At 38.0% G+C, this 134550-nt stretch overlaps 3 protein-coding genes across 5 annotated transcripts; 1 reads left to right on the top strand and 2 right to left on the bottom strand.

Annotated features, from left to right (window-relative positions):
- The first annotated feature begins 23291 nt into the window (after window positions 1-23291).
- Window positions 23292-51154, top strand: LOC140146404 (CCR4-NOT transcription complex subunit 10-B-like). Of its 2 annotated transcripts, none has more exons than XM_072168239.1 (15): window positions 23292-23417; window positions 27681-28013; window positions 30925-31075; window positions 32281-32432; window positions 32956-33045; window positions 34005-34088; window positions 36496-36754; window positions 37757-37965; window positions 39622-39746; window positions 40947-41138; window positions 44397-44588; window positions 45811-45938; window positions 46932-47134; window positions 48702-48777; window positions 49983-51154. In XM_072168239.1, the coding sequence occupies exons 2-15, from the start codon at window positions 27717-27719 to the stop codon at window positions 50228-50230; spliced, it is 2406 nt and encodes an 801-aa protein (XP_072024340.1). In that variant the 5' UTR covers window positions 23292-23417; window positions 27681-27716; the 3' UTR covers window positions 50231-51154. The 2 variants fall into 2 exon arrangements, with proteins under 2 accessions (XP_072024340.1, XP_072024343.1); XM_072168242.1 differs by having other exon boundaries at window positions 23292-23421.
- A 3433-nt stretch (window positions 51155-54587) lies between these two features.
- LOC140146408 (ribosome biogenesis protein bop1-B-like) lies at window positions 54588-83054 on the bottom strand. The gene is made up of 15 exons (XM_072168248.1): window positions 82942-83054; window positions 80277-80417; window positions 78289-78522; window positions 76117-76461; window positions 75309-75460; window positions 69095-69311; window positions 67664-67888; window positions 64033-64194; window positions 63136-63286; window positions 62452-62586; window positions 61606-61799; window positions 60554-60739; window positions 58986-59088; window positions 57793-57985; window positions 54588-57018 (listed from the first exon to the last, which is right to left on the bottom strand). Exons 2-15 carry the CDS (start codon window positions 80373-80375, stop codon window positions 56865-56867), a joined length of 2550 nt encoding a protein of 849 aa, XP_072024349.1. The 5' UTR covers window positions 80376-80417; window positions 82942-83054; the 3' UTR covers window positions 54588-56864.
- Window positions 83055-97301: 14247 nt separating this feature from the next.
- Window positions 97302-113538, bottom strand: LOC140146403 (carbohydrate sulfotransferase 11-like). 2 transcript variants are annotated; one of them, XM_072168237.1, is made up of 6 exons: window positions 113347-113538; window positions 109961-110015; window positions 108894-109048; window positions 106378-106474; window positions 105025-105365; window positions 97302-98282 (listed from the first exon to the last, which is right to left on the bottom strand). In XM_072168237.1, the coding sequence occupies exons 4-6, from the start codon at window positions 106472-106474 to the stop codon at window positions 97401-97403; spliced, it is 1320 nt and encodes a 439-aa protein (XP_072024338.1). In that variant the 5' UTR covers window positions 108894-109048; window positions 109961-110015; window positions 113347-113538; the 3' UTR covers window positions 97302-97400. The 2 variants fall into 2 exon arrangements, with proteins under 2 accessions (XP_072024338.1, XP_072024339.1); XM_072168238.1 differs by having other exon boundaries at window positions 108940-109048.
- Between the last annotated feature and the right edge of the window lie 21012 nt (window positions 113539-134550).

Genomic DNA, 134550 nt, shown 5'->3' with positions numbered 1-134550 from the left:
TCTTCCCAGTTTTTTAGTGTCCGGGGGGGCAGCTTGCCCCCCCCGGCCACCCCACTGGTTACGCCACTGCAGGCTGCTCAATCAATATATTATAATACTTGCAAATAGATCATAGTTTACTAATCTAATCCTGTAATATAGACCTGTTATATCACCTTTACATGGTTTGTTATGGTAGGGATTAGTGTCCGATCTCTGTAATGCCCGGGGGGGTCACTCACATTGTGGCCTGTACACCATCCGCGATAATCAACTTTTGAAAAGCACCCTAAACAAGGATTTAACCCTTGGCCAAAACGACACCCTAAACAGGGATTTCATTCCTAACATCAAATTTCATACCCTAAATTTCATTTCCGCGTATTTAGAAATTGCAATTTTGCTACCCTTTTTTTCTTTTTTTCTTGTTTTTGACACCCTAAACGCGATACTCGCGGATCGTGCCTACCCACGAAAAACGACCCTTTTTACGCGTTTTCATTATCGCGGATGGTGTACATGCCACAATGGGAGTGACCCCCCCGGGCTGTAATGTAATGTAAATGAAGCATATTGATATGCAGGAAGAATCGATCAGGGCGCTATCTATTAGGGAAAGATAAACACTATTCAAAATGTCAATAGACAAGAAGAAAGGGATGTAGAGATTTGTAATTGAGTCATGCATGATTTAACAGAAGGTTCTTTCCAAAACCCAAACGCAATGTGTGATACCAGATTGAAGGACATTCCTCGTATTCAGAATGCAATTCGATGTCTGATGTACTCCCAGCTCCCACAAAAAATAACGAAAAGAAACCCTGTTCTACGGGCGGACGGACCTTTCAAGTAGAGTCGGTCGGTAGGCCTTTTTTTTCTTTTTTTTAAATGACCCAAAAAAATCACCAAAATCTGTAAATAATTTGCAAATTGAGAAAATACAAAAAGAAAATTTGTTCCTGAAATTTCAGAAATTTGGGTCGGCATTCATTTGTACAAAAAAAAATTCCCCAATAATTCAAAATCTGGGTCGGTCGGGCCCGTAGAACAGGGTTTTCTTTTTTCGTCGCCTAAACGTTAATATCCCATTCCTTAAGGTTAAACAAAGTGTTGAAGGGCTTTACCTCCAGAAAAAATATATTATTACCTTATACGTAAGAAAATATGTCTACTTATCATGTGAAATAAAAAAATCCGGAAAAATTGTGTGAAAATGTGTTTTTAGCCTATTTTTTAGCTGTTATCAAGCACTATTATTCGATTTGTTTACAAGCGCCAAGCAACTGTCGTCTGGGAGAGTGATTGACATCTTTATTATTAGAGAAGAATGGAATCTGTATAGGTCATGAATATTCATGTATATTTACACAACCTGTATCCCAGCCATTTTTGCCTAGTTATCGTAATCGTTCATATAAGACGCCCATATGATCCATGGTGTTAAACTGATATTCAACAACTTTATATCTCTCGATCTTTGCGATCCGAAATATTGAATTTCAACTTTAGGCACATCTCTAGCAAGATAATAAATACCTGTCACAAATAGAGGTCTTGAAATGTTACTTGCAACGTTAAAAATGTGAATAGAGAACAAATCGGGTTCAAACATGCTTCAAAAATATGAAGGTAATTGTCAACGCCTACTACCAGAATAGCCGGAAGAGGGCAGACTTCATAAGGGAGTGTTCATATATTTTAGTGGGGGACAAAGAATTTGGAACTTATTTCGGGAAATTTCCTGGGTTTTGGTTTTGTTTTTTTATTTTATCTTCCTGTTCGGGTGTTTCGGTTGGCACATTTTCGGGGCATTTTCATGCACTTCACAGGAGTTTTTCGTGGTTTCTCTGTAGCTGCCGTGTGTACTTTTCCCCACGTACAGGGTATAAATCCCGGGGTATAAATAAATAAATGAATAATAACATATAAAAAAAGAATCTGGAACTTCAACGTCAAAAACAAGACAAATTGTACCCTGCTAAAAATATCAACCCATATCTTCTCTGAGAATAAAATAATAAAACTCCAACCTCACCTGCAAAAAAATATTTTTTCGGGGGATAATTTGGGATAAGTTCGGGCCTATTTTATTGCGACAATTTTCAAAATCTATAAGGTGAAATGTGTCGTGGGGATGTGCGGCAGATTTGGGGTGCATTTTCAGCCATTTAGTTTAGACTCTGTTGTATTTTTAGCCATGATTTTATTGACCCTCAGTGTCATGAAAATTAGGTTCAAGAAGGGTATTTTCAATAATTTTCTCGAAAAAGTAAAAATTTGCGAAAACTTTCAGTCCAAAAGTTGATACAATTTTGGGTCTGTTTTCTTCAAATTTGGTTTAAAATCGTACCGTAGTTTTTCGGAGTCACAGCCTCACATCCTTACCCAAACCAGCTTGAGAAGGTTCCCCGGGTGTGTGCAAATTTGTAATTTATAGGCCTACACTCGTTATTTAAGCCTAAAATCAAAGTGTTAATACCATTAACACTGCCATGGCCCGTTGTCGTGATGACTGGCTTCCAAAATGTAGGCCTATTTTAAATTATAAATCTGGTCCCGCTATAGAGGTGTGTTTTTACCCGCGGAGGTCTCTCCCTCGGGTTCGTGGATGTGCCACAGTTTTGGGGTAGGCCTACCTTTTCAACGACTATGATGGGTGGGTTTACAGCGAAGACAAACTTTTGGGCGCATTTTGGCAAAAGTGCCCTTAAAAAGCGTCAAATTAGGCCAAATTTGGATGACTTTGATCCCCGCGGTACAAATGTTTTGAAGAGACCGCCTGAGGTGTTTTTATTTAAAAAATGGTCGGGCCTGCTAAAAACCTCCCGGAATCAAGCATGGGTAGGCCTACCAAAATGCCTTGAGACCCCCCCCAACCCAGCGCCGGGACCTACATGACATGATATTCTCCGCGAGTCCACCAGAAAATATAAAAATACAACATTTTGATAGGCCTACTATATTTGTCTGTATAAAGAGCTAGGCGTACCGGGATTTGCCGACTCCAATGTTCATTTTGAACCATTAATATTTGAGCCACGGCGCTCGTGAATGTGAAAGAGCAACAAATTATTCAGGACGATGCGTGAGATTTTACTCATTTTCCAGCTTTTTGCGTGAGATTTATTACCTAGGCGTGAGATTATACTACCTTGGCGTGAGACCGTGAGAAAGTGACCCAATGCGTGAGACTCACGGCCAATGCGTGAGAGTTGACAGCCCTGCTTGTAGGCCTACCGCGTATGTCTACCGTGATGACAGTAGCGTAGCTGTTGGGGGGGGCAATTGCAAAATTGCCTATTTGGGCCCCCCGCCCCTAGTGCAAGGAAAAAAAAAGAGGGAGGGGGCGGGGAGAAAGAGGAAAAAAGAGAGGAGAGGGTGAGAGGAGGGGCAGAGAGATGGGGAATTCAAACGATATGCAATACAGCTCAATAGGCCTACCATATACGATTATGATATAGCCTGGCAAAATTGTCTATTTGGGCCCCCGCCCCAGTGGGAAATTTGGTGGATTTGGGCCCCCGCCCCATAGGGCCTACAGTCTTGCCCTCCTGGAAAAAAATCCCAGCTACGCCGCTGCGTGATGATGTTGCAAAGTTGCGGAAGTTCATTCATAAATTTCCCATTTCCACTCGACAACAACAGACCAGCACGCAGCGCGCAGTAGCTAATCCCCGAGCTAATCAGAGACATGTGCGTTTCTCTTTCAACCAGGCGGCGGATGACATGATCAAGCCGGCAACTCGTGAAACCGCCCGGCCGTATGGCATTTTCCATATACTCGGTTAGTTTTGTGGGGTTCATTATCGAACCCCAACGGTTTTAGCTTGTATTTATATTATTTATCAACATAGGCCTATTTGTTTGTGATATTTCAAGCGTTTTAAAATTTCAAAATAATCCCATTCAAATACACGGTTGACGATGAAAATTTACTGAATTTAGGGAATGCACGTCATACACCACCTGCTTTCAACAGAAAATAATGTGACCATGTGACTGACACGATGTACGCTTCAAATAATTATGCTCTCGGCGTCAAAAGTATGATAATGGAAAATATTTATAATGAACACTCCCTTATTTAGCCACACCTTTCTCGTGTTGCCTGGTATATCAGCAAAATCCTACACTATCGCCTTCCCTTGGTAAAATCCCTGATAAAAACTCGTGATATTGAAATTGAATTTCAGCGCCAGAACTTCCGTCATTCTAGCATCATGGATGGATATGCACTTGGCGCCGCTAGGGGGCAGTATTTCCCCAATATTTTTTCTTTCTCAACCAGTTTTTAGGCAAAATCCCCACAATTATGTAATTTTCCACTTTTTGCGGCAATTTCAAGTGCAATAAGTGCCCCCGTCTCAAATTCACTTCCCCCCCGGGCCCCATGCCCGGAAAAAAATTCTGGTTCCGCCACTACGGGTATGGCCATAGCTAGGGCGTCCCCCCCCCCTCCGTTGCCCTTGGTTATGCTGGACGTATGAAAAATTTAGAGCTTGTTCAATTCCGCCAATTTTAGAAATTTTAAAGGTAGGCCTATATACAGTGTAGGCATGTATATAGCCTATAGAAAACGGATCACAGTCAAATAAAATATAAAAATCGTAGGCCCAATAATTTTACTAATGGCATTTATTGAGCTGCTCACTTCTTGAAAATCCTATGGTTTAATATTGATATTATATAATTGAGCTCCTTGTCAAGCTCCTCAGTAGGCCTACACAGTGACTAACTGAGCTCCCGCTATTTTCAGAAATGAAGGCCTGGCCTGTTAAATGAATAATTAGGATTGAGGCAGCCTTTTGTTTCATTTTACAGAACTTTTTTAATCCCCCAAAATTAGTGGGTTTTTTTAATGGGGAGTATACTTTTAAAACGAAATTCAAATTTGGCAATATTTTCCATTGCTTAATGAATTGATCTGCGTGAAAATGCCTAAACATGTGGCCAGAGCGGGATGACTGGTATAAAAATCTTAACTTGTGAGAAAGGACGTAGGCCTATGGGGTTGTATGAGGCTGTGGATCACGAAATGCCCCTTTAATGTGTGCTAGGTAAAGTCATTCTTCCTTTCGACCTGCCAAAATTTTATTTTATTCCCTCCCCCGGCCCCGGCTTGCCAAAAAATTGCTTTCTCGAAAGGCTGTGCAATCAGTAGCCTACCGGTATTAGCCTACTAATTATAAGCCAAAATTTCCAAGCGACTCGCTAAAATCGCTTGCCTCCCGTCTCGGCCAGCCGAAAATCGCTTGTCCGCACCCCCTGGACTGCCAAATTTTGTGGCCCCCTCCCCTTGGCCTGCCAAAATGCCCCATCCCCTTTGCATATAGCTATATATAGGCATATGCCAATTTTTGGGATCCCCAATTTCCATACCCATACCCATACCCAGTGTTGGAGGACTCAGGACTCGGACTCGGACTCGAGTCGGACTCGAGTCCTTTTTCAAGGACTCGGACTCGGACTTGGACTCGGAAGCTAAGGACTTGGACTCGGACTCGGACCCCAAGGACTCGGGGACTCGGCTCCGAGTCCTCCAAAATAGGGTCTTTTTAGGTCTTATTTTCGTTCATTATAAACTTCTTCTTCTTGATCAATGATCATATCACGTGATTAATTTAAAATAAAACGCTCTAAAAAGGCTTTAAAAAACAGTACAGAAACTCATACATAATGCAAATTTCCCTGCTCACTGCGCTCGTAACATAATTATCAAAACCATTTAAAGTTTGTAAATTGGGATCCCCAAAAAATGGCATGTGCAAAGATTTTTGGCAGCCCGGGAGGGGGGGGGGAAGCGATTTTTGGCAGGCCGAGCAATTTCACCCCACCCTGGGCTCCGCATAATTATTGTACAGCCCCAAAACAATACTAGGCATGCAAGGTGGGACTAGCAAATTATGTATTTACAAGAAAATAATAATAGAACTAAAATTCTGGTTAAGTATAGGCTATACGTTGATAAAGTATTGGTGAAAACCCCGGGCTTGAATTTGATACATAAGGACTCGGACTCGAACATTGAGGACTCGGACATCAGAAATTGGCAGGGACTCGGACTCGGACTTGGACTCGGACACCAAGGACTCGGACTCGGACTCGGATGACGAGGACTCGACTACAACACTGCCCATACCTTAAATGGATTTCTAAATATCTACCTGTTGCAAGCGCAGCATTGGCGCTGGATTTTAAGCTAGAAAATACCTAAATATTTTAAAATCCAAACTCGGCAACACCACTTGCCCTCGGCAACACCACTTGGTAAATACAGCTCGTAACAATGTCGTACGTAAACAACGTGTTTTAAAAAGAAATGAGAGTGTCACTTCTGTCCAAAAAATTTCGAATTTTGGCCTTGAGCAGCGACAATCAGAGGTAAGAAAAACACAGTATGACGCAGCTTGAAATATAGAATCACTATATCAATTTTGAAGTTTGTACTTCAAAGCACAAGCCGAAACGAGGTGAAATGGTTCGAAAAAAAATTGATTTCGCTGTATCTTTTATCGCGAAACTAGACAATTTGGTAGCAGCGAGTCGGAAAAATAGCAAATATCTCAATTTTCTGCTATCGAAATGAAAATTTAAATAGCACCTGCATGCAGAAGAGGGTTTATAGAAATAATGTAGGTCAGAATTTTGTCTATGAAATCTTGCACGGAATTATTATTACTGGTTACAAAACGACATACAAGTGGAGGCCATTTTACTTCAAATTCGGCCAACATTTTAAGCTTACATAAAAAATCGAGACAACCAATATCAAGAATGAATATGCACATTCTTTTATTGACTTGTTTGTAATGTGCGTCGAAGTTCCCAACAAAATCGCCACTTCCAATGAGAAATTATGGCCGTGTTGCCAAAAATCTTGATGCTCCGGATATTGAAAAAAATTGAAATGTTTGAAAAGTACATTTCATTTTGAGCCAAGTGGAAAATTCAAGCATAATAATGACCCTTACACTTTCAGCTTTTAGACGTAGTTTGCGTTTTCTCTCTCCGATATTTATTTCCAGAAATAGATAAGTTTAATGGGGGCTACGTGCATCCCATTTTGCTTCTGAAAATGGCAAAATTGTGTATAACCTTAAGGGATCCAAAATGAGCGTTTATTGCGTTTCGACAGTATTTTTGTGGGACATGAGAGCACCTCAGACCTATCGAATTGCATTCTGAATACTGAAGCATGTCTTTCTGATATCAAATAATTTTCATTTTTTTAAATCACAATATAATACAAATTTCATGACAAATTATAAAAATTTGATATTTTTCAAATTTTTGATATGTAACAGTCCTCGAAGTAAATTATATAAATCTAATGATATTCTTAAAGTGTATGTAGCAGGAGGAAAAGCGACGGTCAATTGAAAATTTTGACCTTTCATATTGAAGATATGGATTTTTTTCCCAAAAAGACCTAATTTTTTTTGGTGTTTTGGGAAAAAATCCATATCTTCAATACTGAAAGGTCAAAATTTTCAATTGATCGTCGGCTTTTCATCCCACCTACATACACTTTAAGTATAAATCATCAGATTTATAAAGTTTGCTTCAAGTACTGTTAAATATCAAAAATATCAATTTTTAATGATTTGCCATAAAATGTGTATCAAATTGCGAATTTCAAAAAATCAAAATTATTTGATATCAGAATGGCATTCTTCGTATTCAGAATGCAATTCGATATGTCTGATGTGCTCTAATGTCCCAAAATAAATACTGTCCAACGTTTCATACCCCACCCATTAAATGTGTGGAAGAACTGTAAGGTTATATGTAGGCCTATATAAAACGTGCTTTAGCTTGAAAAGAATACTACTAGAATATTAAGAACAAGATTTGCCACATGAAGAGTGGAATTTTGTGCTGAAAACTCATGAAATAATATTATGGTCAATCTAAAGAAAAATCATATAATTACTTTTATTAACATTAAGAGATATATACTTCATTAGCCTTGAACCAAGAGGTAATGTTTTTCATTTAATAAAGATCAGATTTAACATGTATGAGTGATGCTCCAAATCATTAGGCGAGAACAAAATATTAGTGTCATCGGCATATAAAATTCAATCAGAGTTTTCCTAGTATAAACAGCAAAGGCCCAATGGGGAACTTAAGAGAGATGATTTGTGATAATTATACGAAACAAATGTGGCCAGCTTCAACAAAACCCGGAACAAGTCGCCAAGCATGCTTTAAAGATGACATTCCCATTCTTAATTTCATGGTATTTGTCTGTGGGACTAAGTGGACTTTCAAATCCTTGAAGGTACTTATTAAAACGAGGTTTATTTAATCAATAATTATAATTATTATGAACAATTTAACTATGATAATCCCTATTCAAGGCAGGAAACTATAATTAACCCATTACTCAGAATAGCAATTTGGCAAAAATATCAAGGTATCATTTACAAAATTATCCATATCTTGAAAAGTATTGATGTTATGTCATGTTAAAGCTAAAATTGTCTAGTGCTTACATTTTTATTCAAATCATGAAATGTCAAAAATGCAACACAATTCAAATTATTGACGTCATCTCATAAATATTCAAATAAATGGCGTCATCTAATGGGCAGTCAAGTTAGCTCAATCGATAAGGCGTTCGACTGTGGTACGAGAGGTTACGGGTTCGAACCCTGGCGGTGCCTAGTACGCTCACGTGAAAAAAATTGAGTTAGCTTGAAATTCCCTGGACAAGGAACTCACTGCTAATTTGTCTCGTTGTAACCCGTACGAAACTCGGGGAGCTGATCCTGGTTGCGATGGTTATTTGTGGAATGTCTAGGGTGTGCGCTCTTGAAGCAGCAAAGTCCCTGGTCAGCGACAACCTGTAAAGTGTGCTGAGGCTTGTGGATCAACGTCTAGGCGTTGTGCCTGTGCGTAGCGCACTATAAATCACTGCGCTTCTTCTGCGCTTCTAATGAATATTCAAATAAATTTCGTGAATATTCAAATGTAATCTCATGAATATTCAAAAAATGACGTCATCTCATGAAATTCAAACTGACGTCATCTCATGAATATTCAAATCAATGACGTCATCTCATGAATATTCAAACTAATGTCATCTCATGAATATTCAAACTAATGACGTCATCTCATGAATATTCATATCAATGACGTCATCTCATGAATATTCATATCAATGACGTCATCTCATGAATATTCAAGTTAATGACGTCATCTCATGAATATTCAAGTTAATGACGTCATCTCATGAATATTCAAATTAATGACGTCATCTCATGAATATTCAAATTAATGACGTCATCTCATGAATATTCAAATCAATGACGTCATCTCATGAATATTCAAATCAATGACGTCATCTCATGAATATTCAAGTTATTGACGTCATCTCATGAATATTCAAGTTAATGACGTCATCTCATGAATATTCAAATTAACGTCATCTCATGAATATTCAAATTAATGACGTCATCTCATGAATATTCAAATCAATGACGTCATCTCATGAATATTCAAGTTATTGACGTCATCTCATGAATATTCAAATTATTGACGTCATCTCATGAATATTCAAATTATTGACGTCATCTCATGAATATTCAAATCAATGACGTCATCTCATGAATATTCAAGTTATTGACGTCATCTCATGAATATTCAAGTTATTGACGTCATCTCATGAATATTCAAATTATTGACGTCATCTCATGAATATTCAAATCAATGACGTCATCTCATGAATATTCAAATCAATGACGTCATCTCATGAATATTCAAATTAATGACGTCATCTCATGAATATTCAAATTAATTAATGACGTCATCTCATGAATATTCGTAACAATGGCGTCATCTCATTAATATTCATATCAATGACGTCATATCATTTCGTATAATAGCTCTTGAATATTGTCTACAAGCTTCATTTTAATCTCGATTTTAATTGAAAGTTACACACAGTAGGCATATTCTATTCATGAGCTGCATTTATACGAAATGATTTGAAGGAAGACACGGACTCAATAAACACACACACACACAGCGTTGACATGTTTGGTTGAAAATATAGCGTAGTAGCTTGTTTGTTACTTTTTTTTATATAGGCCTACAAACAAGTGACGAATATTCAATATTCAAAACATCTTAACTAATAATTAAAATAATGTAAAACTGATTTTCTTACTGATTTTGGATTGCAATATTTTCAACCACATGACAAAGTTTTCATTTTTTTTCTTCTTTCACTTGTGAGTATCAATATTAGGTCTATTACTGAAAATGCCAGGGAAAATGTCTTCAAAAAAGGTTTTGTTATAGTGTAATTTTGTTATGTTGCCATTTTCCAGTATCTCAGAAGAGGAGATAAATTAGTCCAATGTGTTGAACATATTATTTTTAAACAGATTGAGTTCACGTCCAGGACTTAATAATACCATCAGTATAATATAAAATAGGCCTATTATATTATATTAAAAGTTCCATTGGTGCTTTCAAATCAATACAGGTGATTTAGACCATGAGATTCTCGGATCTCCAGCAGGACACCTGAAATATCTTCCAGTGGTCGGTTCTTAACAACTTTCTTTGAACCTTTCAAAGTTTTCTACCATACATAAGACCATAGATCAAAGTCTCCTAAAAGCTGCTTGGAAGCTCTTGGAGTGACTTTCAGCAAGAATCTTTCCTTTGTTTCTCGTATGCCTTACGTTTCTAGTAGGTTTCAAAACTATCAGGGCCCGCCATTCGTAGAAACACCGATTTCCGCTGCATATCCCTCAGGCCTCCACTCCTCCAATCCGTCAGTCCGATGCTTCCTCCATCTGCATGGCAGAAACTTTCTAGCCGTATCTAGGCCTACATGTCATGAGAGGCCTACACTGTAAAAGATTACCGTTTCTGCACGAGCTTGCACTGACACTTGTCCGTAAATTTTAGGGCTTTGCATTTGATCTAAAACATGGATATATATTTTTTTGTTATTTCACGGTTACTGTTTCATAATACCAAACTTCTATAGGCATTATAATATACGCCTAATTATACTTTTTACGGCAAAGTTTTGGCAACTCAGCTGTACTGCCAAGAAAAGGTATTTTTTCACAATGATACACTGTTTTTTAGGGTTTCAAGATTCACGTAAATGATACGGAAAATTGCATTTTAGTATATTTTACCGTAAATCCTTTACAGTGTAGACCAAACAGTTCTGATATAATAGTGCAGTTTGGTTTGAACAGCTCAGTGCCGTTGAAGTTTCGAAGCTTAAGTCTTCGCCCTTAATTTTTACCTGCAAAAAGGAATAAAGCTAGGACATTAACGGTAAAGCATGGACTATAGACTTACTATGCGCGGCGCGGGGCGGAAAAATGTCCAAAATGCGTACCAAATATTGCTGACCTCTTCTCGATGTATTAAATAATTATACCAAAAGTTCTCCCACCCCACCCGGCCAGCAGTAACGTAGCCTGCACTTTTTCAGAGGGTGGACAGGGGCGGAACTTTGACGAAAATGGTAATAAATGGACTAAAAAGTACAAAAAGGCTTATTCTTAAATATCAGGCCGGCCAGCATCCAACACGGGGGGAAGAGGGGCAAGATTTCCCACAGGGGGGCAACGCCATTGCACCCGCCCCTAACAGTGTCGTAGCCAAGGGGTGGGGGGGGGGGGGGGTCAAGGGATCCCCCTGTGGGATGCTGCTCACCGAAAACACCTTTTAGCCCCCTTCTTAATGTAGTAAATGTAGGACCTATACCAAAGATCTTCACATTATTTGCCCCAACCCAAACAGTCGCGTAGCCAAGGGGAGAGCTGTCCTAGAGTCTGTGAAATATCCTCCCCCCCCTGCCCCGTCCCTGTGGGATGCTGAAAGCAAATAATATTTTCTGGCCTTTTTTGACAAATTTGGCCAAATTTGCCCCGCCCCCAGGAAAAAAAATCCGCATTTCCTTTTTTGATCACCTCTAAAAAACAATCCTGGCTACGCTACAAAAGCCCCCCCCCCCCCTTCTCTCCCATAAAAAAGAAACCCACTCAGCAAGCGGAACAGAGTTTGGAATGAGGGGCTGTCAAAAATATATTTGACGGTTGATCCTTAGTGATCTTTACTATCAATTCTTCGGCAAGATAATAAATTATTTGTCACCAAAGGTACATGTAGGCCTAACCGAACTACTTTTAAGTAGTTCGGTATTAAAATACATTATCGTACTCAAAATATGATGCTTCTATCATGAAAATTGGTACTTACAAAATGCTAAATTAATGTAAACCTATTAAATAAGGTTGGAGATGTCATTAAGACGTTTCAAAATCACTTGCACCAATTCCCAAGTTTGTTTATCTTTGCATAATTATTGAATTAAACATTGTCAACCTAAACTACATGTTGTTTTCCAAATCACAGATTCTAGAAATGTGCCAAAACTTTTGTAATTGTAATTTTTGATGAAATCATACTTTATTACAAAACAACCTAAATAAAATTCGACTCATGTCATCGAAATTGAGTAAACATAATCACATAAAGCAAAATGAATTTCGTGGCACGGTATGTTAAAAGGTAGGCCTACTTCTGGTATAGGGTTCGGTTTTTGCGGCAACAAAGTGGCAAAACCCTGTTTTTGCCAACAAAGTGGCAAAAACTGGCAAAACCCTTTTTGCCAGAATTTGATATGACACATTTCAGTTAAGTGCAGACTCAGTAGTTCGCAATAAAAACACAAGCCTAAGTTATACTTATATTAACAAAATCTGGCCTTGGTACACTCAGGAAATTATTTTTGTTACTTAATAGTTAGTTTTGAAAAAAGTGAAATATATTTCACTTTTTTAGTTTTTGCCGGCAAAACTAGCAAAAACTGTTTTCGTTAAATTAAAAGAAAAACAAGAAATGTGTGCTATCTACTGATAGTAATGATTGAAGCACTTTACTATCTATTGCTGTTTGTAATAAGTTAGGAATCTTTGCTAATAATCAAGCATAGGGGGTGGGGCCTACTGCTGATAGTAATATTTTAATATTTAAAAATCCCTTTTGTTATCTACTGACTGTATTAAGGGTATTCGAGGTATTGTTGGTCGAAGCAGTCAAAATATCGATTTTCATTATTCTGAATAAATATATTATTGAAAAATAACACTGTGGTGTTTTGCAAAGTTCATTCTACAAATCATATAATTTAGACGAATCAAAATCCATGCATTCCTACACCTGACTAGCAGCCTTTAGTTGGGTAGCTGTCGGCTACAATGCACCCAAAATGTGAAATGATTCGGCCTTGGCGGAAATTTTAAACTGCATTCCAGCACCCGTTTTACACTTTCCGCGAAAACACAGGTAGGCAAAAGAATGATTAAAGTTTACAACACAATATGCCCTATACCCGGAGGGGGTTCTCCCTGGTTGAAGGTATACGGGGATGTGCCACGGTTTTGGGGTACCTTTTCAGCAATTTTGGTATATCAATGGGTGGGTTTTCAGTGGAAACCAATGCGCCCAATTGGGTGCATTTGGGCAAAATTACCCCTAAAAGCGCCCAATTAAGGCAAATTTGGGTGCTTTTTGTGGAAAATTGGTATACTGATGGGTGGCAAAATCAGCAAAAAGTAGGTATAGAGAAAGTCAGCATCCGAAAGTCTGCGTGGCACATCCCCGTAAAATTTTTTGAAGAACCCCCGGGGCCCTATAGTTCCTTGCAAAACACACAGCTTCTACATGGTCTATTCGCTGTTGAAGTGACATAATAATCGGATTAACTACACCATATCAAACGCTACAAATGGATGTACTTGCGAACAAAAGGACTATGTATGAATAGATGCGACGGGATTACCTGCGGAATTATCTCTATCAATATTATTCTAGTAACCCTCCTCGTCCTTGCATATTCTCTAGGTGTTAGGCGGCTTTTATTTGCACAATGGGGCGCTCAAAACACCAGGTTGGTGCTAGCGGCTACCCAAAGATGGCCGACCAAATCCTGACCATGACTTGGCTCGTTGGATTCGTCTATACTTGCTCAATTTATCGTTGTTAATGAGTTGTGTACGATTTTACAAAAGTGTTGTTGTTTCAGCCCTCTTTACAATATAACTCAAGAACCACAGGACCTACAAAAGTATAGGGCCTACGTGTGATATTTGAATTCTTCTACACGCTCTCTATGAATTGAGCAATGTAAGTTTTGCTAAAGCTCACTACCATTCGCAGATGATGTGAAATACAAGTATACTTCATACTTTACTATCTAATGCTCATAGTAATAGCTCAAGCATTTCTGATATCTACTCCTGATAATAATATAATTCAAACATGTTGCTATTACTGCTAAAAGCAATCAAGTAGTCTACTTTCTAATGCTGATATTTTGCTAGGCCTATCTATACTGCTAATAATTCAAGCACTTTAATAATTCAAACATTTTGATAGTAATATTGAAGCATTTTTGCTTTCTGGTAATTCTATAATAATGCTGATAGTAAATTCAAACAGTTTTGCTCTGCTGATATAGCAATAATTCAATTGATGTTTTGTTATCTACTGCTGATAGTAATTTTCGCAATTTACTGCTAATATTATACAATTATTAACTTTCTATGAGTTCATGTGATGGTCTAAAATCACGAGGTGAAAATTGAATTGTTCCATTTCGTCAATTTTGTGCACATGACTGATTTAAACACACTTAAAAATGCGGGGTCAAACAACCACTTTTGGAGTTCTTTTTGGCCCCACACGTGGTCAAATTTGACTACAAAAGTGGTTGTTTGCCCGGGGGGCACTCAACTTTAGAAGTGACGGGTACATGTATGTGCCTACCGGAGTCGCGGAGTAGTTGCCTATCGGGTACAAAACGGTATTTAAAAAATGGGGGTCATTGGGTACAAACAAAATAAAAAAGGGGGTCATTGGGTATAATACTTTGAAAAAAGGGGGTCATTGGGTATAAGATTTCAAAAAAGGGGTCATTGGGTAGAAAATTTTGAAAAAAATGGAGCAAAATTCTATTTTCTTGTTTCAAATTTTTCCAAATTTCCAATACAAATTTGTTGAAATAAGAGAATTTGAAAGTTTTGGTATTATTTTGTGGCATTTTAATGATGCTATTTTAGAAAAAAGGGGGTCATTGGGTAAGCCGCAAGCAAAAAAGGGGGTTATTGGGGGTAGCCGCAACTAAAAAAAAAGGGGGTCATCGGGTATAGTCGACTTCAAAAGAGGGGCCTATGGACAGGCACATATCGTCACTTCCAAAGTTGAGTGCCCCCCCGGGGTTGTTTGCAATGAAACGGGGTCAATTTATTTTTAGTCGGTGTATATGTCCCCGTATTTTTAAGAATTTTATATAGTTTTGCCATATAAAATGTGTATTATATCACGAATTAAAAAATATATATATTTGATATCAGAAGGACATTTCTCGTATGCAAAATGCATTTTGATATGCCTGATGTGCTCTTAGGTCCCACAAAAATAAGTGAAAATGTCCCTATCCCAGTCCTAAAACAAGTATAGTATTGTATATTATCAGTCTATTCGAGGTTCTGGTTAAAACTATGGTGCTATAGGTGCTATTTACGGATGGAAATACTACACTATTTTTAATCATCAGATCCACTTAACTTTTAATTTAACCAATCAATGAACACGAATATTTCAAGCACTTAATATCTACTGCTGATAGTAATATTGAAACATTTTTGCCATGATATACTAGTGATAGTAATAAATCAAAATTCCGCTTTCTACTTCTCTGCTGATAATAGTAATAGGCCTATTCAACAGTTCAAGCACTTTTGTTACTGCTGGTAGTAATATTCAAACATTTTTGCTATCTACTGCTGATAGTACTAAATTTAAACATTTTGTTATCTACTGCTGGTTGTAATATAATATTATTCAAACATTTTTGCTATCTAAGTGTTAACAGTTACAATTCAAGTATAATTTGCTATCTATAATGCTGATAGTAATTATTCAAACATTTTGCTAAATGCTGATGATAAAGTAATAATTCGAGCACTTTTGAATAGATTTTTTTATTTGTTTTCCACAAAATGTTAGTTCACTGATCATATTATGTCCCTTTTTAACCTCGAGCCAACAAATGAGGTAAAATAAAGTGCTATTTCATTCCAACGCCAATAATTATCACCAATGCTCGCCGATCGTTATTGAGCTTCACGCAGCCAGATGTATAAATAAGCCGTTAAGAAAAGCGATATACACACAGTTAATGATACACATGCACGAGACGTGTCACCCATCACTCAATCGGTGAACTCGGAATAAAACCGGAGATCATAAAAATATAATTTTTACTGTACTGAAAGCACTTCAGGCTTAGTCTTTCACGTGGTGTTTTAGAAGAAATTAGTTGCTCCCATTTCTAACAATAAATATAAATAAAGGTTTAGCTTTGTATTAATGTATTGTACATTATGTCGTAAACATTGTTCTTTCAAAAACTGGTTCAAGAACTAGGTAAACTGATTAGAAAAACGCAAGAATATTTTAACCAGCTCGAACATGTCGGAATTAAAAAAAGTTAAGGATAAACTCATTGAACTGTAATGTTACAATATAAACAAGTCATAACAAAATTACAGTTGTGAGCCTAAATATACATATAATTTGAACCCTGGTTGTCCACCATAGTCAGAACAAAATAAAATAACAGAGATCCCACTATATGAGAGTAAATTTTGCGATTTTCCCCTATTTACCCCCACACCCTTGACCACCGCCAGAAAACAATTTTTGGTACCATCAATTGCCCTAAACAAGCTTAAAGAGTTGAAAAACCTGTTCAATTTTTAGAGAAATATTCAATTTATCATTTCCGAGAAATGTGCATCAGGACCACGAACATTAAAATGATTTTTCATACATTCATCCATTTTGTGCATTTACCCATTATCAGCTATTTTGCTTGGAATGATGACGAAATAGCCAATTCAAAGTTTAAAACCTTTGCACAGCACTGGCTTAGTCAGTGGCGGGGGGGGGTTAAATAAAAGAATTTTACTGAAACTCAAAATATCTATAAATGGTCACTAATAGACGCCTCATGCGCTGATAATTCGTAGTGATTGATTAGCACTCCGCCGAATACAGATGACCAGGACAGATGATCGATTGATATTTGTGACGTGTCATGTCAAAAACAGACACTTTTGGGCAGGTTAATATCAATTTTGAGGTTTTTACATATCTTAAATATACACCCATCGAATGTGTGTCATCAGCCCTCAGATCGGCCCTCAGACACACATACAGGCATAGAGTTCTGCAGTAGCATGTTTTGTTGACATTTTGTGTAATGTTTACATCCATGACAGTTCTAATACAATCAATAGACAACTCAAATACAAAGGATGTCAGTTGGCAATCTTAATGTTATGCAATCAAGTTTACAACACTCTCACTCTTACAATGAGCAAAAAGTCACTGAGTCATGTAATTCAAGTGCCAATATTGATTACCTGAAGTGGCCCACTGCAAATGACCAGATATAACCTTTCTGATTTTCTTGTTATTTTTATAGAATTAATTGTCATGTCAATTTGGAGTTATTAGGGGCAACTAAAACTGATATGAGGTAAGTTTTAATATGTTTGGAATCTGTATTGCCTATTCTGAAGGAATTATTGCCATCTAAACAAACCATCCCTTGGCCAATATGGACATGCATGGTGTACAGCTATTCAGTACCCTGTTTTCCCATGGGTGACTGTAGGAACCCATGGATTCGATCCATGTATCTTAAATATAGAGATATTTTGCTCCACAACGCCGTTTTCCCCAATGAAATCGGACATTCCTAAGGGAAGATATTGAATTCGTAAGTTATGGTATTATAAAATTGGAAATTGAGATATCGGCCTTTAAATATATTATTATCTTGAAAAATGTCTAAAAAAATACCAGATGTCAGTTATATTCCAGTCTGAAACTATCAGACAATATTTTAAACATTAATAACATCACAAATTCGCAACAAACCCAAATTGTGAAAAATTCACCCGGACAGATTTTTGGCTATTTCTCCATTTACGATTCTGCCCAAAAGTGCTTTTGACATGACACGTCACATTTGAATCCGAAGGTTTGAAACCCAAAATGAGGGAGTTTCCTGCTAAAGTTCTTATATTTCACGAACGGTGTGGTCAATTGTAAAAATTCAAACAATATGTGATAGCTGATTTATTCCTTTCAACCCATACCAGTTATTAAGTTATGTTTTGTGCCGTTAAAATATGCAAACAATTTCCGACGATACAGTTCTTTCAGGGACACCCTGTATATAAGACCCATAAAATTGGGAAAACTTGGGTGTATAATGCGCTATAAACACTAAAAAAACTGAGCTTCAAACCTAGGTAGGCAAAAGAGTGGGGAGGGGGTGAGATGATTTTGTCTGATTTTTTGACCCATGGTATGCACTGATGACACTTCGTTGTCATTTTAATGACATCTTAAAAGTACACTAAGCCAAAAAAGAAACTTAGGCCTATACTTTTTCACAAGGTCATATCTTAAAATCCTGTCCATCAAAATTAACTAAAATTACACACAGGATTGCCTCAATAGGCCTACTCTACTCTAAACACATGTCAGTAACCAATCAGTTGGCCAACTGACACAACCGCAAAATGCACTGATATGGAACAACATCTTGAACCACATTCACAGCCCTATTGGCACCCAGCAAAAGAAATCTGTGAGAATGGCATCTTGAATCACAGGTCACAGCCAACAATTTTAACAACATTAAGTTAAAAACATTAAAGAGAGTCAAAACAAACTTACCAGGATTATCATGTCACATGTCCAAACAAATAATGAAGTCCTTTAGTAACGGGAAGCATGGGGCAATCTTTCCCAGGATATCATCAGGAACTTGGTTGGAAGCATGAGAAGCAGGTGCACAGCATGCGTGCAAGCGCACGGTGGACATACCCGTTACTAAAGGACTTCACTATTTGTTTGGACATGTGACATGATGATCCTGATAAGTTTGTGATCTGTTGGTAAGTTTGTGACCTGTGATTCAAGATGCCATTCTCACAGATTTCGTTTACTGGGTGCCAATAGGGCTGTGAATGTGGTCCAGGAAGCTGTTCCATATCAGTGCATTTTGCTATTGTGTCAGTTGGACAACTGCTTGGTTACTAACATGTGTTTAGAGTAGAGTATTGAGGCAATCCTGTGTGTAATTTTAGTTAATTTTCATGGACAGGATTTTAAGATACGACCTTGTGAAAAATTATAAGTTTCTTTTTTGGCTTAGTGTAGTTATAAATATCCCCAGGTAAATATCATGACATAATGACTGAAATTGACCCACAAGTTAAATAATGGAAAATGTAGTTGCATGATTGCGATGGTGATGATGATGATGATGATGATTGTTGGTGATGGTATAATAATGGTGATTAATGATGATGATGATGGCGACGATATTATGTGAATTTAGATAGACCTACCTATTATTCAGTCTTCGCAATCTTGATCTTAAAATAGATTATTCTTAACGTTCTTTCAGGAGGAATACGAAAGTTGTGAGGGGTTGGATGCTCGAGTCTTCATAGATGCTAAATGCTGGTGATGTAGTGGTTCTTGAAGCTTGGGCAGTTCATCCCCAGTGCTGACTCTGAAATGAAACAATTTGAAAGCAAAATGTTTTAGCTATAATGTTTTATTGGTTTAAATTTGTTAGTTTGAACCCGGCGTTTGAACAAAATACCAGTGGCGTTTTTTTTCACATGGGGGGGTGGAGTTGGAAAAAATCCTTGAAGTATAGTGAATCCAGTCATGAGACTGCGGAACTCAGTCCTCAATGATAGTCAGTCATTTATCTTTTGGTCGTTATATGACTATCATTTGAGGGACTGAGTTGTTATAATATATCTTCCGAGGTGCAATTTCAGACAATAGCTGGGGATTAGTGGGGCAGAGGTTATCTATTGAATCCTTTCATGACCACTGAAGCATAGTCAAGTCTGCCAAGGACACTCGGCACAAAATGAAAGACCATGTCAACTCTCGACAAAAGAATGCATGCATGTCAGGTCATCGACACCAATTTGGTGTTTGTTATGACACCAATTTGGTGTTTGTTATGCTCCTCGAAATTAGTACCTTACAGTCTATGTCTGGAATCCAGCACCTTTTGGCGACAGAGTAGGTTTATAGTACAAATGCGCGAGAAGCGCGCGAAAAATTTGCTATTTTGAAGCTTAACTGGTGAAATATGGTGCAAAAGTGGAATAAATGCGCGCGAAGCGCGCGAAAATTTGCACTTTGGGGACTAAAATCGGCAAATATGAGGTTAATTTGGTCAGAAACCCATATTCAGGCATCAACATGGGGGGGGGTGATTGTATGGATCATCCCCCCTGGCAAAATATTGGGGGGATAAATCCCCGGATCTACGCCTATGCAAAATACATCACTCGTGTTATTATGATTTGCGGATTCATTGCTAGTATGATAGGCCTAAATATAATTTTTGATCAAAAAGTAAGACGTGGGGCTAAATAAATACCTAAAACATATTTATAGTTCTAAATTCTTTCCATGTAGGGCCTAAAAGAAATCAAGAATCAAAAGACAAACTCTTACCTGTATAATATAACGACGTTCATTGATTTTACCATCAATGCCAATGGGCTTTCTCATCCTCTCTGATGATCTTTGTCAAGATTTATCACAAATCCGGTATCTCACAAACCCACCATCCCTGTCCCGGGCCACCTTCCACGTCATCGTCAAAACACAGAATGAAATGAAACCGAGTCTGTCCCGCGAAAAACAAATCACAAACAAAGACACGATATCACATGCTTTTTTTAACGACGAAAATAAGTCTCAGAACTGATAATCATTTACGCAGCTGATGATAATGCTAGTTTTACTAGCAGGTGTAGGCTATAAGAACGTTACGCAATAAGGCAACGGAAAAAAAAGACCATGTTATATGGGCCCGACCGACGTCCCAAATAGTTTCAGTCCGTTTTGGTTTTTCCGATTTTTTTCTTGAAGGCAAAAAGTGGATTGAGTTTGACGAAAATTGCTGTAGGCCTATACATGAAAATCAGAGTGAGAATAATATTTTATTGTAGGCCTATACATTATTTTATTTACACTAGCATGCACCGAGGAATGATTGTCCCGCTGAATCGCTACTGAAAATGAAATGACTTATAAACTGCATGGGACAAAAGTGCGCAAAGTGCTCGAAAATTTCCAGTTTTAATGATAAAATGAGCCAAAGAAGTCCCTCTTTTGGAAGCCCTTTTCATACTGATTAGGCCATAATTGGTCATAAATAAATCTAAAAAATAGGTCCAGATCCACTGCACTGAATTCCCCGGGACTGAATTTTTTCTTGACCAAAGGGAAATTAATAATTGATGAACCATTTGTGAACCCCCGGGGGCCACTTGTATTTCAAGGTGGACACCATGCTCATGTATGAAAACAAGTAAAAAGGGTTGTTTTTCAGCACTGGGCAAGTACAGCGCTGTACCTGTTTAGGTGTCAAAAACACCAAAAATCAGGAAAAAGGGTATACTTTTCAAGCAAAATACTTGCTTAGGGTACCAAAGTTTAATGGCAAAAAAAAAAAGGGTGAAATAGGCTATGTTTGGCTTCTATCAGAACATATCTTAGGGTAAAACATTAAGAAATATCAAACTACTAAGAACCTGAACATGAATTTTTACTTTCTTAGTTTTAAAAAAATGGCAAAATACTTGTTTAGGGTATGTTTTGCACGCGCTGAGTAATACTCGTTTAGGGTGCGTTTCAAGAGTCCATACATGAGCATGGTGTCCATCACGTAATGTAAGTGGCCCCCTAAGTTATTCAACATTGAAGTGTACGGGTGTACGTACGTAAGCGAAAATGACATGCTGTTTATGCAAGAGGGGTGGGGGTGGGGTGTCTGTGAGGGGGAATGCATGTTCTCCGTGAAATTTTACAAAGTGAAAGTACTACATGCGTATTTGAGGATGGGGGGGGGGGTGTTTTGGGGGGCGGTGAAAATGTGCGGCAGAAGAAGAAGGGCGCAAAAAACCCCAGTTATTAAAGATAAAAAGGGCGTAAAAACAGTTATTAAAGATAAAAGGGCGTAAAATTGTCAAGAATGTTTGAAAATTTATTTGTTTAGGCCTATAGGTTGCAAACGCTTTTAGGCCTCCCCCCTTTTTTTTTTTTTTTTTTTTTTTTTGCTCAGCACTTTTTCAAACCATCGGAAAAAATTGGGTCAACCTTTTCGAGATGTTGATGAGGCGGCAAAATTGCACCTTTTCACAAGCCCCCCGGGGCCGGTAGGAGCGGCCACGGAACGCCACTGTCTAGGTCCACTGAATAATTGAAGCCATTTGGTGCATCATTTTTAGCTATTTTTACACTATTTAAGCTTATTTATATCCTTGCTTAAAATAATAATAATAAAAAAGGCCCGAACTCAGCAAAATTTTATGTTTAGTCCTATGTAGGCATACTGGTATACCGTATATGGTCCACTGACACTTCATAAATCTTTAAAAAGACTCGCCATTACTGCAGCATGCATGTGACAAAATGTGCATATCGGCGGGCCCCCCGGGGCGGGCCCACAATAATTTTCACATGCTTGGCCGAGGACCCGCCTTCAAGCAATGCCTAAAATAATGGCACAGGCCTATAGGCCTATAGGCGTACTATCAATATTATTACGATCGACCCGCCTGTGCGGTTTTTAGACATGGGCCTACTCAATTACGTACGTGCAATTTCACTTTTTCTCTTCTCCTTTTCTCCCTTTATTTTCCCCCTTTTCTCCCTAGGCACTCCGGCCTTTTCATATGGAGAAAGGCCCCACTAATCCGCACCTCCCATAATTTAGGCTTAAAATTATGCTTAATTACACATTTAAACCGGGCACCTTACCTGTGAGACTATAGCATATCTCCCTTATTTCCCTCATCTTTTAATTTAAAACATAGGCCTATGTAAGGAGGGGGGGGTTGAGTCAGCCGTATTATTATTTTATGAACCCCTATTTTTCTTTCCAAAAAAATATGAACCCCAGTATATTTGGGACCCCCCTTCCGAAGAAAATGCCAGCCCCCTAAAACTCCATGTGGATCTATATGACTTTATACAGGGGCCGAATTGGCTTGAGGCCGAATTGGTTTGTGGCCGAATTGGCTTGTGGCCGAATTGGTTTGGGGCCAAGGAAATCGATTCGCATTCGCTACACGCAGCTCGCCACACGGGATGTCAAAGTTCATTTTTGTCCAATCAACACACGGTATTTAGAGACGGACTGTCTGAAAGTAAGACGCCATTAGCTACATAACATGGAATCCTTGACAAAAATGTGCTCATAAAAGTGTATTGTTTTACCCCCTTTGCTATTATTTTGTTAAAATAAAGTAAACCGTTATCAACCGGAGGTAGGTAAGACTATATCTGATGGATTAGATTAGTGGTGTATTGTTTATTTAAAGTTATTTAGACTTGTTTGCATTTTCAGATTATCACTCTTGTTAATTTTTAAGCTTACTCATTCTACAGGATTTTATGGGTAGACAACCTATACTCACTCCAGCCTGGGTCAGAATTTCGTTTCACAGTACGCATGTACGAGAATCAATCTTGTTTGCGGGAATCATTTGATTCTTGCAAATCAACTTCTGTGTAAACTACAAAAATTTGCGAGAATCAACTTTAATTCACGCAAATTTGTTTTCACAAGAGTCAAGAATCCTTGCGAGAATAGATTAATCTTGGATTCTCGCCGAAATTGAAAATGAAATTCTGACCCTGCACATGCTCACGGTCACCTCACACCACTTACTTTACTCAAAAACTCTAGCTTCGAAGTTGCACATGAATGTCTATAGGCAAAATATTTAATTCTCGATCATGAAAGCCCACTTTTTGGGTACGCACAGATATTTGCGTAAACAAGCGCACTACTATGGCTATGCAAAGACCGGCGCTTATTGGGTACATATTTTTTTCTTTCTGTACACCGCACAATCAAACTTGCACCATTGGCACTGTACAAATAATTAAGAGAACACACCAGGTACCACCACCATGATGATCAATTGCACAGTTGGGAAACCACCAACCAACAGTACACACAGAGCTGCTCACATTACAACCCCATGCACTGAACTGACCAATCAGGTGCATGGATTTTCAAGAAAATGTGTTCTGGACTATGAAAAATGCTCATGCATATTACGTTTGTCCATCAACATTTGGCTGTCTCCACTTGTACTTCCTACACAAGTAGCTTGAATAAACCTTAAACTTCCGTAGAAAAACTTTGAAAATCTCTGAAAAACTTGTAATTTTTTACAAAAAGGCCTTGAAATTTGAGTAATGTTGGTTCCACTTACATCAGTTACATGTATTTCAATGGGATGTAATTTGAGCTGGTGATGTCATTGGGTTATAATGAGCTGTGGTTGATTCATTTGCATAAGTTGAATTTGTACAGAAGTTTGCTTGTGCACCGCCAATGCACTACGCGAATCCATATAGATGATGTTTTGCGAGAATCTTTGCGCGAATCGATTCACGGATTCGCGTCGGATTTCTGAGCCTGCACATAGTAGGTATGCTAGGTGAAGTCAAATTTGCCATCAAACTGCATCATTTTATATGGTCGTGCGTCATGAATTGGGGTATAGGAAAAGGTGGAGGCGTTACATTTTTTCATTTTATTTGGGACATTTTGTCCCAAATCTCAAGAATGGAGAGGGGTACTGAACTAGTTTTGGTCTCATTTTGTTGCTTGGTTATCTAGCTCAATTTGTGGAAAGAAAGAACTTCACACTTTATTTACTTCTTGAGATATTGCAATTCAAACGATGTGAAGTCAGGGGTGGAGGATCCTACGGTTGAGGATCCTACGGTTGAGGCATGTGTTAAAGTATAGGGAATGTTGATTTTTAACGCCTCACAAATATATTTTTTACTGTAACTTCATAACCCAGCAAGGTATTGAGATGGATCATGTACCATTGTTTTGGTATTTATGTCTAGTTTGAAATGTGACCAGTTTTACTCCAAGCTAAGTTAATTTGTTGCAAGTGTGCTGCATTCTGTGTCATGGGGTGTAGGCTTTTCCTATACGTTACTGTGTTAAGTATTCATTTATGCTCCGAAACGTTCTGAAGGTCATATTTCATGAAGGAATTACCCCACTGCTGTAAAAGTTAACATTTTTGGATGGAAATTTGATGAGGAATTCAAATATGCCACTGGTTTTTGTGTGGGGCATGGAAAAAAAAGTTTTGATTGAAAATGTAATAAAAATCATAAAAATTATGTACGACTTTTGAACACCCTGTATCTCAGGTAGGCAACATAACTCATCATTACAAGTTTGCTTTTTTGATAGCCTACAATGTTATTAGCCCATTTAAAAGGTTTTAGCAGAACAGGTGTTTATGTTAGTAAATAAGAGAGAAACAAAATAGTATACTTTTTTAACCAAAATTCAACTTTGCCACCCTATATGACATTTGTGGCACCCTGTATATTGACCAATTGTTTGTATGTGTGTATTCCTGGTACTCTAAGCTTTACAGTGATATATAATTTTATAGGGTTTTGATGAACAGTTTATGAATTAGATCAGTTTAAGTACAAAAACATGTAAATTGCTCAATTTTTTTTTAGTGTGTAACGCATTTGGCCCCCAATTCATGGCGCACGACCATATATCAAATTAAAGCCCTTGAGTAAACAAAGCCAAAACTGAAAACCTTTTTTTCATAGCACTTTCCGTAGCAAAGTTACATCTTGTCAAAGATTGACTTTCATCAAAGAGATTCAGCTAGCAAAATTCCCCCAAAACGGCATTTTGGGGTGTTTCTAGATCTTAGTCTCATTATGATCAGGGATAGCACTAGGTTTTAAAACCAGGGGTTCTCAGAACCCCTGAACCCCGTGAAAGTGTTAAAAATATGCGCTCAAATCCTAAAATGAGGGGTTCTCTAGTCAACAAGTATTGAATGCCCGTTTCAATATATCAGTATCAGATTTTGTGATTTTGGTTATGATGTGTAAATAGTTAAGGCCTGGCAAAAACGCGATCTCCCTTTCACGCCGTGATTCTCGCTATTATAAACCAACTATCTGGCTTTTAAAGAAAGTTCCCACGCAGTGTACTTGTTATAAAAGTGTTGCTTTATGCCATAAAAGTTCGCAGAATTCCATAAAATGCAGTTCAACTTCGGCAAAGTGCAGAATTCAACAGCATTGCAAGTCACATGTGACGAGTGAAAAAGCCATGATTTACTCAATAAAAAATGACATTTCATTGCAAATGAGTTCAAGTTTAGGCCAAATATCATGATATTTATTGAATTACTGGAGTATTTTGACTATAAAACATAATTCAAGGGCAACTTTTGTCACTTTTTCCTTCTACGGCTTCGATTTCACTGCTGGCATATCTCTACACACCACCCTTGAAGCATTCCTTACCGATCCCTAGAATTAGAAATTACCTACTCACGTACGTGTCGTCATTCAGTACTGCTATAAAACTCATCTGTGATTCTAGACAATATCACAATCTTTGTTAAATTACGCTGGAGGTGTGTATTTTATTTTTATTTTTAAATTATGTTACAATGCTACGGCGACTTCACTTTAACATTTATGTTATTGCATTTTATGTTACATAATTTCTGGACAGGTCGTAAATATTGGAGATCGAAGCTTTTATTTTTCTTTCACATGTTTTCATTTTTCTGCGCGCATGAAAACCCCTGAACTGGTATGCAAAAATGAATAGATGCGCTCAAACTTAAAAATATGCGCTGTACGCGCAGAAACGCAGGTTAGCGCGACCCCTGATTATGATAGCTTTTTTTAATGGAACTGCTATCAAAATCCCTCTAAAATTCCATGTGCGATTGTCTTATCACCATAAAAAATCATATATATTTGGGTCAAGTGAAGTATAGAAAACATAAATGTAGGTTTCCTTCTTCGGCCAATTGTTTTAAATTTCTATGTAAATATGCATTGACATTGTCGGCGAATTTGGCTGACTAGCAAATGTGTTAACTAAGGTTTGCCTGGCATACCTACACATAGCTCCTTGGAACTCACTTTCTTAATGAATGTCATGATAGTTACGCATTCGATGAGTACGTTGCTATAATTTTTTGGTCGGTCAGTAGTGACATTTTTTTAGCAACAGATGTTATTTATTCTGCCCAATGTTGAGATTTGCCTTTGGATGAAAGTTATTTTGATACGTCGGAGTCAACTGTATATTGAATGAAGATTGCCTATTTTGAACAATTGATCCAAACTTTTGTTAATGTGCAATTTTAGCAACATTTTTTATGCAATCGTCCATCTTGATCTTGATCAGCTGTGTTTACAGACTTCTGAACTTCCATTGGCATTGCTTTACACATGACACGGTGTCATGGCAGCTTCAGTGAATCCGACTGGATTTCAAATGCAACGGTCTCTAGCCCCGAATGTGAAGCTCATTGGTGAGTAAATTCCTGGCTAGAGGGGCTGAGTGTGTTATTATTTTTGAGAAAAATGCAAAATTAGTCACAAATTTATCAAGGGGTGTAGCACCACCTTAAGACGAAGGGCATTAATGTCCCACAGAAATGCTTGCTTATTTCCTAGCACTAATTGGGTTGTACACTTTATCCATTTTATAGGGTCACCAGTGCTTCAAGGAATCATCAAATTTCAAAATGGCTGACAAAGAAAATAGCAACAAAGACGGTGGCAGCGGCTCAACATCAATGGAATCACCCATCCCATCACCAATCCCTACATACAGCGAGGAGGAGAAGGAACTCGCCCAGGCCGTCAAGGTCGACTTTGATGCGGGTAACTTTGGAGGATGTGTGGAGAAACTGAAGCAGTTGGCCAAGATGAGGCAGACGGACATCAAAGTGATGCATAATTTGTCAGTGTCGTTGTTCTATCAGAGTGACTGTAAACAGGTGGACGATGTCAAGAGAGGCTTGAATCAAGTCTGTGGAAAGGTAAATCAGTAATCCATTTGGGTGTATTCTTAATGCATGTGGGTGTATTTCTAATGCATTTGGGTGTATTCCTAATAGATTTAGGTGTATTCCTAATACATTTGGGTGTATTCCTAATACATTTGGGTGTATTCCTAATACATGTGGGTGTATTCCTAATGCATTAGGGTGTATTTCTGATGCATTTAGGTGTATTCCTGGGTGCATTCCTAATACATTTGGGTGTATTCCTAATACATTCGGGTGTATTCCTAATACATTTGGGTGTTCTATCAGAGTGACTGTAATCAGGTGGATGATGTCAAGAGAGGATTGAATCAAGTCTGTGGAAAGGTAACAGACATAGGGAAGCCAGCCAAAGTGGTTCACTTAGCCCAGCCAACAGAGATGCAAGTTTTCAGGCTTTTGCCTGAATTCAGGCTTTTTTGTAGTAATTTCTTTTATTTTCAGCCCGCTTTAGGGCCGTTCTGGAAATTTTCAGGCTTATTCAGGCTTTTTGTCTAAAATGGACTTTCATCCCTACAGCCAAGCTTCGCTGCCTTTAATAGCAGAGGGGTATCCGGCTTTTATCAAAGCCAGACCCATAAAAGCCTGTAGGAAACTGACATGCTTCACTGAATTTACACACACCGCTCCAAAACCATTGCTTGGTAAAATGGACACTCAAGCAATCAATATAATCGTCTTGAAATTCCTTTGTTTTCTATTAAAAATGTTGTTGAGTTTATTGAGCCATGTCTCTGGATCAAGGTCTTAGGCAGGATTTGAAGGTTTGGGTGTGCAAATTCAAAAACCTGAGTGTGTAAATTTAATGATTTGTGTACAAAGTATTACATGTATAGGCCATGTTGGTAAAAAGTGGGTGTGTAACTTACACTGTTGGGTGTGTAAGCCACTCCCTACACTGCTGGCTGCCTAAGCCCTTGCTCTAGATAGGCCCTGGCGACTTTGCAGATCTGCTTCATGGTGGATGGTTACATATTCAATCAATTATTGAAAAAAAAGGCAAACAACCCTTATTTTGCATGTCGTCACTGGATGGGAAAAACCTCATGTACTTTTTGCCGTTGAACATGGATGAAGCCAAAGGCTGAAAAAATGTTTTTTTCCCTGCAAGCATTAATCCAGAATTTCCCTCCATTTTTACCAAATTTCCCTCCACTATGACATACTTCCCTTCTCCTATTTCTTTATTTTTTGGGTCAAAAACCAAAAATTTCCCGGCAATGAGCTTCCCGTATTGCCCACTTTTTCCTGCCATGGATGAAGCAAACCATCCATAAAGTTTACACCTACATGTACAAAGCTTTATCCATTTTCAAGGGCCAATAGTAAATATGAGATGTTTCCTGCATGTACTTTTGGCCCTTGAACATGGATAAAGCAATCTATAAAGTCTACACCTACAAGGCTTTATCCATGTTCAAGGACCAAAAGTACATATGTGACGCGATCTGGTCCATGGGGGCCAAAGGAGGCATTTTTGAAAATTGAGTTAATGTAATTATTACATTACACATACAATAGGCTATCATTTATTGAAAACACCAAAGGTCTAGCATACTTGGTTCTAAATTTATGAATTTTCTTGATATCTATTTTCTTATGTATTTTATTGTTTTTTACTCCATATTTTTATCTTTATCTCAGTTTCAAATTTGCCGCCTTTGGCCCCCATGGACCAGATCATGTCACATATGAGGTTTTTCCTGCCCAGTGACAATGTATTCTTGCAGTATCTTTCAATATAATTCACAGGCTTGGCACAGGTGTTGTATTCCTTTACCTCAGGCCAAGAAAAAAAGAAGATTTTTTAAAGGTCATAGCCAAACATAGCCAAACTTAACTTAATTAAATAAAGATTAAATTGTGATCTTTCATTACTGTTTTAAGACAAAAAAAAAAGAAAAGCTCAGTGATTTATAGTGCGCTACATATAGGCACAACGCCTAGACGTTGATCCACAAGCCTGGGGCACACTTTACAGGTTGTCGCTGACTACTACGGCCCACATCATTCCATAAACTAATTAGCAACAATTCAGGGACTTTGCTGCTTTAAGAGTGCACAACCTAGACATTCCACAAATAACCATCGCAACCAGGATCAGCTCCCCGAGTTTCGTACGAGTTACAACGAGACAATTAGCAGTAAGTTCCTTGTTCAGGAGAATTTCAAGCTAACTCAATTTCAAGCTAACTCAAAAAGACAGTTTAGAAGTGTTAAGAAACTTGTGAGTTTAACATCTTCATTTTTCTTGGATTTGCATAAAACGAACTATGTTAACAGTTTTTTAATACCTTTTCGGGATGGCAACATTTCTGAAAAAAAAAACCTCCCTTCATAATTTAATTAGGGTCGGTTAATTTTATACAGTACAATAAACACTTTTTTATTCCAGATTTGCAAGATTGGTGGCGGTCAGTTGAGGACAACCAAACACCTTTTTTTGCCTCATCAGAATGTAAATTGAGTTAGCTTGAAATCCCCCTGGACAAGGAACTGACTGGTAATTTGTTTCGTTGTAACCCGTTCGAAACTCGGGGAGCTGATCCTGGTTGCGAAGGTTATTTGTGGAATGTCCAGGGTGTGCGCTCCTGAAGCAGCAAAGTCCCTGAATTGTTGTTTAATGGTTTATGGAATGATGTGGGGCTGTAGTGGTCAGCGACAACCTGTAAAGTGTGCTGAGGCTTGTGGATCAACGTCTAGGCATTGTGCCTGTGCATAGCACACTATAAATCACTGCGCTTTTAAAAAAAAATTGGCACCCCATCTTTTTTGATAAGTGAAAATGAGTCTGCATCATCAGATTGCAAACTTTTAACCTACAAATATGTAATAACAGACACACTGACCCAGTGGCAATTTCAAGCATAATCTCTACGTATGTATACTCTGATTTTGATTTCAGGCCCAGGTCAGCATAGGAGGGTCGGATGCTTTGGAAGATGCAGATCATGCAATCTTATTCTACAATCATGCTGTCATCTTGTATCATCTGAAACAGCACAGGGAAACCATAAGAATCCTGGAGAAACTGTTCCAAGTTATTGAACCTTTAGGTGAGTTAAACAAGAATGCGGGTCATGCAATCTTGGATTACAACCACGCTGTCATCTTGTACAATCTCAAACAGCCTAGGGAAACCATAAGAATCCTAGAGAAACTGTTCCAAGTGATATACCATCAGGTGAGTTAAACAAGAATGCAGGTCATGCAATCTTAGTTTTCAACCATGCTGTCATCTTGTACCATCTCAAACAGCATAGGGAAACCATTAGAATCCTGGAGAAACTGTTCCGTGTGATTGAACCATTAGGTGAGTTAACCAAGAATACGGGTCATGAAATCTTGGTTTTCAACCACGCTGTCATCCTGTACCATCTCAAGCAGCGTTGGGAAACCATAAGAATCTTGGAGAAACTGTTCCAAGTTATTGAACCTTTAGGTGAGTTAAACAAGAATACAGGTCTTGAAATCTTGGTTTTCAACCACACCGTCATCTTGTACCATCTCAAACAGCATAGGGAAACCATAAGAATCCTGGAGAAACTGTTCCAAGTTATTGAACCTTTAGGTGAGTTAAACAAGAAAACAGGTCTTGAAATCTTGGTTTTCAACCACACCGTCATCTTCTACCATCTCAAACAGCACAGGGAAACCATATGAATCCTGGAGAAACTGTTCCAAGTGATTGAACCTCTAGGTGAGTTAAACAAGAATACAGGTCTTGAAATCTTGGTTTTCAATTACACTGTTATCTTGTACCATCTCAAACAGCATAGGGAAACCATAAGAATCCTGGAGAAACTGTTCCAAGTGATTGAACCTTTAGGTGAGTTAAACAAGAATACAGGTCTTGAAATCTTGGTTTACAACCACACTGTCATCCTGTACCATCTCAAGCAGCGTTGAGAAACTGTTCCATGTGATTGAACCTTTAGGTGAGTTAAACACTTTACGCAAATCATGCAATCTTGGGTTGTGTGAGAATCGGTGTTGGAGTGTGGTTGCCAAGGGTGAAAATACTTGGTAGAAACTGGTTCCATCTCAATTTTAATTGACCAGGGGACAATTTTCTCGCGAAATTGGCCACCTGGATAGTGAACCAAAAATATCAAATTCAAAGCTACTAGCCATTCAGCTCATTCAGCACATCTTTATTATTTTGGCGGTAGCAGCTTGGAACGCAAAAGTTGTGAAAATAAACGCTGCGAAAAAATTTCCACTTTACAGTATGTTTCTATACTTTGTTTAATTTTTACAGAGGACTGTTTGGCACACAAGGTGCTGTTTTTACTAATTGACACATATCTGTGCACATATCAACCAGAAAAAGCCTTGGGAGCACTCAATTATCTGGAGAAGAAACTATTTGGTTCCGATAACAAGTCACAATCAGGAGACAAACAGAGTGAGGTATGTATTACGACTATGACATGAACAGTTGGGTGTTTTCCAGACACATTTGGATGTTTTCCTGATACTTTTTAAATTTCTTTTCCTATTCCTGACACATTTGGGTTTTTTCTTGATACCTTATGGCATTTTCCTGAGACTTTTAGGTGTTTTCCTGAGACATTTGGGTGTTGTGCTGGGCCATTTTAGTGTTTTCCTGAGACAGTTGGGTATTTTCCTGGGCCATTTTAGTGTTTTCCTGACATATGTGAGTGTTTTTCCTGGGACATTTTAGTGTTTTCCTGAGACAGTTCAAGGGTTTAGACTTGTTATTCTGGTTGAAGTTTCAGGTACGGTAATAATCATCTATAAAGATGCAACTATTAAAAAAACAAAACTCATCTGTTGAAAACATTGCTTTAAAAATCTAGATGCTAATTTAGTTTGGATTTTAAAACCAATTATTTTTTATTACTGTAATGAAAATATTGTCCTAACCTAAATGTTCAAGTACTACATATATGTGTTTCAATTTGATTTGCAGAATTCAGGCAAAGACAGTAAGGATAGCAGTGGGGGTGATGATGGTAATGGGAACATAGCAAATGAAAAACACAGACCAAGGATAACACAGGTAAAGTCACTCTACAACATTATAAACTAGGGCTGGGATTTTCAGGTAATTTTTGTTCCAAGATACCCTTTGTAATTTTTGGGTGTACAAGTATCACCAGGGATCAAAGTCGAAGTGGTCTCCAAGCAGTTTTGTGTTTGGATGTGTGTAGCCCGGTGTGTAGCAATGATATTTATTGAAAATATATGCCTACAAAATATTGCATGTAAACAAGTTAAACAGCAGCTTTGTGTGACATTGAACTCTGGCCTCTTGTAATTCAGAGATGCCACTTTTCAGGTTTTAACCTGAATTCAGTTTTTTTTGTGAGTTCAAATTCCCGCATTTTTATTTATTTTCAGCCAGTTTGGGGGATTTTTGGCCTGCATTCACATGCTTTTTCAGGTTTTTTGAGTGAAATTGACTGGCATCTCTGTAATTGGATTTTGTGGCTAGGAGACTAAGTTTATCAACTCATTGCTGTGCCATTGAACTTTTCAAGGGAATTATTCATGCAACTGTGCTAGAGGAAGGCTTGTAAATATATTACAAAATGACATTCGGGGAACCCGCACCAGAAATTCCAACCCGGGTGCCTTGTTCATATGATATTACCATAATATGTTTACATTGTAAATACAAGCTGAAATTTCTGTAGCAGGTTGTCCACTTCGACTGACTTCAAGCGCCACAAGTGGCATGCGCGCCGCCAGTTGAGAAGGCCTGTTCTGGAGGTTCAGTCAGTTCAAATAGCTATTGCTATATAGCCTTGATTTATTTGTCTGGTCTTGTTTTGAGTTCACATAATTTATTCATGCATTATTTGTAGAATTTAGCATATGTCACCCAGGCATTATTGTTGCCCGTCCCAGGAGCTAACTGCCTGTCCAAAATGACAGGTGGACGGGTGGCCAGCTAGCACCCTGCTGTGCATATTTCTAATGACTAACTCTGTGCAATATTTTTTATGTTTGTTTCAGTACAAGACAAGGTGTTATCTACAGCTGAAGCAAATGAAAGTGTGTAAGCGTGAAATCAAGTCAGTCATGAATTGCATGGGTGCTGTAAGTGTTTCTGTTAATGAATGTTTTCTTTATAATGCTAGACTTGAAAGTGGATACATTTTTACCACTGTATAGGGAATTACCGTACTGACTCGAGTATAGTCCCACCCTGTTTTTAGGTGAACATTTTTCAAAATTGGGGTGGGGGGGGTGGGACTATACTCGAATTTAAAAAAATGAAAAAAAAATTATTATTTTTTTTATGTGATTTATGTTTGGGGTTTTGTAGTGTCCTGGACCTACAGCTATATGCTAGGATCATTCTTGGTTGACTTACTAAAAAAAAATGCATGATTGTTTGTGTTTTTAATATGAAAAGTGATAATTTGTATTCATGTCATACTCTATTAATGATGTCAAAATGCATTGAATTTGTATGCATTAAAAACACAAAACAATCAAAACTGAAATTTTTCGATTTCGGTTGGGACTTTACTCGAAGGTGGGACTATACTTGGTGTCAGTACGGCAGTTGAGAGACTTATGTTTATACCTCTCTGGACAAGTGTTGCCCTACAGTAGAAATTTCAATTGAATGAACACAGCCTGGCATAGTGTGACGATTTATCACATACACTGCGCGATGTACGCCAGCATGTGCAACTGTGCGTACGTAACATGGAAGTGAATCAAACCATGCCAACTCACTCGTGATTGGTTAGTATTGTATCCAAGGTCGTGCGTTTGTGTTGTAGTTTGAAATACGCGATATTGCGGTTGGATCAAGTACAGCTGTTGAAAGCTGAGTTCATTGAATTGAAATTCCTACTGTAGTTACAGCTAAAGGCACCATCTATTGAGAGGGAGGATGAAGTACAGTAGGCCTTGGCAAACAGGAACATGTGGAAGCTCCTTCAAGGAAATGCTTGCATTTGAACAAAAATTTAGCTTCCTTTGATAAAGAATTACATCAGGAATATTGGGATGTTTTGACATTCTGTGGGAAACTTGTTGTTTATATGCCTGGGAAATAATCTTTGTATCCAGGTCTGGAAATTAGAGCCTTTGTTGATTTTAATTTGATTTGATTTATTGATAATCCAGGCAAGCAAACAGACAAAAGCAGAAAAAGGCAAAAACATAGTCAACCAGGTCCCTGGCGGATTCCCTAATAGCGTGAACTAAATCACTTTGACGAAAAAAGAAAATATGTTTTTAAGTAGTCAGTCGGGTTTCTTTCACTTTACCTCGTATTTTATACCTAAAATATACATAAACCCTTACTGGCAGTTATTACCATATTGGTCCGAGTATAGTCCCACCCGGTTTTTTTTTTATTAAAGTTTTTTTTTGGTTTTGGAGTGTCCCTGGACCTAGACCTAGATGCTAGATCATTCATGGTTGACCTAAAAAAATTCAAGATGTTTTGTATTTTTAATATGAAAATTGATAATTTGTATTCATGTCATACTCTATTAATGATTTCAAAATGCATTGAATGCATTTTGAAATCATTAATAGAGTATGACATGAATACAAATTATCAATTTTCATATTAAAAATACAAAACATCTTGAATGTTTTATTTTTTTAGGTCAACCATCTCGGTCTAGGTCCAGGGACAATCCAAAACCGAAAAAAAAAAAAAAAAAAAAAAAATAATACAATTTCTGAATTTTTCGAAAAATGGGGGGTGGGACTATACTCAAATACTCAATACGGTTATTATATTATTTTCAGCATTTTGGGTAAAGAATAACAAAATTCAAATTTCACAGAAAACAAGGTTTTTTTACGGTGGTCTGGATACAAATGCCAACCTTTGAATGATGCAGATATTACCAAGCTTTATAATTGAATACTTAAGTGGAAGAAGGGCCCAACTCCATCAAAACTGTTTTTGAGATATTAAGACAAAATTTAATATTTGGAAAAGTTTTATCTTCAGAATGTTTTTATCTTCAGGGGACCTTTAATACACGAACATACAGTATTACATATGATCAAAATATATATGATGTTTCCATGGCAACGGGACAGGTCTTAATACAAGCAGGAGTTGGGCCCTTCTTCCACTAATACATATGTATACTGCAAGTGGCAGTTCTGTAAGGAGATGTGTTATAAATAACTACAGAAATTTGGTAATTATTAATTTATTGCACAAGTAGAAGCATGTAATATGCTAGCAAGGAAGTTTATTACAGTGAAAAGCAGATTCATGGATGAACAAAATTCCTCTTTAACCAATATTTGTGGAAGAAGGGCCCAACTCCATGAAAATGATGATTAAGTGTACGTGGAAGACTATTTAGAGAGTGGATTTTGGCTCATATTTCACACACAAGGAAGAACAGTCTGCTGGCAATAAAATGCTGGGTCTAACTCATTTTTGTAGAAAATTGGAGTTGGGCCCTTCTTCCACTCAGGTATTCAATTGTATATATATTGTTTTGCACTTTCACAGTCGTCTACAGCTCTCTTCCTCAAAAGCAACTTTGAATTCCTACGTCAGAATTATCGCAAAGCCATCAAACTGTTAAACAGCGCCCCACAAACATCAGACTTCCGACAGACCGGCGAGAGCGTACCAGTGTTATATTTCAACAATTTGGCGTGTATACATTTCTACATGAATAAATTTCACCTGGGTGCTTACTATGCAAGGAAGTCATTACAGGAGAATGCCAATGCGCTGGCTGAGTTACCAAAGAGACAAGGGAAAGGTAAATATTACGTTAAAGCCTAAAACAAAAAACATGTTTGTTCCTTGTAACATTCCTTTTTTCGAAAATTGTATAAAAAAATGAATCGTCATGAACAAAAATTGCGTATGAAAAATATTTCAAAATTTTCTGAATATTTTTCTCACTGCGCATTGTAGTGATGAGGTAATCTCTTTGAGAAAATTTCTTCTGTTTCTTTAACTTAGCTTATATTGAATCCTGAAATGGAAACATAGAGAAAATAAGTTGTGCACCCCTATCATCAGAAGAAACTCCCGAATAGTTATAATCTATCATTCAGCTATATCACTCTCAAGTCAGAGATTACAAATCCAAGCTTCTTTTCTGTAAGGTGTGTACCACATATGTTTTGGTAGTACAGGTAGTTTTACTGCATTTACATTGGTTTATAAGATTGATTTTAAAAAGACTTCTGCTCCCCATGACTTTGTTTAGAATTGGGTAAATGAACCATGAGGATACCCTGTCCTTTGGAGGGGTTTGGAGGGGATGTGAAGCCATCAGTCCTGTGTACGGGCCTGTGTATAGAGAGTCATACCCAAACATGTGAATTACAGACAGTTTCAGAAATGGAGGCCAGGGGGTTTACCCCTGGTTTCTCCTAATACATCCTCAGTTTGTTTATGGGGAGCCCTTCAGGCCTAAAAAACATTGATTGATTGGCGTAACCTAATGTACCCTAAAATTAGGCCCGACCCTGGACTTTTTTTTTTTTTTTTTTTGTGCAAAAAACAAAAATAAATTAGAAAAAAAATGAATTAAAAGTAAATTGAAAAAGAAGAAAAAGTGCAATTTACAGCTTTAAAAGTAAAAAAAAATCCCCACCAACCTACCCTACTTTTTTTTTTTATGTTACGCCAATCAAACAATTTTTTCATTAGACCTTTAGGTTAGCATTACTATTTGGGCACCCTTCGGCTTTGTAAGCAGTAAAATGGGAATAAATAAATTAATAAACTGTTGAAAATGTTTATGTTGCAGCTCAATCTCTCTCAGGTCAAAGGTTACACACATTAGGCATGAACAGACGTTATGAGCTCCTCTACAACACAGGGATACAACTATTACATGCAGGCAGGCCATTAGCCGCATTTGAATGTCTCACAGAGGCTGTACAGGTTTACCCATCTAATCCCAGGCTTTGGTTGAGAATCGCTGAGTGCTGTATTGCTGCTAACAAAACCACACTGGTAAGATGTTTGATATGTTTTTGCACTACTTTATAGTGGGAAATTTTTGCTGGGTTTAATTTTTGCGCTTTTCATGGCTGAACAGGCAGTTACGAATTTTTAACCATGCGAAAATATTTAGTACACATAGTACTTTCTGTGAATATATTTTGAAATGTGAATTAAACACCCACTAAACTGTGCAGAATTGATAAAATTGTGAAAAATTAACCCAGCGAAAATATCACACTATACAGTATAATAGTTGGGCTATTCTAAAGCTTGTTTGGCTTATATAAGGCGGAAATTATTCGGCTTTTGTTACTGCGCGCAATCCGCGCATCAATAAAGTCCCAACTTACGCTCGCATAAAGTCACATAAGTGTGCGCCAGTCACACATTACACAACGCACAGTTAGCATAAGCATTGCGCTCAATTGCATGCATGCCATTTTATATCAATGCACGGTGTTATGAGCCTTATATAAACCGAACAAACTTTAGTTGCAATCCATATAGCCCCTATGGAAGACATTCACCCTAATCTTCTGCACAGGGGGTGTGAATTTCAAATGGGGTTACCTGAATGGATGACTCCATTTGAAATCTACACCCCCTGTGCGGTAGATTAATGTCATGTCTTCCATAGGGTGTGTATGGATTTCAGCTGGTATAGTCCATTGTGTGACCGGATTAAAAATCATGAGAGTAATTTAAAATTAGACTACAGCACTTCTTGTTTATTTCGCTTAGCGGGAGTGCTTTCGAGGAACTTCCTGGTCATCATCCAGTTCAACATTGTTAGCTCTACATGTAGCTGATGTTTTCTTTGAAACGTCTTGAGACCAACCTGATTAGATAATGTCACACTAGGTGACGTCACGTTAGTTCTGTACGCCATCCAAATCAGGAAACAAGGGCCTTCATTGATCTGAGTCACTGGATAGGAACTAGATTGTGTGTGGGGACAACCTGATCAAACACAGCAAAAGCAGGGGCAAGAATTTTCTAACTTGAGTGCAGTGATGTCACGTGGTGTGATGTATCAGAATTAATGCTAAAATTATATTGCTCAACATCCCTACAGGCACAAATTGCTATTTTATCACAATTAACAATAGTGAATTAATTTCGCTATTCGCAATAAGGCGCGCCAGCGGTTTGCAGCGTGATGTATCATGGGAAAATCGTGATGTATCATGGGAAAAGTCGACATCAAGTCCGGCATAATACGAATATTACCATGCTATTACATAGGAACACGTGACAATATTTTTTAGTTTGTCAATATAACGGTATTACACGCAAATCGATAGAGAAAAAATTAATTGTGCACATTTCAAATCACATTATTAAGTATTATTGAGTATCGATTCGCGTGTAACACCTTTATTTTGACAAACTAAAAAATATTGTCACGTGTTCCTATGTAATAGCATGGTAATATTCGATTATGCGGACTTGAGCTCTAACCTTTTCCCATGATACATCACGATTACATCGCAACCGCTGGCGGCGCCTCTTTATTGCTAATAGGAGAATTGATTTCATAAATAATAAGGATCGACCAAGTATCGATGGTCGATCGAAAGATCAAACTAATTTGTTTCTATTGCCTTATTGCATTTGATATGGAATGATTGTGACTGATACCCTTTTTATCTGCATTTATTTCAGAGTCCTGAGTCAGAAGGCAAAGGGATGCCAGATAGTCACAAAAAAGGCATTGTGGGTAATGTTGTAGGGAATGGTGCTCATCGGAAGATTGTCTTATCACCCGGCGCTGCCGACAATAAATACAGGTAATAAAAATGAGCAACATTGTGCAATAGAAAAAAACATGACAATAAGTCGCCCATGTATTGGGATATTCCATTTAAAATCAACAATAACTCTGTGGAAGATTCTGGAAATATCATCCACAGGGGAATATGAATTTCAAATGGAATGAACACATTAGGCAGCTCCATTTGTGACCTGCCCTCCCTCTGTAGACAATTCATGTTGAATCTTTCTCATAGGGTATATGGAATTTAAATGGAGCTGCTTAATGTGTTCATTCCATCTGAAATTCACACTCCTTCTGTGGAAGAGCTTTCCAAAATCTTCCACAGGGGGAGTATGGATTTTAAATGCAATACTGGGAACTGGCTTCTCCGCATAGACCTTTTCAAATCGAGGTTTTCCGAAGACATATGCTGTATGTTGTGGATGACCCAGTTTATAATTCCAGGTCATCAATGCTTACACGAACGCAACTATTTAGCCTGAATACAAATCTGCATAAAAGACACAATCAAGCGTGTGATATATCTTGTGTAAGAGATTGATATTTTTACGTTGCCAATTGTCAATTTGTCCAAATCTATAAAGTGCTGAAAAATGAACATTTGCACTTTTCTTTCCATTACTGTCATATTAAGAAATGCCAAGTAGCTGATGTTAGTTCAGTGGGTAAGGAATATATTTTGACAGTCGCACAAGCGTACAGCCCTTGATTCGCCAATTTGTTGCTGTTGCTTCTAAAATATATTTTATGATATTTTTTTGATGATTTATAAAATTAAGTGTGGAAGAAAATGAATTTATGGGATGTTTTTATTTGTTCATTCAGTGAAATACAAACTGTTCCATTCATCTAGGCAAAGCCTCGTTGAATGGAACAGTCCACATTTCACCTCACGAAAATGTTCTTACCATTGTACTCATAAACATTCAATATATTTGTTTCATACAATCGTATATCAAGGGAGCCAATCAGAAAAGCGGTTAGAAAAGCACTCGGAGTGCATTGATTTTGTATAATGCACTCCACATACTGCGCGCAGTGCTTTCGCATGAGTTCACGCCGCGTAGGATTGATTCATTTTTCGGGCTGGTTGATGCATTTATATTTGGTTTTATTTTGCAACATTTTTAGGGATAATTTTGTTATAAAAACAGCAAAAATCATTTTGTCTAATTTCTCTCCCATTAACTTATAAATAATATTCCTTACTCAGTTCTGATGGTCAGTCTGCAGCCATGCCAGTGGCCACCTTAGAGTTTGCATCCCTTTGTCTATGCAATGCATTATCCCTTCTACCGGATGATATCGCCATGGCAATGCATCCCCCTCATCAGGTTCCAGCAGCTAGAGTGTCCTCCAGAGGAAGCGTTAGTAGTGACTCGTCGGAGCTCTCGGATGTGTCAGGGTAAGTCATAGCCTGCTGCCCTCAATTGTCTGGGTTGACGACTGAGAAGACTTTGTGGGGAAAAAAGTGGCTGACTTTGCAACAGGATTTTTGTTGTACTGTGACTGTGCAGTTGTGTCCAAAATTGACTATTAGTTAGTTATTGAAACATATTTTTTTAGAACTTCAGAATGTACGGTAGTTTGGCGTGATTTGTACGTTAAAGTAAACCCTGTTGCCAGAAGTGTACATATAACACAGTGCTTTTCAGTTATGACCTCGGTATACGGCTGAGGTCATTCAACAGTTAAGGGAATATTATGTGCGGTAAATTTGATTCACTATAAACAGCACCAGTTGTGGTATATGTTTATAAAGCACTGTCATATTGTGCTCAAACCTCAGTATATTTACTCGGGACTTCCACCCATTGTACCATGCGAGTTGCTGGTTTACAAATTATCCTCAGTTGAGCAAGCATGAATAATATGTTGATCGATATACCTGGTATAGTTACAACACAGGCACAGTTACAACACAGCGTGTGGCTTGTCTTGTACATTGCGAAATGAGCCCACATTTTTGTCTATATTGATAGACTCTAGAAATGCCAACATAAATCATCAAAGAACATTATTTTAAGAATTATTTCAGTATCGAAATCAGTAGGAACAGAAAGTGTACGATGTACAGATTCCAGAAAAAAATGAACATTTGTTTGTTCTAGCATTCTGTATCTCCACAAAATTATCACATTTTGTTTCCAATATCCTATATAAATGATTCTCAACGCTACACAGAAATTATGTTCTTCAAAGGATAGACATTTTACACAATTTGACATAACTTTAGAAAAATATTGAATATTTTGATGTGTTTTTGATATTTTGTAGGGCAACATGAGTAAATAATAGAAGACCAAACAGGGCGCGCAACTCGCATGTAATCGAAGGTCGTAAAAGATAATCTGATAACAATAGCTTGACAATAGGTATCAATAATCCATTTCCAGTCCCTTTATACATGGTCCCTGATTTACTATAAAAGTACTTCAACAGTCACACTCAAAGGCAGTAACTATTTTGTATACTATTTTTTTATTACTTCTTTAATACTTGTAATTTACTAAAATGTAATGGCTCCATGTTTGAGATATACATTGGGCTATTCCGATTGATAACCACACTACCCCTGTGGAAGATTTTGGAAATATCTTCCACAGGGGGAGTAAGTTTTTCAAATGTAATTTGTCAGAGCTAATCATTTTGAAACCCATACTCCCCTTGTATTATGATTTTACCTTTACCTTTCACATCTGGAGTGAGTACTTGCTACCCAATTGTCTATTCTATTTGAAACTTATGCTCCCTCTGTGGAAGACTTAAGTTAAATCTTCCACAGGGGTAGTGTGGATTTTAAATGGAATAGCCCATTGCACACATAAGCCCCTATGTAATGATTCTGCCATTGCATTTTTGCATACATTTGAAGTTATGCAACAACCCTATATCTACAGATCATATACACCTTTCAAGATTCAAGAAGTTATATTCATATATTTATCAAGATAAATAGTAAAAAAAGATATACAATGATGGTACATATGATATAATTAAATATAATTATTTTTACAATGGAGGTATACCAATATAATAATAGTCTTAATTATCTTTTTAAAAGTACTTGGATATTAATAATAATAATAATAATATTGAAACCCGCATCAATTTGTTGCTGGCAAAGTGAATATGAATTGGTCATAGACAAGAAAAATTTCAGACTATCCACCCACAGGTAAAGTCCCAGCATCACCCGTTAATGAGGGCCAATCGTTCCATGAAGTATGAGAGATAAAACTGCTACGCACATACCATGTATTTTTATGGCAGTCTACGTAAACAAGAAGACACACAATGCTATGTATCGCGTCACACAAAGACACGCAATGTGTGCATAATTTGTTACACATGGCCGACCGATTGATGCCCTCATGAATATGCAAGAACTTGCAGCATACAAAGCACAAGGACTTTGCCTGTGGAAGGATGGTCTGTATCTTTTCTCATCTGTGGAATTGGTTCGCTGACGTAAATATTTTGGTGGTAGACTCTTTTCATTTGATCTAGAGTGCACAGTGATCACTAAAAGCACAACTTATCCGATGTCAAAATCAGACAACATCTATCAAACTTTCTACGGGCAAGTCAGATTTTTGCGAAGCCCACTCTGTGCACACAACACAATAATGTAACCAGGAATGCAACCTGGCAAAAGCCAGTGGCAGCCAATTTGGATGTCCAGGGAAAGCAAATTTCAAAACTGCTCATGAGGCATAGTTAATCATTTGAAATGTTTATGAAGTCATTGCTATATATGCATATTTTTCCAACTCATATCCAAGAGGACTGCCATCATCGAGCAACTCACAATATTGCGAGTTGTACAGTATAGAACGTGTTCCAATATTGGGCCATTCCATTTGAAATCCCTACACCCCTCTGGAAAACATGACCTATATCGACCACACAAGTATTGTGAATTTCAAATCTGAATAGATGACTCCATTTGAAATCTACACCCCTTGTGTGGGAGGGAGATAAATGTCATGCATCCATAGGGGGTGTATGGATTTCAACTGGAATAGCCTATTGCCTTCAAATCATTAGTTTTTATTGAAGACTTTGACACCAGCCCTTCCCCATTGTGCCACAATAAGTTTGTTCCTGTCCCCTGATAACACCACACCTGTGGGATCCTTCACATCCCTTGTCACACAACCCTGATATGCCCCAGTGCCAGCTGCAAATGTGTAGACTCCATTGCAGTCTGATGCAAAATTATTCACGTAAATTGTATTGGTACTGCAGCAAACCCCTGTTGGCATCCAATCATCGGGGCCTTGGAGAATGTGTAGGAGTCTACCGGCGTTGTCTATGACTTGGACTGTCTCTTCTATGGCAGAGCTTATACTATCCGTGATGTACGGTTCTCAAGTTATAAGCAAAAAGGTCAATTCACCTCTACAGGGCTCAAATTTGAAAACTTGCTCCGATTGTTATCAAAATGGTCTGAAATTGTTCCTCTCAGCATACTATTCCATAGTAGGATAGCTTTTAGATATATGTAGGAAGTTTGCTTCCCAAGGTTGCACAGGCAAATAGGTCAAGACCATAAAGCTCCATATCAAACCTTACATAGACCTAAATAAAAAGCAAAACATCCTGTCATTTGGTAACCACTAAATATTTATTGTTTCATTGTTTTTTATATCTATTACAGAGGTAAACAGCCATATCCAAATTCCTTCCCGGCGCCACCAGGGTGTGCGCTGAAAGCAGCAGAGGTATCGCAGCTACGATGCGCCATACTGGCTTGTAGTGCGTATGTGTCGCTGACGTTGGGGGATAACGTGATAGCGTTGGAGCATGCTAAGCAGCTTCTGTCACAGCCAAAAGCTTCAGGCTCTTATAGGTAGGTGTTATAGCAGCTGATAAGTTTATATGCCGCTGAGGCTTGTAGTGCGTATGTGTCGCTAACGTTGGGGGACAATGTGATAGCATTGGAACTTCTGTCACAGCCAAAGGCTTCAGGCTTTTACAGGTATGGGTTATAGCAGCTGTATTTCTGAGCAGTCTATATGCCACTAATGCTTGTAGTGCGTATGTGTCACTGATGTTGGGGGACAAAGTGATCACAAACTTTATTCTGCAAAGGCATTCATCATAAGCGACAAAACTGGTTTATCGCCGTACTTATCTACTTACACAATAAGTATTAAAACTCTCTCGGTGCCCTAGGTGCCGTCTTAATGGGGCGCTGAATCCCTGTATTAAGGGTGGTGCCAAATGCAGGTCGGCCCCTCCTAGCAGTGGAATTCAAATTGTCGAAATGTTAAGTTGTGCTTCAGCATAAAATAATCATCTGAAAGACCATTTTAAGACCGAAATTGAACTAGATTGTACACCAAATTAGTAGTATTTGTGCAATTTTTCTCGAGGTCAGCGCACCATTGTTTCAGTAATGGAGTGCAGGGGTCACCATTCTGTATCCATCCCACTGGTGCCACAACCCCTACACCACCTACATATCAGAAAAGATGTTTGAAAATATGCAGAATGTATTGAAAGTGTTTAATTGTGTACAATGTGCTGTGTTTTTGAATGCATGCAAGTCACATAGGATTGATTCTTTTACTTTGAAGGTGGATGAATTTGCTCACTTTAAGTGAATTTGTTGTTATTTCAATAGTACAGATTGCAGTATTTTTTAATTTGGTAAAAACAGTGTATTAATTCTTGCTTGGAAAATCAGGAAATATCCAAATTCATGTATTAATTTGTACATGTTCTCTCTCACAATTAACTATATTATTCAGCAAGGTCCTTCACTTCAGCAGTCTGCCGATTTGGTGCTGCTTACAGCGTAAACATGGAAATTTAGTTCTGATTGGCTAATTGAATCACATCATCATAACATAAGCACCTCATTTGCCAAACAAGCTGCATACATGTAGCATCATACATGGTATAACCCAAGCATTACCCAGTTCTTTTTACACAATAACCAGAAAGAGTGGTAGGGCAGTGCTGGTGAAGGACCTATAGCAGAATACAATAGTATAATGCACATTTCTTTAAGTTTATGTTGTTGGTACTCTTGAATGATATTTTATTATGCTCTTCTTCTGTCATAGATTCCTAGGCCATCTGTATGCAGCGGAAGCACTCATCAATATGGACCATATCTTTGATGCAATCCAACATCTATCCCCTGATAATGTCATGGATGTGTCTGTATTACCACCACAAGAACCAGGACAAAGTGAGTTAGGGGTAAAAGCAAAGAGGGTTGACTATGAGAGCTCAGAGTCCATATAGCCCTGTGTATAATGCTTTTAGCAATGCAACATCTGTCCCCTGATAATGTCATGGATGTGTCTGTATTGCCACCACAAGAACCTGGACAAAGTGAGTTAGGTATAAAAGCAACGAGGGTAGACTATGAGAGCTCAGAGTCCATATAGCCCTGTGTATAATGCTATTAGCAATACAACATCTATCCCCTGATAATGTCATGGATGTGTCTGTATTGCCACCACAAGAACCTGGACAAAGTGAGTTAGGTATAAAAGCAACGAGGGTAGACTATGAGAGCTCAGAGTCCTGTGTATAATGCTATTAGCAGTGCAACATCTGTCCCCTAATAATGTCATGGATGTGTCTGTAATACCACCACAAGAACCAGGACAAAGTGAGTTAGGGATAAAATTAGAGTCTAAAGTTTTCCGTTTTACGGAATTGGAGGTACAACATGGAAAATGACATTTTTGTATGACGTGACAAAAATTGTTAAAAGATAAGAGAAATAAATGTTAAAAACTATCTTGAGCTGTGTGTGTCAATTTTTATGATAAATAATACTGTTTAATAATACCGAAATAAAAGGTATATTACCAAGGCATGAACCCCCTATCCATCCAAACATCGTAACAGTCGACCTATTATCGTGAGAATATTCCAAGCAGAGCATATTGATTGCGATATTGAACATTTTATTGTGACATTAATATCATTCATAATCATTGTTTATACATTTTAAGCTTTATTCATAAAACATGGATTTACAAATTATACAACACAGATTGCAACTGGAAAATGGATTTTAGAAAACGGTAAACTTCGGACTCTAGATAAAATCAAAGAAGGTAGACTATGAGAGCTCCCAGCCCTGTGCATAATGCTATAATATCAGGCCAAATTTGATATTGACACAACCCTCTATAACTTGTACTCTGTTGTCTTCTTTTTCTCTCAGGCGACAGAAATGATCGTTTCGACGACAACAATCACCAAGGAAACACCCAAGATGGCGGCGCTGACATGCAGGCTAAAATGAGTATGCAGCATCAGTACTATCCAGCATCCATTCAGACGGCAAAGGCTACGATGTTATTTAATCTGGCCAGTGCTCATGCATTACGTAGTGAATGGGAGAAAGCAAGGAAATGCCTACATCAGGTTGGTAATATGTTGAATTCTCTTTAGTGTACATTGTATATAAAAAGGTAAAAGGCAAAGGAGTCAAACCTGCATTTTTTACAGATTGAAGTGCCCATCTTTCTTTCGTTGGTGATTAGGCCAGCCTCCACCGTGAAATGTTGCTGTGGGAGGATCGCTACACCTCCTCCACAGCGAGTCTATTACCTTCCCAGCATTTAAGAATGCCGGTACCCATTTACGCATGTGGAGAGGAGTAATCGATATAAAGTGCCTTACTTAAGGGCACAACATGATTGGCAGACAGCGTGAGCACTCTTTATCAGTAGCACTGCAGAATTATGCACTGGAAGCTGATGATATACAAATCTTGTAAGGGCCCATTGTGCATCCTTCCCCAGCCAAGCTGCAGCTTATTATTCAGTGGTGTGAGAGTTCCTCTTTTAGCTGATTTCCTCTTCTTGTGTTGCCAAAATGTGTTTGTTTTCATTTATTTTCAACCCATTGTGTTTTACCCTGATTTTATGATGTTTTGCAGCTTTTTTTGTAGTAATTTTCCCTCTTCTTTGATATGCGGCCTCGCACACCCCTGCTTACTGCAGCCACAATGTTTAATTAAGCTCACATTGCATAAGAGATTCCCAGCTAAGCTGGGGAAAGCTGCACACTGGTATTTAGGTATGGGTCCTAAGAGGAAGTCTTTTTATTTTGCCATTTTTGACCAGCTTCAACAAAACCTAGAACAAGTCACCAGGCATGTTTTTGAGTTATAGGCCTTTATTCCCATAAAAACAAATCAAATTTTGGAATTCTTAATTTCATGGTATTTGACCTTGGGACTAGGTGGACTTTCATATCCGTGAAAGTACTTATTCAAAAGAGGTTTATTTAATCAATAATTGACAGTTGAACTATGATAATCCCTATCCAATCCTGTGTAAAGCAAGAAACTAATTAGCTATTACTAAGATTAAGAATAGCAATTTGGCAAAATTTATCAAGGTATCATTTACAAAATTTTCCATATCTTTAAAACTATTGCTGCTATGAACAACATTTTGGTATCATTTTGAAGATTGTCCCGTGCTTACATTTTTATTCAAATCATGAAATGTCAAAAATGCGACTTGTTCCTTTTTTTGTCAGAACAGGTCACATATATGAACAAGACTCACAAGACTTATTAATAATGATTGCTGTTAGAAGGAGCAATCTGTATGAGTGAATAAAGTATTGCTTTTGTTAACCCTATGAGAACCACCTGCCGATTGGGCAAAAAGAAGTTTTCATTATCAATTGGACCAATCAGCAACATTGTTAGAAAAATTTCATCACACAAAAAAATTGGGGTGAATTATTTGCAAAGCTCCATTCTGATTGGTGATTAAAGTGAAGACTTCATGTAATTGACCAATCAGAGGCAATGTTAGATTGGCAGGTAGTGCTTAGGGGACTAAGTTTTTTGTAAACGATATGATATGATACCAGATGCATTTTGGGTGAATTCCTTGTGTTTTAAGTATGTAGGATGATTTTCTTACTTTATTTCTTAAATTTTTTTGTTGTTTTTTTGGTGTTTTTATTTTAGGCGTGTACATTGGTGCCTCCAGCTGATGTCCCACAACAAGCTCTGTTTCTAGCCATCTACCTGGAGCTGCAGACAGGTAAGTTGAAACTCAATCCAGTGTTGTCTATCCAATTAAAGCTGTGACTTCAGTCACTTCACAGGTAAATGTGTGTCTGCTCGGGTGGTGTGTACCCGTGGTGATGGATCAAGTCAAAGTGGAGGGAGAAATTGACAGGTGGTATCAGACTCAAACTAGCCTTTTTAATTCTGTCTTGGACCATCTCAGCCTGGCATGTCATGTATCGTGTGTCCTATATTACCTGCTCATGTCCTTATAAGATGACCAGCAAGTCTCTCTTTCCCTATCCTTTAGTATGTTGTTTTTCAATTTGTAACTGCTGTCTATTTTAAATGGGCAGTCAGCCTTGTAGTTTCATCAGCCTTGTATGTCACATATCGTGTGTCCTATACTGTCTGCTCCTTTTAAGGTGGTATTGGAGGCATTGTAAAAGTGCTCTAAACATGTTTTAAACAGATTAATTGAGTAGAGCAAAGCACACCTATCAATATGCCTTTTGTTTGAAGCAGATCGGACATACGGTTTTCCAAATATATCAATTTATATTTTCTTTATATCTTATTGTTTTTATCAATAATCAATATAGTTAATGAGCTAAAATAACTGGAGAAGCTCATTAGCATATAATTTTTGCTAATATTTTGCTAAAATCCATGCATAAATGTTCAGGGTACTTTTATTTTGCATACTTTTGCCTTGAAACTTGGTCAAAGTGTTCCTAATGTATTATATAATGAAGCCGCCCCCTTATTTGCATATTTGCATAATTAATTAGCATTTATGCAAATTAGCTCATTAATTATGCAAATATGCAAACTAGAGGGCGGCTTCACTGTATAATACATTAGAACATATTAGAAACACTTTGACCAAGTTTCAGGGCAAAAGTATGCAAAATAAAAGTACCCTGAACATTTATGCATTGATTTTTAGCAAAATATTGGCAAAAATTACATATTAATGTGCCTTTTCAGTCCTTTTAGCTCATTAACTTTATTGATTATTGACAAAAACAATAGGATACAAAGAACATATATATTGATGTATTATGGAAACCGTATGTCCGATTTGCTCCAAACAAAAGGCATATTGATCAGTGTACTTTACCCTACTCAATTAATCTGTTTAAAACATGCTCAAAGCATTTCCTAATTTCTAGAAAATGCATCCAATACCACCTGAAGATGACCAACAAGAGTCCCTTTCCTTCCTATCCTTTACAGGTAACTATGCCCTAGCACTACAAATGGTCAAGAAGCAGCAATTAATTCCATACATCAAGAATGCTGGCGGAGATGGTAATTCCAACAGACAGCAACAGCAGCAGCATCAACAGGGCTTTGGTACCATCGGATCCGGTCTGCCAACAGCAGGATTTCAACCCGGCAGTGGAATTAGGGGGATCTTTCCAAGTAGTGCAGCTCCTGGGAGCAACAAACCTATGCGTGTTAAAGATCCGTGGCATAATTGAAGGATGTTGAATTATATTCCACAATGTACAAAAACTTTGTTCTGACTTTAGAATTTTTCAAGTAGTGCAGTGCCTGGGAGAAACAAACCTATGCGTGTTTAAGGCCCATTCAATGATCCCAGCGAAAGTGTAACAAACTTAAAATTGTGCATTAATTGCTTAAAAGTAATTAGAGTTATCACTAAGAGTTTTTGAAATTTGGCTCAAAACAAAGAAAGCAGCAGTAACAGCGCACAGTATTGACAAAGTTGAAGACCGGCATTGAAATACATAGATCCAAGTTCTCCGAAGTAGAGAAATTAGATTCATGTATAATATGTTATTTTATCTATAATACAGGGCTTTCTGCTTAACCACTAGCAGACTATGTTAGCACATTTATGACACTAACAAAGGTGCCAGAATCTGTGAATTGTAATGATTTTTACGATCCTCCAGATGAGCAAATCACTGAATAGGTCTTAAGGTGGTACTATACCCCTGATAAATTTTGTGAATAATTTTGCATTTTACTCAAAAAATAACTACAGACTGGTAAAGAGAAGTTATGTATATTATAGGTGCAAGGAATCCAATTACTTCAGTGATTCAAGACAAGTGGTTCATTATATATATGTTAAGAAATGACGTACACTCTAGCGGTACCTCTTTTCTTATCATAAATAACGTTAGGGATGAAATCAAAACTCGACGGCATTTACATGAATCTGAAATTTATATACTGACAGTATATTTAGCTACATGTATTTGAATATATGGGCTTCAACTTTGTCATTATTGCTATGTTCTTTGTTTTTTGCCAAAAATACCAAATGACAATTTAAAGGAGGATTTCGTGATCCTAGCATCCTCTTTTTATGACATTTTTCAGTACATATCCACGAAAAAAGCTTATTCCCAAAATTTAATTTGATTCCGATTTTGCGTTTGGGTCAGTCCATGTCGAAACAGATTGAGTGTACACCCACCCTCTTGGATTTTGCTCTCCTGTGGCTCAGGGTACCTTTCATGGATCCCTAGGTGAGGTCACAAGAAAAATTCAAATTCCATTTCGTTTATGAATGGCGGGCAATCAAAGTTTGGCGACCTCGACCAAAATTGTGAATTTAAGGGTCCAAATGACAAAGTGCTCTCTTTGAGGGCACTTTCTTCTTAATTGAATCAGTTGTGATCCTCTTTTTGAATGTGGTCACTCACTGGCTGTGTCTGAAATACCTAATGCCAAAAAAGATAGATTTGAATTTCGTTGGGATTTCAGAGGGGGTCAAAATCAGCACTTCGTACTGTTCAATCAAATTATCTTGATTTTGAAGGACCTATGATAATGTCACAGTGCACTTACAGGTCCTAATTATGTTCAGAATGGATTAACCATATGCCAATGTCTATGAGCAATTCAAAAAAAGAGAAATTTCTAGACCCCTACAGAATTTGAGGCCACCCCTAAAGTGGTTCAGCCACAAATGGCACCTAAAGTCGGCAAATTTTGACCCTAATAACTTTAGGTGTACACCAGATATGAATTTCTAGTCTTTTTGCATCTGAAAGAATGTAGTTTAATGTTACTAGGAACATAAGATTTGTTTTGTATTTTTTGTGTTTTAGTATTAAGTTGACGCTTTCAAAAATAGTCATTTTTGCCTAACATACCATGCATACAGGATACGGTACAAAATGCCAATTTTAGTATGATATTTTTTATATTTTTGATCACTTTATAGCCATTTGTATTATTTATCCTGATATTTCAAGTTGCTCTTGAGTCAAGTAATAAGAAAAAGCTACTTTTTAATCCTCTGTATGGATTTTTAAGGGGGTCAAAAATGCACTTCCTGGCAACGATGCACATGCAAAGTACAGGTTATGGGGGTCAAATTTTCAGAATGCTCCCAATTATGTCAAGTAATATATCAAATTACTCGTATGGTCATGAGGATTCAAAAAATGTATAGTTTGTTATGTGTCAGACCTTTCAGGAGGGCGCTATGACGAAAAATGTTCATAGGTCAACGACCTTTTTGAAAGTATCAAAACACAAAAATACAAAACAAATCTTATGTTCCTAGTAACATTAGACTACATTCTTTCAGATGCAAAAGACTAGAAATTCATATCTGGTGTACACCTAAAGTTATTAAGTGTCAAACTTTGCCGATTGTACGCGCCATTTGGCGCTGAACCACTTTAGCGGGGCCTACCATTCTGTAGTGGGTCTAGAAATGTCTCTTTTTTGAATTGCTCATAGACATTGGCACATGGTTAATCCATTCTGAACATAATTAGGACCTGTAAGTGCACTGTGACATTATCATAGGTCCTTCAAAATCAAAGATAATTTGATTGAACAGTATGGAGTGCTGATTTTGATCCCCTCTGAAATCCCAACGAAATTCCGAAATCTATCTTTTTTGGCATTAGGCATTTCAGACACAGCCAGTGAGTGACCACATTCAAAAAGAGGATCACAACTGATTCAATTAAGAAGAAAGTGCCCATCAAAGAGAGCACTTTGTCATTTGGACCCCTTAAATTCACAATTTTGGTCGAGGTCGCCAAACTTTGATTGCCCGCCATTCGCAAACGAAATGGAATTTGATTTTTTTTCTTGTGACCTCACCTAGGGATCCATGAAAGGTACCCCTGAGCCAAAGGAGAGCAAAATCCAAGAGGGTGGGTGTACACTCAATCTGTTTCGACATGGACTGACCCGTTTGCGAGTTATGCATGATTATGTCTATTACACTGCTCCATAGACAATGCGTTGTAATTTCGTTCTGGTGCACCTGAACGAAATTCAAATTTCACGATATCTTTGCAAAACAATTAATCTGCAAGAAATATTTTGTACATAAACATTATGTAGCCAGAGGTTTCCAGTGATATAAAAATCTCATACTTTTTTTTTTTATTTTGGGGGGATGAGGCTGTGGATCACGAAATGCCCCTTTAAATGAATTATCCTTCACTTTTAAGCAATTTATAAACAATTTAAATATGTTTACACTTGCACTGGGATCACTGAATGAGCCTTTAAGATGACAGAGGGACAGGTCTTTTAGATCAATTCCACAATCATTCATACCTATCACCTGTTTTATTCGCCAGCTAAGTGTTACGTGTAATCCGATTATCACCATGTCAACTGGATCACGCTTTTGAGTTCTACACCACGATCGAAATGATCGCAACATAAAGTCTATGGAATGTACTATCAATTCCAAAAGGTGCGTGATCCAGTTACCATGGAGTTACGTTACCACTTCGCTGGCGAATTGTATTATCATGTGAATTGGCCCATGGTACCTTATAGAGGACAGAATTTTATTTAAATGATGACGACTCATGAGTGACATCATATTGCATACCCTTTATACCCATTTGTTTCCATACATTGATTAGACTTCTTCGCTTACAACTACAGTTTCTGTCAAAAAAGAACGTACTTGTTTACATTTTGAGAGCGTGCATAGCGTAAACACGGTAGTGGGGTTCTGATTGGCCGATTCAATCGTCTGACAATCATAACAAAAGACGCGGTAAACTGATTGGCCGATTACACGTCAAGACGTCGGTCGGCGCAAAGTTCCGCGTATGTCGCTCTTTAACAGGTCGTTCGCGTCAATCTGAACTGTCGTTCTTCTCTGAAACAGAGTGTATGCTTTAATTTGTACCAGTAGTTGTTGCTAGAATCACACCAATTGTCCACAAAGATACATGTGTTGATTACTAAAGCAAGCTCAAAATACAGAATTTGTCTTTATGTTTTGCAATTTATAAATCGGACATCTGAACAGGGCCATTATGCAATAGTGCGGTTTTGTTAAGCAATGAGCCGGAATTATTTTTTAAACTTAGAAACTTCCTATTGGTATCTCTGAGCATTCAAGATTTGATCAGGACCCGTCATTATGCCCACATATTTAAAGATAGCCAAGGTCTCAATTCAGCACTGAAAGTCTGTTTTTAACCACTTGTACTTTCATTGGCTACCAGTATAGTCAATATTTTCGCGAGAAGATATTTTCGCGATTTTGAAGATTTTGTCAATTGCGCGAGAATTAAATTTCGCGGTTTTGATATTGATACAATAGAAACCTAATGCAAAAGGTTATTTTCGCGATTTTATGTCCACTCGCGAAAATAAAAACCTCGCGAAAATTTCTACTTTTACAGTAATGTATTACCTACAGACAGAAATTTGAGCTATTCCAGTTGAAATCCATACAACCCCTATGGAAGATATGGCGGTAATTTGCCACTTAGCATGGCAGATTAATGTCTTCCACAGGGGGAGTATAGATTTCAACTGGAATAGATCAATCTAGGTTGTGACAACAGAAAAGACAATGAATGTATTTATTTCAAAGAAATATTTGAAGAATTGTTTATTACTTTTTTATCATTTAATACATGATTTACACTATCAAAGTTAACACCATTGTAAATAAGGCAATAAAAACAACAACAAACCTGTTCTATGGGGCAGTGTGGGTGGACAGACTTTCTAAGTAGAGTCCATCAGTCAGATTTTGTTCCTAGAAAATCACCAAAAAATGAAATAAATCTTTACATTTTTTTCTAGCATCAAATCCCCCCCCAAAAAAATTTGAAATGGCCAGCGCAAAATCTGCGTCAGCCGGGCTCGTAGAGCAGTTGTTGTTTTCGTCACCTAATTAATTGTTAATTAACATGGTATAACCAGATACCTTATTCATTTTTGTAAAAAAAGAATGAATGTTGGGTTGTGAAGACAAATACAATAATAATAAAACTGAAAGAAAACAATTATGTCAACTTAATTGGTATTAATTGTCCGCCGTGAAATGTTGTTGGGGGGGGGGGGGAGTCGCCACACCTCCCCAGCATTTAAGAATGCCGGTACACCTGAGTGGAGAGGAGTAATCGAGATAAAGTGCCTTAATCAAGGGTACAACACGATGACATGGCCGGGGCTCAAACCCGCAACTTCCGATTATGAGTCGGAGCCCGTTCCGCTCAGCCACCGTGTCACTTTGAATAATAGCTATTTGGATGTGGCGACTTTTGAAGTATAGAAGTAGTTGTTTCACTTTTATAAATCTCATTTTTGACACAATCAAACTTGTAGAAATTTCATTTCAATGAACACAGCTGCCAACAGTGTGACGAATGTCAGCATACACTGTTTGATGTACACCCGCCTGTGCGCAACATGGAAGTGAATCCAATCATACCAACTCGCTCATGATTAGTTAGCATTTTCATTTTTGTATCCAATGTTATGTGTTTGTGTTCTATTTTGAAATGCGCGACATACGATCATGGTCAGATCTAGTACAGCTGTTGGAAGTTGTGTTCATATTATTGCTATATCAAATCTCATTTTCATAGTCAGAAAACAAAACACAATTTGGAAGCTGCAAATGTGCTCTGTTCACTGAGGTAATTTCATCACAATTGACCCATGTTACAGTCTACTTGGACAAGCATTGCTTTATCAGGAGTATAAAGACTGAAAACTGAAGAACATTGAAATGGAAGCAATGCATTGTGGGATATGTAAGACATATCTTCACAAACCAATGTTTGATCCTTAATAGTATGCAAGTCCTTCAGGATCCTTGGTAAAACACAAGTCCCAACAAATGTGTCCACATGCTAGACACGGATCCACAAAATGGGTGATATGGGCTATTCCAGTTGAAATGATCTATACATCCGCTATGGAACACATGACCTTATCTCCCACACAGGGGGTGTACATTTTAAATGGAGTCATCCATGCGAGTAACCCCAATTGAAATTCACACTCCCTGTGTGGGAGAAGCTCATCATGTCTTCCATAGGGTGTGTATGGATTTCAACTGAAATAGCCTGTTTGGTGTCTGTAAGGGAAGGAATCAAAAGATTGATGACGTCATGTAAACAAGACTTTTTTCGTGGGGGAGGTCAAAAAGTGTTATTGTATCTTAGATAAAAAAAACATCTAAAATATGGATGTTAAAAATTATAAAATGTTCAACATTTCAAGATTATGTTTTAGAAAGAAAGGGCCAGCTTTTTCAACATTTTGTTTACAGAACATCATTGATCTTATGGTCTGTTCCCTAATCATTCATAAAGGTCCCTCAATAACTGTGCTGCTGCATGTAGAGTCGTATGGTACTGTCTGCTCCACTGGTAAATATTCCTCCCTATAACCATTCATACAGGTTGACAATATTATAATGAATCAAATTCTGAACTCGCCAACAATTTCTAGTATAACGTTGCGACTTGTTCACCGCGTCTTCATCAGACTGCGCAGAGACTTGACTGATGGTTTGGTCATGTGATGGTAATCGGCGAGGAAGTAGTTTCACAGTGGGGTCCCAGGCGTGTGATAACAGGAAACGGAGACCCCCCTTATTGAGTGCTGTCTGCTCGTCTCTTTCCCGGATGGCTTCTTTCACTCCCCTCTTACACCACCACTTGACCAAACCATCAGTCAAGTCTCTGCTCAGTCTGATGAAGACCCGGTGAACGGGTTGCAACGTTACTAGAAATTGTTGGTGAGTCCAGAATTTGATTCATTATAATATTGTCTATTTTATACTACTGGATGACTCAAAACATTCATAATCTCATTCATAAAAGTCCTTCAATAACTGTGCTGCTACGTGTAGAGACGTATGGTACTGTCTGCCCCACTGGTAAATATCCATGGTTGTGATGGATGAAACTCGCATGCCAATACACCCAGACTTGTTGTTATACTGTGACCACGCAGGATTTTGACTGGTACTATCAATGGGTTCTGAAGCAAGTCACTGAAAAGAATCAAAACAATAGATTTTAAAGTAAGTGTTTCCAGTCCACTATGGGTTTCAACTATAAACACAATATATTCTGCAACACTGACTATTTGGTGAAGGAAAAAAAACCTGTTCGCTGGATGCACTTTTGGTGTTGGTGGCTCACCAGTAGTTCTCTTTAGCAAATGACTCCAAATATCACCAAAATACGTAAATAAATTGTGATTCTTTCCCCCTCGCTTTCGCTCACAAACAAACAAATCACCTGGTTTGTTTCTGCTGCGCTGCAAATAAAGGGTAACAATTCACTGCTCACTCACTAAATCGTCACCGAAACTGTTTCCACTGCAGCGAACGTCACCTTATTCACCACTATTAACCACCTCAAAAGGTGGTTGACAGTGAGGTTACCTTCACCTGATCTGTTTCTACTGTGGCTGTTACCGCATATAGGCATGTAGCCAGCATTGTCAGTCCGGGGTGGCAAACGTCAGTTTCATCCCTATTTTTACTCTCCCCCTCTTCCCTTTCCCTTTTCCCTTCCCTTTCTCCCTCTCCTCCCCTTTTTCTTTGCTTTCTCCCTCTTCTTCCCCTTCTTTCTCCCTTTTCTTCTCGTCTCCATTTTTCCGTTTCTTCGTCCCCATTTTAGGTGTCCGAGGGGGCAGTATGCCAACCCGCCGGCTACGCTACTGACCGCATATTCCTTGCATCACCACAAATTCACGGTCAACCATTTGCTCACTAGAAACATGTAATTATTAATCTGTAAACATCTTGAGTGGAACTTACTTGTAGACTTGTCCATGGCAGATAACAACCACGCCATCATCAGCAGCTGATGCAAAGAGAGGATAGCGTTTGTGATAACACACATGGCGTATAGCTTGTCTGTGATGTCTTAACGTCTTGTAGGGTTTGGTAGAAAGATCCATGTCAAACCAACTCAATCTGCAGTCATAGCTGCCAACTAGGACATTATCACCTGAAACAAGACAAGACAATGCTTTATCCGGTTTCGGGAAAATGCTTTAATTATTATTCATTCATTTATTATTCTAATAATATTATCATTAAAACAAATTTTAAATAATTAATTTATGAAATAACCATGTTTTTTTAATTATTTTTATTCTAGTAAACCACTTTAAATCATATTTTGTACATGCAAAAAACAATTTTCTTGATAGGTCAGAGGGAAAAGTGTCCCAAAACTGCAAAAACTGTCCCACAGTGCATTGCAAATTTTAATGCCAATTTGGCTTATTGATACCGTTGGCATTTGAGGTTGCCTGACAGTTGGGCTAACCAATTAATTCATCAATTAACCAATCAAGCAAAGAAGCAAGTATTACATTTTTCTTTAAATCAACCAATCAACTTTCCTCGTGGATGGATTGAGATACTGGGCACCCATTTAGCATTGGTGAGTAGCTTCTTTAAATCAACCAATCAAAATATCAATCAATCAATTAATCAATCAATCAACTTACCTCCCGGATGGACTGAGATACTGGACACCCATTTAGCATTGGTGAGTAGCTTCTTTAAATCAACCAATCAAAATATCAATCAATCAATTAATCAATCAATCAACTTACCTCCCGGATGGACTGAGATACTGGACACCCATTTAGCATTGGTGAGTAACTTCTTTAAATCAATCAATCAATCAATCAACTTACCTCCCGGATGGACTGAGATACTGGACACCCATTTAGCATTGGTGAGTAGCTTCTTTAAATCAACCAATCAAAATATCAATCAATCAATCAATCAATCAATCAACTTACCTCCCGGATGGACTGAGATACTGGACACCCATTTAGCATTGGTGAGTAGCTTCTTTAAATCAATCAATCAATCAATCAATCAATTAATCAATCAATCAATCAACTTACCTCCCGGATGGACTGAGATACTGGACACCCATTTAGCATTGGTGAGTAGCTTCTTTAAATCAATCAATCAATCAATCAACTTACCTCCCGGATGGACTGAGATACTGGACACCCATTTAGCATTGGTGAGTAGCTTCTTGGTCAGTTCTTGCTTCAGTAAGTTATACACTCGCACATACCGTTGTGTCTGCAATGGAATTGAACCACAACATAATAACATTACAGTAAGCCAAAAAATTAAGGTACCAGTTATGTTCACCCCTTGTATATCCTAAACAAAGACAGATATGTCATAATTGGAACCTGCAGCCAATAGCTGCATCTTTTAGCTCGAATTTAAGACCTCATTCGTTGACATTGTTCAAGAAATAAAGACACAGCGATCCCCAAACCCAAAGAAGATACCAATTTAAAAGTTGCAGTTTCCTTCATTGCATGCCCTATTGATTTGTACACAAAGCGTTCGTAAACAAGAGAACTAGCGCCGTGCTTCCATTGATTAGCACGTTAAAACTAGCATCGTGCTTTCACTGATTATAACACAAAAGTGCAACTTTTGATTTCGTTTCTTCATTAGGTTTTAGATCACCGTTTCTTTAATTCTCAACCAATTTCAACAAATAACGTCTTAAAGAGTACAGGTATTGAGTGCTTGTTTTAATTTTGACATATTTGTCTTTATTTGGGATATACAGGGGTGAACACAACTGGTACCTTAATTCTTTGGCTTACTGTATACAAAATGCACTGAGTGTATTGCGGGCTTAAGGGGGTACTACACCCCTTGATAAATTTGTTACTATGTAAATAAAAGGAAAGCAAGAAACAATAAAGTAAGAAACATAATAAAACAATAAAGTAAGAAAGTAAGAAACATAATAAAACAAAAGGGCATAAAATAACCGGAAAAAAAGTTACTGCAAGTATAGCAAAAGAAGTTCCATCACACATCAATTTCGCCCAAATTAATGACACTTAACAAAATCCATAACCCATAAGCCCACCGGTAAAGCCCATTTCCTAAAATAAAGTTGTTATTTTATAAAGTTATCATCGAGGAATGTTTTATATATTCATGCATGGTATATGCACTTTTCAATCTTTGAAGTAGCCAAACCTCCTCCGTGAACAGAGTGAAAAACGGATACATTTCTTTAAAGGGCATATCTTCAAAAGTTATGAGGCGATTGAAAGAATTGTTTCGGTTTATTAAAGCTAACAGGTAAAGGCTTCTTTACATACCAACATATACTTGATCAACTTTTCTGAAATAGGAGAAAAAGAGGGCGCAATGAGGGGCCTCTTTTTTGGGACACCTTGTATGATACCAAAATTGCAGTTTTGATGAAGAAAAACTGGGGATGAGACTGTCAATCAGGTCATACACCTTTGAATTGTAAAAAATTTAATTACATTTTTAATTAAAGTTCCTTTGCACTTCCTTGCCGATTCAGTGCAGGCACTTGGTAGATATGGAAGTGGCATCCTGATTGGCTAACTGAAACACGTCACGAAATATTGGTACCACATTCTTTGAACAAACACCGCGTCACCCAACCCTTTTCACACGATAAACAGTGCATAGGCCAGGGCGACAGGACCTTGCGGAGAATAACAAGATACAAATTGTATGCAATACATTGTATACTCACAGCCACAAAGAAGAATGGTCTAACTGGATGGAATGCCACACATTGCACCAAGCCTTTGCTCTTCTTGAATGGTGTCTGTGATCGTCTCTTTGACAACTGATGGATCATAACCGATGAGTGGCCGCCATCAGCGATGACAACGGCAAAATAGTCACCTCTACCGTGCCATGTTACTTGTTTTAAATCCTGCATTGAAAAAAAAACCCACAAAATTAGTAAAGTGATTGAAAACAAAAGCTATGAGATAATCCTGCAGGCCTAGAAATCTGTGGCAGTCCGGGTGAATCCATTTGGATTCTCGCAAGAGAATTTTGCGTGAATCTTTCATTCGTGCAAATCTGCCTTTGGCTCCTACACTGCACAATGATTGAAAAAAATATTGCCCTCATACAGTCTTGATTCAGTCATCCAAGATGGCGGCTTTGGCAAACAAAAGATTGGCACACAACCGATGCCTGTATTTGATGTTAAAATGCACGCTCAAATCAGTATTATTGCACAAATTATTAATGATTTAATTATACCATAATTCACCATTTTTGGGGTTCCATTGCTTAAAAAATGGAAGTCAAACCGGGAGTCAAACTTAGTACATAATATATTTGTGAGAGTCCGTACTCTTTGGTTCTACCTCATTCGGAGGTACACTATTTGAGGGCACGGTGGCTCAGTGGTTACGGCCTTGGACTCATAATCTGAGAGCATGCTCGACGTGTGTGGGTTCGATTCCCGTCCCACCACAGTGTTGCGCCCTTAGGCAAGGCGCTTTGCCTCGCTTGCCTCACCCCACCCAGGTGCAATGGGAAGCTGTTAGGGGTAGTCACAGTCGTTATACTGATGGACCCTGTGCCACCTGTAGGCTGCAAACGTGGTTCCGACATATTCTAATGACGGCGGATAAATGTAAAGGGCTTTGAGGCTTTTTACGGCATAAAGCGCTATAAATATCTACATTTTTTTTTTTTTTTTTTATTTGCCCTCCATCATGATCAACAGGCAAACATGGCAGAGTCGGTACTCTTTGGTTTTACCTCATTGACAAAATCTCATACCTTGAAATGTTTGATAGTCAGCCCAACACCCTGATCCTGCAGGTCTTCATCCGGAGGCAGCCATTCAACCAATGGGTTGCTTGGTTTATCCTCCTCTTCCTCCTCCTTCTTCTCCTCTTCCTCCAGTAGCTTCTCGGTACTGGATACCACTAATTTGTCCCCTAGTCCAGGGTTGATGATGAGCAAGGTGTTTCCTGTAAAAGACACAAGGATGAAAATGAACAATATAAAGAGCAAGCTTCAAAATAAGCAGGCACCCAGGAGCCATTTACCCAATGGTCATAACATTTTGGCTCCTGGTCCACACCAAAATCATATGAACCAGGCTCTACATTGTGTTAAAATAGAGCCTGGTAGTTAAAGCAGGTTTTGTATTTAATGTGTACAATTGAAATTTAAATAACTCTTAGCTTTTTAAAAATGGCTCCTGGTTCACTAGATAATCACAGGACCAGGAGCTGTTTTTTTCCAAATGTGTGGCTCCTGGTCCAGATCTGCTTATTTTGAGGCTTGATAAGGAGGATATATAGGGAGCAGTGTGGCACACTGGTTAAAGTCTTTGCCTTTGGCAGAGAGGTCCCGGGTTCAAATCCCTGCTGCAGGACAAATTAAAGCAAACATCCTGCTCTCCCATGGCTCATCTGGTAAAGGCGAAACAGATGAACCATGATAAAAGACCTTGTTGAACCAGTTGGTTCTGATCAGGGCAATAAGCCAGATTGTTGACTACACTTGCATGCCCTGTCCCGCTATTTACGCCCTTCACCAGGTCACTTGTGCCCGGCCAAAGTTTTGTCAGTAATAACCTTTGAGTTTGACCCTAGATTCCATGCCACCATTACTCACCTACAACAGCCACAGCTAGGCACACTGCTTGATTGGGACACCACGCTACAGAATGCACAGCGCCTGAGACTTTCACCGTCTTGAGACATCGGCCGGTGCTGATCTCCCAAAATCGGACTGTCATATCATCCGAACCTGAAATGTAAAACATGGGATTACTCAGATAAGATATCTTACACTTCCCACAATGCATTTCTCCCATTTCCTGTATTGATTTGCTATTTTGTGTAACATGGGTAGATAGTGACGAAATGTACCTCAATGAACAGAACCCATCCAGATCTTGCAAAATGTGTTTATTTCTTGACCCTCGACCCATGTTCAACCAGTTTATCTTCAAACTGAAATCAAAGTAAACATGTACAAAGTAAAGGGAGTGTCAGTTGATGGAATGCGGTGATGTATCATGTTGCAAAGGATTCTGGGAAGGGTACGATATCTTCTCTGCTTGCTAATTAGAAATACTAAACACGCACACATTCCTATGTGAAATTCCCCCCCCCCCCATTCCCCAACCGGGGATGCTGATTAGGACTCTGCTAATAGGGATATTACTTCCCGACATTCACCAGTGACAAATATAAATTATACACTATTTTCTTTGCTGGGAATGGCTATAAACCCAACAGATATGGGCGGATGTGCAAGGTCATGATGTCAATAGGTCAAAGGTCAATGAATTACCTGACACAAGCCACTGTCCTGATGGGTCCACACTGATGCTCCTCACATAACTCTTATGGCCTTGATATACTATAGCCTGTGTAGTTGGGAATGGTTGTAGATCCTTGGGTTTGGGCAGCTGAGGTAGGAGGTCTTCTGGTTGTACTCGAACCTGAAAATAATAATTACACATAGCTATGTCTATCAAAATGAACCAAAATTACACACATGGTTACTTCAGTACTCTATTCTAAACACATGTCAGTAGCCAAGGAGTTGCCCAACTGACATAACAGCAAATTGGACTGACATGGAACAGCTTCCTGGACCATGTCACAGCCCATTTGATGTGTGTAAAGCAATTATAACTGCAATGAGGATTTTCCTGTCTCATGATTGCCTCACAAAAATAACACTCATACCCCATAAAGAAAAGCACACAACACTATAAAAAGCGAACATGGGCACAAACGCCCCTGTGCGCCCCAACACTCTCTCACAAATACCTTCACTTGTTTTTGACTTTCTTCACATGCCTTAAACTCTCATGTTACCGAAATTTCCAGGCTGTGACATTTGATACAGCAAGTGGTTCCATGTCAGTGCATTTTTCAGTTGTGTCAGTAAGGTAACCATTTGGGTATTAAAAAGACATTAGAGTAGAGTATTGAAGTACATGTAATCCTGTTTGATGGACAGATTTTCAAGATATTATAAGTTTCTTTTTGTTTTTGAGTCCAGTTTACCTTTCTATGTGTTAATAGGATGAACAAATTTTAATCTTTACCCAGAGCAACCAGCGCACATAAACATGTTTATTAAAATACGTAAGGTAATAACTTGCATATTGCTCATAAATATATGAAAAACAAAGAACAATATAAAACTTGAACAAAGATGACCGACTATAATAACTACCCTAAGTCTTCTCTGCCTCGGACACAGATAGAGATCCAAGCATCTTTCAAATCTTTCTATCATGAAGTTCTTGTAGGCTGGCACTCTACGCAGGCAGTCATACTTCTTGGGGAGGAAATCGGTTTTTCTGTCTTCTGGGTGTGATTCATTCCAAGCCAAGATCTATCAAATACAAAGAAGAAACAATCAATGAAGTGAACACGATCTATCAAATACAAAGAAGAAACAATCAATGAAGTGAACACGATCTATCAAATACAAAGAAGAAACAATCAATGATGTGAACAAGATCTATCAAATACAAAGAAGAAACAATCAATGATGTGAACACGATCTATCAAATACAAAGAAGAAACAATCAATGATGTGAACACGATCTATCAAATACAAAGAAGAAACAATCAATGATTTGAACACGATCTATCAAATACAAAGAAACAATCAATAATGTGAACACGATCTATCAAATACAAAGAAGAAACAATCAATGATGTGAACAAGATCTATCAAATACAAAGAAACAATCAATGATGTGAACACGATCTATCAAATACAAAGAAGAAACAATCAATAATGTGAACACGATCTATCAAATACAAAGAAGAAACAATCAATGATGTGAATAAGATCTATCAAATACAAAGAAGAAACAATCAATGATGTGAACACGATCTATCAAATACAAAGAAGAAACAATCAATGATGTGAACACGATCTATCAAATACAAAGAAGAAACAATCAATGATTTGAACACAATCTATCAAATACAAAGAAGAAACAATCAATGATATGAACAAGATCTATCAAATACAAAGAAGAAACAATCAATAATGTGAAGTGCAATAGTACAATTTCGAGGGATGAAGTCCCTAGATGCAAAAAAAGCCATATAATGATAGAGGGCGGAATTTTTGTACTTTTAGCCTTTTGCCTCAGACGATGGTGGACTACATTATTCACTGTGGCAACAGCCAATATCGTAAACAAAACAGACAATATGACGGCAACACTGCCTGGACATTGGGACGCCCTGCTGAGTTGTGTTTTTAGCTCTATTGGCCCCGTTAGAAAAAAAAATGCACAAAATATATTTCTCAGTGAATGTATAAATTTTCACATAAAAATAAATATTTTTGGATTCAAAATAAATGTGAAGAAAAAAAAAAAAAATTGTAGCCGGGAGTGAGCGGGACTCGATCTCGGGACCCTATGCACCGCAGGCGAGACCCGTTACCATTAGACCAAGCGAACCGTGATACACAATGGGGAAATTTTAGGTATATATCATAAACATACCGTGCGTTATTCATACAAAACATTCAAAAAACAGTACTTACAATGAGGTTCACTGGCGAACCTCAACGGATTTAGACTGATAAAATAGTGCTTAATAACATACGTACAGTTTTGGAATAATTTGAGACATTTTTGTGTTTACGTGTAAAACCAATGACAACGTCAAAATTCAGCCAATCTTGGCCGGCCCCCCCCTGCTTTTGCCTCGCATACATTTCATGCATTAGTAACACATTAGAGCTTAACATTTTCACTGATATAACAGTTTCTGTGGCTATAGCCTGATTATATGGCTATACAATCCATAAGATGCATGTTGCAAGGATTATTTGTGATGCGATCAAGCAAAATCAGTCGGAACTCGGAAATATTGTTTTTGAGATACAGACAAACAAAGGAAATATTTACAAGCCGACGACGGATGTCGGCTTGTTCTGTCTCTTCTTAATTCTTCTTCTTCTTCTTTCTTCTGGCAACCTCGTGACATTTTGTGTGACTTGCCACGTTTCGCCCTAGCTCTCTTGTGCTTCGACAGATTTCAACCATACTTGAGCCAAATGACCACTGGACTAGGCCAAACCTTACATTTGACTTTGACCTGACTGTGACCTTTGACCTTGACCTTATGGCCAAAAATATTGATTTCACAAAAATGCTACTCCTTCCACAAATTACATGCAATGATCATGTGACTCATGCATATGAATCAACATGTGGCAGTGCTTAAAACTTCCTAAAAAGATTGAGGTCAAAGGTCATTAAGGGGTCATTTCGTGAAAGTCTGAAAAATTTGTAAAAATATTCAAAAAATCACTGTCTTTACAAATTATATAGCAGAGCGTCGCCATTAGCACACATGCATTGCTACTAGCCAGGGTCTTTAGGATGCCTACAGTTTTGGGCTCAAAGGTCATTAAGGGGTTACTTCGGTCAAAACGAAAATTATCAAAAATGTTTAAAAAATTTTATTTCAAAATGTAAACAGACCAGAATAATATAACCAACATACATGAATAAGTGTTCCCTGATGTATGCATGGTATTTTTATTTTGGGGGTCAAAGGTCATTAAGGGGTCACTTCCTGTTTTTAGGTGAATAACTTTAAGAATTTTTATCTCGAGAACTAAACAAGTTAGAATTTTTAAATTAAAATTGGAACAATACATTTTGTCGGTGTACACAAGGTTTTTTTTTTTTCATTGAGGTCAAAGGTCATTAAGGGGGTCAAAAGGTCAATCAAAATTTTCAAAAAATCAAAATCCATGTATAAGTTCCGATTAAGCTGAAATTCACCAGGAATATTTCTTATGACCCCCTAAGCACAATGCAAGAGCAGTTGACCCCATCCGTAACCCAGGGGTCAAGTTATAGGGGTCAAATTGCGGCTTGTATCAGCGTCTGTTGACTCTAGTTCCTTTTGTGTCCTGTTGTTTTGGAAACTCTTTAATTGCTCATATCTTTGGAACTATAGTGACTCAAAACATATCCTTGACTCTAATCCTAACTCTGACCCTAACCCACGGTTGTTTGATGGAATCATTTATTAGTTTTTCAAACAAAACATAATGTACAACCAAATTTTAGGCTTAAACAGCTATAAGCGATATTATGCTAATATATGCAGATGATTTTGAGTCATTCGCAACTTTAATTTCCCCTCTTTTACAAAATTATTTACTTTTATAGCACTTTTTAAAGCTTTTTCGGATATAAAATGTGCCTATCAATGCCAAAATTGGTGGCGCTATTTAGTTACTGGAAATTACTCTTTCAAGCTTTTATTACAAATAATTCCTTTTATTGTTTGATAAAATATGTTTATAAAATTTCCTTGTTGCTTGTTTCACCTATTCCAGCTGTTTTAATGGCAGTATTAATCACCTACCTCTTGCAAATAAAGAAATATGATTTAGGATAAATAGCGCCATCTATAGTTCGCATTTAGTTAAAAATGAAGCCAATTATATATACATCAAACAACCGTGAACCCTAACAAGAATCTAAAATGTCGTAAACCCCAAATTAAATCCTTTTCATACTAATGAGCCTTCAGAATTAGGGTTGCCAAACCCGCAATTTGGTAGCCCAATTTGGCGACTTTTGAAGATTTTCCTTGCGACTTATGACAATTTCCTGTCCGATAGAAACTAATGATTAAGAAAAAAGTTGGGCAACTTTTTGATATTGGCTACAACGACTTCCGATAGTTTCCTGCCCCATAGCACCCAATGGTAAAGAGAAAAATTGGGCGACATTTCGATTATTTGACCCGCAATTCGGGCTGAAATTTTTTGGCAACCCTGTTCAGACTAATGGGCTGTTCCCACATCTTACTTCTTCTTCAGTAGGCACATACTCTGGAGGCGGATTATACGATTCCTCGTGTCCCGGGAGCTTCATCTTTGGTGCGGAGATATGCGCCCTCTGTCGTTTCGTCAACTCAGAGTTCTCAGTGTTGCCCCAGATGTCGTAGAATCGTGGTCCTTCGTCTTTCTTCATGTACGTTTCTGCCAATGGTTTTATCCATCCCATCTTGAGTGCATGGACGTAGTGACTGACCTGTAGGGGTTGTAAATATAAATGACAATTTAGAGATGTCACAAATTTGACGTATATTTCAGTGAAATATTTAATCGGTTTGTGCATGCTGTTAACTGTACATTGGAAATTAGACCTGAATAAGCTTCAATTTTACCTGTTGTTGCAAAAATCCATTTTTCGTTTATCTATTGGAATTCTGTGAAATTTCTCTTTTCCGTACAATTGAGAACTCCAGGCTCTTGGGTCGTGGAAGCAACGTGAATTTGTTTGTACACATACCTAGTTGATACGGTAGTTGCCAAACAAGGTGTAGCATGCAAGCTAAGAGAGATATTTCTTTTTAAGGGGTACCTAAGCTTATTATTTTTTTTTTATAATGACTGCATGTTGCTAAGAGTTGGCGATAACAAATACTATAGGCGAAGCAAAAGTGCTTTCGCAGCATGGTTTCTTGGCTCACATTCTCCATTGGCATAATTTTGCTTTATTGAAAATCAATAATTCACAAAAATTGTTGATTAACAGATCTATGCAAACTAGTCTTTTCAATTCTGTATTTCATTATAAAGGGCCCGGGTGCTAAATAGGTTATATAATGTGCTGTTTTTTTAAATGGAAGAGCAGATACAAACCATTATCATTCTATCTACAGCCCGTACATGGAATGCACTCCTGCCTAATATTCCAGGAATTGTGAAACGGACCAGCTTCAAAATTCCTGGGCCTCAAAATAAAACAAACAAACAAACAAACAAACAAACAAACAAACTAAAAGGAGGTTAAGGGGGTACTACACCCCTGCCCAATTTTGTGCCTATTTTTGCATTTTTCTCAAAAAAATTATAGCGCATTGGTGACAGGTAAGATATGTATATTATAGGGGAAAGGGCTACAACTACTTATTAAGTAGTTATTGATTTATTGATCAAATATTGGTTTTCCCTCATTTTTGACTGTAACTCCACAGCTGTTGTCTGTGCTGAAATAAAATTTCCAGTGCAGTAGTTGTAGTCCTTGCCCCTATAATATACACATCTTACTTGTCACCAATGCCCTATCATTTTTGAGAAAAATGCAAAAAATAGGCACAAAATTGGGCAGGGGTGTTGTACCCCCTTAACAGCTACATGAATCTAGGTGCCAACCCGTCAGCTTTATCATAATGATAACAGCTGTTAATGCCTTGATATGTCTTGACATAAAAAAACAAACAAAAAAACATACCTTTTTCTTTTCCAAGAGAGAAGGAATGAAACTGCGTTTATGTTCTGGTCGCCGTGTAACCGGGTGGATCATCTTCTCATGGGTAAAGAAGTCCGTCCACGGAGCGTAAGGATCCTCCCCTCCTGTGTAACGGCTGGACTGGATTTGCTGAATGGTTGCCACATCTTCGGGACTCAAGGTGATTTCTTCTCCTGTCTTCTTGTCAAACACGGTACGCCTGTGAACACGTTTAAATTGAAATGTTATTGATATCTATATGTTTTGGATCAAACCAATTAGCTCTGGGGGTAGTAGATTGTCCCACAGTGTCGGCTGTCTATGGGTTTTTATTTATCCTTACTTTACCCATTAAGGCTACAACGATTATTATGCTTAAAAGAATTTCCTATCCACATTATATCACATATCATACTATACTCTGATTGACAACATGTTCATACATGTATATCAGGGCACAGTTCTTTAACCCCAATACATATTGTACATTCATTGAATGACCTTTAGAAAATTTGGGTACAACAACTCATACTCTGCAACTTGAGGTCAAATTTTGCACCATGAGTGTTTAATTGAAGTTATTGAACTATGCCATTGGGATGAGGCCATTGTGGTCCATTGTGCTAGCCCCAACAACTAAATTCTGATAGATTTTGTATTGCGCCCTCTTTACCATGCTACAGCCAGGAACATTATACCAACTGCGAGGCACACCAAGACCAAGGATTGAGTTATGAAAATAATAGGCCAATAGTATTAGCTATAACCCCAAAATTTCTCATAACAAGCTGATTTTTTCAGGATAGGTCCAGAAACAAGTGTAGAATCAAATTCCAAAAGTCCCCGAAAATCCCCCTTGTGCTTCCTTCAAAATCCAAGATGGCGTCCAAAATGGCCGCCATTTTCAGTCTTTATCATAACTTTAACCCCAGACATGTTAAAATCACAAACAAAACATCTAAATATATGTTTTGAGGTACAAGGAATGTTTTAAAAACATTTGGAAGAAGTTTCAATAATCCTAAGTAGCCAAAATCCAAGATGGCGTCCAAAATGGCCGCCATTTTCAGTTTTTATCATAACTTTGCCCCCAGACATGTTAAAATCACAAACAAAGCATCTAAATATATATTTTGAGGTACAAGGAATGTTTTAAAAACATTTGGAAGAAGTTTCAATAATCCTAAGTAGCCAAATTCCAATATGGTGGACAAAATTGCCGCATTTTTAGTAAGTAAAATTAGTTTTCAACCAGACATGTGTTTAAGATGTGTTAATTGGAGAAAGTTCAAAACTCATGATTTGTAAGCAGCCTTGTAATGCACATCATCCAAATTCACTACCATTATTACCATCATAATTTTACAATATTGATTCAGTGCTTTTATCATGTGTACAATACAATAGTTACCATTATTTTCTATTTGCCTCCAAAAGAGCTGAGCTCATACCAAGATGGCTTAAGCCTATGTTCACATCGGTATCCCTGTGATGTAATGTAATCAAATGGTACACCTTAAACTTGATCAACTTGCACTGTGTTTTCGGCATTAATGTTCTTCAATGCTGGTTCAGTCTCCTCATTGTCTCCAACTAGTACAGGTGCTGTGTTGCTGCAAGACTGACCACAGCATTTGCTGCACATCAATGTACAGAAGAGTCTCAAGTTTCTTGCAGCTGCATGTCATGTTGTTGCAGCCATCTTGTTTGCCACATGATATCATGTTGAGCAATGTGTCTGGTGCAACAGCGAGTTCTGTTTCTACTGGAACAAGAATTCCATCTTGTGATCTCCATCCCCAGTCAGTTGGACTTAGGTTGTTCCCCATCCATTCTTGAACCGTGAGAAAAGTGCCATATCCATCAAATACAACAATCAGGTGTGCTCCATAATGCTTTAGCATGTGTGATGTGTAATTCTGACATATGCCTGCATAGGTGGAGGATGTGGCCAAATGGCATGTCAAGTAGGTAACCACCATCTACTACAAAGAGACAATTCTCTGGCAGCTTGGAAAGCTCAGTGAGCGATTTCAACAGAAGGCCCAGGGAACTCTTTGGCGATTTACGATAAGGTCATCTTCAAAGAGAGAAGGTGGCTGCGGACCTAGTTCGTACGTAAAAACGACGCTATCTCAGAGCTGTTATTCAGTACACATGTGATTCTATTAAATAATAGAGTCGGATTCACTTCTACTTGTTGTCCCCTAACTCGCACCATCTTGTCCTTTGCTCCAATCATAGTAACCTTGTCATTTCGGCGTAAGGCAATGTTTGTAAACTTCGTACCCGTTTTTTCTATTGCTGACTTCGTGCCAACTTCCACCGCTCTATCACAGTTAGCGGATGAATCTGCTACAGTCCCAGTTGACACGTACCCGACGATCCAGTCCATACCCAGCAAAGGGGGATGTACCTTCAACCAACCAACAAAAACTTTACGATCCCCTATGTTCCGGTATGAACACCCGTGAACTGCTCTAAAGCATCATAATCTGGGGCACATCGAGAAAGTGCGTGGACTCACTTGGTTAATGTACTGTCTGTGATGCGCGACCATGTGTCATTCCCCTGATGTCTTCAAAGTCCACAACAAAAACTGCTCAATGGTTTGGTCAGAGAAGTTTCCACCCCAGAAAAAATCTAGATGTCGGATGGTGAAATATCCCTTGTCTGTGAACAGTTGGTACTCATCTGGGGGCATGTTTTTCCCCAAAGACTCCATCTGTTGTAAATACAACCTTGCAGATTTGGCACAGTGGAGCTGCCCTGCAGCGTAGAAGTGAGGCATCATCTCTCTTATGCAGTCCAACTGACTGGGAATGGAGATCACAAGATGGAATTCTTGTTCAAGTAGAAACAGAACTCGCTGTTGCACCAGACACATTGCTCAACATGGTATCATGTGGATGCAAACAAGATGCAACAACATGACATGCAGCTGCAAGAAACTTGAGACTCTTCTGTACATTGATGTGCAGCAAATGCTGTGGTCAGTCTTGCAGCAACACAGCACCTGTACTATATTTGGGGACAATGAGGAGGAGACCGAACCAACATTGCAACATTGCAAGTTGATTAAGTTTAAGGTATACCATTTGATTGCATTACATCACATGGATACCGATGTGAACAAAGGCTTTTAGTCATCTTGGCATGAGCTCAGCTAGTTTGGAGGCAAATAGAAAATAATGGTAACTATTGTATTGTACACATGGTAAAAGCACTGAATCAATATTGTAAAATGATGATGGTAATAATGGTAGTGCATTTGGATGATGTGCATTAGAAGTCTGCTTACAAATCATGAGTTTTGAACTTTCTGCAATGCCAATTAACACATCTTAAACACTTCTTAGGCGGTCATTTTGGGCGCCATCTTGTATTTTGGCTTTATATCTAGGTATTGAAATCCTTCGAGTACATTTTGAATATATCCATTGTACCTCAAACCTATGTGAGATATTTTGTATATGTATTTAACAAGTCTGGTTGAAAACTAATTTTACTTACTAAAATGGCAGCCATTTTGGCCGCCATATTGGAATTTGGCTACTTAGGATCATTGAAACCTCTTGTAAATGTTTTTAAAACATTCCTTGTACCTCAAAATATATATTTAGATGCTTTGTTTGTGATTTTAACATGTCTGGGTGCAAAGTTATGATAAAACTGAAAATGGCGGCCATTTTGGACGCCATCTTGGATTTTGGCTACTTAGGATCATTGAAACCTCTTGCAAATGTTTTTAAAACATTCCTTGTACCTCAAAACTTATATTTAGATGCTTTGTTTGTGATTTGAACATGTCTGGGGGAAAAATTATGATAAAAAACGAAAATGGCGGCCATTTTGGACGCCATCTTGGATTTTGAAGGAAGCACAAGGGGGATTCTCGGGGACTTTTGGAATTTGATTCTATACATATTCCTGGACCTATCCTGAAAAAATCAGCTTGTTATGAGAAATTTTAACCTTTTAATGATATATGAGCTAATACTATTGGCCTATAAGAGGCGTGCTACCAATCGCTTTTCTGGAAATGTTAAGGTGGGCTGTCAGGTGTGCTTTTAAATTGCACTCTGTAAGAAGTTAAGGAATGGAGGTGTGTACTTGCAAACCTTAAAACTCAATCCCTGCAAGAATGTTTGACTTTGTTAAGGGATCTAAAATGAGCGTTTATTGCGTTTCGACAGTATTTTTTGAGGACATGAGAGCACCTCAGACCTATCAATTGCATTCTGAATCTGAAGCATGTCTTTCTGATATCAAATAATTTTCATTTTTGAAAATCACAATATAATACCAATTTTATGACAAATTTTTGATATTTTTCAAATTTTTGATAGATAACAGTCCTCGAAGTAAATTTTATAAATCTAATGATATATTCTTAAAGTGTATGTAGCTGGGAGGAAAAGCCGACGATCAATTGAAAATTTTGACCTTTCATATTGAAGATATAGATTTTTTCCCCAAAAAGACCTAATTTTTTTGGTGTTTTGGGAAAAAAAATCCATATCTTCAATACGAAAGGTCAAAATTTTCAATTGATCGTCGGCTTTTCATCCCACCTACATACACTTTAAGTATAAATCATCAGATTTATAAAGTTTACTTCGAGTACTGTTAAATATCAAAAATATCAATTTTAATGATTTGCCATAAAATGTGTATTAAATTGCGAATTTCAAAAACCAAAATTATTTGATATCAGAATGACATTCTTCGTATTCAGAATGCAATTCGATATGTCTGATGTGCTCTAATGTCCCAAAATAAATACTGTCCAAACGCTCATACCCCAGCCCTAAAGAATGTTCCCTCCAAATAATAGTTCAACAACATACGGTGACTTTTATTAGGTGTTACCCCCAATTTCAAAATGCAGAAGTAATGATGTAACAGGATTAATTACCATAGCGATGGGTCAAAACTAATATTATTATATGTATTGACCAGGGTACGTCTAGTGCAGCTGTACTAGACGTAAGTTGTTGCTCTGCATCGCACCATAGATGATCAAAGAATAGGCATAAAGACCTGGATCGGAATGCTATAGAAATTTAACATTATGCAGAGTCCATGTATGTTTCACTCACAGTACCATTAGTGTCCTAACTGTCCTTGCAAAGAGCGGTATTGTATTCAGTTTATGATTGCACAAATACACAGTGCATGACAGGTGGCGAGTGCAGCCTGCTTATAGTGCAGGGCAATACATTCGAAACTAGTTTTCAACCATCACTATGGTAATTAATCCTGTTACATCACTATTTCTACAGCGAATTCAAATGTGGTAGTGATGTTCTCACTTTTGCGTACATTTTGCCATGTAGCCAAGAGCGGCATTGATTATTCGGATGCAATAATCTGGCTAAATAGTCACATACACAAATGGCAAGGCAGTGAGAGCATGGACATGATATACATAAAACTTGCCTGAGCCATTATCAGTAATTAAAAGAGAACTGGAATTTTGGTCCTCAATTTGGCTGTAAGGTCATGACTTATGAACTGTTGAATTAGGCTAAAAAAGAAAGGTTTGTCTCACAAACATTTGCCAAAAGAGCTAAGTGCTATGCAATTTTTAACTTATTTTTGTAAAAGAAACTACACCTCATTTCCAAAAACGGACCAAACATTATACATTGTACGCCTTTCATTTCATTTGGCAAAACAGGATGATATTTTTGAATCTTGAAAACAAAATAGTGCTGAATTTTTCTGGAATAGGGAGTACATTTTGTGCTACACCAGGCACAAAAAGAAACTCGTCAGTTATAGTCATCTGTGCTGTTCAACAACCTGATAATTTTGGATTATTCTGAAATATACATTTTGTTAATTGGACTTTGCTTCCTCATTTGACACCCTGTTAGTGAAAATCAAGCAAGAATTAACCAAGATATGCCCCTCCAAACCCTCAAACCTCAAAATCAAAAGTTGTCATTTTAGCAATTCAAATGTGCCTGTTACATTGTGCGCTTTATTCTGATTTTTGGGTTTGACAGTTTGGAGGCGCATAGCTTGTTGGTCAATTCTTGTTCGATTTTCACGAACAGGGTGTCAAATGAAAGAGCAACGTCCAATTAATGAAATGCATTCAGAATAATCCAAAATTATCACATTGTCGAACAGCAAGGATGACTATAACTGATGAGTTTCTTTTTGTGCCTGGTGTATATTGCTACAACTACACTGTTTACACGCTCACCAGTAGTCCGGATTATCAACTTTATTAAGGAAGGTCTCCAGTTCGTCTCTCGTTGGTGGCTTCCCTATCTTCATGCCTTTCACATCGTAACCAATATGCTCATAGTTCTCATACCACTCCATAGGGACATTGCCAATTGTATTACGTATATCCTGAAATATGAAAATTGATTGAATGGTTGATTGAATGATCGATTGACTGATTGATTCATCCAATGACATATGGTCATTGATTGATCGACTGATTGATTCATCAACTGAATGATTTAGCATACATCACTCCATCAGGATATTGCAGGGACTGCCTGTTGAGGAGAGCGAGAGCAATCGCTCTCTTCTGCTCTCCTTAAATCTGATAAAGTAGAGTGATTTTTAGCTCTCCTTAGTTGACCATGCTTTCCTTACATTCTATTGTAAATGCTCTAAACAGCTCTCCTTGAAGGTGCCAGAAGAGCTATTGAATGCTCTCCTGCAAATTCCAAAAGACAGTCCCTGATATTGCCTACTTTTAATATACTGTAAACATTCGCCTAATGGAGCACCTGGGCTCCTTTGCCTTGGGGTAAATTTCATGTAAAAATAGAGAGCTCTCTCCTGTAAAATCCCAACAAGAATTAAGGGTATACGTGTGCCCTTACTTGCTGAAGTTGCTGGTGGGATTTTTATTTTTGACCAACTTCACAAAAAATGTTTCAAATTTGGGTGAAAATCATGCTTTTTTATGATTTCAAACAAAATGTAGCATTTTTCGACCATTTTTGCTGAATATTTCTCAGTTTCTCAAAGACCACAATGTGTACAATTCTTACCTCTTCATCGGAAGAATCAAATTCATATTCATCAGCTAAATTAATGCTGCTTAAAATGCTACCAGTCTGCTCAGTATCCTTGCCTTGTGTATCAGTATCCTTGCCTTCAGTACCAGTATCCTCTCCCTGTGTAACACCATCATCTCCCGTGCCAACTTCTGTGTCTGCACTTTTGTTTTTTCTCTTTATTTTGTTTTTACCCTTTGGCCCTTTGTTAGATTTTGAACTGTTTGCATCTGCTGCTTGTTCTTCTGATTTTGATTTGGTGACAGTTTTCTTTTGCTTTGCAGCTTTACTTTTGGCCATGATAGTTCTCTCAATTTCTTGTTCATCCACCTGGACATCCTGAACAATAAAAAAACAGAAACAGTAAATAAAAAAGGACTGGTGTATATGTAAAAGTTAGCGTTGTCATATACCGTATTTCGTCAAATAGTCGCCCCCCCTCAAATAAACGCCCCCACCAGTTTTTTCAACCAAGATGTTTCAAAAATGCTGATATTTCCATGCTATCTTGTGTAGTAAGCTTACCAAGTTGCGCACATGGTCGAGAATAGCATCACTAATTGGCGAAAATCTGGATCAGAAACCCAGAAATGAGCCAGAAGTCAGTGTTTCTAGTTCGTCATTTTAGCGTGTGTTTTAGTTTACCTAATGATTTTAACGGGAATTATCGTTCTCAAATTGACCTTGAATAAACGCCCCCCCCCCCTTGGGAAAATGTAAAGCCCCCGGGGGCGTTTATTTGACAAAATACGGTAGTTGGGTGCATAGCATAGTGTTCATCCACCTGGACATCCTGAACAATAAAAAAACAGAAACAGTAAATAAAAAAGGACTGGTGTATATGTAAAAGTTAAGCGTTGTCATATACCGTATTTCATCAAATAGTCGCCCCCCCTCAAATAAGCGCCCCACCAGTTTTTTTTCAACCAAGATGTTTCAAAAATGCTGATATTTCCATGCTATCTTGTGTAGTAAGCTTACCAAGTTGCGCACATGGTCGAGAATAGCATCACTAATTGGCGAAAATCTGGATCAGAAACCCAGAAATGAGCCAGAAGTCAGTGTTTCTAGTTCGTCATTTTAGCGTGTGTTTTTAGTTTACCTAATGATTTTAACGGGAATTATCGTTCTCAAATTGACCTTGAATAAACGCCCCCCCTTGGGAAAATGTAAAGCCCCCGGGGGCGTTTATTTGACAAAATACGGTAGTTGGGTGCATAGCATAGTGACGGATGTGAGCATTGCTGTGTACCACATAGTGACGGATGCCGATCGTAAATTGATCAAGAAATTAGCATCGGGAGAGCTTTGATTAAGTGAACTGTATTGAGAATAATTGTATTTATTTTTAGCCGCTGTCATGCATCTATTGTCTCATATAACACGGGCGACATCATTATTTTAAGTAAAAGAGTTGTTTTACGCCAAAAATAATGATGCCTCCCGTGTTATGTGAGACGCTAGATGCAGGACAGAGCCTAAAAACAATACCTTTATTCTCATTCTTTAACACTTCAATTCAAACAAACAAAATAATCATAAGTATACCAAATTTTAATCATATTATCCTACATTTAACAAGGAATTACTAAACTAGGGCATAGAATTGATCAGTCCCGTTGTTGCTGCGAACCTCTGAATGGTTCAAATAGTGCGTACGAGTATTGCGCACACACTGAACCATGTTATATCATGCTGTATTACATGGCTAAGAACCAATAAGATTGCAGGACATTTCTAAAGTGTTTAAGGATGTTCAGCAAATCACAGTAACCTTTTAGTTAAAGATGTTAAATGTTGCAAAATCGTACATCTCATTAAATGTAACAGCTTGCTAGTTATCCATCCCTTTTTAAAACAATATTTTAATACAGGGTCAGAAAGTCGGCGAGAATCCATTCTCGCAAAGATTCTCGTATTTATGTTAATCTTTTAATCATCTTTTACCCCCTGGACACTACTGGTCATCTAAAACAGCATTTCTGATTGGTTGATAACTTGAAATGCTCATTTATGACTAGGCTTTAAACTATTTATGGTCAAACTTGCATTTGCAGGGGACCTTATTAATGCCCTCCTTGATTGGTTCAAAATTGGACACAATATTCATTTTAGCCAATCGCCAGGTACTTCTCATAGGGTTAAACATTCATCCATTCATCTTACCTCTCCACTTGAGTCTGCATCTGATTCTTCTCTACTTTTGTCTTGCTCTTCTTCATGCTCCTCATCTTTACCACTGTCTCCATAGTCACTGCCATCCTCCTCCTCTTCATCATCACCATCCTCACTTTCTTCATCCTCGCTTCCTTCATCGTCACTTGCACTGTCTCCTTCTTCATAATCGGAATCGTCTTCATCGCTGTCTTCAAGTTCGACATTCTCCAACCAGTCTTCTTCCTGCAATGATTTTCCAAAATAAAATTAGCGATATCCAGAAGATATAACACTTCCCACTATGATTTTTTTTTCATATTCTTTTTCTACGCTTGTAGGCAACATAGAAAGTATGGTACCCCAAAGAACAGAGCACATCCTAATCTTGCTAATAATGGTACTTCATTGACTATTAACTGAATGGTATTTCATAAAACTGAACTGAACTGAGCCCTGAATAGCCAGTCTATTCTCAACATGAAAAAGGGATGTTTTACAGGGAGCCTGTGAAAAGAATGAGTGTCGTTTGATTTACATGAGGTGGTGTAACATGTTGCAAATTAAATGATTCTGAGAAGGGTAAGACATATTTTCTCTGAGCGATATCAGCATTAACCCCCTGGACACTACTGGTCATCTAACGGCATTTCTGATTGGTTGATAACTTGAAATGCTCATTTTAATTGCCATTTCATATGCCATGACTTATTACATATGCAGATGATCTTTACCCTCCTTGATTGGTTCAAAATTGGACACAATTGATATTTTGGCCAATCAGCAGGTAGTTCTCATAGGGTTAAATTCCTAATGCATTCATTGCATTGTGGCAAGATTTTGGCAAAATTACACAGTACAGCTGATCACTATCACTATTCGGAAGAAAACCTTTTTCTGATTACAAAATATTACAAAAGGGCTTTTTGGCGACGGGAAGGGGAAGAAGGAAGGGAAAGAAGGAAGGAATAAAGAGAAAAAACAAAGAAAGAAGTTGATTGCTCTGGGTGGGATTCAAACCCGAGACCCCTCGCATAGCAAGCACTGGGTCGGCAACACTTTGCCCAGGTGTTGGGCTTTGCTGGCCAGTGAAACCGTGCCTATATATCACGCATATATGTGACCCGGCAGCACAAATGAGCCGTAAATTCCCTTAATTGTATTCTGAGTTACGGTGTAAAATGTGTACGAAGGTCATATTCATCGGTAACTTAACCTGGCCTGACATCCGTCTCATTTCGATAGTCAAAAACTAATCAATAATCCTATTGTTGAAGTGGATAATAAGCTTCTACCTTAGATGACTATAGAACTTTTAATAGCTCTGGTCTTTGTTTGCTTATATTGCTAAATCCTGTTCAAGTGGTGGGTTACCAGGCATTGTATTTTGTACAGGTATGCATAACCAACAATTAACAATGAGAGAACTTTCTTAAACCTCGTTGACTTGGGGATGATTTGAAATGACCGCCAATTATGACTGTTTGATATTTATTGCCAACAATAAAAATGTGGAAAAAGAGACACATGTAAAAACGTAAAAAGCTATAATTTTGTTGAAGGAGCAAAGTTTAACAAACCATAACCCCGCTTCTTGATATCGTTTGAAGTCAAACGATATACCATTTCTAAGTTTATGATGTTTATTTTTTAAACACAAAATAAAACAAAATTGACCGGGGGAGGAATTTACGGCTCATTCGCCGTGGACGGTCACATATCAAGTAGTAGGCCTATTTTGTAGCACCTTGTACAATTAGGGTGAAAATAGTAAAATAGTTAAATGCCCCCGGTGTGTTGCATTTTAAAAAGGGAAGTGTTAATTAGAGGTGATCACAAACGATACGGAATTTCGAAATAGTGTAATCGGAAAACAATGTTCAAAAATACAGGCACTGTATGGTATTTTGACATATATTTTTAAATTTATGGAAGTTGGGTTGGAAAAAAAAATATTTGGAGAGAATACAGTTCATGTACATGTAAGCCTACATACATACCTCAAATAATGGCTCGGCATCTTTCACCGGTTTTTTCCTCTTTCCAATCCCCATCACTTGCTTTGTCTTGCTTGTCGGGTTTTTGACAGAAGACATCATGCATATCACGATACCCTGTGCAGTTCAATTAATTGATTGTATCTGTGAAGACAACACAATGTATTAAATTAGTCATTGTGTATACAGTGACCTCCAAAGCTGAACTAAAAGAATTTTTTTCCCTGATTGGTTAAAATTAAAGGTATACGGTTATCAAATTGGGTCTCAATGAACACAAACAAAACTTTGCCACGCCTTCATTTTTAATGAGCTCAATTGCTCCAGAGCTCCTACAGCTCTCCTTAACAGCATTATACATTGTAGGAGTGTGATTTGTAGAACCCCTTAATATTTGAAATCCTGTGTTTTATGACAGGTTTTAAAAATACGAGCTCCTTATTTTAAGCTCCTCAGAAACAAAGGTCTACTTTGCATCGATCAGCTTATACTTCAAACTGATATGAACTTCGGCCTCTATTGAATTAGTGCGCCCACATGATCCCACTTTTTTTTTACTTGAAATCAGTTATACATTTAAAGCTTCTTTAGCCAATCATCCAAAAAATAAGATGGGATCATGTTGGCGCACATTTTTATTGCGGGTCAAAGTTTTACTTTTGTGCTGCACATAGGGAAATATGCGTCACTTTGGCACTTTGACCTCTTTTACATTAGTGCACCCACTTGATCCCAAGTAGCTGTTAATTTTTTTTTGTCTACCAGTTACCAAAGAACGTAGACGATGAAAAATAAAATTGGGATCTTGTTGGCGCATCTTTATTGTGATGCAGCAAAAAGCCCACATTGGGAAGTGGAATGTACATGTACGGTCCAAAAATGGCTTTACTGTGGGGCTCGATGGAGAAAATCACTAAAAATTAATTTTGACGACCAAAACCTAAGTGATGTTGACTTATGTTGGTACTGGCATGATACTGGATTCATAAACGATCACATAGACATGCAATCCATGTTCCACCAAGTCGACATTCGATTTAGCTCAAAAGCAATTTGTGTGTAAATCAAGACCATCCAAAACAGCTTTCTTACAGTAAAGAATAGGAGGTCATCTGGGGTCACATACAGTAGTGTGCATTGTACATAACATGTGCCTGCTGTCACAATTTCACACACAAAATTTTGGGCAATTTGATGACACTATTTTTTGTCTGTAACTTCAAAAGTATATGCACTAGAAACATGATTGACCCTTTATTGTTTAGGTAATTTAATTCTCTTTCAAATGAAAGAACTTTCAGCTAAAAATATTGAACTTCAAAATTTTATGAACATCCCTATCTATCGTTGTGAAACATGCAATTAAAAACTTACTACCTGCAGTACGGGCGCACAGACTTTTTACCGGACTTTCTTACATTAGAGGATGTCTTGCAATAAACAGACATTCTTAAATATTCGTAATTATTATTTCCCACCGCACCCTAAAGTCCGTGATTGAAGGAAGTCCCGTTATAACGTGAAAACTACCATGAGAGGACATTATCGAAGTATGCATTCGGCAGTGTGTAAATGGCCGCTGTTATTTTCACTCGGCGCAAGCACAGATGGCTCATTTTTAGATGACGTCACCACCATAATCGGTCGGAAAAAGCTTCCGACTTTGGATTTATGAATGAAATTTAGCAGCGGAGTTTCCGGAGTTTTCCGAATTATGCAAATACTCAACCTATGACCTTTTTACGTCAGAATATTAATAAGCATCATGGCGCCCACTGAAAAAAAAATCCGATGGGAATTGATTCAGTTTTCAGCAAATTATGCTACTTTTTTGAGCAGCTTATCGATAAATAATTCCACGAATGTGAGCACGATATTTTGAAAATGTATGCAGTGGAATGTGGTTTAAAAAAATGACTTATAAATTTTGTTTGGGAGTCGGGAAATTAACTGTAGTAAAATTTGACTCCTCAGTTGTTGGAAATTCTTTCTTGGAACAAATAAAATATATTTTGTTTGAAATAAGTCAAATAATAAATTGTTTATATTACGTTGCTAAATATGTATTGCATTGTTCGAATTGTCTATGGATTTTTCAATGGAAAACAAGAAATAGCAAAATATCAGTAACATCCCAGTTTGCCGTAACCCCCCGCCATGGTCGACTTAGGGGTTCTTTTCACGCTGAACACGATGACGCTATTCACGACATGCGATACTCAATCGTTTAGCCCGAAGAGCATGTTAAAAACATAATGTCTCGTTATGACAGGATTTCCCGATATTGCAGGACAGCAAAGTCCGGTTGGTAAAAGAATTCCCGTTATTGCGGGACAAGTAAGTATGTCTCGTAAAAACTCTGTGCGCCCGTACTGACCTGGAGCGCCGGAGCCTTGTTATTTTTAGTACAAACTCTAATTGAAATCATGCACTAGCTTTTTGTATACACTTCGTCCCATACTGTTGTGCAGATCTACTACGGTATGGGTTCCCTGTACTACAATTATACCTACATGTACATGTACAATGTGCAAGGCTGTTGAATTTTGATCCATATCACGATATCATTGCCAACTTGCCCTAATGATTACGCTCGATTTAACGACATTTCAAGTAAAGTTCCACACAAATATCGCCAGACAAAAGCGATAAGAAAACATATACCAACCTGAGTCAGTTGTTAAGCGAATTAATCAGTAATTCCTTACGAAACGTACGTTATAATTCAGCAAAAATCATCAACACACATCGTCATCACATGCACATGGTGACCTCATTCATTGCCAATCAATCAGTTATGAAAAACTCGTCGTACTAAAATTAAGGGCACACACCACTAAAACTTTTTATTGAAAAATAAATGCGAGCACTGGAATATGTTAGCTATGTTGGGCCGGGATGTTGGGCCGTTGGAGGGAGCTTGTTGGATTTAACATGTTGTGGCAATTTTATATTCTAGGGGACTGGCATTTTCTTCGGAAGGGGGAGGGGGTCACAAATTTACAAAAAGTAGGTGTCAATAAAATTGCGACCCCTATTTTGGCAACAAAAAAATTATGACCCCCTCCCCACCGATACCTTAAAGCCATTTGCTGAGGAAGACGCCCTCACTGAATTTTTAAAATTCCTTTTTTTTTACACGATTAAATTGTACTTTATTAAACCAATATACCCTGCAAAAATCGAGACTCTAGGTGCTGTAGTTTTGTCAAAATCCGAGATTTTGAATAAAACGCCGGAACCGGGGCTTTATCATATACGATGTTCATAACACACAGTACGTACACGGCGTGCGGGACGGTGATATACGTATACACAAAGGGTCGTACGTACCACAACATGACCGAAGGAGTGGTACGTATTGGCGACATGTGCGCTGGTAGTAAATTCCAATTTTCTTTGCTTTGCCGTAGTTGTTCGGCTCAAAAATAAAAGGGGATATAGCTGACAGTAAAAGCTAACATTTTATGGCAAAGAAATGCTAATCTATTTTGTTTGAAAATGTTATAATATGGCTTTAACAGGCTATTAAAAATTGTATTGAAATCAGTCTTTTTGAATAAAATAAACACACTATCTGTGGTCATCTAGTGACTCCCTACATTTTGGTAATCAAAAATTTAAGACCCCCCGCTATTTTTCTTTCCAAAAATTTATGACCTCCCCCCACTACTAGTCGTATATTCCCCCCTCCATTCCGAAGAAATGGCAGGCCCTAAAGTTGCACTTTTGTGCAAAATTTTGTATATTTTTGCCCATAAAGTTATTTTTCACTGTCATGACACCCAATTTTTAGTGGTCCCAAACTGAATGACCCCCATTTGGAGCCCACACTAAATGACAGGGTTAATGATAATGATAGGCGCTATATAAATACATTAAGAGCCCCACATTCTAAAGCTATTTCAAACGACCGAACCAGAAAATAATCGAAATGTATTATACAATAGGCTATATATAGGCCCTAAATTCCGAAATTTATTTTATTTATTTATTTATTATTTGCACTACTTACCAAATGCAAGCCTGAAGCCTTTAATTAATGCATAGGAGCTCATATAGGTCTGCACTAACCAGACCATACCAGCTCAGACCTCCTGACAAGATTTAAAAATTTCCCAATTCGCTGATCACAAGTTGTAGTTATGTGCGGCGATAGCTTGCACCGCGAAGCGTTAAACGGGCGGAGTCTAGGGCCCGCATAGCTCATGGTTTTGGCATATAGAAACTAAAAAATCAGTGTTTCAGAGTCCAAATTTCACAATGAAAGTAGTAGGCTATAGATTTGTTTGAAGCTGCACTAAAATTGGTAAAAATCCTTTCTCTTCTTCTCTCTTTTTCTTTCCTTTCCTTTTCTTCCTTCCTCAGCTCTTTCCTTTCCTCTTTCTCTTCTTCCCTCTTTCGTTCATTTTTTTCTCTTCTGCCTGTTCCTTTTTCTTCCCTATTTTTTTCTCTTCTTGACCTCTTCTCTTCCCTCTTTTTTCTCTCCTTCGCCCCTTTCCCTTCCTAGGTTTGTGCGGGGGGGGGGGGGCAGCTTGCCCCCCCCCCACTGGTTACACCACTGAGTGTTGCATTCTAAAACATTTGTTTCACAAGGAGTGGCACTTACGTCAGTATTGCATTCACCATAAAATCACCGAATGCACTTACGATATCACTGAGCCAGAATCTCAAAGTGGAGTAGACTAGCACTGATTCTCAAAAGGAGTCGCCTAATGGTCACAAGAGAGTCAGTTGATTGGAGTCAAATGACTCTACCTGCAGAGTCGTACACGACGTGGTAGTTAGGGAAATGTCATTTTCTTCGGAAGGGGGGGGGGGGCTAAATTTTTAACGACCCCGCTATCCGGGTCGAAAATTTTATGACCCACCCCCCCCCCCCCCTTCCGCCTACACAAACTCAAGACAAATTATTCATTGCCGGAACAAAGGCACAGAGCGCACCACAACTTAGAGCGAAGAAAGTGCGCGGAGTGCGTTCAAATTTTGATCGTAAGTTTAAAGTGAAAAAAAGGTTAAATGATTCTCAATACCCATGTAGTCAAAATTCTTCAGTTTGATATCAGAAGGACATTGGGCTATTCCAGATAAAGTTTGCCCACCCCCCATAGAGGATATGGAAACTTGATGCTCTAAAAATCTGGAAATCCTCATACTAAGAGCAAGAAAAGTCTGGAAATCCTGGTAGCAAGTGTGTTCAAGGGGGTTGAGGAATAAGATTTTGATCAGGAAAAAACTGGATTTCCATTAGCCATCCCAAAAAATTTCTGGAATTCCAGGAGTGAGGAGCAAAAAAACCCTGGAAATCCAGGTAACATTATTGTGTTCAAGGGGGTTGAGGAATAAGATTTTGATCGGAAAAAAATCTGGATTTCCATTTATAGCCATCCCCAAAAATTTCTGGAAATCCAGGAATGAGGTTAAAAAAATCTGGAATTCCTAAATGAAAGACAAAAGGGCATACAGGAATATGACCAAAAAACTGTTGTTGCAAAATTCAAAATAAATGGAATTCCAATATAAGCCATAGAGGAATTATGTTTAAGATGACTAGAAAACTTGGAAAGCGTTATAAAATGAAAAACTGTTAAAAATAGTCCTGATTTCAGTGCGTATGTATCTGATCTCAAAAGTGACCCAAAATAAAACAAATTAACAGCCACCAACATATAATATCAATTTCCTGGATTTTTAAGCAATTTTGGACTGAAATTTAGCTAATTTTGCATCAAAAAATGTTCCAAGTTTTTATTATAAAAATTGAGCCAATATTCCCAGTTTTGAGCAAAGTCTGAAATGGTACCCCGTTTGTAAATGAAAGCAAGTTCATTGAAAGCAAACAACTAAGGCCGAATAAAAACAAAATCATGTTTCTCGTCCGCGCCCTCCTCCTTTGAAGATTTTTCCAATTTCTTTTTATTTTGTAAACTTTCAGTTATAACTTGTTGAAAAATATGTTTCAGAAGTTGGAACTTATTTTACAGCTTTGTAAATGCATAATACGAGGGGCAGTCAGTATGTTTTAAGAGTTGACTCGTGACGTCATTTGTGGATCGTTTTCATGGCATTTCTCAATGATTACATAAACACTGTACCTTTGTCTTTCAAACAACACATGCAAAAATTATATCACACACATGATTACGTTACAGCATTAGCATAAAATCAATGGTCTAGAGTCACTTGGTGAAATTGAGTATAGTTTTTGTTAAGGGAAATAAGAGGCCGAAATGAGGTATTGTTGTATTTTCTATATTTTCTCCGGAATTAAAGAATGGAGAATGCTGCCGTTTGGAACAGTAATAGAACACAAACTACTAGTTCAGTAAACCATGTTTGTTGCGCTGGAAAGGTTTTAGTTTATTAAAAATGCGTGGTCAAATATGTCTTATTTTTGACAAAAACAAGGCTTTTCTTTCTTTAAAAATCTTGATATTGCCAAAAATAGCAAACGTGGAAATTTTTTTTTTGCCAGTTCTGTTGACTAATCTCTAAACATTTAAACGGGAGTCTCCCTAGAAAATATTTGAATCCGTGATTAAAATATAACTCTTATTCTACCATTGTTACATTTATACAAAAAGTAGTGGTACAAAGAGAGAGACCATCGTTTGAATGAGAAATTAATTTTAAAACTTTTCTGTTCATTTCAGGTTGAGATCATCCATACAAATTCATATGAATATTTAAATTACAATTTTCATAGCATTTTGTAATATTTTAGGCCTTATTTACATGGAATTTTGCAATGTTCGTGCATTTCCACCATGTTGTATCGGTCATCCCACCTACGCATGCGCAGATTGTTGTTTGATTTGCACCAGTTATCATCGCACTGAGTAACAGTTCTCACACGTGACCAGTCATTATATTTTAGTATGTTTAATTTTTGAGATAATTGATGTCATTTGTAATAACTGCTTTTTAATTTTCGCCATTTTTGCAGAATAATTTCGCTTCCATTCAAGCCTTAAAGTTGTTGAAGTTTCCAGACGTCCCATTACCACCAAAGTTTAATGGCAAGTCTCATATTTTACCAAATGCAAACTGAGGATCTAGTGTTTATTCCTGCCCAAAACTAGCCATATGCACCTTGTACTTTTGCTGTTCTCGGACATTGTAAACACGTGTTTTTTCTGTAATTTAAAAGGCCCGCCTTTTTGCGTGATTTGGCAGTGTCCCTAGACTATTGATTTTATGCTAATGCTGTTACGTAATCATGTGTATGATATAATTTTTACATGTGTTGTATGAAAGACAAAGGTACAGTGTTTATGTAATCATTGAGAAATGCCATGAAAACAATCCACAAATGACGTCACGAGTCAACTCTTAAAACATACTGACTGCCCCTCGTACATCATTTAAGAAGAGTTTTGTGATCACTGCCTCTCAAAACAATAAAATAAAAAGGGCCTCCTCCTTTTTCTCAGATATCAATCTGTATGTCGAATACCCAAAATATGGTGCCAAATACAGGTATTTTGTGTCGTTTTCCAATAAAAAATAGAAAATAAAAAGGCCCTCATCCTCCTAATTTTTAAAAACCCGGACGAGAAACATATTTTTATTTTAACTTGGCCTAAGTAGGAGCAAAGAAGATCTCTAGTATTATAGTAGGAGTGATGATGAGTTGCAAGACCTATTTTACCACTGACCTTATAACAAGTTCAACAAAAGTCAATACTATTATGTAATTGTTCATGGTACATGGCACACACACAAAGGGAAAATCAATATTGCATTTCTTGGTCATAAACGTCATCTCCATGCAGTAGCACTTTTAGACTGGCCCCAGTCTCGGTTCGGTTCCATCTCTGGATAATGTAACAATAAATAATTACGTAATGCCCTATGAAAAAAAATGCCAACTCCCCCCCCCCCCTTATTTTCTTCAATGCCAAAAACCCATTCCTCTTCATCCACAAATCGACGCCACTAATTACACCCACCACAGTCAACCATGCAGCAATATAGAAATATACTCGTATTATAAGTGAACGCGAAAGTCCATTGAGCGCTGATTCCGAGACTGGTCCAATCTGTTAGAGATCTCACTTCCAAATATTCGTTCAACGAAGCACGGTGATTCCGATGTCAATTACGAAAGCCCCGCCCCAGTTTCAATTCAAATATGGTAGCACAAAGCTATGCCGCGGGATGTGACGTAAGATCGGATGGGACACTTGTCAACAACTGAGAGGTATTGAGCTCAAGTGGCACGCGTCTGATAGACCCATGGTACGCGCAATAATAAAAGGCAACCACTCGACTCGGACTTAGGCCTATTGTCCATATTGCGTACATTATCGCGTGCGGTTTGCAAATGTTTGCACATTATTTAGCTAGGGAAGCCTTTTCAAATATCCCCGCGCTGCCAAGCTGCGTTGATTGGTCGGATACAATATCGTTGTTTAGTCGCTTACACAAACGTTAATGTAGTGAAAACATGGACGTGGTATATAGAAAGATTGCGTGACTCCAAATCCGTAAAAGTGAACTTCCAGCAGTTTGTGGGAGCTGGAAGTCAAAGCCGAATTGCCTACAGACTGGGAGGGTCCGTGTATTGGGTTGATTTTTAATGCTATGTAATCTACATTACCAGTCGTTCTCCACGGACCCGAGGGAGGGTCTATAGCACTTTATGCAGTTATGCTAAAGCCAAGAATTTTCTGCTTTACAAATGCTAAATTCCGCTTTTCTCCGCTTTGTAATTTTAGCACATTTCGGACATAATAAAATTTCACAAGAATCTTGTGACGATCATTGCGATTTGCAAAGTTGGGATGGGTGATTGGGTATCATGGTTGCAATGGGAGGTAGGACAAGCGTTGTACGGTAAATCTATGACGGATTTTGATGAATTTTGAAGACCCATTTCATTTAGTATTTTATTTATTTCTTTTCAATTGTTTTTTGTTTCCTTTTTCTAGGTCATTTTTGCTTATTTTTTTAGTTTTTTTCTTAGAAATGCGTTTTCCGCTTTACCTCCTAATTCCGCGATTTTCGCGGAATTTCCGCAACGCGGAAAATTCTTGGCTTTAAATGCTACCTATCATCTGTTTTATTTACTGGGGTGCTTTTAGAATATTTTAGTTGAGATGCATGTAGCTGCATGAGAGAAACTTTCTTAATTCTGTGTATTATTAAAAACAAATCTACCCATCGTTGCTTGGGGTTTTAATAACAACTAGGCTTGATTTCCGGGATTGATTGATTTTCAATGATGGATACAAATTTTAAGTTTAGCATCAGTTTTTATTATTTAGTTAGGTATTATAAAATGTCACAAAATAAAAAAGTAAAATAAATTTATTACTTAATAGTATTAATGGCTACGAAAAAACCCTTCGGGCCCAACCGACCCAGGATTTGTGTTTTTGAGAATTAAAAAAAAAGTTTATTTTGCTTAAATATACCATATTTTGGCTGAAAGTTTTAGAAAATAGGCCTATGTCAAAATTCTTCAGATTTTTAGCTTCCCTCTAAAAAAAAAAGCACAAAAAAACACCCGACCGTACTTGAAGTTGAAAGGTCCATCTGCCCGTAGAAAAGGGAGGGTTTTTTCGTAGCCTAAAATACTTTTAGATTAATAAATAACATGACAGAAAAAACCCCAGAAATTTTGACAATAATAGTTTTTTTCTGATCATTTTAATGCAAATTTTGAACAAATTGTATCAGCAAATTCATATAGCGATAAAATGCCAAGATTACGATTACACATAAATATAAAATTTTAAAGAGGGACTCTAAATATACATTTAAAAATCCAAAATCCAAAATCAAGAAGTACATATTAAAATTAATTTACTATATTAAACATATTAAATGATGCTCCTCGCCTATCAGGACTGTGTTTTGTATCTGGAAAATGTTACGTTTTTACAAACTAAAATGTCAGACGAATTCGTCTATGGATTGTCTGAAATTGATAACATTTGAAAGAGGGACTATGAATACAATATCAGGGTTGGAGGTTGTTTTGTTGTTTTTTGTTTGTTTTTTTAGTTTTTTTTAAATAAAAAAAAGTCAATTTATTTGATTTTAATCGGATTTTTTAAAAATTTAAATCAATTTTTTTGATTACAAGAACTGCTATACCCCATGATAAAGTCAAGAGACCAGTGGAATGCTAGACATATACACAATCCTATCAGGTATTTACAACAAATCAAATCACGTTTTCAGATGTGAAAATTTCAAAGGAAAATTTGGTAAAATCATGGGAAAAAACCATGTTGAATTCTGTACCTTGAAAAAGATTTTTAGCAATAGATAAAATGACATCATAAAGGTATCTAATTGTATCCAAAAGGTGTAGAAGCATTACAAATGAAGTAAAACAGTCAATTCATAAAAGAACTTAACTTAAATTTACTATAAAAAATGGTAAAAACTGAAAAAGTTGATTTAAATCAGCGATTTAAAAAAAAATCATTTGATTTAAATCATTTGATGTAAATCGTGATTTAAATCGTGATTTAAATCAATTGATTTTTAAATTGACCAAAATCAGGTTTTTGATCAAAAATCATATTTTAAACCAAAATATCACAATGTGAACCAAAAATCACATTGTAAACCAAAAATCACATTGTAAACCAAAAATCACATTGTAAACCAAAAATCACATGAATTGAGTAACATTTAATTACCCCAAGTAAAAAGGGATAAGATTTTGCTCTGCTGTTTAGTAAAATTTTGTACAATACCGGAGTGAACGTGTATACTCAATCAAGTTGAGTAAACTTTACCCAGTTAGAAGGGACGTTCCCTTTTTACCACCCAAAAGAGTATGATTTTATCAATGGTTGAGTACCGGTAATATTTTTTGAATAAATTCATACTTATTTTTAATGGCAATCAACATGATGAATGATGAGAGATTTTTACTTTCAAGTGATGCAAATAAGACTACTCAACTGGTTTTTTTTAATTAGTCAATAAACAAGCCTCTGAAGACAGACACTGCTAGTTTAAGACTTTTGGGCATTATTTTTTTTATATAATGTCACTAATGATAAGGCCAAATAAAAAATTAAAAAAATTTCACGTCCCCTCCCGCTTCCTTTTTGAGGTTTCTTCAATTTTTTGAAATTCAGTTATAACTTTTCAGCAAATATGTTTAGGAAGTAGAGATGCTTTCTATAGCCTTTCTAATATGCAAGAAACACTTTTACAAGGTTTTGTGATTAGAGGGGGCCTATCTCTCAGAACAAGAAATAAAAAGAGGCCTCCTCCTTTTTCCAGGCATTATTGTAATGCGCTAAAACAGCTCTAATTATGGGTATTCACACCGATTTTGCGATAAAAAATAAAAAATAAAAAAAACCTCTTCCTCCTTTTTTTCAAAAACCCGGACGTGAAACATGTTTTTTTAATTTTACTTGGCCTAATTGATATAGGTTCTAAATTATTTTAGTTAATTAACATTAACACAGGCTTACTATGCACAATGCACATATTTATACAATTCACTGAATTCAGTCACATTAATTTGCTCGGGAATTTGCTGTTTGGGGAAATTGGTGATTTTTGCTGACAAGGCTGCTGAATTATACACTCTTGGTATTTGAATTACGATAAATTGCGGGATATTTTATATACGGGTACTTGTGAAAAATATTATGGAGACTGGAACATATGCACAAAATAATATTTATATAAATTATTGATCAAGTTTTAGCTTGTATGAATTTTGGTGATTCTGCACCCATGACTGCAGAAAAAAATTCCCAATTTTTTTCAGTTCATTTTATTATGCATATTAAACTCATACGTTTAAACTTTTGATTGTGAAAAAAAATCACAAACACTTGTTGGGGGCTGATGCAAAAAGGGGGGCCCTAAATTTTTTGACCCTCTTAAGGGGGGCCCTGAAAAAATGCTCACAAATATTCCTGGGAAAAGTTAGTTTATATGTTATGAATTTTTTTTGCATCAGCCCCCCCCCCTAACAAGTGTGTATGTTTGTGAGCAGTCCCTAATACCTGTGGGTTGCATTGTATGCCTACTATGTGAGAGGCGGTCAAAAAGTTCGTAGAACAAGGTATGCTACTTTGTCGCACGGTAATGAATTTGGTCTCATTTGAAAACTAGCTTGTTCCTTCAAAACATTACTGCAAAAGTATTTGATTTTTGCATCACTGTATATGGGCAGGACACTCTGCTGAGGAAGCCTACCTCCTTGAATTCACAGGTAGGGCCTACTACCAGAAGTGAACACAGGGTCATCCTGGAAATTTGTTCCGACGGTGGTGAAAACTCACATAAAATTTAACAATGTACATGTACAGTTGCTGTAAATGGTGATGAAGTCCTTGATATTCAACAGCAACGAAATGGTCCTTAGAGTTCAAGGATGGAATGAGTGTGTCCTTGAAGATCATCCGAGGTCCAAAAGATTGCCGACATCACCACTAATGATATACGTGCTGGTAGAGTATAGCATAATGAATAAGAACCAAACAAGAACGACGAGATGAAAGTCTGATGAAAGTGTTTTCAACATAAATGTATTAATATTTGGGTATTACAGGGTGTCTTCTATGGAGTCCTAGTATCTTTATAATTTATTTATTTAAGTGTAATAAATAAATAAATAAATAAATAATGTACAAAATTGATACCAGTTGACATAATCAGGTCAACGCCTTCTATACACTTAGAATGAGGACCGAGACACGTTTCGTCTATATGAGATTAAAGGTGATAAGACATCTTAAATCACTGGAATTATGAGTCTATTCAGTGGACGCACCTGGATCTCCCACCCCTAAGAAGATCATCAACCAATCACATAGTGGAAGGTCTTCATCGCTGTTTTCTGAAATTCAGGGAGAGTCTTGCCAAATGAAAGTACAATCATGGGCATATATCATACAATTTTGATAGCAAAATTGAGGCAAGCCATCAAGTGAAGAAGGTTGGTGGTAGGAATGAGACTGTTCTTGGATTGTGTCATTCTCAGTTTGCCAAGCTGCCATTCACGACTAACTAAATCAACCATATTGTGGTTCAGGCACGGCCTCCAGTTAGTGAAACCTATTTTAGAATTTTAAGACCTACCTTCATAATACCAGGTTTGCTGGTGATCAATGCTGGTGAGCCTTCACTGAAGAGTGGTTCATGGAACAATCGGAAAACTTCCGTTTTGTTGATATAGAAGGTTTCAAGAAAAATTGCGACGGGTGCATTTAGGTATGCAATATGACCACGTTTAAGAATGACATAAAAAGAATTTGGCTAGTAGGCCTACTCTTTCAAGTACCTTGTTCTACGAACTTTTTGACCACCCCTCGTATGTGTAGGCCTACTAGAAGTCAGTCTCACATCTTCTATTTCAGATCATGGACGTAATTATTACATCCATGTTCAGATATATTACAATACATGTACTCTCCCAAAAGCAAGCTTGAGAACTAGTTTGGAAAACGTAAATCCAGTTTTAAAACAAGAAAATATTCAGTGGAAACACTCATGGCTTTCCGTCTCGGTCTACGGTATCAAGTCATATCGTGCCGGGGTCCGGGTATACTAGGCCTATAGTAGACTATGCCATATTCGATTTTTGATAAATAAAAATGTTATTAATCATGATGAACGCATTCAGTTGAACTCGAAATTATACTGATATTTAGTACATCAAAATACTAGTATAAAATGGTTATGAAAGTTTTAGGCTATATATTATATTTGTGACAGTAAAAGTAAAGTATAGGCCCTACGTAAGCTTATATTATTGAATGCAACATATCATAATGGCATAATTATAATGACACTTCAATACTGAACAATTCTAATTTTAGAATCTGCCTGTTTATTATCCCACTTGGGAAGCTAACAAACAGAGGGCGTACGGTGACTGAAAAGATCAGTTGTGAAAATCTATCAATTGTGCACTCATTAATTAAATCAGAGTTTTAAGCTTAAATGTAATAGCCAGAGTAGTGCACAATTGGCAAGTGGACTACGGAGAAGTCTAGGCCTATAGGACCTACCCCACTAACGCATTAATTTTCTAAGACAAACTCAGTCTCATCCAAACTTGTTCAAATTTGTTTCAACGTAATTTGTCAGTCAAGTAGGCCTATAGGCCTACATTTTGTACACTTTAGACCGAATGGTTATTTGTTGTTGTTTTTCTTCGAAAACATGAGCACATGACACAGACAGGGTATTATTAATATATTGCACCATTCCATGCGACATGTAGGGCCTATTTATTTTTGGTAACAACAGTAAAGAACCATTTCCTACATCTTCCAAATCTGGGTGTTTGCATTTGGAAGACGTGTATGGACTTTATTATTACTCTTATCATGTGTCGTATTTTATTCATAGGTCCCCAAAGAATTTATATAAAGCTCTTTGACCATCCCCCATCAGGGAATTCCCTTTTAACAAAGGAGCACCTGCGTAGGTACTGCAGCAATTAGCATAATCACCATCGGCCCGAAATTATCGTTCTACTTGCTGTGGATTCATGTATTTATCATGTAGCCTATATATTATGTAATATATTTATTTCATTCAAATACAGTTTTATATTTAATATAAAAACAACATTTGAGGCTTTAGGTATTTTAGTTTTAGCTCAAACCAAAGTAATAAAGTTTGAATTCTTAAAAGTATTTAAAAAAATGCCGTAATATTTTGGGTGACAACATTAGCCTACAAAAAAAAGTTATTTCGGAGTGAACTCTATAATAAACTTGATGATTTAGTACTGAAAAGGTGTGTAAAAATCTAGATTTCATGACGTCAAAGCTGGAAAGTCCGGGGGGGGGGGCTGGATTTGCTACTCCTCTATGGGCCTCATGTTTGGTATTCAAAGTTAAGGGGAAATCTGGATTTCCCACTATTTCCTCTATATGGGTTGAATATGGGTTCCACAGTTGGTAAGTTGTACAATGACTTTAAATTACTAGTACCTAGAAATCCTGGTACAGTATTAAGACTGGAATTCCTGTCTGCAATTTTGTAACTTTGAAAAAAAAACCATCTGGATTTCGCTTAATATTACATGAAAATCATGTTGTACAGTAGGGGAAAAAACTGGAATTCCAGTCCATAATCATGTGAAAAAAACCTGGATTTCTGATATCCTCTATGGGTCCCACGTTTGGTAAATTGTGTAATGACTGAAATTAGCTGGAAATCCTGGTTCAGTAGGGGAAAAGACTGGAATTCCTGTCCATAATTTTGTAAAAAAACCTGGAAATCCGATATCCTCTATGCGTCCCACGGTTGGTAAATTGTGTAATGACTTAAAATTACCTGGAAATCCTGTGTACAGTAGGGAAAAAAACTGGAATTCCAGTCCATAATCATGTAAAAAAAACCTGGAAATCCGAGTTCCTCTATGGGGGGTGGGCAGGATTTATCTGGAATAGCCCATTCCTCGTACTCAGAACGCAATTCGATATCTCAATCAATCTCAATGTGGTTTCGTCGGTAACGGTGAGCTGCTGCAACACATCTGATATTGTCTCATAGTGTCCCACACTTCCAGCAGAGGGGGCATCAATCCCCCTCAGACAACCCCTATACGTATAGTGAATAAACAAGTGGTCGTTTTCGCTTCTGCTTTCGACACCTCACACTTTATGTTTAACATAATTTTATAGCGGCCTACATTATTAGGGAAATCTTGTCCACGAAAGGCTTCATGGGCCGCAGTCATTTCAGAAATTTTCGGCTTTTTCAAACTAAAATTGTACACAATAATAGTGCCAAAATGGTTCACCAAATGGCTTCAATCAGGTCTTCATTTTACAAAGATTCTCATTACTGAGGGGGGCACATCCTCTCTCAGACAGCTTTGAGATATGATTTGCCAAAGGACATGTATGTATGTCTCCTTGAATATTATTTAAAGTTCATCAGGACTTTAGATATCATACTATTGGTAAATTATACTTACAAGTCCAATGGTTTACTCATAATGTTGTCATAATGTGCATGATTAGATAGTGCATCTATTAAAAAAACAAATTTACCCCATTATTGTTCAGTTTTGAAATTGTGATTATTTTTCCAAGTGTAAGGATACTTTATTGGCACAGTATATCTATAAATACGTTTTTATAAATACGCACGTGACCACCTCCGCGCTGCCATAACAGCTTGTAGACAGTAAGTCTCGAAGTGATCTTCTACATAGCGGGCGCGCGGTCTTCCTATACATTTGAACAGATGATGGTGGATGCGATATCGCTATTTTGACGTCGCCATTGGATTAACACATAATCATGAAATCTTCACAAACAATTCTAAATTTGTTATGTGGTGTCAAAGCAAAATTATCTTACTCTAAAACCGGTGGGGTTCTGCAAAGTACCCCACTGCAAGTATGTTAATTGTCCATTTATAATCGCTAACCGTGTATTGTGAATGGGGCTGTCAGCCCTGTATCTTCGCCAGCCTCGTACGTCCGTGTTGCGTGTCCTATGCCGCCTGCATTTGAATGCAAAGACGGAACAACATGAGACTACCGTTCAGCACAAAATTTTCTATTTTGTTCAACTTTGTGATTATATTGTAAACGTTTCCGTCGTTGAATTTTTTTTAGTCGTCAAATACTTTCAAAATGTTGTTTTTGATAACATATTACAAATTCGGAATCCCCCCATGTGTAATGAATTTTGCTATTCAATTAATACTTAAATTTGATGATATTTATCTACAGAGTTCCTATACCCTTACTTTTCTGTATAGTGGTCAATGCATGAGGATTTGGTCACGCTTGCTGGTCTTGGTATGTCGTGCCCATGGATCACATGCGTATTTATAAATACGTATTTATAAATATAGTCGAAGCATACTGACTGTTGTTTACAATTCACCTTTTCGGTAAATCCCATAACCCTTTGCGAGTACACCTGAGAACTCGTCATTTTACGTCACGCCGACTTGCAATGCGCAGTAAAATGACGAGTTCTCAGGTGTACTCGCAAAGGGTTATGGGATTTACCGAAGAGGTGAATTCATTCAAAGAAAAAAATTACATTCACTAACGGCTGCTTTTCATCACATCACGCCAATTCACATTGGGTGCTTTTTAAAGGAATTTTTATTTTATAAAACTTTACAGACGTGCGCACTTACGGAAATACGCATACGCTATTTAAATGGAATGTACCCAAACAAAGATATGTCTGTTCTATATCTCCAATTTAAACCCTTCATTTCAGATCGTGTTAACTCTGAATAATACTTTCGTAGAGTCGCACCACCAGATGACCCAGTCGAATGATCCGATTTCTCTAAAACTACTTTTTGTAAATCATCTCTCTTTAAAGTACGTAATATTTGTTTCGCATCGAAATCAAAAGTTTCAAATTTCCCGATAGCATCGTACTGAACGTGACATGGAAAACACATATCAGTCATTGGTTTCCAATGCTCCGACCCAGGTAAATCAAACCTCGCTCGTTTGGAGCCTAAATATCGCACAAATTCTCTGAACGAGACGTTAAACCCACTTCTAGGCAAATCTCTAAAGTTAGTCAGAGTATGGTTGCTAAATTGGAAATGGATCGCGTTTCCTAAATTGACAGACCAATTTCTTCTGCCTCGCCTCTCAGAGAGAGCAAATTTCTCTCTATATCCTGATAGAATTCTTGTCATGGGATTACGAACAAATATAAACTTGGAATAATTCTGCAGCCTAAACAACGCTTCTTCCTCTGAATACTTAGCCAAAGTAGTCTTGTTAAGTTTGTTCTGCTTATGAGCCAAAAGTCTCGCTTCATCTTCGTTCTCAACCATGCCGTTGAGATAGAGGAAAGCTTTTTTCCAGTTGGTACAAGCAGCTTTAGGTACGTAACAGTAAAGAGTTCTGTATTCGTCGGAGACAAGTATATGTCGCAGATGCGCATGGTGCACCTTCAGCCATTGTGACAATGGTTTACTACTAGGTGAAAGGGACCGGCAAGTTTCACGCATTTTGTGCACACGATTTGCTTGCTCTTTTTCCCACTTTACAATATCGGTCATATCATCCTGCAAAGGAAAATATACAAAACTGTAATAAGAAAAATACAATAGCACATTATGTTTGACACAAATTGTAGTTGTTAAGGGGGTACTACACCCCTCGATAAATCTGTGTCTATTTTTGCATTTTTCTCAAAAACTAATAAAACAGTGGTAACAAAAGTTATGTATATTATAGGGGCAAGGAATCCAATTACTACACTGGAATTTCAATGACCCAAGACAAACGGTTTGTTATTTATGATAAGAAATAAGGTACCGCTAGAATGTAGGGGAGAGCGGGGAGTGTTCGCCCTAGGGGCAGGTTCGCCCACCCCTTGTTTCTCAGCACTACGGCTATCAGGGAATTTGGTGATGTCAAAATTAGGTGACATAGGTCATTATAAACTTCTCATATTAGCTACGCGACATATAGGGACGTGTTCATCGAACTGCAGCCAAAACAAAAAAATTACACCAAAACGTAATTTTTTCTTGCATTCATAATGTTGTATTATCATTGATACATATATACAGATGGTTTTAATGGAAATCTGTATTGGGAACATATGGGATTTGTCAAAGATTTAATGCAGTTATAAACTCCTTATTCGATTTGTGTTTTGCATACCCCGAAGAAAATACAAAATGTGCACAAGGGGCTCGTTCGCCCTTTTGAGGATGGGGCATGTTCGCCCTATATCTTCCCCGGGCGGACTTACCCCAAACTGGAGGGCGAACCTGCCCCATCAGCGTATTATGCAAAATATTGATAATTAAACCATTAAACAAGGTAAAACTACTGAAAACATGTTTTTTTAAAGTTATGTGATATCGGTATTACTCATACCACCGTTTATGTCCTAATCCATTTCTCCCCGAAGTTGTAAACATGATACGTTTAAACTCACTTTGGACCCCTCCATTTTACCCTGACCCGACCCCTGCAACAAATTTAGTGACTCCCCAGAAGAGAATGAATGCCCTGTATACTCTTGCTAAATGTTTGCATTGAATATGTTATTGTTATGCAATGTTTAAACCTTTTTTGTGATTAGGGTGAACTTACCCCACCATATGGGCGAACCTGCCCCAATATGGGGCAAGTTCGCCACTTTGCAAAACTTTTTGTTTGCTCTATCCTGTTGCTATTGTAAGGCCTATAGTTCTGGGATTGTGGCCGTATATAGCTAAGACATAGGGCTTTCACATGGGCTAATCAGGTCATCCATAACCTTAAAATTGACATCGCTAAGCTGGTCAGAAAAAAATAGGGCGAACACTCCCCGCTCTCCCCTACCTTGTTTTCTATCATATACAGTCTTGAGTCACTGAAATTTCAGTGTAGTAATTAGATTCCTTGCCCCAATAATATACATAACTTTTATTACCAGTGTGTTATTATTTTTTGAGAAAAATGCAAAAAATTGTCAAAAATTTACCACAGGGGTGTAGTACCCCCTTAAGGTGGTCATTGTACATAGTTGCACAACTGTTTTACTGGTAGTCACAAGACAAATCGCATTCCAAACTATTCACCCCGAGAGATTGCGGCGTAAACCACAAGTAATACGGTATATGATCAAGACCATTTCCTACACAAGGTATATTGATTGAATGTTTATGAGTTCAATGGTAAGAAAATTATCATGATGTGAAATATGGACTGTTCCATTCAACGAGGCTATGCTGAGTTGAATGGAACAGTTCATATTCACCAAAAACATTCAATATTTGTTTTATATAATTCATAAATAAGTTCCCTTGCTTCCACTTTTTATAAATCACCAGGAAAACAAAATAAATCAAAAGATATCTAAATGCATATTTATTTTAGAAGTAACCGTGCCCGCACCTATAATTGGCGAGTCGAGGTGGAAATCTCGCGCGTCTGTCAGCATTGCTATGGTAGCTCCGCCTCCGCGCAATGGAAAAATGACTAGTCCTTTTGCAGCTAGCCGATAAAAGTAGCAAAAATAATCAATAGCGGTTGGCCAATCAAAATTGACAAGAAACTTTGTATGCGTTATATAAAGAGTAATCTATACTAGAGAGGTAGCGATTCCCATACGTCGTAATCGTAAGCACGGCGTATAACTGTTCAAAATCACTCTCCTGTGACGGAGGAAGGTTATTTAGCCAGTACAGGACTGATCGACTAAAGACGTTATGATAAACATCTACAGGTATCAAAATTAATTACCGCCTTTAAATGATGGTCATTATTCATAAACGGTTAATCATTATGCCAAATTTGTGATATGCAGTCGAAGCAGAATTTATTTCTGCGCATTATGACATCTCATTTGTTACAATGGTCCCAATATTAATGTCTCAGCGTACATTGAAATGAAAGTAACCCAAGATTTGAAAGTTGCAGCAAAGTCCTGTTGCTTGTATTCAGTATCCATAAGGAAATGTTTTCGGCGCTCATATCATAATTCATCTTGTTTCGTGAACAGAGGTTATCCACTTTACTCATGTGTGACTTCTAACAACAGGCGCTAGTTCCCGTAATATTCCTCATTCAAACCAATTCAATGCACGACCTCGGAGTTACCTGCATGACTTTGGCGGGCTATTTTGAAACACTCATTGTTGCACATGCAGGTACTTCTTTTTAAAGTCCTAAACAAGGTATAGCAGTCGTTGATAGGATATGCAGCTTATAGAACACGGATAATGGAGGTAATAACTTGTGATAATCAATAGAATTGTCATTCGTTATTCACATCAGCGGTCATTGTTTACTTAATCCCTTATTAAAACATTACTAGTTCAATGTTTTCTGTACCCAAAAACGTCACAAGAAGTGAAAGACCAAGGGTTACATCTGTTGTGATCACCTACCAATCAGGAAATTTTGAATCTATCTACTAAAACGACAACTTGCAATTGTAGGCCATTTAAGACCTTAATGTTGGACAGAAAAAAATATTGAAATCTTCATGCTTCAATTTGACATTACATGAATAGTGATTACTGATGTGACAATTGTTATTGATTATCACATGTTTTGATTCTCTCAAATGCATGAAACAAAAAGAATAATCCTATGAGAGCTGAACAGATTTCCTTCAATGGATACAAGGCAATAGGATTTTGCTGCAACTTTTGGGTGACTTTCATTTCATTGTTGGGAATATTGCAACAAATTAGGTGTCACAATGCGCAGACACAAATTCTGCTTCGACTGCATATCCCAAATTTGGCATACGATCAACCGTTTAAGAATAATGACCAATAATTAAAGGGGGAGGGTAATTACTTTTTGGTAGATGTTTAGCCCTTGAAAACATTTTAAAAAGCTCTTTTAAAAGGGAGACCCTCGTATCATTCTTGACGCTGACAACACATATTAACCTTGGGCTTTGCAAAGTCTTGGTCTTATAACCACTGATGATAGTGGATAGTGACGTGTTGCAGTTTTCCCCCTTACTTGAGCTCTGAGAGGTATTCAGTATGATTTGCTTTTATAACCATGCAATTCAGCTCCACAACTAGAACAAAAGGAAATCCGATACAGAACTATTACAGGTTTTACCGCAATTAAATAGAAAAGGTTCTTTTTCAGATCCAATTATGCTGGTACATATTCAGAAATATATCAATTCCTATAAGGAATCTCGATCACTCTGATCTGTTGTGGTGTTTTATCTAGATGTTTGATGAAACGCTGTTGGGTCTTGCTGACGTTTCCAAACTTCATGGTTGCCGTTTATTGATGAGTTGATCTTAAATCTCGTCTAGTTTGTTTGTAAGCCCCTAGTCTTGGTGTTCTGCCCCCTACTTATCCAGATTGCCTCCTTCAACCAGCATTTTGTTTTGTCTGCTTATTCTTGGTCAATGATATGTGCCTCCTCCCACCCAAATACGGTATGCAATTTTCGGCTGCTACGTACGTGTTCTGTTATTGCTGATTTGTGGATTTCTGATGTGGAGACTTTTCTTTGAGCCCTGGTAAAGCTTTATGCACTTATTTTCTCAGTTTCTGATTTGTATTCTGAAAGTCTTGTGCCGAACAAGCGACCTATTTCACCAATGTATGTTTTGGGACAGTTTTGGCACGGGACCTCATTGCCTCGGCAGTCTGCAATGGGTCGCGTTTGTCCTTAGGGTTCACAGGCAAATTTCGTAGTGTGTGGTGGGGTTTGAAACAAGAGGAAAACAGTGTTTCTTAAAACCCTGGAAACGCGCTCTGATGGAATGACCACAAAACCTTTGTTCTTTTCTTTGCTGTCATTGGAGGGCATTTTCTTTGGTTTGGATCTCTTTCAACTTGTTGATGGACCATGCCGGATAACCACACTGTTTGAGAGCTTGTTTGATGTGCAACTCCTGTTTTTGCCGATCTTCTGGCTCAGTAACTATGCTATCCTTCCTGTCGAGCAAGGTTCTCACTACTCCTAACTTCTGGTGAAGAGGGTGATAGGATTAGAATTGTTGAAATATTGGTTTGTATGGGGTTGGTTTCTTGTTGCAGAGTTTGGTCGTGCCATCTGGTTTCTTGATGATAAGAGCGTCTAAGAATGACATCCTACCTGAGATTCCTCTTCGTCCTCGTAGGTGAACTCAATACTACCTTGTGGATATCTACTTGGTTGAGGTGTTTAGTTAAAGCCATATTATAACATTTTCAAACAAAATAGATTAGCATTTCTTTGCCATAAAATGTTAGCCTTTACTGTCAGATATATCCCCTTTTATTTTTGAGCCGAACAACTACGGCAAAGCAAAGAAAATTGGAATTTACTACCAGCGCACATGTCGCCAATACGAACCACTCCTTCGGTCATGTTGTCATGGTTGTGGTACGACCCTTTGTTGTGTATATCACCGTCCCGCACGCCGTGTACGTACTGTGTCATGTGTGTGTTATGAACATCGTGTATGCGTTCGACTAATAATTCCATCGTAATAATAAAGCGCAAGATTCGGCGTTTTATTCAAAATCTCGGATTTGGAGAAAACTACAGCACCTAGAGTCTTGATTTTTGCAGGGTATATTGGTTTAATAAAGTACAATTTAATCGTGTAAAAAGGAATTAAAAAATTCAGTGAGGGCGTCTTCCTCAGCAAATGTTATAATATGGCTATAAGTTGTCTACTTGTACACGCTTGATGATCTCTAGCACGTCGTCAATATATCTTTTCCAGAGTGTTTGGGTTACAAGTGAGCGGAGCTGTTGCAATAGCTTCCTCTTCCAGCCATTCCATAAAGAGATCTACTGTAATGGGACTTGGAGGACTGCCCATTGCCATCCCTTTCTTTTGCTGGTATATGTTGCCCTTCGAAGTGAAGTACGTCATGGTTAATATAAATTTAACTAATTCCATGAGATCATCGACATTGAGACCCGCATTGAGAAGCGTCGGTTTTTTGAGAGCAGGATCTTGCTAAAATTTCCGACGAATGATGTCTTAGGTGATCTCGATAAGTGTTGGTGAAAAGGGACACCACATCATGCGAAATGAGGCATTCGTCTTCCTTGGTGGTTACTTCCCCTAAATCGTTTGCTAGCTGATTTGAGTTAAGCACATGGTGACAAGAAGTAGGCCTACGGGTCTTATGATATCCGCTAAAGAACGGGATACATTGTATCCCAGGCCTTCTCAACTGGCGGCCCTTGTGGCGCTTGGAGTTAGTCGAAGTGGCGCATGAAGTGACGCACGGTAAATTGACTAGTTTTTTCCTCATAAATTGTTTATAAAAAAGTGGTGAAAATACCACATCTGAGCCTTTAGATAGCCTTAAAATCTCAGCGCTTCCGGGGGCGCTGCCCCCTGGACCCCCGCGGCTCTGGCTTTCACACTGGAACCCTACAGTGGCCATAAGGCGCGGGCCTCCTGGACCCCATCCGCTATATGCGCTTGATCGCGCACACGCTCCCTCACAAAATGCTCCCTAAACAATAACATGTTGGCACTTCATGATCACTAAAATTTCCCAGTTGGCACTTCAAATAAACTAGATGAGAAGGCCTGTTGTATCCTATCGAGTCCGTATAGTCAATTATGAGACGGAGAGGAACACCACAGCAGAGTGAACAAGATTCCTGATATATAGGAATTGAAATATCTCTGAGTAAATACCAGCATAATTGGATCTGAAAAAGCACTTTTTCTTCTTTAATGAACTAAGAACGATCCTGACGAATCTGTTTCAAGAGGGTTTACCGCAATTTTATATCTCACCAGACGCCTGCATAAGAAATGAGTTTGTGTGTCCAGCTAGCTCTCATCTCTAAGTTGTATCCCCGGGTTGTATCGTTGTATCGTATATTCTATTTATAATATTGTATTTTATAAGGTAGGCCTATAATGTTTTAACTATATGTAATTTCAATGCAATTTGCCGTAAGATGAACGAAGTTTGATATGATCATTATGATAATATCAATATAATGGGTTTCGTGTCATTTTACCAGGACTTTTATTTGTTAACTAGATACTCCTACTAGCAGTTTAGTTGGTGTGACGACATCAGTGCATGGTGAGCCGGGTGGTGGTGGTGTTCACGGAAGTTGATGGGTGGCAGTGGTTACGACTGGGTGGTGGAAGTGGTGCTGGTGTAGTGAACAGGTAAAGTATACATCTCTAGCTCTAAATGTCCGAACTAAAAAGACTAGTATGCGTATGACGTTCTGTCCACCAGACTAAAAATGCCGTACTGCGCAGGTCAGCAACCAATCACGTCGCGCCTTTGCCCTGACGTCAGACGCAAACTAGTCTTTTTTTAATTCGGTCTTCAATAGTTTTTAATGCTTACCATATCATCGCTGTCAAATCCGGCAAGTAACGGTTGCATCTGTAAGCGTTGCCTTTGCCGATTAGAACTGTCAATGGGCAATCTTCCTTTCTTCTTAACTTTCCCAATGGCACCTTGATCATCTGGCAACATTTGCTCTGGTTGGAGTTCCTTCATTACAAGTTTCATTGTAGGTGTCATGTTCATTTCTTTTATCGGAGAAGGTTTACCCTTCTTTGTAGGTTCGGTTATCAAGGGTTGATCATGTTTAGTGTTTACTTCTACGGTACGTCGTTTTGATGACGGTTTTTTGAAAGCACCATAGCGGATTCGTTGTTGGTTTTGATCTTTAGTATGAGCATCTGGACACGTGAAATGAAAAATATCAAAAGGAATGAAAAAAGTGGGTCTTTTGGTGACAGGAAAACAAAAAAGGAGGTCATTGGGTGAGAGGGAGTTCATTAAAACAAAATTGGGGGCATTGAGTGAGAGGGAGTTGCAAAATGGGGATCAGTGTCCCCGTCACCCATTTTTAGTGAGTGCCCCCCCCGGTATATATCTCAAAAGTCGCCGTCATATTGGATATAATATTGGTAAATAATATTTACTAAGCAGGCCTACTTTATTTATATTTTGCTATTGGGATCAGGAACATTTTAACAAATCTGCCCAGTGTTTTTACCTACCGGTATTCATGATATTACCTATGGCTATGATGTTTCGGGTTAATTTGCCCTCTACTGTTATGCTGGTTTCATACTACCATGCCGCTTGCCGTTGAGCGGCGTGGCGTACGCGCATTGCAGACAAATGGACACAATCAAGGCTTGTCATTGGTTGATACGTTCCCGGGGGGGACTTCAATATGAAATGGATATAGGTGTAGGGCTGGCACTTTCGCACCAAGGAGCATTCGGTGAGAGCAAAATGTAAAAAATATGGGGTCATTGGGTGAGAGCATGATTTTTGGCATTCGGTGAGAGCAAATGTAAAAAATATGGGGTCATTGGGTGAGAACATGACCTTTTTTTTAAATGGAATCTTTGGGTGAGAGCCGAAACAGCGCCAAAAACCTCGAAAATCGAATTTCTAGTTCTAAATGGCTTCAAATTTCATTGTTTTTTCAAAATAAGTAATAAAATCAGTGAAAAATGAAAGTTGCTGTTTAAATTGAACTTGTACGGGTCTTTGGGTGACAGATCAAATAGAAAAAGTCTTTGGGTAACAGCGATGCTGAAAAAGGGGTCTTAACAGCCCTACATAGGCCTACGCGTCACCTCCAAAGTTGAAGTGCCCCCCCCCCCCCCAGGGTACGTCATGCTGTTTGCCGCAGCGGCAAACGGCAGGAAAGTACGACGGGGGCATTATACTTACCTAATTTGTTAGTGTTAAGGAACAACAAAAACAAAAAATAGAACACCACAAATATCCCTACAGCAATAAGGAGCTTCTTCGCCCCACGGATAAACATCTGAAATAAAGACAGAAATAATTACAAATAAGGGCCAACTGAACAAAGGTGTTATCAATTTGAAAGTTAGGTAGAAACGGAAATTATTAAGGGATGGGGTATGAACGTTTGGACAGTATTTTTGTGGGACATGAGAGCACATCAGACATATCGAATTGCATTCTGAATACGAAGAATGTCCTTTTGATATCAAATAATTTTGATTTTTTTTTAATTTGCGATATAATAGGCCTACACATTTTATGGCAAATGATAAAAAAAATTGATATTTTTGATATTTAAAGGTCCTCGGAGTAACCTTTCTAAATTTAATGATATATAGGCCTACTTAAAGTATATATATAGCTGGGATGAAAAGCCGACGGTCAATTGAACATGTTGAAATATGTGACATTTCGTATTGAAGATGTGGATTTTTGTTCCAGAAACATCCACAAAAATTAGTTCTTTTGCGGTAAAAATGTGCTCTCATGTCCCACAAAAAATACTATCGAAACATTCATATCAGAGCCCTTAACTGACGTTTATTTTTTTTCAACAGCAGAAATTTCATTTGGCGTGATTATTTCATTTCATTTTATTTTGTAGTAATATTGAATTTAATTCCCGTTAGGTCTAAATAAAGAATTGATATTAAACTATAGTCAGTCATAGTAATTAGTAACTTTTTAGCGGGTTGGTAGCGGTTCGTCGGCGGACATGTTTGGAACTATCAAGCTTTTGTTAGGAGTATATCGCTGACTTCAGGACAGCGTTAATAATTGTCATGAACTTGCGTTGTAGAAGACCATCCTTATATTCATTCATAATATAAATAATTGACAGAATTTACCTATGTGGATATGCCATGCGTTGAGGGGGAGATATTTTGGAAGGGTGGGAGGGGCATGGGGGAGGGGGAAGGCTCTTTTTCGCAGGCCGAGGCGGCAGCTTTTGGCATGCCATTTGAACCCTCCCCCTCACTCATACCGGTAATTATTACACAGCCCATAAGTGAACAATATGCCACATAATCCGTACCTTAAAATGGTTTCAGTTCCTCTTGGTTTATATATAGACCTATATAGATTGTCAGTCGCAGAACAACCCCAAATACAGGAAATAAAACCTTTGCCTCTTCTTGGATTTGGATACACATTTACTATTTCGATACCCATTTAGAATTAAATACACCAGTTTTCTCCCATAGTAAAGGATAGGGTACATTATGTGTAGACCTTGGTTGACTTCGTGTATTTCTGAGTCCAGATTAACTCATAGACGAGTTAATTTACGTATAAAGCTAGACGAAAATTGAACACAATGTTTTTGCTTCCTAGTGACTCTAAATACCGGTACCCTCCTGAACAACATATCCAAAAAGGCCAAAAAAGGCACAGGGGAAAAATGTTAATGTCTCAAATTTCAAAATTGGGGGAATGTGGATAAAAAATCACATTATTGTATTCCTTTCATTATTAGGATTCAGAAAAAGTATAGTTTAACCTATAAAGGTACCGTATCTCCGATGTATAGTTCTTGAGTTGCAGGTGCGCCGATTTTGGTACTAAGGGACCGATCGTTATTTACGGCAGGGGGGGGAATGGGTGTTTTGGCAAAAATATCGACAAAAAATTTCGCGTTCCCCCCTCGCGTCCGCTCAAAATTTTCGCGTTCCCCCCTTGTTTCCCCAATTTTCACCCTTTAACCTTTAACAACCCCCCCTCCTGTTTCAACTAAAAATTTCAGGTTCCCCCCTCAAGACCACAAAAAAATTTCGCGTTCCCCCCTAAATTTACCCATTCCCCCCCCTGCCATAAATAACGATCACTCCCTAAATTGACTCGTCTATCAATGTAGTTGGTACTCTCCGGAGCCGTATAGCGAATAGTTAAATTATACTATATAGTATTCAGATTACCAATTTACCATGATTACTTCCCATACATGATACGGTAACGATGGGGTGAAACCAGCATCGGCCATCATGTTCATCCTAACACATGGGTGTCAAATAAATGGGGTACCAAGAAACTTCCCTGGTATAAGGCTCTTCACAATCAATTCTTAGTTTACTGTTAACCGCCCGCGTCCAAAATTGAAAATTGCAAAATATTTAATCATTTTATTTATATTTTGCATTTTGTCCTTTGCTTTTAATGACTTTTACTTGCTACTTTCTAACATGAATCATATCAACAATAATGATGAATAAACAAACAGCATAATTGCACCATACTATGTGTAAAAGTTAGCATTAGTAATAAAATAATTAAATGCCGGCTCCCAGTCAAAACGGGTTGATAATTGGTTGTGATAACTAATACTAAACTAAATAAAGAAAATAATAGATAATTAATAATTAAAAGTCACCTCGTCCTATTTTAAAAATCTTGAACAGTAAACTCGGAATCAATTGTGAAGGGCTTAATAGCCCTACCGTAATAGTTTAAATGATTTTGATGTGTTCAAAGATGTATCTGAACCTTTGCTGTGTTCAAAGATAAAGCATTTCTCGATGTTCGTTGGCTGAAAACATCATCACCATCATCATCATCCTACAATATGTGTCATCATGACCTTTGGCATGGCTTCCTATAGTAATAGTCAGAATGATAAAATTAGAGAAAAATAACTTATTAGCTATATTGAAGCACTACCTGCCGATTTAACATTGCCTCTGATTGGTCAATTACGTGATATCTTTACTTTAATCACCAATCTGAATGGACGGCTTTGCAAAATAATTCACCACAATTTTTTTCCGTGGTGAAATTATTCTAACAATGTTGCTGATTGGTCCAATTGATAATGAAAACTTCTTTTTGACCAATAGGCAGGTAGTTCTCATAGGGTTAATCTTAAAGAATCGGATAGCAACGTTTGCACAGTAAGCCTACTTTTGTGGGACAAGAGAGCACAACAGATACACCAAATTGTATTCTGAATACGAGGAATGTCCTGATGATATCAAATAATTAATCACATGTCCCAGAAAAATACTGTGCAAACGTTGCTATCCGATCCCTTAAAGTAGAAGATAATATTTAAAGATAATTTTATCGATGTCAAAAAACAAAAACAATTACATTCTTGCTATTCGTTTTAAATGTATTATTTTCTTGCGGTGAATGTTTTCCATTTTATTATCAACTTTACAAAATGCGAATTATATAATAATTAACCTTGAACGAGGTTAGGTATTAGTATAATTGAGACCGAACTAAAAAAAAGACTAGTTGGCGTACTGCGCATGTCAGCAACCAATCACGCCTCGCCATTGCCCTGACGTCAGACGCAAACTAGTCATTTTTATTCTGTCTTGAAGGCATTATTACATTTACATGAAATCAAGATTTGCTTAAAAATGTCTGACTTGAGGTCCAGTAATAGCAGTAAAAAAATGTATCTATAATTTTTTTTTTTCAAATTTATGTTTTAAAGTGTAAGTGTCATCAAGATTTTAAAATCTGTATTTAAAAATACAAAATACAGTAGGCTACTTACCCCTTTTGATGTCCACAATGAATGCATTGTAGTTAAGTTTCCTTTTAAATGTTATCTGCAAAAACAAAATTGATATGAAGTCCTCGAAGTAAAGTAAAGCTAAGTAAATTGTATAATAAATCTATAAATGTTATATGTAGGCCTACCTTGTGTAATGTATGTAAGCCGACGATATCTAGGCCCTATAGATTTTTTCCCAAAAACCTGAAAAAAAAATGTAAAAATCTAGGTCCCCATATCTTCAATATGAAGTTTATTGAAATAAAAGTAGGCCTATGCATTAAAATTGAAGAATGGCGGTGAAAAAAAAATCGTCGCCAAAAAGGCAGCGAAAAAAAAATCTGACTGACCCTAATAATAGCCTTCCACTTCTTCCTAGAGAATCAAATGGTCATAATAGTAATACTAATAGTTCATGTTGTAGGCTATATTATATCCAACCCCAGCATCCAATGCAGGCCCCTACTTTAAGGAAAGTGACAGTCGAGTTTATTACAATCCCAGACATGCAAGCATACAAGAAGTGCAATGGGTCAAATAAGGTTAATTTTGTATAAGCCTACGTTATACCATGTAATATCTTTGTATCGTATGACCTTGAAATTGATGTTAAAATAGTTTGGGGACAAACCATTCGATATTACGGGGGAGGGGGCTGGGGAGTGTTTTGAAAAAAAATCGCCTGCACTCGTGAGACGAAAAAAAAACTTTGCCCACTAGTGAGATGAAAAAAATGTCTACCCAACTCTGTATAAAGGTATACATTAAAATTGAAAAAAAGACAACCAGCCCTCCACAATATCTAAATGGTGCGTCTCTTAAATTGAGAGCTTGGTTTCCAAAGGCGCTATAAATCCAATAGCTGCCTTATGTCACATTTTTCTGGCAGGCCTATATTTTAACTTAAATGACATTTAACGATTGGAATGGAATGGATATGTTTGTAACTCTAGCCTCAGTATTTTCAACACCATGTTGTGTCTTAAAAATTCCCCAATAGGCCTACAAAGTTTTTAAAAAATGGATGCCATTGGATTTAGGCCCGGACCCGGACCTTCTTTTGGAATAAAAAAAATAAGAAAAAAAATATAGGCCTATTTTCTATCTATTATATTCTTTTCACACGAGGTTTAAGATATTATTTGCAATTATTTCTTAAAGATAACCAAAAAATTATTATAACTATTGTACTTCTAGTGGTCCTATCTTATTGGCCATGCGTTTTGAACTCACCACCCAAAACTGGTGCGGTGTTACGTATTATGATCTGTTCAATTCACCATTCCTCGGCTAAACAAAAAAAGATAATTTCATGTTTTTTTGGTCTCATTTGAAAGCCAAATAAAACCACAAACTAACCTGTATATGAACAATTAACTAACGAAGCTGTAGTCGATTGAATTGCGAGCAGTCAGGGTGGTGGCAGGGGTGGGGCGGAGGATGGGGAAGCGATACTCATAAACTCTATGGGCTATAAACTTGGTTTTGGTCTTAATTAACAGCTAAACAATTCTGCTAATTATTTTTAATCATTTTGAACTCTTTATGATTGGTTTAGCCAATAAAAACAAACATTTACGTTTCATATTAAACACTGTAGTAAGCAATGCGGATATCTTCAAAATCGAAAAGTTGCTGTAAATTATTTATTACTTATCCTATCATAGTCAAAATATACATTTTTTGAAAGGAAATTATTATTTTGATGAGGAATCAAAAATTGCTTTGTCTTAATGGGTTAGGGGTAAAATGTTTCAGTTCAAAATATGACGAATTCTAACATACTTTGGGACACCCTGTATTCCGAGATTACCAAACAGATGTGAGTTTTTTTCTTCCAAAGTCAGTAGGCTCCCCCTAACCTCTAACCAAATAGATGTTGTTTGCTTTCGGTTTAATACTGCAAGTTAGTGGTGGTGCAATAATTATGTGTACCCCGGTCTGGTGAATTATAGGGGGGCAAAGATTTTTGGCAGGCCACAGGGGGGGCAAGCATTTTTGGCAGGTCGAAAGGGGGGGCAAGCAATTTTTGGCACAGATATTTTAGGCACCATTTCTATATTACGCCTTAAAAAGGTGTAGGAAAACGTTAGGAACACGTTTAAATATGCAAAATGTCCTGCTCGCTGCGCTCGCATTATATGCCCGGGGGGGGGTCACTCCCATTGTGGCCTGTACACCATCCGCGATAATGAAAACGCGTAACAAGTGTCGTTTTTAGTGGGTAGGTACGATACGCGCGTATCGCGTTTAGGGTGTCAAAAACATGAAAAATTGGACAAAAGGGTACCAATTTGCAATTTCTAAATACGCGGAAATGAAATTTAGGGTATGAAATTTGATGTTAGGAATGAAATCCCTGTTTAGGGTGTCGTTTTAGCCAAGGGTGAAATCCTTGTTTAGGGTGCTTTTCAAAAGTTGATTAGGGGTGGTGCAATAATTATGTGTACCCCTGGGGGTGAATTATAGGGGGGCAAAGATTTTTTGGCAGGCCAAAAGGGGGGGGCAAGCATTTTTTGGCAGGTCAAAAGGGGGGTCAAGCGATTTTTGGCAGGTCGAAAGGGGGGGGCAAGCAATTTTTGGCACAGATATTTTGGGCACCGTTTCTATATTCTGCCCTAAAAAGGCTTCGGAAAACGTTAGGAACACATTCAAATATGCAAAATTTCCTGCTCGCTGCGCTCGCACTATATGATAAGACAATTTAAGGTTTTGAATTCGGGTTCCCCAAAATCTTGCATGTGTAAGGGGGAGGGGCAAAGATTTTTTGGCACATCAAAAGGGGGGCAAAGGTTTTTTTGGCACGTCATAAGGGGGACAAAGATTTTTGTGGCACGGCTAAAGGGGTGGGGGCAAGCGATTTTTGGCAGACCATTTTGAGAATTCACCCCCCCCCCGGGGGTGCACATAATTATTGCACCACCCCTTATCGCGGATGGTGTACAGGCCACCCGGGACAGGCCACAATGGGAGTGACCCCCCCTTAGTAATAAGCAATATATGCAGTGAATAACCCATATTTTATCCGGAATTTGTTTATTCCACCCTGTATAACTTCAAGGTCACCCTGTATAATGAGTTGAAATGTGTAGGCCTATATTTAAATTCCTTATGCCTTCAGCTTTCCAAAAATGTATACTTTTGCTAATTGTGGAGATATTCTAATTAGTAATTTGAAACTCGATTGGTGCACAAATTCATAATATTTGTGATGTGACGCAAATTCATAATATTTGTTTACGCTAATAAGGGTGGCGAGTCCCCGGGTGGCGAGTTCAGAACACATGGCCTATACTTTATTCGAAATCTGTACTGTACTGAAAAAAAAAAAAAAAAAAAAAACTTTGGAAAAAAGCCCCAAAGAAAGCATGGAAATTTGTACTTACATTCGTCATTTGAAGTTAAATCATCACTACAGGTTGACCTTTAAATTCCAAAGGCGTTACTGTTTCAGAACCATAAGTTTATAGAATTGTGATCCAGCCGCTGAAATACAACACGCTTTTATACGTAATATGTGGCATAATATCACGATGTTTGTGTGTGTGTGTGATGTACGCATAATGTAGCTTGTGTTTCAACCTGATAATTTATATCTTCTCTCTAAAAATATACCAGCACTCTGCACATGTAAGGATCAATTTCAGGGTCAAATGATCCCATACACGACGGATTTAGGGACCGTGTTCACAAACACTTGTTGGGGGGGGCTGAAGCAAAAGAAGGGAGGGCGCCTTAAAGTTTTGACCCTCCTAGAGAGGGGGGCTGAAAAAATCACCACAAATTTTCATGGAAAAAAGTTGAGTTTATATGATTTCCTATGGGGTTGACCCATAATTTTCAGGTCCAAAAAAGGGGAAGTGCCCTGAAATTTTTGAGATCTGTAAAGGGGAGGGGGGCGACATTTTTTTGCTATGAAAACAAGTGTTTGTGAACGGTCCCTAATAATACCCGGGATTTACTCCCCATTCCAGAAAAATACAGCTTGGGATTTAAAAAAATATAATAGGCCTATTAAGTTCTGCCAAATGAAACATAGCTCAATCATATATTATTTAGTCCTAGGAGATAAAAGAAAAAGCTCACTATTTTACCAATTTCTTGAAAAAAACCAAAAACATGTATTTTCGGCATGTTTTCTGGCAATCGAGTCACAAAAATCACAGACTTGTTCCAAGTCTAACTGTCTAAGCACTCAAAATCTTGAGTATATGCCGAAATGTTGCTCTAATTTTCACTTATTTGTGTTAATTTAATCAAATGGTTGGTTGAAAGAATGAGAACATGTCTTTTCCAAACTTTAGAAGCATAAACTGAAATTAGTCTTAGTACAAGTCTTTGGGCTTGATTGTCAAAGCCGGGGTCAAAGCATACAAAAAACACCATAAAACGCATGTGTTTGGCCCTTATTTCCAAAAATTGGCTAAATATTAAAATTTGACTTTAATTGCTAGTTAGGACTAACTGAAGGATTGGCATTTCATTTGACAAAACAGGATAATATTTTTTTTATTCAAAAAATTTAAGTTCTGTATTTTTCTGGAATAGGGAGTAAACAGACATGCAGTCGCTAGCGAACATAGCAATTTGGGGTCACCTAAGCTATAAAGCGACCCATCATGGGGGGGTGGCTTTCCTGGTTGAAAGTATACGGGATGTGCCGGCAGGTGTAAAAGACAGCAAACAGAAACAACAGAAATTGCAGGAAAATGCAGAAATGGAGATACTGAGTATAGATTTCGGGAGTTGTGCAATAATTATGAGGCCTGGGTGAGGGCAAGAAATTTTTGGCGAGCCGAAAGGGAGGAAGCAATTTTCGGCAAGCCGAGAGGGAGGGGCAAGTGATTTTTGGCACACATTCATGGGGCGCCTTTTAAAATAAATGTTCTAAAAGGCATGGGAAAAAAGTGCAGAAACGCTTTAATATGCAAATTTTCCTGCTCGCTGCGCTCGCAACATACGAGCGGCAGTCATCTGTACAGTGTTTATGTAAGGCCGTATAAAATTAATGTTTTGGTTCTCGTCCCCTCCCTCCTCATTTTCTGGGATTTGTCAGATTTTTTTAGATTTTTCAATTATTTTAGACTTTGGAATGATTTATGAATTTTTCATACATATAAATAAGTTTATTAGAGAACAAGGACCACTTCCAAGTCTTTTTGTGGTACTCTAGGGGGTTTATCCCTCAGAATCTCACATTTGAAAAAAAAAGAAGTGCCTCATCGTTTCCACAAGCACTGTTGGAAAAGACCGAAAACTACTGACAATGCGGATTTTACATTGAAAAAAAAACCAAAAAAAACACCTCCCTCCCTCATCAATTCATGAAAATCCTCTGGACGAGAACCAAAATATTAATTTTATATGGCCTAATCATTGAGAAATGCCATGAAAACAATCCACATAATGACGTCACAAGTCCACTCTTATTACAACCCTGACTGCCTAGACCATTTCTGGTTTGCAAATTGGGATCCCACAGATTTGGCCGAGTGTTCAAATGGGGGGGTTGGCGGGCGGAGAGGGGGGGACGCGATTTTTGGCTGGCCGAGAGGGGGGGGCAAGCGATTTTTTTCGCTCCCGGGGAGGGGGGCTCATAATAATTGCACAGCCTCTACAATCTCCTAAAGGTTTTGAAGTCATTGTGCACAAGGTTTTTTAATTAAATAGATGTTTGTTTGGGAGTTGGTAGTTGACGTAGAGTGGGGAGCGTCAGGCAGGCCCGTAACTAGGTTTTTTTTTTGGGGGGGTCTGATTTTGAAAAAGTGGACCTTTTTTCAAAATTTGGACCTTTTGGACTGGGGCGGATTTTGAAAAATGGCATAAAAAACTTTTGGGGGTATTTGGGGATCGGGGCGTCCGCCCCTGCCCCCTCCTGGTTACGGGCATACCGTCAGGCTACCTATGGCCAGGGGGCCAGTATTGAAGATTAAGAGGGGTCCTCTTAGGATATGGGGGTGTACGTGTATGGGGAACGGGGTTGTTGTACATGTTTCAGTGCTTGATGTGCTGTGTACAAAGATGTGATAGGGTGTGGAGGGGGTGGTGATAGGAGGGAAGGTGAATAAATATCGTAGAACTAGGTACCTGACAGAGTACTATAGCCAAATTCTTTCTATAGCACTCTTGAACATGTTCACTGCAAAATGCACCCGTTGCAATTTTTCCGAAACCTTCTATGTCAGGGGCTGTGCAATAATTATGTGTAGGCCTATCCTGGGTGGTGAATTCTCAAAATGGTCTGCCAAAAATCGCTTGCCCCCCCCTTTGGCTGTGCTAAAAATCTTTGCCCCACCTTTTGACGTGCCAAAACTCATGTGCCCCCCTATGACGTGCCAAAAAAATCTTTGTCCCCCCCCTTACCCGAATTTAAAACCTTTAAATTGTCTTAGGGAGTGTTCATAAATACTTTGGTGGGGGGGGGGCGGTTGGAAAATATTGGGGGCCTAAAAAGGGGGATCAAAAAAAAATTCTGTCCTTAATAGGGGGGATCAAAAAAAGTTGAGGGTAAAATGCTGGGGTAAAATGTACGAGAAGGCATGTACATTCCAAAATCGCATAAATTGGTGTCTATTTTTGCATTTTTCTCACAAACTAATAACATAGTGGTAACAAAAGTTTTGTATATTATAGGGGCAAGGAATCCAATTACTACACTGGAATTTCAGTGAACCAAGACAAGCGGTTTGTTATTTATGATCTGAAATAAGGTACCGCTAATATGTACCTTGTTTCCTATCTTATATGGTCGAATCCAACGAAAAGTGTACACGGCATGTTCAGGGCCATAACTTAAAAGTATTAATCAATTGGCATTCGTTTTTGTATTGTGTTTATTCGCCTTGATCATACGCTTCGCGCCATATATAATAAGACCCCTTCTGTGAAAAACTTAGACACGGAGACCCCAAAACATGCTATTTTTACCCATTTTTTCAAAATATTTCTTAAAGTATTTTTAAAAACATCTAAATCAGTTATGAAAAGAAGTCATTGGATTTAATCTAAATTGATTTCCTGAAAGGTGTGTATTCAAAGATTGCCTGTTCAATTTTTCACATATTTGTACATAATTATGAATTGTTTGTGATAATTTTTGAGTGGTATTTTTTACATTACCTACGAATACAATTTTTCATAGCACTAGATATATCTTTAAAAAATGGAAATTACTAATAAATGCGCAATTGATACAAGCTTTGATATGTCCAATACTGAAATGCATTGCATTCGGACATCTTTATTATTGTGTTTAGCTGCCAGAAATTCTAAATGGCACAAAGGTAGGTTTGGTAAAAATATGCATTACCTCCGAATACATGTTAAAAGCTGTGCCATTTCCACAAAGTGAGAGAATAGTAAACAATAGTTAAGCAATAGGTGCAGGGTAATACACTCTTTATTTCTACCAAGTTTCAATAACCTGCGTTTAAATATTTCTGAGATGTCAACAATAAAAGCAAGTATTCGTAGGTAAATTTCGGTAACCGAATGTTACCTACGAATACACTTTGACATCATGACAGTATTGTGAAACACCGCCATTCATGCCAATGCCCATATTGGTACATAACGAAGGCCTGTATGTTTGCTATCAAATCATATGTCAATGAAAGTTGCGAATTCACATACATGCCCACCATGCAAAACTGAATACGGCTTAATTGGTGAAAAATATGTACTGAAATAGACGACGGTCTGCTCATTTGAAAGAAAAATCAGATTCAAAGAAGATTAGAAGGGATAAATACTTGGATTTGTCAACTGTCATGTGTGCTTCATTTTAAATGTTTACCGACCTTCTGGTTTCTGAGTAATTTGTGTCCAAATTGATTTATTCGAAGGTAACTTTGACGTTTTCGCTATAGGTTACCTACGAATACCATGGAAAAAACGACTGTTCTCATTGTCTCATGATCTAGACAACACATTCATGGACCCTGGTATAAAGCTAATTGTAGTTGCCCTCAAACGAAAGGCCACAATACGTAACTGACTCCAAGATGGACTTCACAAGTCTGCAATAACGGTTTTAAGCGATTTGTGTGCAATTACAAATTAAAGTCACTTTAGTGCCTTTGTTTCTTACTTCAATCCTCTTTCAACCGCTGTGAACCGACATTATTAATACATGATAGGGTCTAAAGTATCAATAAACGCACATAAATAAAGAAAATAATACATTCAAAGTGCTTTATAAAATGAAGTTTTGATTGCGATATCCACCAAAAGTCTAATTCTTACCTACAAATACTGAAATGTTACTTACGAATACAGCATAATACATGAAATGTGTAATGAAGTGTCCCTACCAATGGAAATTAATTGTCAAAAACTTTAAGCGGTACCCCAGGACACTATTATTACCCATATACGGATTCATTCAACAATTATTTATTATGTAAAATTGCTGATTAACTACTTGTATATCAAAATGAAGTGGTTAAAATCTTGCTAAAAGCATCAAAATTATTTTGATCTAAGGTAATAGCATTTATTCATTTGGACGTACCATCTAAAAGAGATCTAAAAACTACCATTTTATTAATTCATTACCATAATAGCAAAATTTAAACCTATAAACTCAATATAGATATTGTTAAATCGCTCATGTTACCTACGAATACCCGGGTTTATTCACCTTTTCATTGTATAAAGCGTTAGGTGTATGCGTATAATTCCTAATATTCTTGAAAACATATATCATACTCGTTCTTATACAATGTGTAAATTGATTCATACTCATTTGATAAATAAAATACAGAAACTGACCTAAACTTCATTTTCAAAATAAACTAGCATAAATTGACTAAGATCATATTGATCGCGTTATAAAAATAAAAACAAATATTTTCTGGTTGAGCTAGCATTTTCCTGACACCCTGTGGTCTACATTACACGAAAAAAAGCGTTAATGGGAATATTCCATTTGTTTTAGGTTGATTAGTATTGCGATAGTGAAAGCATCCTAGTGGTATTCGTAGGTAACATTGGGTTTTGATATCACATTTACTATCACACGTCCTGGATTTATTTTTCAAGATTAGTAATGGCACTTTTGGTTCCTATAAGGCCAATATGTCATCAATCAATGGGCAAAAGGAAAAAATTGTGGAGACATTTTTATGTCGGACTTTCATTTTTGGCCCGTGGACACTTTTGGTTGGATTCGACCATATACTGAACCGCTTGTCTTGAGCCACTGAAATTTCAGTGTAGTAATTGGATTCCTTGCCCCAATAATATACATAACTTTTGTTACCAGTGTGTAATTATTTTTTGAGAAAATGTAAAAATAGTCACAAATTTACCACATGGGTGTAGTGCCCCCTTAAAAGGGCATTTCGTGATCCACAACCTCATCCCCCACTTTTCTCAAAAAAGTTGAGATTTTTATATCACTGGAATACTCTGGCTACATAATGTTTATGTACAAAATATTTCTTGCAGATTAATTCGTTTAGCAAAGATATCGCGAAATTTGAATTTCGTTCTCATTACGTTTGGGTTTTGGAAAGAACCTTCTGTTAAATCATGCATGACTCAATTACAAATCTCTACATCCCTTTCTTCTTGTCTATTGATATTTTGAATAGTGTTTATCTTTCCCTAATAGATAGCGCCCTGGTCGATTCTTCTTGTATATCAATGCTTCATTTACATTACAGTACAGAGATCGGACACTAATCTCTGCAATAACAAACCATAAACAATGATCACCTATATTACAGGTGATATAACAGGTCTATATTACAGGATTAGATTAGTAAACTATGATCTATTTGCAAGTATTGTAATATATTGATTGAGCAGGAAAGATGTGATATTTTTTGTATAGTAGTCTAGTTGCCGGCGAGGTATACATAGAATGGTTTTTTTTATGATGATGACATGTATGATGCAAAATCATAGGTGTGCGTTTGGCAATTTGGGAGGGGTGGGGGTTCAAAATGACCCCATAGGATTATAAAATCAAAATTTCAATTGCTCAAATACCTCTTTCAAATATATCAAATTATTTACATAAATAAATAAAAATAAATAAATAAATAAATAAATAAATAAATAAATAAACGAAAAAAAATGAAAAATTTGTAGCGTAGCATTAAAATAATAAAAGCTTATAAATATAACCATTGCTGGCAGGAGGACTCGAACCAACGATATTGACATTAGCAGTCTGATGCTCTACCATTGAGCTATGACAGCATGTAGTGATGAGGGTCGAGTTTTTAGCTTATACAGTGTTTGTCTGTGATAATGCCGCCTCGTGAAAGAAATAAATATAAAATCTCAATTTTTAATTTAAATTTATTTGATAATTTTCTAACCTATATTTTCTTTAGAGCAGGGACAAATATATCCCCTTTTATCCAATTTGACCGCTAAATAAGAATCTATATACTTCTTTTATTACTAATTTAATTCCGCGATTTATTCCATTAAGCAATATCAAAGATTAATGTCAAGCATCTCACAACAGATATTTAGTTGGCTTAGTGGTTTTGCACAGTACCGAGATCGATTCCCACCTCTGCCTGCAATTTTTTTAAAGACTGGGAAATAATAACCTGACATTCGCCGCTGACATTCGTACTGCAGAAGCGGAGTTATAACTTTTTAAAATTTGCTCCTTCCGTAAAAGGGTACATTATTTTGGCACTTTTTCTTTTTTTTCCACATTGCTGGTATTAAATATCAAATGGTCATAATTGGCGGTCACTTCAAATCATCCCCAACTGAACGAGGTTCAGGAAAGTCCTCTCATTGTCAATTGTTGTTTGCCCACCACTTGAACAGGATTTAGCCAAAGCAAACAAAGACTTAAGCTTTTTATAAATGCTATACATAAGTATAAGCTTATTATCCTCTTCAACAATAGGATTAAAGATTGGTGCTTGACTGGAATTACGTGCTAGTGTCATTGGTTATTGTTAAAAGGCAATAAGGTGTGTAATTGCAATATTTCCTCTGAATAGGAAAGACTCTCTACATCGAACCATGGATGCTGAAGGTTCGCAATACTGTTATTAGCTGTTATTTAGGGGAAGGTATCTTCCAACCCCAATTTCAAATGCTGGTGCACCAGAACGAAATTACAACGTATTGTCTATGGAGCAGTGTAATACACATAATCATGCATAACTCGCAAACGCAAAATCGGAATCAACTGAAATTTTGGGAATATGCTTTTTTCGTGGATATGTACTGAAAAATGTCATAAAAAGAGGATGCTAGGATCACGAAATACTCCTTTAAGTGGTCAATTTTGTAATCTCAAGCTACAAATCAACAAAATGTGTGCACTTTACAATTTGGGTGTAACATTATGACTCCAGTGAGTAATAACTCCAAACGGTAATTTTTAGCTAATGCGTTAATGACCATAGGGGTAGATCCCGGGGGATGGGGGATAAATCCCCCAATATTTTGATAGGGGGGATGGTCCATACAATCATCCCCCCACAATGTTGACGCCTGTGCATGGGTTTCTAACCAAAATTCATTTCAAACTTATTCATCAGTCACGCGTGACGAGCAAGTTTTAAAAATAAACGACTGATAAAGTTTTGTTTAATTATTTATTGTCATGAATCAAGAATAGCAACTTCAATCATCTATTTTTCGTTTTATTCGTTTTATGGAGCACTTCGTAACCTGATGACTTTCCAAGCTTGGAGCTGCTTGGCTACATTCATAAAAAGAAAAGAAATCTACCAAAAAAAACGTTGACAACGTAAAGAAATCAGCAAGTTTAAAAAACTCACCTCGGCTCATTTTTTGAAACTTGGTCCCATTTTGAACACCAACAGCAAATCAGTCTTTTTATTTTATATCAACAGACTACATCGTTTCCAACAAGATTACAAGCATACTTGTTATTCTTTTAATTCAATCATTAATCATGATTATTATAAAACAAAACACAATAGCATATTGGCTTACCGTGCAAGAACAAGATAATAACCTTTCAGGTCGTTCCAGAAAGCTTACAAATTAATATCGCATCTGCACATTACATAACACTTCTGGAAATGTTTTAGATTTATATAAATATGACAAAGTTTAAATCAGTACCTTTTACAAATGGGACCAAGTTTCAAAAAGTGAGCCGAGGTGGTTTTTTTTTTAACTTGCTGATTTCTTTACGTTGTCAACGTTTTTTGGTAGATCATTATTAACAGTGGCATAGATTTATTTTTGGCATTGGTGTTGGAGAAAATTTCTTAAAGTCCAGTGAATCCAGCACCTTTTGCCGACAAAATAAGTTTATGGTACAAACAATTTGCCATATTGAAGCTAAACTGGTGAAATACAGTACAGAACTGAATTAATTTGCGCGAAGCGCAAAAAAATGGCACTTTTTATTTTAAAATGACCAAATGGGGTTAATTTTGGTTAGAAACCCATATACAGGCGTCAACATTGGGGGGGGTGATTGTATGGACCACCCCTGGCAAAATATTGGGGGATTTATCCCCATCCCCGGGATCTACCCCTATGGTCATTAACTCATTAGCTAAAAAATTACCGTTTGGAGTTATTACTCACTGGAGTCATAATGTTACACCCAAATTGTAAAGTGCACACATTTTACTGATTTGTAGCTTGAGATTACAAAATTGACCACTTAAGGGGGCACTACACCCATGTGGTAAATTTGTGACTATTTTTGCATTTTTCTCAAAAAATAATTACACACTGGTAACAAAAGTTATGTACACTGAATGAAATTTAAGTGGCTCAAGACAAGCGGTTCAGTATACTAAGTATATGATAGGAAACGAGGTACATCCTAGCGGTACCTTATTTCTGATCATAAATAACAACCCGCTTGTCTTGGGTCACTGAAATTCCAGTGTAGTGATTGGATTCCTTGCCCCTATAATATACAAAACTTTTGTTACCACTGTGTTATTAGTTTGTGAGAAAAATGCAAAAATAGACACAAATTTATCGAGGGGTGTAGTACCCCCTTAACATTCATGCGATTTTGGAATGTACATGCCTTCTCGTACATTTTACCCCAGAATTTTACCCTCAACCTTTTTTGATCCCCCTATTAACGACTAAATTTTTTGATCCCCCTTTTTAAGACCCCAAATTTTTTTGACCCCCCCCCCCAATATTTTCCAACCTCCCCCCACCAAAGTATAGTTCTGTATGTATCCTCTGAAATCCTCGCATTTAATATGTAATGTCTCATATTGACTGATGTTCTGCCAGGACACAGCAGATAGGCCGCCCTCTCTAATTATACTACAAATATACATTAAAACATAAACAACCGCACATTTTAAAACTTTTTTGTGGGACATGAGAGCACATCAGACATATCGAATTGCATTGTGTCCCACTATGACGTGCCAAAAAAATCTTTGCCCCACCTTTTGACGTGCCAAAACACATGTTCCCCCTATGACGTGCCAAAGAAATCTTTGCCCCCCCCCCTTACACATGCAAGATTTTGGGGAACCCGAATTTAAAACCTTTAAATTGTCTTAGGGAGCACTAACGATTACATTGGCCGTGAGACATTTACGAGAGAATAAAATCATTATATGTTCAATTCGCCGGTAGATCCGCCATGAGCTGTTGTGGCGTGTGGTGGTGAGCTGAACGACATGTAATCGTTAGTGCACGCTGGTTCGAATCCGAACGGTTCTGGTTTTTTTTCTCTCCTTTATTATAATGCCAGTTTGTCTGAGCTCCATTTCTTTAATTATTATACACTAAGCCAAAAAAGAAACTTATAATATTTCACAAGGTCATATCTTAAAATCCTGTCCATCAAAATTAACCAAAATTACACACAGGATTGCCTCAATACTCTACTCTAAACACATGTTAGTAACCAATCAGTTGGCCAACTGACACAACCGCAAAATGCACTGATATGGAACAACTTCCTAGACCACATTCGCAGCCCTATTGGCATCCAGCAAAAGAAATCTATGAGAATGGCATCTTAAATCACAGGTCACATCCAACAATTTTAACAACATTAAGTTAAAAACATTAAAGAGAGTCAAAACAAACTTACCAGGATCATCATGTCACATGTCCAAACACATAATGAAGTCCTTTAGTAACGGGAAGTATGGGGCAATCTTCCCCAGGATATCATCAGGAACTTGGTTGGAAGTATGAGAAGCAGGTACACAGCATGCGTGCAAGCGCACGGTGGACACGGCGGACCGTTACTAAAGGACTTCATTATTTGTTTGGACATGTGACATAATGATCCAGGTAAGTTTGTGATCTGTTTGTATCGGTCGGTAAGTTTGTGACCTGTGATTCAAGATGCCATTCTCACAGATTTCGTTTGCTAGGTGTCAATAGGGCTGTGAATGTGGTCCAGGAAGCTGTTCCATATCAGTGCATTTTGCTATTGTGTCAGTTGGACAACTGCTTGGTTACTGACATGTGTTTAGAGTAGAGTATTGAGGCAATCCTGTGTGTAATTTTCGTTAATTTTGATCGACAGGATTTTAAGATACGACCTTGTGAAAAATTATAAGTTTCTTTTTTGGCTTTAATAGTGTATATTTTCTCAGGCATGTATCCTCTGGATCTTCGCATTTAATATTTAATGTCTCATATTGGCTGATGTTCTGCCAGGACACAGCAGATAGGCCGCCCTCTCTAATTATAATTAATTTACATTGGCCGTGAGACATTTACGAGAGAATAAAATCATTATAATTATGTTCAATTCGCCGGCAAATCCGCCATGAGCTGTTGTGGCGTGTGGTGGTGAGCTGGACGACATGTAATCGTTAGTGCACGCTGGTTCGAATCCGAACGGTTCTGATTTTTTCTCTCCTTTATTATAATTGGTTGGTATATGGCTTGTAGAAGCGCAACTCCAGCTTGCTTGCTTTGCTTAATTTTTCACCCTTCCATTTTATCCCTGCATGCCCTTAACCTTCCTTCCTGCATGCTCTACCCAACCTTTCCTCTTCTATATATGCTACCTTCACGCTGCATCTCTCAGCTCGCTGTATGACTGGTAGCATTTCCATAAGCCTACCTACTCATAATCGCCTCTCTGCTAGCAGCTCAACCCCACCTCCCAGCCGGTGCCAACCGGATAACTTGGGCCCACTTTGTGGTCCAAGGAAACAGACGGGGCTCTGGGTACGGGAAGAAAAACCCCAGATAAACCAAAAAGTAAGTAAGTCAACATCCTTACGCTTCATCTACTTCTACGGCAATTGGGGACCCACCTCCGAAATTTGCTTTATGCACACCCCAAGTCTACAGCCAATTATGATGAAGTCTTCTAATGCAAATAACGCTATAGCAGTTAACCGTGAGGCCCCCCAGGCGCGATGCTGCTCTACATGCTACTGGGGATGAGACCAATCGAGTTAATGTCCTCTCCAGCAGTAATGGCGAGGTCAGCTTAAACCTACCTTGTAGGAGGCGGGAATCTGATGTCTCTGGAGAGACTCACAGCATTGGTTTTCGACAAAGAAAACTAAGACTAGGAACTTGGAACGTAAGGAGTTTGAAAGGACTGGGCAAGCTCAATCTTTTAGATCGTGAACTTGCCAGATATAACATAGATATTGCAGGCCTAGCTGAAGTTCGATGGGCTGGAGAAGGGTTCTTCAACACGGAAGATGGCAGCAGAGTCTACTATTGTGGAGGCAATGGATCTGAAAGAGGAGTTGCCATATTACTTCAGGGCGAAGCTAAAAACTCTGTCATTGGATACCAACCTGTGACTGCAGTGACCGCATAATTATGGTGCGTCTGACTGGCAAACCCTTCAACATATCTATTATTCAAATTTATGCTCCAACATCATCGCATGATGACGATGAAATTGAATCATTTTATGAAACTATACAGAACACAATGAAGATGGCCAAGAGCCAGGACATTATGATACTAATGGGTGACTTCAATGCCAAGATAGGAGAGGGTAGTGAACCAAGTGGTGCAGTAGGCCCACATGGCCTTGGTGAAAGGAACGAGAGGGGGGACCGACTTCTACAATTTTGCGAAGAAAACGAGTTCAGCATATGCAACACTTTCTTCCAACACCACTCAAGGAGAAAATATACATGGGCATCACCAGGCAACCTATACAGAAACCAAATAGACTACATCCTGAACAAACAGAGATGGAAAACAAATGTAAAGAACTGCCGCACTTTTCCAGGTGCAGACATAGACAGTGATCATAATATTCTATATGCAGACTTCAAACTGCGTCTCAAAATTCTGAAGAAGGCAAGAACACTTGCCAATTATGACATCCAGAGCCTACAGGATGTAAGCATCAAAGAGAAATATCAAGTAGAAATAAGCAACACATTTCAAGCTCTATCAAACACTGAGAATACTCCAGAAGAACTGTTGTGAATTGTGTGATTTCAAAGACAACATTCACAAAGATGCCAAAACTTCCGTTTCACATAATGACGTATGATGTGACGTAAGGTACAAAAACACACTGAAAGTCCGATATGCTCCGTTTGACATAGTGGCGTACGTGCGACTTACGCTGCAGAAACCTGCCGAAACCCCCAATCTTCCGTTTCTCATAGTGACGTATAAGTTTAGAGCTAGACGCCACGTTCCCGGAACCACCGCTAGGTGGCAGCACACAACTCAAGCTTTGAAGGAACACCTGAATTGATGCTCAGACCTGGTAATGCTCAGAGATTCCCGAGATATCTATGATGTAGCCACAATTTTGACATTGTAGCTGGGCCAAAAAAGTGCATTTAATCAACAGCTCTACTAGACCCGTGACGTCTGCGCGACGTCACGGGTCTAGCCGGGTATAGCCCCCTTCATCTGGCCAGACGCCACCAACGGGATCTATCTCTAGTTCCGAAAAACTCTGGATATATCCTGTAAAAATTAATCCTTTTTAACTATTTAAGTTACAGTTTTATAATCCTTTAACTTCAATTTCAAATGGAATTGGCCAACTGAGAGATAATATTGGAGGAGTACTGACTAAGTTATCAGTAGCAAATCATTTCAACGTGTTTTTCTCGGAAATGTATTCATGTTATCCTGCACGTACGCCACTATGTGTTGCGATCGAAGATACGTGTAAGTTTGTTTTCTAAAAAGTGATTATAAAGCAATAATTATAATGCAAGCGATAATGCAACAATTGTGTGGTTTTTTGTTTTTTTGTTGTTGATTTGTTGTTTGGGAGGTGCTTTTTCTTGACGACCTTGTTTTATTATTTGGGTTAATGGTCTACTTGATTCCTGTTGAACGTTTACTTCCCTGGGAGTTGACGTGTGGGACGTTTCCTCCAGCCTGATCATGCAACAATTGTGTGTTTTTTTGTTTTTTGTTGTTGATGCTGGGAGGTGCTTTTCTTGACGACCTAGTTTTGTTTTTTGATTATTTAGATTAATGGTCTACTCGATTCCTGTTCAACGTCTACTTCCCTGGGAGTTGAGGTTTGGAAAGTTTCCTGCAGCCTGTTCATTGTTGATCCAATTCCTATTGCTTTATATGGTTATAAAAAAATGGTGTATACCCAGGGGGCCAAACTCAACTTTTTTGGTCAACCTGACATGGGATGCTGTAAAAGGTTGTGTGGTATCAATGTGTTCGGTGGACATCCCTGAACAACTTCTAGGTGGACAACCCTGAAAATATGTTGCTGAAAAAATATGGCGGCCATTTTTCAAAATGGCCGCCATTAAAAACTATTTTGACTATATCTCAGTCCATAATGTACATAGAGTTGTAATTTTGGTGGCTATACCCATGTTTTGGGGGTCGCAGAATCCATTGGAACAATCAGATAATACATGAGTCGTTGCATCTACTACAAATCCAAAATGGCCGCCAAAATGGCGCCAAAATTGCAAAATTATTTAATTTCACGATGCAAACAACTTCTTTCTTTTTCTTCATTACAGCTAATATGAATAAGGTATAAGTGACCTTCCAAGGATTGGTATTAATTAAAAACACAGTTATTTAAGAGGAACCCAAGTCCCCTAGGTGTAAGTATGTATGATACACAAATGTATTATGTTGGTATGGTACTGATGATATAAACATGAGCCCTGTTTCATCAGGCATTCATGCGAGGAGCCTTTGTTGGAAGGAGAGTTGACGGTTATCACAATGGTGTATCTCCAGATATGCTACTGGAACAGAGCTACAATAAGAGTGCCAAGGAAACAAGTGGCTTAGATGGAATAACAACAAATCCTGCTGCTCGAACCAAATGGGTATATACTAAGTCCATGACTGCAGCTGTCTCTTCACAGTTAAAGAGTATGTTGCATCTAGATCCAGAAACCGAAGACCCGCATCATGAAGGAGGTCATGCTCGCGTTGAAAGAGATTCTGATGAAGTTGTGAAGGTAAATGCTGCGATTGAAACAAGCCCATTTGCCAAGAATGCAAATCTCATCAACATATCTACTGGTCAGAAGGCAGAGAAAGTGGTACAACAACAACTACTTCAAGTGAAACAAATTGGTACCGAAGCCTTGTCTGATTCAATACAGATGAAACAGAAGAAGACCAAAACGGTGAAGCTTCAGTCATTTGCTACTCATAACAAGGCAGCAAAATCTGGCAAAAAAACCTCAGCAAGCGCGAAGAGTGATGAATCTGTTGCCCTTCTTCGCATGATTCAGATTACAGCAAGCGGTGGAAAACTTGACATTGTCCAGTATATCGGCAACCATGAATGCACGAAATTTCCACCATCGATGTTCACAGAAGATGGTCAAATGAGATCTGGCAAAAAACCAAACTTCGTCAAGGCCATAAAAGCGGAAACAAAAGTTAGTTCTGTTCCTCAGTTGCCAGAAAGGCAGTTGAAAACAGCAGTCATAGTAGATGCCATGTTTGCCATTCGTCATTGGTCTTTCCAGAAGGATGAAACCTTTGGAGAGATTGCCCAGCGATTCAAACAGTTACTTCTCTCAGATGTACCAAGTAATACAGAATCGATTCACTTTTGCTGCGACAGATATAGGGCAGCAAGCTTGAAGGGAGCCGAACGTCAAAAGCGAATCAAGACAAAATCAGCACAACCCAAAGTTTATGACATTCAAGAACAGATCCGTTCACCAGAGCCACTTGAGTTTTTTTCGGTGTCTTCAAACAAAGCTGGATTGCAACAGTTTCTTTGTGACGTGTGGTCTGCTTAGGAAGCAGAAAAGACATATCTGGGGGAAACCAATCTGTATCTAGGAGGAGGCTTTAAGGAAGAAACCAAGACTGTCATGATCAATGAAGAGTCTGTCACTCCGATACCTGAACTAGAATCCACTCAAGAAGAGGCAGATACTAGACTCATCCTGCATGCTGTCTATAGTGTGCAGAAAGATAATGCTGAGCGTTTGCGTATCCATGCCAATGACACTGATGTGGTTGTCCTCTTCGTCTATTATGCCTCCTCGCTGTTACAAGATGTGTCAGAAATATGGATAAGAACAGACAGAGATACACACATACATATACACGCCATAGCTGCTGCGTTAGGACAACCCCGATGCCGATCTCTAACGTTCATCCATAGTTTGAGTGGAAGGGACACAACTAGTTTCTTCTTCTTCACCAGTAAAAAGGTATGGATATCCAACAGCAAGGCTCTCAATCTAACAGCCCTACAAGAGTTTGCTGAAACTGCTGGCTCTTTTGATGTTGAAGCTAATGTTACGCAGCAAGCAAGACAACTTATGCTCAGTGTGTATGCCAGAAATACTGATGTAGATCTAACTCTTGATGTTTTCAGAGCTCACAAGTTTCTGAATAACCGTTCCACTCTCTTGAAACTTCTTCCACCGACTGAAGGTGCATTCAAGCTCCATCTGAAACGTGCAGCATTGGCAACTATGATAGACAAGTCGGCTAATATTCCCAAGCCAAACTTACCAGTATTTCAAGAATTTGGCTGGACTGTCAAAGATAACACCTTTGTTCCTGCAACAACTTCTGACCCAGTATGGCCTCAGGAAATGGCTCGATCTATTTCCTGTACCTGCACCAAAGGATGTGGTATCAGATGCTCCTGCGTCAAGAAAGATGTACCATGCTATATCGGCTGCAAGTGTACCGGATCACAAGACAAGTGTAATCACACACGACTTTTGGCACAGCTTGATGAACCGAGTAATGATGAGAGTGACAGTAGTGATAAAGAGAACTAATCATGAAATTTTAACATGACATTAAGCCACATATGATATGAATGAACTATGTTTGGCAGAGTTGAGCAGCACAGCCACGAACTATAAATTCTGACATCATTATAATATGTGCAGAAACATAGACGATTTATGGCATAACTAATGGTACACCAAAAATGTCCAAGTTTATATAATACCAATATTTAACATTTTGGTACTTATATTCACCATTTTAGCGCCACTCTGGTAGTTACGGCAGCCATATTGGTGGCCATTTTGGATTTTTGTTGTAGATGTAACTATGCTATGTAGTAAATGATTGCTCAAATTGATTCTTTGACCCCACAAACCTATGTATAGCCACCAAAATTACCACCCTATGTACATTGTGGGCTGAGATATGGTCAAAAATCGTTTTGAATGGCGGCCATTTTGAAAAATGGCCGCCATATTTGGTTTATTACATATTAATGTATTACCTGATTGCTCCAATGGATTCTGTGACCCCCAAAACCTGGGTATAGCCACCAAAATCACTACTTTATGTACACTGTGGGTTGAGATATGGTCAAAACTAGTTTTTAATGGCGGCCATTTTGAAAAATGGCCGCCATATTTTTTCAGCAGCATATTTTCAGGGTTGTCCACCTAGAAGTTGTTAAGGGAGGTCCCCTGAAGACGTTGGTACCAAACAACCTTTTACAGCATCCCATGTCAGGTACACCCGTGTGGCCCCCTGGGTAGTAGGCCAATGGTACCTACATGGGATGGTACATACGAGGGGGTATCAAAATCGAAAAGTTCTAAGCCTCAACAAGAAGGCTTGTTAGTAGACTCATCGTTCCAACACATTTTCAACATAGTCCCCTTGACCTCAATGCACTTTGTCCAACGGTGTTCTAGCATCCTGAAGCCCTCGTGGAAGAAGGCTTCATTTTGGACCTCCTAGTAGGACTCCACGGTCTCAATGACATTATTATTTGACTCATAATGGCATCCACGAATTTCGGATTTGAGTTTTAGAAACAGGTAGAAGTCAGATGGTGCCAGATCTAGTGAATAAGTTGGATGGGGCAACAATTCAAAGTCACACTTGGCAGTTTCAGCCACTGCAACTTGCGCTCTATGGTCAGGGGCATTGTCCTGCAGCAGAAGGACTCCAGCTTGCAACTTTTCTCTGCCTTTTTCTTTAATGGCTTTTTTTATTTTTGCTGATGCAGTTCTGACGTGTAGTACTCTCTAGTAATGGTTTCACCTCTTTGAAGGTAGTCAATCTATATTGCACCCTTGCTTTCCCAAAAACAGAGGTCATGAACTTTCCAGCAGAAGCCACTTGCTTGACTTCCTTGGAAGCGAAGATCCATGATGCTTCCACTTCTTGCTTTGATTTTTTGATTCTGGTTCAAAGTGAAGCTAAGTGACGAACCCATGTTTCATCATGAGTGACAATTCTGGAGTAAAAATTATCTGGATCAGTCTGAAAGTGCTCCAGAAGTTCCTTTAAAACATATCATACTTGACAAGTTTCTGATCTGGAGTCCGTATTCTCTGCACCCATCTTGCGGACAGCTTGCTCATGCCTAAGGTGTCAGTCAAAACACGTTGCACTGAACCATAACTAATACCCATCTTGTCAGCTATTTGTTGGATAGTCAAGCATCTGTCCTTCAGCGCCATCCGGTGAATGGTGTCCACTTGATCTGATGTTGTTAAAGATCTTGGCTTCTGGACCTTGGATCATCTTCCAAACTCCTCCTCCCTTGCTTGAATTCAGCAGTGCACTTCTTTATTATGAAATATAGCTAGAAAAGGTATCACCAAGTGTGCTGACCATGTTTTCATGGATTGCCTTGGGTGTCGTGCCCTTTTTATGAAGATATTTAATCACTGCATGAGCTTCTTGTTTATCCATTTTTGGATCTTTGCTGAATCTGAAGACTTTCAAAGACCTCGAAAATAATAAATGACAGATATATGAATATCGGTGCATAACCTCGCCAACTCGTAAGAAGAATTACGCATCGCACGGCACATTTAAACATGAATTTACAAATGGAAACATAACATGCATAGACAGATATGAGTAACAACTCCGGACATACCTGCCTGTTCGGTTACTTGAACCCCAGACCTCTCGCTTGTAGGGCGAGCGCTCCATTGGCGTACACAGGGGGGTGTTACGGGTGTGAAACACCCCCCTTGGATCTGAAAAAAATGGGGGGGGAAACGGCAAAGAAAGAGAGAGGGAGAGAGAGAGAGGAGAGAGAGGGGGTGGGGAGAGGACTAGAGGAGAGGAGGGAGATGAGCAAGGCATAGCTAGGGGACATATTATTACAATTAATAGGCCTATAGATTCCTTAACTAGTACCTCGCCCACACAATTATCTCACCCTAGGCCTATTATACCCGGTATTGACCGGCAACGTACGTAAATAAATGTGTTGATACGTGATAACACCCCCCCATCGTTACACCTCTACCCTGGCAACGTACGAACGTAAAGGTTTTAGTTAATTGACATGGATATAGGGCCTACATGTTAAAACCAACACCTCTCCACATCACACCCCACACCCTACACCCGGACCCTACCCCGGCAACGTATAAGTAAAGGTTTTAATTGTGCAAATTGAGTTCGGGTCCTTTTTTCTGTTTGAAGCAATGATTTAAATAGTGTAAAAATTATGCACCAAATGACTTCAATCGGACCTTCATTTTGCAAATTTTTCCAACTTCTGCAGGAGGGAAAACTCTTGTCCACGAAAGGCTTTATGTACCGTTATTTCACCAATTTTCGGCTTTTCAAACTAAAATTTTACACACTATTATAATAGTGCCAAAATGGTCCACCAAATCGCTTCAATCAGGTCTTCATTTTGCAAAAGTTTCTTAGTTCTCGGGGGAGGGGGGGGGGGGGCACACACCTCCTCAGACACCCCCTGCATATTGTGGATAAACAAGTAGCCATTTTCGCTTCTGCTTTCGACATTTACCAATATGTGTTTAACACAATTTATAGGCCTACACCTGAAGAGAAAACTTGTTCACGAAATGCTTCATGGACCTTCGGCTTTTTCAAAATGAACCAACAAATCGCTTCAATTAGGTCTTTATTTTGCAAAAGTTTTAATTCTCAGGGGGCACATCCCCCTCAGACACCCCCTGCGTAATGGATAAACAAGCAGCCATTGTTGATTCTGCTTTCGACATTTACCAATTTGTGTATAACACAATTTATATAGACCTACAACTGAAGAGAAAACTTGTTCACGAAAGGCTTCATGTGGACCGCCATTTCACAAATTTTCGGCTTTTTCAATTAAAAAATTTACACACTAATAGTGCCAAAATTTTCCACCAAATCGCGTCAATTAGGTCTTCATTTTCAAAAAGTTTCTAATTCTGAGGGGGCCACATCCCCCCTCAGACACCCCCCTGCGTCGCGCAGGCGCGACGAGATGACCGCTACGCGGCCATTTCAGTTTTTTTATCATCACACCCCCCTTGAAAAATTCCTGCGTACGCGCATGGAGCGCTCTACCCCTGAGCTACACAGACTGTCCCAGATAAACAGGACTCAAGTCTGGTACTTGCGGAATAGTAATAACTCAATACTTAGATGTCAGATATTTGTGTCATTGGATCAGATCGTGTCACGTATGCTGGTACACAAACCATACAGGGTGGGCCATTAAAAAGTTCACACTTTTTTGATGGCTTATTTCTCAAAAGTGCAAGCACATATTGAAATAAGTTGAAAATATTTGTAAACCTCTATGTCTGGACTGTCATTGCTGAAAAGGGCATTAACATCCATGGTCTAATTACAAAATGGCAGCCATTTGAAGCAAGGGGTCAAAAACCACTTTGCACACACGTAAGTCAAATGGAGCGGATGATCACGCGATATATGGTGGTCGCTGGTTCACACCACAATGGATTAGGAACAAAGGAAGAAAAATAACAGTACGCATGAAAGTTCTGTCAATATTTCTCTTGTAAATTAACCATATTTAAATAAATATTTCTTTTTCAAACAGAATATGTAGCCTTCCAGTTGAACAGAATATGTAACAGTAGCTTTAAATAATCTACGCAGTTAACGTTTGTTTGCAGTCGCATTCTAGATAATGTGCATAATTTTATACCCGAGTCTTCATGATGGTTATTGCACTATAACATAAATCTTATATAGAGATATAACAAGATAAATTTATAAATAGGTGTCAGGAATGTCTCTCCTTCTCTTCGGAAATTATTTCTTCATATAGACACATGTAAACCGTAGCAGTGCTTCAATGGAAACGAGTTATTTGTCTCTGGTTGCAGTCCATGACGCTTAAGGATCTTGTAAGGGTGCCATTCGATATCATGAGTGATGATTCGTCTGAACGTTGTCCTTGGGGGACAATTGTTCCGTCGAGTACTCAATCTTGGGTTAGCTTGCAA

This window comes from Amphiura filiformis, chromosome 2, assembly GCF_039555335.1.
Source record: "Amphiura filiformis chromosome 2, Afil_fr2py, whole genome shotgun sequence".
NCBI lineage: Eukaryota > Metazoa > Echinodermata > Ophiuroidea > Amphilepidida > Amphiuridae > Amphiura > Amphiura filiformis.
Note: the sequence above shows the minus strand (reverse complement) of the source record. Positions and strands in the feature narration are given on the sequence as shown.

Coding starts and splice junctions, on each gene's coding strand:
- LOC140146404 (XM_072168239.1), top strand. CDS start 27,717: ATGGCTGACAAAGAAAATAGCAACAAAGACGGTGGCAGCGGCTCAACA. Junction 34,089..36,495: donor TCATGAATTGCATGGGTGCT/GTAAGTGTTTCT, acceptor GCACTTTCACAG/TCGTCTACAGCTCTCTTCCT. Junction 45,939..46,931: donor ACCACAAGAACCAGGACAAA/GTGAGTTAGGGG, acceptor TTTTTCTCTCAG/GCGACAGAAATGATCGTTTC.
- LOC140146408 (XM_072168248.1), bottom strand. CDS start 80,375: ATGATGTCTTCTGTCAAAAACCCGACAAGCAAGACAAAGCAAGTGATG. Junction 75,461..76,116: donor TTGATTCTTCCGATGAAGAG/GTAAGAATTGTA, acceptor TTCATATTTCAG/GATATACGTAATACAATTGG. Junction 63,287..64,032: donor CGAGGCAGAGAAGACTTAGG/GTAGTTATTATA, acceptor TATTATTTTCAG/GTTCGAGTACAACCAGAAGA.
- LOC140146403 (XM_072168237.1), bottom strand. CDS start 106,474: ATGTTTATCCGTGGGGCGAAGAAGCTCCTTATTGCTGTAGGGATATTT. Junction 105,366..106,377: donor CCTTAACACTAACAAATTAG/GTAAGTATAATG, acceptor TCACGTGTCCAG/ATGCTCATACTAAAGATCAA. Junction 98,283..105,024: donor GATTTGACAGCGATGATATG/GTAAGCATTAAA, acceptor TTTCCTTTGCAG/GATGATATGACCGATATTGT.